Source organism: Heptranchias perlo, chromosome 36 (genome assembly GCF_035084215.1).
Source record: "Heptranchias perlo isolate sHepPer1 chromosome 36, sHepPer1.hap1, whole genome shotgun sequence".
NCBI lineage: Eukaryota > Metazoa > Chordata > Chondrichthyes > Hexanchiformes > Hexanchidae > Heptranchias > Heptranchias perlo.
The window spans coordinates 2,848,195-2,950,254 of NC_090360.1; the positions used below are offsets into that span (position 1 = coordinate 2,848,195).

Here is a 102,060-nt window from a genome sequence, read left to right on the forward strand (position 1 = left end):
AAACAAACTGCATTCCACTTGCAAATGTACAAAATAAATTACAAAAAGGGTTGACGCTTGCTTTGGTCTTTAACTTTGTGTCTTCTCAAGTGGAGAATTAAAAATATTTTCCTTTACTTTCTGTGTGCTCTGATGGATGATCTGGTTGGCTTTTATATGCAAACCAGTCTGGAGACAAACCAAAGGGAAAACCCTATTAGAAAGACCCTTTCAGCTGTAATTGAATTTCTTCACTTGTTAGTTTGCAATGAAAATGTCATCTATATCGGTGCCTCTATTCAGCCCGAATTAGATCTCGTTAGAAAAGAAATAGTTTCTTTGGTGAGGCATGAAACGTCTCGGAGTGGGCCCTGTAACTATGGGGGGGGGCGGGGGGGGGCAGCTGGAGAGGGCTCCTCGATACACATGTGCTTCAGTTTGTAGAAGCTGTATAGACTTGTGAATTCCTATTCAGTGTGGCCTCCTCTCTCTGTCACTGGGGGTTAAGTCTGGGCCTTCTCCTGGGCAGCCATGCTGAAAATTTAGAGTGACACTTGAACAGTCTGCAGATAAGGGCCCCCTGAGTTCTACACGAGCTTTATTGTCGAGCAGTTCCATTTTTGTGAGCACACAAATCCCGTATGTCGCGATGTGGGTAAGACACCTTTTCTGCAGTGAGGGTTTATTCTCCGGCACAGGCTGCGAGAACAATCTACAAATGCGATTAGTTTCCTATCTTGAGGGGTGAATGGAAACCCCCGGCATTGATTTCCACTCTGTGCCAGCACGCATCTCTCAAACCCCCCTTCACTCAGTCAGAAGGGATCATTCTTACTTAATGACTCTTGTTTAATAAAGAAACACAACACAGTGTTTAAATGAAATGAGACAACAATGGGATAAGTACAAATATCTCCTTTATTCATTTACACCACAGTTACATTCTGTGTCACTACTTTTGGTAAACTGATTTCAGGGAACTTTTAATAGTGAGGCAGAGAGAGGCATCAAGTAGAGTTAAATCCAGGAGGTTAAGGAGGTTTAAAAATACAAGTCCTCAAGTCAAAAAGTTTAAGGTCATTTGGAAAACGATGGTGTTAGCCATGTTATCTGGTCAGTAAACTGATGAGTGAAGCAACGTGATTGTATTTGCTGTAAATCCCTTATCCTTGAAAACTGCATTTTAACCGTTTCAGTTACAGTGACAGCGAGTATCTGATTCAATACTTTATACACTGATCTACACAGTGAGATTTTGGATCAGACTGTCCCCAGCTTTGCTTAGAAACTGAAATTACCCCTTAAACTGCCCAGCGAAGTGATAATAGATATTTAAGTTTCATGGCACTGCTGATTCCCTCAGCGAGTTCGAGGGCTGGTCCATTGTCGCTGTTGAGTTGACCGATCTCAGTCATGCTGTTGTGGACGTTACAATTGAACTCAGAACCCCTGAAGTTGCAAAGAGAAATCAATGGTCCACTCGTCATTGCTATCTACTGCCCCCGTGTGGGCAAGATGGAGGTCGGCAGTGATGCCTCCCATGGTCGGATAGCTCACCGACACCCACCGACCAGACTCACACAGAAAGAATGACCGTGTGGGTGAGGCACTGGGGGTGCCCAGGAAACCGCAGCCTAGCAGCAAGGCAGTACTTTCAGGATAGGTTAGGAGGAGGTAAACTTAACTGCAAAAAGCTAAATAACCCAGACTGTAACTCTGAGAAATAGTTCATACCAGCGCAGTCAGTCAGACATCACTGTGCATTTCTGTACATCACAAAGGCTTGTAACACACGTAGAGAATTATAGAAAAAAAAACTTGCATTTATATAGGGCCTTTCACCACCTCAGGACGTCCCAAAGTGCTTTACAGCCAATTAAATACAATCACTGTTATGATGTACGAAACGCAGCAGCCAATTTGTGCACAAGGTCCCACAAACAGCAGTGAATAAATGACCAGATAATCTGCTTTTAGTGGTGTTGGTTGAGGGATAAATGTTGGCCCAGGACACCGGGGAGAACTCCCCCGCTTTTCTTCAAAATAGTGCCACGTTTTTTTTCTACGTCCACTTGCGAGGGCAGACGCGGCCTCGGTTTAACGTCTCATCTGAAAGGCGGCACCTCCGACACTGCAGCACTCCCTCGGTACTGCACCGGGAACCGGACTTGAACCCACAACCTTCTGACTCAGTGGTGAGAGTGCCGGCCACTGAGTCACGGCTCAGACCTTGCTGTGCTGTGTCGCTCTTGAGTTTCTTTTATTAATGCACATTTCTGGTGCAATCGTTTTCTGTGTTTTTTCTAGAAAATTCTATGGACGATATATACATGTATTGCCCATACTTTTATACCAAAACAACAGAATTCTAGCAACCAATCTGAAAGTTTCATGGTGACCAATTACTTCTTTTTGTAACTCTTCAGTTTATGAAAGACATTCTGAGGAACAGCTAAGATTACCGATGTTTCTTGTAAACTGAAAATGTGGGCAGGCAGAAGAATTGTTCGATTTCTAGCCTCTGGGCTGATCGCTTGCAAGGGACTGGGCACTCCAAGCTGAAAGTGTTATCACGGGGAGAAGCATTACTTTTTGATGAGGATTTAATCTGGGCCCCAACAGACCTGGAGCTAAATCTCAGGCTGCAACAGATGGGCTTTACATGTGTTCATTGGTAAACTCAGGCGACATCTGCAGACGAGAGCTCCTGGTGGTCTGGACCATTGCAGGGGATTGAAGGGGGATTTGTGTTAGCCGGTCGCAAAGGAGAACACTTATTAGGCAGGGTTCAAAATGGCTAATAAATCCTCTCACTCCTTGAAGAAAAATAATCTGAATAGAAAACAAAAAAATCAAGGGTGAAGGTAGATGTTCTCTTGCTGGTGAGCTGGTCAGACTGAGCAAAAACCTTCCTTTGTCTGGGGACCCTCTAAGTTTTTGTGCGTGAAAAGGACACTGCAAGACCCGATCTGTTGATTGCATTCAAATCGTCACCCCTAGCATCCAATCCATCATTAAAGAGAGAGAGGGGGGGGGGGCAAAAGACCACTTCAGCTAATTGGAATAATCCTCTGTACAGTCATGTGATAACGGCGCTCCTGGACTAGAGGCGCTGGTAATTATGGTAATTCACAGCTATTCAGAAAGCAGGATAAGCTCCAAAGCTTTTAAAGGTGTGAGGAGATGGGCAGCACACACAGCTATTATGCATAATTCCACACAGCTACTTACTGAAAGCATTAGTTTGCTATCAACATACTTTTTGTTGTATTGTGGGAGTCTGTACTCTAAATGCCACAAAACATTGGGACTATTGCCCTAAGCCCCACTAGGGATTCTGTGCTGGTTTAAATTTATCTGAATAGGTTTTAATTTAAATACACTTAGAATAAAAACGGGTTCAGACAAACTTTAATAAGCCTTCCATGGGGCGGGTTTCTAACAGACTAGATGGTGATAACTGGTTCACACCAGGATTGTGATAGAACTTTAATCCAATATTTTTCTTGTGTGTACAAGTAATAACGGATAACACACAGGGAACAGAGCCTCTGCTTTACAGTAATTGAAGATTATGGAATTTTGCTGCCGATTTGCCCCAATCCCATTGATTTGATAATGAGCGATGCATTACATGGACAATTAAAGCACTTTGGGACATCCTGAGGTCGTGAAAGGTGCTTTATATAAATGCAAGTTCCTTCTTCCTCATGGGTCTTACTAGCTGAAAAAAAGTCCCACTGGGAAACATTGGGTGGAATTTTAACCTCTCCCACCATGTATGTGGCCGTTACCGTTTTTATGATGACGGGCACCTCGTTATAATATTTAAACCAGGCTCCCACCGTGCAGTTGAGAGCCTGATGGAAATTAAACGCTGGCCGACCGGGTTTCCCAGGGCTCAGGAAACCTGGCAGCTAAATGGGGACGGGGGTGTCCAGATCCAGCAGGTAGGGCACTGCCTGTGGGCCAGGAGGAGTAGGACTGCTCTCTCCCCCCCCCACCCCCCCCTCAAGCAACCTTCTGCCATGATCGGTTGCCCCATCAAACCCTCGATCCTGAGCCTGTCCCCCCTCCCTCCTGATTGCCAGTCCAATCCCCCCCCCAACCCTCCCTGGTTGCGGCATTCTCCCACAAGCTTTCCCGCCTGGCAGGCGACCCAGTCTGTCAATCTGACCGGCTGCCAGGCGGGAAACGGAGCAGCACCGCCGCCTTGCCGGGATTTCCGGGATTCTTTCCCCACAAACACGCTCCCTCCCCATTAATATCGGGGTCACCGTTTCTGGCCCCACTTTGAACTCATGTACTCCATCAGAAATCTGTTCTGGAATCTTCTGCCTCTCCCCCCTGTAACTTCACCATCCACAATACTCTCAATCACCCTAACCCACCAGGCTGTGGTGACATTTTAGTTTGGAAATTACCCCCATCCCCGGACCCACTTTTGTTATCTTCAAACTAAACCAGTTAAGGGAGAATCCAACAATTCTTGTTCACACAAATGGGTTAAGAGAACCTAAATGCACTGTCCAGAAACTATAGATGCAGAATCAAATTGAGCTGTTTGAAAAGGGGGATGGATGCTTCCTGGAATGGATAGAGAGGGTCAGGAATTGGGATTAAGAGGACAAAGAGGTAACATGGCTAACCAAATGGCAGATGCTTGCTCAATGGGCCGATTGGCCTCCTCCTGTCCCTACGCTACTGCCATTCCATTTTGTTGTCGTTTGTCAACATGATGCATGTGAACAGTTAATATCCTGTAAATAATCAAATAAAACGCCTCAGTTCAGGAGACGAACTTAACTGTTTGTGTATTTTTCAAAAGAAATTGATGATAGATGTGTCTTTTGCCAAGTTCAGTGACTTGCTTGCACTGTATTCTGGTAACTATGAAAGGCTGACACTTTAAAACTTCTACCACTTTGTATATCGTTTTGTGCTCAAGAATTAAATAGGCACGGAACAATCTTTGAGAGCTAATAGTTTGTTTTTAAAATAAGCTATGTACGAACAAAATACAACCGTTAAAAAAACTACATTTTGATTTATTTTCAGAGTTTGTGGAATAGTTTGGTCAGCGCTAAGAAAATGCTGCCTCCTGGTGGAGAAATTGAATTATTGTCAAGAACACTCCTGATAAATATCACACCAAAGGCTCTTGCTCCAGCGTATCAAAGCAAATATTTATTACTAAATGATTTTAAATCAGGAAGAAACATTGTAACTCATGTATGTCTAAATTATAACATAATCACGTATTACGCAGCTCAATATAGTCATTATAATATAATATAATGTGTCAGTTCGAATGATATTTGAAACACTTCTTGCAGATAAAGGCTGATCAGTTACGTTAGGTTTCAAGGCAGCCTCTCAGACACCGGATTCAAGCAATTAACTTATCTCAGGACAAAGCAGATTACAAGTCCACTATAGAGACAGACATCACAGTTAATGTCCCTTCAAAAGGAATGGAGTAATTACAAACCCAATAAACTATAAGTAAAGGCACTTGGCATCCCAGTGATCAATATTAATAGGATGTATTAATTACTTCCATTAACTAGCTGTACTTAGCATCGATGACCATTTGATAGGTAATATAACAAATTCAGTCCTAAACATCTGCAGCCACTTGAACAATCAAACTGACTTTCTACCGGCAATCGAGAGATGAGTCATTTCCTTCTGGCTACAGCCCAGCCCTCTTTCAGAGTCATTTTACAATTGCTACAATACTGGCAATCTACAAATTCCTCGAAAATATGCATCGTAGAGATTGGTACAGCCTGAAACGTCCATCACAGGAGACGCACACACACACAACCTTAACAGAAAATTAATTCATTCAATTAAACACAGTGACTTATTTTCTATACGATTTCAATGGGCTGCTGTTTTACTGTCTTACACTTAAATCGTACCCACCTCTTAACTTCCCGATTGATATTTGAGAGATAGTTACAGTCTGAAGAATGTATTAAAGGAACAATCGACATCCAGGGAACAAACATAATTCACAGGTAAATCTCCAGCCATGATTCCTTCTCTCTCGACAGGACCCTTTAGTTAAGGCACCAAATAAATGCCTGCAACAGAATATAAAACACTTCTGAAGTTTAATTAAACTATAAAACTAATTTTGTAAAATTCGTAGATATATTATAAACATATAGCAGCTGGGAACCCCCAGTAAAACAGTTCAGTTTATTTAAAGGCACTGTAACGCACAAAATGCATCACCTGTTACAAAAATGTGACTTTACTTCAAAGGATATTTTCGATCTATGTCTGTAGACATGTCAAGTATTCATTCGCTGCTAGTAAGCTAAAACTTCTGTTTAAGTGAAGTCTGTCTTTTGAAAGTATTGCTTGATTTGTTGTATTAATCTCTCCTGTGAATCACAAAGTTGCATGAAATGTTCTTTGATTTGATAAGACATAAAGAACATCTGACAACTATCCAGAAGTGTCTGTTTTGAAAGCTGTGAAGTTAAAAGCAGGAACTTTGAGGCAGCAAAGGGAGTTCTTCTGAAAGCTGGTGGCCATGAATTATTCTTTCAGAAGAGGTTTGTCCTGGAGTAGAAACAGGTGAAATCACAGTAATAAAAAGAAAGAACTTGTATATTTATCGTGCCTTTCACAACATCCCAAAGCTCTTTACAGCCAGTGAAGTACTTTTTTGAAGTGTAGTCACTGTTGTAATGTAGGAAATGCAGCAGCCAATTTGTGCACAGCAAGATCTCACAAACATCTGTTTTGCTGATGTTGAGGGAAAAATATTGGCAAGGACACCAGGGAGAACTCACCTGCTCTTCTTTGAAATAGTGCCATGGAATCTTTTACATCCACCTGAGAGGGCAGACGGGGTCTTGGTTTAACATCTCATCCAAAAGATATCAACTCCAACAGTACTATACTCCCTCAGTACTACACCAGGAGTGTCAGCTTCGATTTTGTCCTCAAATCACTGGAGTAGGACTTGAACCCATAACCTTTTGCCTTAAAGGCAAGAGGTGCTACGCACTGAGCCACAGCTGACAATAACTAAAACTTACAGAGACTCTTAAATGAAATTGGAAGTGGGACTTATGCAGGGTGGTCAATCCATTATGGACATTCTGATTTGTGTTGAACTTAGGAACATAGGAAATGCTAAACGAAAAAAGACTAAGGTCCATCTAGTTCGCCTTCTACAATCCTGGCAGTCACAAGATACAACGATAATGGAATTGTTGACTAATCACAGCAATCAATCTCTATCAGTGAGTCTAGAACAGACCCAGACATGAGGTGAGGAAATCCACCAGTGGTGGAGAGCTTTGGGAACCAGAGGTCCAAAGTCACCTGCTCCTCCCGAGCCTGTTACACTCACCACACGTCATGTTTCAAATTACTCATACACTGTATCCCAAAATATTATTTTCTGAAATTTCTTGAAATTGTACTGAATGATGTTAGCAACAAACCAATTAATGTGTTTTTTTTTTATTCGTTCATGGGATGTGGGCGTTGCTGGTGAGGCCGGCATTTATTGCCCATCCCTAATTGCCCTTGAGAAGGTGGTGGTGAGCCGCCTTGAACCGCTGCAGTCCGTGTGGTGACGGTTCTCCCACAGTGCTGTTAGGAAGGGAGTTCCAGGATTTTGACCCAGTGACGGTGAAGGAACGGCGATATATTTCCAAGTCAGGATAGTGTGTGACTTGGAGGGGAACGTGCAGGTGGTGTTGTTCCCATGTGCCTGCTGCTCTTGTTCCTCTAGGTGGTAGAGATCGTGGGTTTGGGAGGTGCTGTCGAAGAAGCCTTGGCGAGTTGCTGCAGTGCATCCTGTGGATGGTACACACTGTAGCCACTGTGCGCCGGTGGTGAAGGGAGTGAATGTTTAGGGTGGTGGATGGGGTGCCAATCAAGCGGGCTGCTTTGTCCTGGATGGTGTCGAGCTTCTTGAGTGTTGTTGGAGCTGCACTCATCCAGGCAAGTGGAGAGTATTCCATCGCACTCCTGACTTGTGCCTTGTAGGTGGTGGAAAGGCTTTGGGGAGTCAGGAGGTGAGTCACTCAATTAATGTGCTGTTGTGGAATTCCTGTGTCTGCTATTTTAACAAAGGGATAAATACATAAAAAATAAATGGGATAATACTTTTGTTAAAATAAGCAATAAAAAGTTACTAATGTTGCATAGCAAGATTTAGCCTGATAGTGTTTATGATATTATATATGTTGTACTTTTAATATTTCATTTATTTTACTATTTGTTTGCAGATAAAGTTCTTTGTAAATTTCTGGTCTAAGGAGTAATATCCATTATTTTGAAGTGAATTTGGTGCAAAACTATGTTAAATATAATAAGCATGTTACAGTAAATGAGGCAATTATCGGGACTTATCTCCACAAAGACAAGGCTGAGGAAAAGGTAAAGCTTCAAGATCATGGGGGTCAAAAGCCCACTTACAGCAACAAGCACTGAACTAAGCCTTCGAACCCCTGAAACCCCATTAACAGTTTGGGGAAATGTTAATACCTCTCATCCAGGATACCTGATGGAATGTGTCCTGTGGGGAAAGAGCTACTCCATGGCATTGAGACAAGGTGAAGGAAATAGCCGAGCCAGTCCTGACAGCCCCTCTGAAAAAAAGATGCCCAGCAGAAAATGGACTCCCCAAGAGACTGAAAACTAGTTTATTCAGAGAATGGTTTACCTGTGAACACAGGGAACAGGGAGAGACTTTAATCTCAGAGTTGCTGATGGCAGATTGGTGGTGAGGTTGGATTTTACACTCAAAAACATTTGGCATATACTCACCCACAGTACAGCAACAGATCCAGGGAATTTGCTAGAGCCAGCAAAAAGGCTGTTGGGATATATATATATATATATATATTTATATAGAGGGGGAATCTGCCCCCCACATTCACCTCATTGTGGTTGAAAGTCACCTTGAAAGGGAACTGAGGAGAATTCAGAGCTTTTTCATAATGTCTTGACACAGCTGAAATTACAACTTGCATTTATATAGCGCCTTTAACATAGTAAAACGTCCCAAGGCGCTTCACAGGAGCGATTATCAAACAAAATTTGACACCGAGCCACATAAGGAGATATTAGGACAGGTGACCAAAAGCTTGGTCAAAGAGAAAGGTTTTAAGGAGCATCTTGAGGGAGGAGAGAGAGGCGGAGAGGTTTAGGGAGGGAATTTCAGGGCTTACAGCCTAGGAGCTGAAGGCACGGCCGCCAATGGTGCAGCGATTAAGATCGGGGATGCGCACGAGGCCAGAATTGGAGGAGCGCAGAGATCTGGATACAGGTGTGGTGCTGAAGGATTGGAGGACTGCTGGAGAATTGGAGAATTTAAATTGATTGGTAGAAGGATTAGAGGGGAGCTGAGAAAAATGTTTTCACCCAGAGGGTGGTGGGGGTCTGGAACTCACTGCCTGAAAGGGTGGGAGAGGCAGAAACCCTCAACTCATTTAAAAAGTACCTGGATGTGCACCTGAAGTGCCGTAACCTACAGGGCTACGGACCAAGTGCTGGAAAGTGGGATTAGGCTGGGTGGCTCATTTTCGGCCAGTGTGGACACAATGGGCCAAATGGCCTCCTTCTGTGCCGTAAATTTTCTGTGATTCTATCTCAGAGGGCTGCAAGGCTGGAGGAGGTTACAGAGAGAGGGAGGGGTGAGGCCATGGAGGGACTTGAAAACAAGGATGTTCCAGTCCTTAATAGTTCAAAGAGGATAATGAGAGGTGCACAGAGCTAACAGGACAGCCTTCTCTTTGCTAAAATAAAAGAGTACCACTGCACAGATGCTGGTTAGCAGAGCTGTGTACAGGCACTGAACCACACTGACTACAGGTGCACTGTGAAGCCAGTAATATAACTTGATGTCGCCAACATATGGCAGTCTAAACTCCTGCTTGCAGAATAATTGCAGCATAAAATGATCTGAGAATGAGGAATATTTAATCATTCTGATATGATTCCCCAATGGCCTTCTAACACTGTTCCCACATAACACAGCACAGCTGTTGGCCAGTAATGCAATACTGTCTGAGGTAAGACACTCACCTCTGGGATGTGGCACTGTGGAACTGCCAGGGGAGATCGAATTTGGTTTGGATCAATAGCTTCAGCCTGTTGAGTATTGAAGACGGCCCATTCAAAATGAGAAAACAATATCAAATAGTTTACATTCTGCATTGTGAAACTGAAGCTTAAGAGAAGTCGAATGCAGTGTGCTTGCAAGAGATGCAGTCGCTGTAAATAATACAAGGGAGTAACTTTGTTGTGCAGCTTACATTGCAGCATTCCCAATGCATGCGCGATTGACAGCGGGACAGAGAGGGAGCTATATGTTTAAATATTTTCATGCCCTCTGTAACCTCCTTCAGCCCTACAACCCCCCAAAACTCTCCATTCCTCTGACTCTGTCCTCTTGTGAGCCCTCATTCGCCCCATCATTGGCGGCCGTGCCTTCACTCGCCAAGTCTGGAATTCCCTACTTGTGGCAGCAGAAATGATTGGTGATGACATTGTGGCCCCAATTATGGAGTTACACATCCTTCCCTTTCCCGGTACAATGACAGAGAAACCCTTAAATGAAATCATTGCGTTGGGTTTGGGTTTTTATGTACGTTGCCTGTCAGCTCCCTTTGTTACGAATGTGCTGCGTCTTTTCTGGGTCAGTCCACCTACGAACAGTCAGTTGACAACTTACCTCAGCACAACATGTAGCTGAAAGATGGATTCTTGGTACGAATGACGGCGTTGAGTTTCTGCGAAGGTTTTCCCGGTCGACCGGCGTTAACGTTGGCAGAAGATTCGCGGAAACCTCGAAGAAACGTCCGGGAATCTGCCGATCATGCGTCGAAATAACGGTGGCTGATTTGGGAGAACCCGCAGCAGAAATTGCATCCTGATATTTCGGTAAAGTAGGGAAGACGTTCTCAATCCTTGTCATCTGTATTCCATATTTTGCTGCAATTTTTGACTTACTAAAACATTGGCCTCGATTTTATCTTCCCCGCCCCAATTGGGCAGGAAAGGATTGAGCGAGGGGTTAAAATCTCTTCCCGTCCACTGTAATATTAATGGTGACGATTCAGGATCTTGGCAAGGCTTCCGTTAAAAGTAGGCGGGGTCCTACTTAAGATGTATCAAACCTTGGTTGGTCCACACTTGGAGCACTGGGCACAGTTCTGGTCTCCATATTATAGAAAGGATATAGAGGCAGCGGAGAAGGTGTAAAGAAGATTTACAAGGATGATACCAGAACTGAGAGGATATATTTATCAGGAAAGGCTGAACAGGTTGGGGGTCTTTTCGCTAGAAAAGAGAAGACTGAGAGGTGACCTGATAGTGGTCTTCAAAAGTGTTTGATAGGGTAGATGTAGAGAAGGTGTTTCCACTCGTGGTGGGGGGAGGGGGGGTCATAAATATAAGATAGTCGCTAATAAATCTAATGGGGAATTCAGGAGAAACTTCTTTACCCAGAAAGTGGTGAGAATGTGGAACTCACTACTATAAGCAGTAGTTGAGGTAAATAGCATAGGTGGATTTAAGGGGAAGCTAGATTAGTACATGAGGGAGAGACAATAGAAGGATATGCTGACAGGGTGAGGTGAACCACTGTTTTTTCCTTTGAGAAGCTGACATTGTCTTTAGGAAGTTATGGACAGCAGGCTCCTGGGACTGTATTAATATTTGCAGGGTGTCCCTCACATTGAAAAGTTTGAAAATCACTACTCTAAAAGTGGAACGGAAAATAACTGAATTAACTGCACGGTGAGATTGTTGCCCAGCAGGTTAGGGGTCAGTTTGTAAAGGGCAGGCTCTATAGAGCTTGAAATAATCTTACTCAAGTTCCCAAAACTGAATTAAAGTGGGGGAGGGGATTCATGAAAACAACAGGACAATGAGCTGAACTTTAAATTTGAAACATCAACATCTCACAGACCTGCATTTTCCCAGGTCTTTATTTGCAATTGTAGTTTATGGAGCCGCAGTCTGCAGTCTGCCCATTGAAAGGACAGTCATTGGGAATCTTAGCCGCTTAACGTGTGAAGTGTAGGTCTGGTAGGTTTTGTCTTCACTGCTATTTGTTCTTTGTGTTTCGAGTTCCAGGCGATAGCTCAATACTGCAGGGTTGATTTTGTTACAAATGATGCTCTTTGTTTCTACAATAGGTCTGATTCCTCCGACCCTACACAAAACCTTACGGAGAACAGGAACACATGTCCCTAATAACCAGGCAGAAAGTACAACTGTCTTACTGGGTGAAATTCATCTGAGTAAAACCGAAAAGCTCTTAACAAGTAGAAATAAGTCACCTGGCTCGGCAGATGAATGTAGCTTACAGGACTCTGATGTCAAGGGAACGAATGTGGGAACTGAAGGGAGAGTATAACACAGATTACACTTTACTCATTTCAAACTGTCTGTGCTAGTGAAGCAACATCACCATAGATGGATAATATCTTGCTTGCAAAACCACAGCACCCTACCAACAGTGTAAGGCTGTTGAAGCTGTGGGTATTTCTAATCAACATAATTACCAATTTTTCAATTGTTTTGGAGCAATGGGCTGAATGGCTTTTTCCTCCTGTGATTCTATCTCAGTTGGGTAAGAACTGCGAATGTTCGTCTCACTTTCCTACATTCATCTCCCGTACTTTCCTTCCTAATTCTGAAGCAGAGATACTTCAACTAGACCTAAAGCACCATGGGAAGAGAAACGACAGAGACCGTGGGTTACAGGCACAAACTTTTATTCAATAATTATTTCTTTCTCCAATTTCTTTTTTCTTTCTGCCTTTGAAAAATCCAAAAATACCTGGGAAATTTTTCAAAAATAATAGCGAAAAGCACAGACTCTACTCATTAATAAGAAACCACAATTGTGTCAAATTTCATAACTTCTGAAATAGAAGTTTCAATAATAAATACAAATCAGATGCACTCTGTCCATTGTCCAAGATAATCGATTTATTTCATGGTTTTCAATCCTCTAGAAACATTGTTATTGCAAAGATTTCCAGTTCATGGTCGGTCCAAGAATGACTCCTTTAACTGTGAACAGATGATTCTTCTGCTTCCAAATCCCCAGTGTCGTTATAAAGCACCAGCATCATTTCAGAGGTGACTGTAAGGATGAGATGTTTGGAGAAGCAGAGCGAACCATCACCCCTGAAGCAAGGTGTCCTCGAGTCCAATTTGGTGAATGTGCTAGTCAACTATGCGAGGAATGCACAATCTTCATTAAGATCCTCCACTGGGTCTACTCTCAATGGCACCGTACAACGAAGAGTGCAGTAAAACAGACAGGGTGACACAATAGTCATGATGGTAAACTACTGGATCTCCATCACCCACAGAAGGAAGACAGCAGATTGATGCCACATACCACTCAGAAGCCGAGCAGCCCGATTACACCCAAATGATAAGTGACGTGATGATATTGTATCAGATTGGGCACTTTGGTTATATCGAGTCACACTGAAACTACAGCACAGAAACAGGCCATTCGGCCCAACTGGTCCATGCCGGCGTTTATGCTCCACATGAGCCTTCTCCCTCCCTACTTCATCTCATCCTATCAGGATAACGTTCTATTCCTTTCTCTCTCGTGTTTATTTAACTCCCCCTTAAATGCATCTCTGCTATTTGCCTCAACTGCTCCTTATGGTAGCGCATTCCACATTCTTACCACTTTTTGGTGAGGAAGTTTCTCCTGAATTCACTATTGGATTTATCAGTGACTATTTTATATTTATGACCTCTAGTTTTGGACTCCCCCACAAGTGGAAACATTTTCTCGACGTCTACCCTAGAGGTAGAGTTGATGAAGCCGGTCGTCTCAGTCACTAACTTGCTCACCCACAGCGGTTGGGAACCAGGAAAACCTCCCCACCCCGGGGTTTCAGCCATTGAGAGCTCCCGAGAATCTCCCAGAAATTGTTGGGCAGCTTCCCAATCCTCTGTGCCTGGTTAGTCACCTCACTTACGACGTGGTCTGGTTGGGGAGCTCGCAAGTGTCAGTCGGGACTTCCTTGTAAAGTATCTGAGCTGGTGATTGGCACAATTCTCCACAGTGCCCCAGAATCTAGAAACATGGCAGCTGGAGGTCTCGTTGGACTTCAGCAAGGGGTGGGATTCCACGGACTTCCTGGGATTCCACCTTCAAGGTCCATATTCAGACTAGGACTGGGAGATGACCAAAGGTGTTTGGGGGAGGGGGGGAGGGGGGGGGGAGGTGGATAGTGAACTTAAAGGGCTCCTGAGGAAATTAAAGGGATACTACCACAAATAGGGGGCAAAAAATGATTTGCCTTTAAAGAGATGGAAATGCTTTACTACAATGGCTTTTGAGGCAGAAACTATAAAGTTATTTAAAAGGGACATGGACACTTGTTTGAAAAGAAATAAAGACTATGGGGACAGGGCCGGGGAATGAGATTAGGGCAGACAGATTTAGTTGAAAGTGACCAGTGTGATGGGTGAATGACAAACTGCTGTTAATTCCCAGGAATCTATGACCTTTTGACTGAGTGAACAAAAGTCATTTTTCTCTCAGTGTGAATTTGATTCAAGCCCAGGCTTTAGAGTCAAAGGGACATGGTACCGTCCCGTACCCTGTACTATATCAATGATTTTAATCCGAGATTTTCCTTAGCTGGATTACTAATAACCACCTTAACGCTGGGTGTTGGGAATGAGCGGGGAGGCAGAGAAGATGCTTCGGGTGTGAAACAATGTGCGGGAACTTTTCCAATCTGACAGAGTTACCCTCCAGATGACATTGTCGAGTTCCTACAGCACAAAGTCACTGCTCAGTCTGTACAAACACCCAGCTGTATCCATAGAGCTGGACACACGCAAAACAAGGCAGAATATAAACTTGTTTAAGGAACTGTGACTGGTGGGAACAGGAGACTTGTTCAGAATTGCAAGCTTCTCTTAATGTTGGGCAAAACTTGGGGGAAATCTGGAACAAGGGGGCACTATTTTAAAATTAGAGCCAGGCCATTCAGGAGTGAAGTCAGGAAGCACTTCTTCACACAAAGGGCAGAGGAAATCTGGAACTCTCTCCCCAAAAGGCTGTGGATTGGAGCTTTCAAGACTGAGATCGACATGTTTGTTAGGGAAGGGTATCGAGGGATATGGATCGAAGGCGGGTAAATGGAGTTGAGGTGCAGATCAGCCATGATCTGATTGAATGTCGGAATAAGCACGAGGGGCTGAATGGCCTCCTCCTATTCCCATGAAATACCAAGCGAGAATAACCAATAAATAAATATGGATTGGATTTTATTAGTGATGCTGTTTACACTTTGTTTTCACGTTTCTGTGTACAGAGAAGCCCAGCAATTCTGTAAAAGTCTCCTGTTCCCATCAGCCACAGATTGTCGAACATTAGTTAACTCTCCATCGTGATGTGATTGGATTGCTGTGTATAAGTCACACCTGTACCCTTAACATTTGACCTCCAGCTCACACAGAGCAAAGCAACTCCAGGGTCCTACTGCCTGCCTCGTCAGAGAGAATCAGTTTATTGTTTGAGCTCTTTAAGCCAATGGATAAGGGATAGATTCTGACTGACTGACTTGAATTAACTTGGCAAATCAGCGCACAAAGATTCAAATGTAAAGTTGCTCCTAAAGCAATTAGACTGAGGAATGATTTTTTTTCAAAGTCCACATTTACAAAACACTTATTTCAATGACGATCCAACGGGATAAAAATGACAAACAATCTCATTGAAGTTAGTTGATGGTTAAATAATCACTTTTTTTGTTTTCTATTTTAAACTGTAAATATCTTCTGTTAACCAGTTTTTACAATTAGAAGGAAAAAGAAAATTATGAATACTTGTAGACAGATGGCGATAAAAACTCAGAAAGCGCTGGAATTACCGTTGACTAAGCTGAGAGAACAGGTAGAGCCCTCCAATCAGAAGAAGGCCTCGCACTCCCACCAACATTATCAGCAGCATCAGAAGGATGGACATGATTGGCTCAATTACTTGATTTCCCAGATTCCACCTCGGGAAGCCCATGTTAATCAATTGCTGATTCATGTCTGTAAAGAGCGAGCGACCTTCGTTGGCCTGTCCCTGGTGAGGATGATTTGCATTCTCTGAGTAATGAATAAAACCCTGAGGGGATAAGATAAGGACAGAAAAAAAAAAAATCAATATTCCAGCATCATTCTATTTTTAGTTAATTTGTTCTCGGGATTTATGGCCCATCCCTAGTTGCCCCGAGTGACTCGCTGGATCACTTCAGAGGGCAGCCAAGAGTCAACTGCATTGGTGTGGGACTGGAGTCACGTATAGGCCCAGACCGGGTAAGGACGGCAGGTTTCCCTCCCTTAAGGACACTAGTGAACAGGTTGGGTTTTTACAACAATCCGACAGTGTTGCGGTCACTGTTACTGATACCAGCTTTTTATTTCCAGATTTTCTTTAAAAAAAACTGAATTCAAATTCTCAAACTGGTGGGATTTGAACTTACAGTCTCTGGATTATTAGTCCGGTGACAGAGTCACAACACTACCGTAACCCGTGTACTCATTCATAATCATCGTCACTATAGTCAGCCTGCTTAAAGGGCAAAATTCACAAGCCATGATCAAGGTTACAGATTAGAATAATTCCTCACAGAAAAGTGGAACAGATTCTCAGGGAGATGTTTCAAGATCAACCTTTAAAAAGGGAGGTGGATTGTTAAGTGTTGAGAAAGGGGAATTGGGAATTAGAGAGATATTAATCGCATTGTTTGATGTTTTTAGGATACGTAAAGAGGAGAAACTAAAGGCGAATTCTGCAGTCCCACACTCTCAGTGGGCAGCCCCGTGTCAGCCAGTGAATCATAGGCCGTGTGCCTGTGGTTTTCCGGATGGGCGTTCACTGCTATGCAGCGTGACCAGCTCCGGTGAGCAGAGCTCCCCACTGGGAGTGCTGCATCACTGAAACAGGCCCTTTAACGTTCCCTAAAGTAGAAGGTCAACGGGTGTCAGGAAAGAGTGAGGAGAGAATAAAATCGCAGGCGGACCCTGGACGGAGAGTATTGTGGAGCCACAAACTGTGCACTCCTGATACTGGCCTCTGTTAGAGATTAAAATTGAGAAATAGTTAAGAAATTCATTTTACACAAAGGGTCCATTTTATGTTCTGTAGTTAAATCTTAGAATTAAAGACTACAAAAGCAACTAACAGTACGATATCTGGACAAGAGGCATTCTCGACGGCCGACTGATACATATTTACATCGAGATTTGCTTTATCATTCTAAACTGGGGACTCGATGTCGATGTTTTGGTAGCTTGGCTTCTTTTGTGTCCTGCTGACCCTAAACCACCAATGTTTTTCTGTACAACTTGAGACCATAAGATATCAGAACAGAGATTGAGAGTGGGAGGAAGGGGCATGGGGTGCAGCTAACAACACTATAAATGGTGTCAAATCATAGCCATAGGTTGAGAGATGAAGGAGGGAGAGAGCTGGAGGGGTGAGCTGTAATGTGCGTACCTGTGTGGCAGGAATCCTTTGTGATCTCCTTGTTGGGCATGAGAATATGTAACATTTAATCTTTAATAAACCTGCAAGCATTTTGACTTTGTGTCTGAACTCCTTATTAATATAGACACAGGACTGTAGACTTTGATATATATAAATATATACACACTATTACAAAATTCACATTCCTAACAGCCTCCACTATGAAAACATGAACAACTTCATTAACAACATTAGAACATTTACAAAACAAATTAGCTTCTAGGTTCCAACCATATACTGTGAAAAATAACCTTGTGACAAGTGTAGCGCACTGTGATTCTAAATGATTTGACAAATATGCCCAACAGGATGTTATAATCACACAGTTTGTTTGATTTGATTAAAACTGTGTTGTTAACGCTCCTGTGAGGCGCCTTGGGACGTTTTACTACATTGCTATTCTACAACAACAAGTTGCATTGAGAGTATTATCAGTTAAAAAGCAACCAGTTTACATTGCAAACAAAACATGAATCGATTTGACTCTATCAAATTATTTTTATTGTGGGCTCCTCAACGGATCAGGAAGTGGATCATGAAGACCAGGAGGTCCCAAGGGTTGATCCCCGGGCTATGCTGAGTTAGTTGATTCCAGCCCAGCGTAATAATTGCCCTCAGCATCCCTGGGCTAGGAAGGGAAAAATCAAAGAGTGTCCACTCCTGATCAGTGTCCAGCAACGCCTGTCGGATGGAGAGGGCCCAGGCTCAGGTCTAACGCTCCCCATGGTCAAAGAACAATCTGACACTCACTGGTGAAGGTTCAAGGGTTGAATAATGGCCACTTTGGGGAGGTGCCTGGGAACAACGTGTCCGTGGAACTGTACAAGGGGACATAGCCTTAAAATTAGAACTAGGCCATACAGGGGTGACATCAGGAAGCACTTCTTCACACAAAGGGGAGTGGAAATCTGGAACTCTCTCCCCCGAAAAGCTGTTGAGGCTGGGGGCCAATTGAAAAATTAAAAACTGAAATAGATAGATTTTTGTTAGGTAAGGGTATTAAAAGTTAGGGAACCAAGGCAGGTAGATGGGAGTTGAGATACAGATTACCCGTGATCTAATACAATGGCGGAACAGGCTCAAGGGGCCACATAGCCCACTCCTGTTCCTATTACCTCAGCAAGGAGTGACTGCATTCAGGGGAGGAGAAAGGAACATTTTTCCATGGCAGCAGATTCTGGCAATAACCACTGGTCAAAAGCGGAGGACAAATTTCATGTGTCTAATTTCAAATTATGCCCGTACAAACTTTTTGTAGCTCATAATGAAATGTTTGTAACACGACTGATAGAACATGCTGTGAATCACTGGGCAATGACAGGGCTCGATGGTTTAGGGCTGTACACACCCGTTGTGTATAATCCAGAAACCATCTGTCTTATTGATCTTACACTAAATAGTTTTGTGCTTTTACACATGGCATCAATAAGATATAAAATTGAGTATGGCTTTACTGCATCAGTCACTCAATAAAGGTTTCCTTTTAAACCGAGAAGCCTAGGCACAGGTTCAAAGTTCAGGTCGTCCCCAAGGTTGAAAAGGTCAGGAGAGAAGACAAAACAGGTACAGGAACAGTGATTAGGTGAAGCTAAGGTTGGGTTCCGAAAGCTGTAGCCTGTTGGAGGGACCAAAGGAGCTGGTAAACACACTGGGTCCGCTCAATGTCTGCCCCTTTTTACTCCACCATGAAATTCTACCGGAGGGGGGTGGGCGTGGGGCGGGTGGGCGTGGGGCGTATGGGCGTGGGGCGTGGGCGTGGGGGGGATGGTGACTACTTGCTCCTCCTTATAGACGTCATTAGGAGAGGTGGGATGATATCACGTGTCAGAAACCCCACTAGTTCTGCCTCGCTCGCCCAAACCAACAGGACGTTGACTGATTGGGAACATTTATCTACCAGAAAGGTGAAATTAGTCTTTGGGAAGTGGCAACTTCTGAAATCACAACTGCTCTGAATATCTTCTGCCAGAACGGGAAATTCCTGGTCCCTCTCACTGGATGGTCATCCCGGGAACGCCAGAAGCCACCTGCTCTAGTGACCCCCTGATCTTTGGACTTGGGATGGGTCAGGAGGGCGGAGGTCCTGCTCCCCTGACCCTCATGTGGCACAGCAAGAGCCCAGGAAAATTTTTTTGGAAGGGGGTGGGTCATCATTTCAAAACTCACGAGCAGCAGATGTAAAAAAGCATTTCTTTCGAAACAGAAACTTGTTTTTTGTTTTGCTAAGTGGGATGAGAAGGAAAATGGGCAGAAATGTGTTGGGACTACACAACTTTGCTCAATAAATCTCAATTCAATCCTGGAACGTGACCCCTTTGTAATCCTCCGCATTAATAGGTTGCAAATGAATTACTATTAAACCGCTGAGCTTTGCAAAAACAAAAATAATCTCCCAATGATGCAACATCCTTCTAACCCTTCCCTCCGTCCCGGGTCAGCCCAGAGATTGACATCTACCTGGCGGGGTCTGTTGAGATCTTCCCGGCGTTGAGGGTTTTCCTGATGCGAGGGTCGTCATCTTGCACGATGTCCCCATTAGCCAGAATTCGAACCATTGTCGTGCAATCTGTGTGAAACCTGAGAGAGAGAGAGAGGGTCAGAGAGAGAGGGTCAGAGGAGAGAGAGAGAGAGAGGGTCAGAGAGAGAGAGAGAGAGAGGGTCAGAGAGAGAGAGAGAGAGAGGGTCAGAGAGAGAGAGAGAGAGGGGGTCAGAGAGAGAGAGAGAGAGGGGGTCAGAGAGAGAGAGAGAGAGGGGGTCAGAGAGAGAGAGAGAGAGGGTCAGAGAGAGAGAGAGAGAGGGTCAGAGAGAGAGAGAGAGGGGTCAGAGAGAGAGGGAGAGAGAGGGGGTCAGAGAGAGAGGGAGAGGGGGTCAGAGAGAGAGGGAGAGGGGGTCAGAGAGAGAGGAGGGGGGGTCAGAGAGAGAGAGAGAGAGGGGGGGTCAGAGAGAGAGAGAGGGGGTCAGAGAGAGAGAGAGGGGGTCAGAGAGAGAGAGAGAGGGGGTCAGAGAGAGGGGGTCAGAGAGAGAGAGAGAGGGGGTCAGAGAGAGAGAGAGAGGGGGTCAGAGAGAGAGAGGGGGTCAGAGAGAGAGAGAGAGGGGGTCAGAGAGAGAGAGGGTCAGAGAGAGAGAGAGAGAGTCAGAGAGAGAGGGAGAGAGGGTCAGAGAGAGAGAGGGTCGGAGAGAGAGAGAGAGAGAGGGTCGGAGAGAGGGAGAGGGTCAGACAGGTGCAAGGTGCAAAAGGATTACAAGATACAATTCCAGCCGGCGCCCTTTGCAAATACCTCTCCCCGTGTCCCATCCAGCGGACCCCCCTCTCCTCTCTCTCTCTCTCTCAGTCCCGTCACCAAAACAAACCCGAAAGGAAATGAGAGTCAGCAGTGTGAGTGTTACAGCGAATAAACTCCGAGCGAGCAGCTCCTTCCCTCTCCCTCTCCCTCCGCCAGTCCGCGATACAGTGGGACCGGGGAAACCCCCCCCGTCTCCCAGTCTGAGCCCCCTCCCCCCCAGTCTGAGCCCCCTCGCTCCCCCCCCCCCTCGCTCCCCCCCCCCCCCAGTCTGAGCCCCCTCGCTCCCCCCCCCCCCAGTCTGAGCCCCCTCGCTCCCCCCCCCCCAGTCTGAGCCCCCTCGCTCCCCCCCCCCCCCCCCAGTCTGAGCCCCCTCGCTCCCCCCCCCCCCCCAGTCTGAGCCCCCTCGCTCCCCCCCCCCAGTCTGAGCCCCCTCGCTCCCCCCCCCCCAGTCTGAGCCCCCTCGCTCCCCCCCCCCCCAGTCTGAGCCCCCTCGCTCCCCCCCCCCCCAGTCTGAGCCCCCTCGCTCCCCCCCCCCAGTCTGAGCCCCCTCGCTCCCCTCCCCCCCAGTCTGAGCCCCCTCCCCCCCAGTCTGAGCCCCCTCCCCCCAGTCTGAGCCCCTCCCCCAGTCGAGCCCCCTCCCCCCAGTCTGAGCCCCCTCCCCCCAGTCTGAGCCCCTCCCCCCCAGTCTGAGCCCCCTCCCCCCCAGTCTGAGCCCCCTCGCTCCCCCCCCCCCCAGTCTGAGCCCCCTCGCTCCCCCCCCCCCAGTCTGAGCCCCCTCGCTCCCCCCCCCCCAGTCTGAGCCCCCTCGCTCCCCCCCCCCAGTCTGAGCCCCCTCGCTCCCCCCCCCCCAGTCTGAGCCCCCTCGCTCCCCCCCCCCCAGTCTGAGCCCCCTCGCTCCCCCCCCCCCAGTCTGAGCCCCCTCGCTCCCCTCCCCCCCAGTCTGAGCCCCCTCGCTCCCCCCCCCCCAGTCTGAGCCCCCTCGCTCCCCCCCTTTCTCTCTCCTCTCTCCCCCCCAGTTTTTTGCTGCACTTTAAACATTTTATCGAGAGTCGCGACAAAACAAAAATCGTCAAACACTTCCCGAGGTCCCACATTCAGTTCAGTTCAAAACCCGATGGGATTCAGGATAGGAAAGGGGTTTGGGGGTGGGGGAGAGGTGATTACATTGTAGCTTAGAGAGGGGGTGGCAGAGGGGCAAGATTGAGAGTTTGGGGGTAAGATTGAGAGTTTGGGGGTAAGATTGAGAGTTTGGGGGGTAAGATTGTGAGTTTGGGGGGCAAGATTGAGAGTTTGGGGGCAAGATTGTGAGTTTGGGGGGTAAGATTGTGAGTTTGGGGGGTAAGATTGTGAGTTTGGGGGGTAAGATTGTGAGTTTGGGGGGTAAGATTGTGAGTTTGGGGGGTAAGATTATGAGTTTGGGGGGCAAGATTGAGAGTTGGGGGGCAAGATTGAGAGTTTGGGGGGTAAGATTGTGAGTTTGGGGGGTAAGATTGTGAGTTTGGGGGGCAAGATTGAGAGTTTGGGGGATAAGATTGTGAGTTTGGGGGGCAAGATTGTGAGTTTGGGGGATAAGATTGTGAGTTTGGGGGGTAAGATTATGAGTTTGGGGGGCAAGATTGAGAGTTGGGGGGCAAGATTGAGAGTTTGGGGGGTAAGATTGTGAGTTTGGGGGATAAGATTGTGAGTTTGGGGGGTAAGATTGTGAGTTTGGAGGTAAGATTGCGAGTTGGGGGTAAGTTTCTGCCCCTCGATCCCCCAGTTCACGGCCACTCTCCCCCTCAATTTATGTCGCACCTTTAATGTAGAAAACTATCCCATAGTGCTTTAAAAGGGGGCTGGAAGGTTGGAACTTGTTTATCTTATTTTTATCGTTCATGGGATGTGGGTGTCGCTGGCGAGGCCGGCATTTATTGCCCATCCCTAATTGCCCTTGAGAAGGTGGTGGTGAGCCGCCTTCTTGAACCGCTGCAGTCCGTGTGGTGACGGTTCTCCCACAGTGCTGTTAGGAAGGGAGTTCCAGGATTTTGACCCAGCGACGATGAAGGAACGGCGATATATTTCCAAGTTGGGATGGTGTGTGACTTGGAGGGGAACGTGCAGGTGGTGTTGTTCCCATGTGCCTGCTGCTCTTGTCCTTCCAGGTGGTAAAGGTCACAGGTTTGGGAGGTGCTGTCGAAGAAGCCTTGGTGAGTTGCTGCAGTGCATCCTGTGGATGGTACACACTGCAGCCACTGTGCACCGGTGGTGAAGGGAGTGAATGTTTAAGGTGGTGGATGGGGTGCCAATCAAGTGGGCTGCTTTGTCCTGGATGGTGTTGAGCTTCTTGAGTGTTGTTGGAGCTGCACTCAAGCAGGCAAGTGGAGAGTATTCCATCACACTCCTGACTTGTGCCTTGTAGATGGTGGAAAGGCTTTGGGGAGTCAGGAGGTGAGTCACTCACTGCAAAATACCCATCCTCTGACCTGCTTTTGTAGCCACAATATTTATATGGCTGGTTCAGTTAAGTTTTTGGTCAATGGTGACCCCCAGGATGTTGATGGTGGGGGATTCTGTGATGGTAATGCCGTTGAATGTCAAGGGTAGGTAGTTAGACTCTCTCTTGTTGGAGATGGTCATTGTCTGGCACGATTGTTACTTGCCACTTATCAGCCCAAGCCTGGATGTTGTCCAGATCTTGCTGCATGTGGGCACGGACTGTTTCATTATCTGAGGGGTTGCGAATGGAACTGAACACTGTGCAGTCATCAGCGAACATCCCCATTTCTGACCTTATGATGGAGGGAAGGTCATTGATGAAGCAGCTGAAGATGGTTGGGCCAAGGACACTGCCCTGAGGAACTCCTGCAGCAATGTCCTGGGGCTGAGATGATTGGCCTCCAAAAACCACTACCATCTTCCTTTGTGCTAGATATGACTCCAGCCACTGGAGAGTTTTCCCCCTGATTCCCATTGACTTCAATTTTACGAGAGCTCCTTGGTGCCACACTCAGTCAAATGCTACCTTGATGTCAAGGGCAGTCACTCTCACCTCACCTCTGGAATTCAGCTCTTTTGTCCATGCTTAGACCAAGGCTGTAATGAGGTCTGGAGCCGAGTGGCCCTGGCGGAACCCAAACTGAGCATCGATGAGCAGGTTATTGGTGAGTAATTGCCGCTTGATAGCAGTGTCGACGACACCTTCCATTACTTTGCTGATGATTGAGAGTAGACTGATGGGACGGTAATTGGCCGGATTGGATTTGTCCTGCTTTTTGTGGACTGGACATAGCTGGGCAATTCTCCACATTGTCGGGTAGATGCCAGTGTTGTAGCTGTACTGGAACAGCTTGGCTAGAGGCGTGGCTAGTTCTGGAGCACAAATCTTCAGCACTACAGCTGGGATGTTGTCGGGGCCCATAGCCTTTGCTGTATCCAGTGCACTCAACCGTTTCTTGATATCACGTAGAATGAATCGAATTGGCCGAAGACTGGCTTCTGTGATGGTGGGGATATCGGGAGGAGGCCGAGATGGATCATCCACTCGGCACTTCTGGCTGAAGATGGTTGCAAACGCTTCACCCTTGTCTTTTGCACTCACGTGCTGGACTTCACCATCATTGAGGATGGGGATGTTTGCAGAGCCTCCTCCTCCCGTTAGTTGTTTAATTGTCCACCACCATTCACGACTGGATGTGGCAGGACTGCAGAGCTTTGATCTTATCCGTTGGTTGTTGGAATCGCTTAGCTCTGTCTATAACATGTTGCTTCCACTGTTTAGCATGCATGTAGTCCTGAGTTGTAGCTTCACCAGGTTGGCACCTCATTTTTAGGTACGCCTGGTGCTGCTCCTGGCATGCTCTTCTACACTCCTCATTGAGCCAGGGTTGATCCCCTGGCTTGTTGGTAATGGTAGAGTGAGGAATATGCCAGGCCATGAGGTTACAGATTGTGCTGAAATACAATTCTGCTGCTGCTGATGGCCCACAGCACCTCAAGGATGCCCAGTTTTGAGCTGCTAGATCTGTTCTGAATCTATCCCATTTAGCATGACGATAGTGCCACACAACACGTTGGATGGTGTCCTCAGTGCGAAGATGGGACTTCATCTCCACGAGGACTGTGCGGTGGTCACTGCTACCAATACTGTCATGGACAGATGCATTTGCGACAGTTAGATTGGTGAGGACGAGGTCAAGTAAGTTTTTTACTCGTGTTGGTTCGCTCACCACCTGCCGCAGGCCCAGCCTGGCAGCTATGTCCTTCAGGACTCGGTCAGTAGTGGTGCTACCGAGCCACTCTTGGTGATGGACATTGAAGTCCCCCACCCAGAGTACATTCTGTGCCCTTGCTACCCTCAGTGCTTCCTCCAAGTGGTGCTCAACATGGAGGAGGACTGATTCATCAGCTGAGGGAGGGCAGTAGGTGGTAATCAGCAGGAGGTTTCCTTGTCCATGTTTGACCTGATGCCATGAGATTTCATGGGGTCCAGAGTCAATGTTGAGGACTCCCAGGGCCACTCCCTCCTGACTGTATATCACTGTACCACCACCTCTGGTGGGTCTGTCCTGCCGGTGGGACAGGACATACCCAGGGATGGTGATGGAAGAGTCTGGGACGTTGGCTGATGGTATCATTCTGTGAGTATGGTTATGTCAGGCTGTTGCTTGACTAGTCTGTGGGACAGCTCTCCCAATTTTGGCACAAGTTCCCAGATGTTAGTGAGGAGGACTTTGCAGGGTCGACTGGGCTTGGTTTGCCTTTGTCGTGTCCGGTGCCTCGTGGTCCGATGCCGGGTGGTCCGTCCGGTTTTATTCTTATTATGATCTTTTTTAGCGAGATTTTACAACTGAGTGGCTTGCTAGGCCATTTCAGAGGGCAATTAAGAATCAACCACATTGCTGTGGGTCTGGAGTCACATATAGGCCAGACCGGGTAAGGACGGCAGGTTTCCTTCCCTCAAGGGCATTAGTGAACCAGATGGGTTTTTACGACAATCCGGTAGTTTCATGGCCATCATTACTGATACTAGTATTTTAATTCCAGATTTTATTTAATTAATTGAATTTAAATTCCCCAGCTGCCGTGGCGGGATTTGAACTCACGACTCTGGATTATTAGTCTGGGCCTCTGGATTAACATAACATAACCACTATGCTACCGTACCCGATATCTTGGGGGGGGGGGTTAATGGAGGACCGTGTGGGCAGGTAGTTGCCCTCATGCCCCCTGGAGAGGTGCAGGCAGCTGTTGGCCCCGTGCAAATGAGGTGCCCTCTTGTTGACCCCTCCTATTCTGGTGGGGTTCCCAAATCCAGTGTAACTGTCAGGCGCAGCCCCCCTCCCCAAAACTCAGGGCCCCTCGACCACTTCTGAATAAAGCTCCTCCGCACCAAATGGCAGAACCGTGATTTAGACTCAAGACAGAAACGCAAAAATTAAAATCCAAAACTTGTGATGCAAAAATGAGCCTTGAAATCAAAACAAAGTCAAACCACATTAAACAAAATAAAGAACGGACTTGCATTTCTATAACGCCTTTCACAACCTCAGGATGTCCCAAAGCGCTTTAAGGCTAATTAAATACTTTTGAAGTCGCTGTAGAAAACGCCACAGCCACATTGTGCACAGCAAGGTCCCACACGCAGCAATGAGATAAATGACCAGATCATCTGTTTTAGTGACATCGGTTCAGTAAAATGAACGATACTCAAGGAGCTTTACAATGAACTCCAGGCGACTAAAATAAAAAAACTTTTCTATGAGGTGACCTCGTTCGGTGAAAAAAAACCATGCCCTTTTGTTGCTGATTTGTGGCCTGGGACTTTATGTTGTGACAGTTGCTCGGTTCAGTCTGTCACTTTGCTGCTAACCTGCTTTTGCTGAAGTGACATTATCTGACTGTCTAACACTATATAAAAGGCGGCTGCTCGCGACCTCACTGACTGAGGACCTAAGACACCCAGGAGAATAGCAGCGTCTCTTTTGTTTGGTCCTGAAATCTGGTCACATTGTCCCACCTCCACCCCCAAACCCCCGTTTTTTTTAAACGATAAAAAATATTTTCTTTTGCTTTTTTTGTGCGCTGATGGATGATCTGGCTGGCTTTTATATGCAAACTAATTTGGAGACAAATGAAATGAATGAGCTATCAGCGAGACCCTTTCAGCTGTAATTGAATTTCTTCACTTGTTAGTTTGCAATGAAAATGTCATCTATATCGGTGCCTCTATTCAGCCCGAATTAGATCTCGTTAGAAAAGAAATAGTTTCTTTGGTGAGGCATGAAACGTCTCGGAGTGGGCCCTGTAACTATGGGGGGGGGGCGGGGGGGGCAGCTGGAGAGGGCTCCTCGATACACATGTGCTTCAGTTTGTAGAAGCTGTATAGACTTGTGAATTCCTATTCAGTGTGGCCTCCTCTCTCTGTCACTGGGGGTTAAGTCTGGGCCTTCTCCTGGGCAGCCATGCTGAAAATTTAGAGTGACACTTGAACAGTCTGCAGATAAGGGCCCCCTGAGTTCTACACGAGCTTTATTGTCGAGCAGTTCCATTTTTGTGAGCACACAAATCCCGTATGTCGCGATGTGGGTAAGACACCTTTTCTGCAGTGAGGGTTTATTCTCCGGCACAGGCTGCGAGAACAATCTACAAATGCGATTAGTTTCCTATCTTGAGGGGTGAATGGAAACCCCCGGCATTGATTTCCACTCTGTGCCAGCACGCATCTCTCAAACCCCCCTTCACTCAGTCAGAAGGGGGGGGAAGGTCTCTCAATAAAGTATAACCAGAGCCCAGCAAAGTCCCATAGCTTCAGATAATGCGGAGTTGAGGATGAGAAATAAACCGTGACTCTCCACATATCAAAACATTTTTTTTTAAAGTTGGTGCAGTGAATTTTCAGCTGACTGACAGAAATGGAATATACTGGAAATCGGCAGCAGATATTTCACCATTGAAAAGATGAAAGGACAGATTAACGTATCCAGTGCAGGCTCTCCACCCCAACCCTATCCAATCATTCCTCATTACAGATGCTGACAAACCAGATGTTCATTTCCATGTTCCCTTCAGCTGACTCTGAAGTCTATTATTTCAATGACTAATTTAGTTTGACCTGTCCTCCCTTTCATTTTCAATCACAAGAAAAGCCCTGTAAAATTTCAAGTTAACATCCTGATTAAAATGTAAACAGAGTTAAATTGTTCCACCAAGTTCGACTGAGTTCCTGATCTTGACAATCCAAGGGGAGTAAGGAGGATTATTGAAAGCAGTTTCAGGTTTCAAAAACTGCTGCAAAAATTACTGTAATATTTTACATGAAGAAATTACAAAGGACAATGGGATGAAATGTAGCCGATTCAATTATTTTGTTTTAATTTTTAACAGCATGTCAGGATGCTAATGTTCTCTCCCATTCTTTCTTCCTTTCTGCTCCCCCCCTTTCCCGTCAGCCCTGAATGACCTGTGACCGAGAGGGTAGATCGCTCACAGATCTCTGCCCAACCTGCTCCTCCCTCGCCTGCTGGGAGGTAAATAATGACCAGTCCTGGGCGGACTCTCCCCCTGACTTTGGCGAACAAGCTGGTCTTTACATTAAACACTCTCTGCAACAACACAAATGGCAAAGATTGACATTTCAACAACCTCCATGAACTTGAGCTCATCCAGGCCGACACTCCCAGTGCGGTACCGAGGGAGCGCTGCACTGTCGGAGGGTCAGTACTGAGGGAGCGCTGCACTGTCGGAGGGTCAGTACTGAGGGAGCGCCGCACTGTCGGAGGGTCAGTACTGAGGGAGCGCCGCACTGTCGGAGGGTCAGTACTGAGGGAGCGCCGCACTGTCGGAGGGTCAGTACTGAGGGAGCGCCGCACTGTCGGAGGGTCAGTACTGAGGGAGCGCTGCACTGTCGGAGCTGCTGTCTTTCCGATGAGACGTTAAACCGAGGCCCCTCTCAGGTGGACGTAAAAGATTCCCCGGCCATTAATTCGAAAAAGAGCCGAGGAGTTCTCCCCAGTGTCCTGGGGCCAATATTTATCCCTTATCCAACATCACTAAAACCGATTATCTGATTATTAGCACAGTGCTGTTTGTGGGATCTTGCTGTGCGCAAATTGGCTGCCGCAGTTCCTACGTGACTACACTTCAAAAATACTTAATTGGCTGTAAATCGCTTTGGGATGTCCTGAGGACATGAACGGCAGGATATAAATGCAAAAAGGAAGGTGCTGATACCACCATTTATTTCACGTTTGTTAATTTACAGTAACATGAAAACCGATCACAACAGGAATATACTTTAAATTAATCTGCACCTTATGTGATGGGGAAAGGTTGCCGTCTCCCCCTTGTGGCAGAATTGAGCAATGTTGCTGGTTATTGCAGGTTGGCGTCACTTGGTGATATTAGTGGACATGTTTGTGTGACATTTTGCTGTCTGATATTTTAAAACACAGGCCCTAACTTGTTTAAGATAAATGGGTGGATGTCTGTGTATATTAATTGTACATTAATGGTGCATTGAAATAGCAGTCAGAGGAATGTCGCATGCACAAGTTAATCATTAGTTAATATCACTAAGTAAATTTCTAGGCTAATATCTTCATGCATCTACATCGAATTACATAGAAATTACAGCACAGAAACTGGCTGTTCGGCATAACTGGTCTGTGCTGGTGTTTACTCTCCACACAAACCTCCTCCCTCCGACTCCACCCGATCAGCATATCCTTCCATTCCTTTCTCCCTCATGTGTTTATCTAACTTCCCTTAAATGCATCTCTGTTATTCGCCTCAACTACTCCTTGTGGGAGCGAGTTCCACATTCTCACCACTCTCTGAGTAAAGAAGTTTCTCCTGAATTCCCTGTTGGATTTATCAGTGACTCTTATATTTGAGACCCTGAGTTCTGGTCTCCCCCACAAGTGGAATCGTCGACCCCATCAAACCCCGTCATAAGTTCAAAGTCCTCTATCAGGTCACCCCTCAGCCTTCTCTTTTCCGGAGAAATGAATTCCAGCCTGTTCAGTCTTTCCTGATGGTTATAATCTCTCGAATGAAGATTATTGTCAAAGCAAAATCTGGAAAGACAAAGGAACTCCGTCACTGAGTGAATCAGATACTTTTACCCTTCAACTTCCCACTTCATCGAAACAAATTCTTTTCTTCCCTTTTGTAAGTTTATTTATTCCAAGGGTCGGATTTTCGCCCTTTCAAAATGGATGAAAAATGTAGCCCAGTCGCACTCCCCGCCCTCCTCTCTCATTTGATGCTCTGATTGGGGGGAACCTGTTCTCTGACACCGACAACGAGGGAGTCATTGGGCGACTCGGCTCCAATCGGCCGCCCTTATCTCAGGGGAAGTTACTCACATCCTCAATTAGAATTCGGACCTCACCCCACGGGCAGAAACCTGCAGCACAACCCCCACCCCCCCCGCACAACCCCCAACCCCCCCATACCCCCCCCGCACAACCCCCAACCCCCCCCGCACAACCCCCAACCCCCCCATACCCCCCCCGCACCCCAATCCCCCACCCCCACCCCCAGCCCCCACCCCCCAACCCCCACATCCCCCACCCAAATCCCCCACCCCACACACAACCCCCACCCCAACCCCCCCCACGCACAACCCCTACCCCCCACCCCCACCCTCACCCCTACTCCCCACCCCCACCCCCCACACATCCCCCACCCCTAAAAAATAAACACCATTTAGATCATCCTGTCCGTGAATGGAGTTACATAGAATTTTACAGCACAGAAACAGGCCATTCGGCCCAAATGGACCATGCTGGTATTTATGCTCCACATGAACCTCCTCCCACTCCTCTTCATCTCACCCTCTCAGCACATCCTCTCTCGGACAGCCCATGTTCCAGCTCATTTATCCCATGTCACCGATCTTGGTCCTCATATAATTTACTTTTTGTAATAAATTATGGCTATGATTTATTTTAACTCTTTTACTGCTGACTATTCCAAGGCAATTTCTCACCTCCCCCTGGGCTCACCAGTTATAGGAACAGGAGTAGGCCATTCAGCCCCTCGTGCCTGCTCCGCCATTTGATAAGATCATGGCTGATCTGTGATCTAACTCCATGGGCTCGATTTTAGGGTCGGGTTACCTGCGGGTTTCCAGCGGGGGGGCCCCGAAAATCCCGATCTCCGATCACGTGACCGGATTCGGACGAAATCCCGGCCACTTCCGGGTACCGCGCTGACGTGCGGGGCTGCGCGCGCAAGCCCCGCTGGTGGGAATCCCGCAGGCAATTAAAGCCAGCGGGGTTCCACTTGAGAGTACTTAACTTGCTTGTTGTGGTCAGTTAATGAGCTGAAGCAGCTGTCAAAAGAGGAAGTGTGGGATTTTACGGTCAAAGCAGTCAGTTTCCCACACTGGGGGAAACAGGACCCTTCAAACCAGGCGTGTTGCAGCCAGCAGCCTGTGCCAGGTGCCAAGGTGCGCTCCACGGGGGAGCGCCCTCACCCACGCAGGAGGCCACCGCGTCACATAGGGCAACCCCTGCCCTCCACCAACCCCCGCCAAGCCAGAGGACAGACCGACACGAAACCGCAGCCCCAGTCCGAGGACCCACCCACCTACCCTGCACAACCCCTCACACCAACACCTGCCAGATGGGTGGTGCGTTGACATCGTCGGAGGACGAACAGGATGACCAGCCCCAGCAGCCTCACAGTCCACGCCGTCCGCCTCGGAGAGGTGGGGCCCCCCAACACGGTGCTGCGGCACACCCACCTGCACAGCAGGAGGGAGGGCAACCGCAGAGAGAGATGCGTCGCAGGAGGCACTACCCTCCGCACAGGGTGTACAGAGCGAGGCTCAGCTTCATGGACCTCTCCGAGGAGCAGTGCATACGGAGGCTCAGAGTCAATCGCCAGGTAGTCGCCGACATCTGCAGCCTCCTTAACGACGAGCTGCTCCCTGATGGACCAAGCAGCATCTTCTTACCTGTCGCCGTCAAAGTCACCACTGCCCTCAACTTCTTCGCATCCGGTTCCTTCCAGGGTGCCACCGGGGACATCACCGGGGTCTGTCAGTCCTCTGCACACAAGTGCATAAGGCAGGTCACCGATGGGTTGTTCCGCAGGGCCTCCCACTACATCAACTTCGCCATGGACGAGCGCAGCCAGATGGAGAGGGCGGTTGGATTCCATGCCATGGCCGGCTTCCCACGGGTGCAGGGTGTAATCGACTGCACCCACATCGCAATACGGGCACCTCCGCATGAGCCAGGGCTGTTCATCAACAGGAAGGGGTATCACTCCATGAACGCCCAGCTCATCTGTGACCACCGCCAGAGATTCCTACACGTGTGCGCCAGATACCCCGGCAGCTGCCACGATGCCTTCGTCCTCAGGGAGTCCGCCGTCCCGCCCATCCTGCAGGCACCCAACGCCGGCAACGGCTGGCTCCTCGGCGACAAGGGGTATCCCCTCCACACGTGGCTCATGACACCTCTGAGGAAACCCATCACCGAGCCGGAGCGTCGGTACAATGACAGCCACACTGCTACCAGGTCTACAATTGAGCAGACCATAGGGCTTCTCAAGATGCGCTTCAGGTGCCTTGATCGTTCTGGGGGAGCGCTCCAATACACACCATTCAGAGTGGGACGAATCATAGTTGTCTGCTGTGCCCTGCACAACATGGCCCAACAGAGAGGGGTGCCGCTGGAGGAGGCCCCATCCACACCCGCCACCCACATTGAGGAAGGCGAGGGCGAGGAGGAGGAGGAGGAGGAGGAGGCGGAGGCGGAGGAGGCGGAGGAGGAGGACGCGCCCGAGGATGTTGGACGACCCATGCGCCGAGCCGCGACTCACCGGGATGGTCGCCGGGCCAGGGACGCACTCATACGTCAACGGTTCTCCTAGAGTCAGACACTGCGAGGCGCTCGCATCTCCTCACCTGCACATGCGAGCGGCCATACCAGCCCCCTCCACTGAAGAGTGCTGCCAGTAATCCTGCACCCACAGCAGTGTGCCCAATGGGTGGCAGCAGGTGTTCGCCGTCATGATGGCCTCCACGGAACGCAACTACTGCACAAGCCGCGGAAGAATGGACGAGAGGTGGCAGGAGTGGTGAGAATAGACTATTTAATATGTGGAATGTGACATCATTTAAGAAACAAAGTACAAAATAATAAACACCCTGGTGTATTCCCTTTGTGATTATAAGGCCTTTGGAATTCTTCTCCGGGAACCCCTACGTGGTGCTACCCCTGTGGCTCCAGCAGAGGTAGTGGCAGGTTGCTCGTCTTCTTGCCTTGACCGGGTAGATGCTTTTGGCGGACGGCCCCTGGGTTTCGGTGCCCGTGAGGGCACCTCCACAGACTGCTCCTCCTGCACCGGGGCAGGGGCAGACTCGGCCACCTGGAGAGGAGGCACCATTGCGGGTGCTGGTTGAGAGGTGGGCGACGGGTGGGACGTGGGGACGCCTTGAGAGGCGTCCCCGCTTCCATGTCCCCGGTCACCATCATCCCTCTCTTGGCCTCGGCCCACATCACCCCTTCCACCCTGCTGGACGGCAGTTTGGATGGCATGTGTGAGGCCTTGCAAGGCCACCCCTAGTGTATCCCTCAGCCTGTTGGTGGCGTCGGAATGTTGCTCACCCTGAATCCGTACAGACGTTGTGAGGGCCTGCAAGGACTCGAAGTGGAGCTGTGCGTGACGCTCGAGGGAGGCCAGCCTGTCCTCCACCGCAGACAGTCCCGCACCTACCTGCGACACTGTGTCGTCGGTACCCTCCTGTGCCTGCGCCACCAATGCCCACATGCAGGAGGTGGACTCCTCCATCGCCTGCGCTATTGTGGACAATGCGCGCGGCACCTCTGCCAGCACCTCAGCAATTAGCTGGTGGCCCTCGACGACTCTCCTTTTCTCTGGTGGCCCCCTGGGTTCAGCATCTGGGTCCGGCTGAGCAGAGCCTGGAGATGAGTGCTCCCTCCGTCGCGGACCCTCCGCGGCTGCCCCTGCCACCAGGGTCTGCTCATGCTCACTCGTGCGCAGTGACTCAACAAGTGCTACCCCAACTAGTTGGCGAGGGGGACCCACCGAGGTGCGTGTCTCTGCGCTGGTGGATGGTTGGCTCTGATGTGACGATGCACCCTCAGAGACCGCCATGTCCTCTGAGGAATCGCCCTCCATGCTCGCTTGATCCAAAGACGCACCTGCAAGAGAACAGAGGGCACTTTGAGGCATGTGGACCAACTTGACAGTGCGCCTGATGGCAGGTGATGATACGGTCACTCGCGATCATGGGTGTTGAGTGTCAGCTTTCCCTTACCGCCCATTTCGGCAGTGACACACTCGCCATCGGCCACCGACAGGCAATGTCGCGTGCGGGCGAGGTCGAGCGCCTCCACCTCTGCGTCGGTGAGCTCCACCACTTGCGGCGGACCACCTCCGGTGCGTGCCCTTTCGCGGTTGTTCTTGCTCCTCTTCTCCTGTGAAGGCAAAACACAGATGTGTGAGTGGGTGCGTCTTGCATCGTGAGACGCATCGAGCATCGGTGTGGTTGGGTTGAGCGTGGCGCGGAACGGATGGGAGGAAGTGTGGGCCACGTGCCCATCCCATTGCATGGGGATTGGGGTGTGTGGTAGTGTTCGGGTGGGGTCAGGGACGGTGGGTACTTGCGTGCACGGCGAGGATGGTGAATGAGTGGCTGTGAGGATTGCTGATGGAGCGCAGTGGTGGCTGTGCAGGAGGGGGTTGTGATCTGCTTGGCGTGATGGTGGGGACGGGATGTGGGAGGGTGCGTTGGTGTACTCACCTTGCCAGACCTAGTCAGGTCATTGAAGCGCTTGCGGCACTGCTCCCAAGTCCTTGGGGTGTTGCCCCTGCTGCTCACCTCCGCCGCCACCTCTGCCCATGCCTTCCTGGTTGCGGCGGCAGGGAACTTGCGCCCATCCTCAGGGAAGAGTGTTTCCCTCCTCCTCCTCACGCCCTCCAGCATCAGCTGCAGTGCCAGATCTGAAAAACGGGGCGCAGCCTTTCCCCTTGGTTGAGCCATTCTCCCAGACCTCTTGCTTGCAGCAGGAGGGGCTTTGGGAGACTGCCCCTTTAACTGGAGCTCCTACATCGCGTCGACGGTACTGCGCATGCGCAGCCGGCCGGCACGCAGCTGGGGAGCGCAGAACCCGGAAGCAGGCCTTAATGGGTCCAATTATCCCGCGATCGCGTGGGGGACGCACACAATTACCCGTCCGCGTTTTCGACGCTCCCGGAGGACCACCCGCTGGGAACCCGCAGGCCTGCTAAATTCGAGCCCCATATACCTGCCTTTGGCCCATATCCCTTAATACCTTTGGTTGCCAAAAAGCTATCTATCTCAGATTTAAATTTAGCAATTGAGCTAGTATCAATTGCCGTTTGCGGAAGAGAGTTCCAAACTTCTACCACCCTTTGTGTTATGTTTGTTTGCAGCACACACACTGTGTCGCTGACATAAACACTAAACCCTAAACCCGCACCAACTCTCGTTCACCCATCACCCACTGTGCTCGCTGACCTACAGTGTCTCCCGGTCCAGCAATGCCTCCAATTTAAAGTTCCCATCCTCGTGTTCAGATCTCGCCATGGCTTTCTCCCTCCCTTTGCTACTGCAATACAACAACTTGCATTTATACGGTGCCTTTAACGTAGTAAAACATCCCAAGGCGCTTCACAGGAGCGTAATCAGACAAAACTTGACATCGTGCCAAAGCAGACATTAGGTACAGGTGACCAAAAGTCGGTCAAAGAAGTGGGTTTTAAGGAGAGTCTTAAAGGAGGAGAGAGAGGTAGAGGGGCGGAGAGATTTAGGGAGGGAATTCCAGAGCCTCGGGCCTCGACGGCTGAAGGCACGGCCGCCAATGGTGGGGTGAAGGAAGTGGAGGATGCGCAAGAGGCCAGAATTGGAGGAGCGCAGAGTTCTCGGAGGGTTGTAGGGCTGGAGGAGGTTACAGAGATAGGGAGGGGCGAGGCCACGGAGGGATTTGAACTGCTATACACATGGAATAAATAGCAGTGGCCTTGTATTTGTGTTACAGCAGAAATAGCTGCAAAACATACTTCGAACTGTTGCTTTCTACAGGTCTTTTTTAACCCATTGCACCTTGTTGAATAATTGATCCTTATGCTCAAAACAGAGGGATAAAAAAAGGTACTTGTATTAAAAAGACACTATCACAAGGAGAGAGAACAGACACGTTGTGACAAAGAGTTAAATGTGAAAGGTTAAACTACCTGTTGGTTTCCGATGCTGACTGGCTGAAGGGTCAGAATTTCCTGCTGTTAACCTCACCGTGCAGAGTCGCTCACTTCCAGCAGGTGGAGCTCACGTCTCAGAGACAAGCAGCAAGTTTCAATTCTTCAATCAAAGGAAAGAAAGTTTTTGTAACCTGTTCAGAGCCTCTTGATTTTGTTTTTTTTTAACATTTTGTGAAAGCGATCACTGATTAAAAGTATTGCAACATCCGAGCACTTGAAAAACCTTCTCCTTTAATCTTCAACAAAGAATAAACTGATTGAACTGCTGAACAATCGGGAGTTTCAGGCAGCGACCAGTCACTGTGTACATGAAATGAAGAGATTATAATACGAAATGGAATCATTTACTTTATAGACCTGTTGTAAACAATTTTACAACACCAAGTTATAGTCCAACAAATTTATTTTAAATTCCACAAGCTTTCGGAGGCTTCCTCCTTCCTCAGGTGAACGGTGTGGAAATGAAATTTTCGAATCCTTCGCATTTGAAAATCACAGAACAATGCCTGGTGATTACTGCCCGTTGCCAAGGCAATCACAGTGAGCAGACAGAAAGGTGTCACCTAAAAGGCCACCGAATATACAAACCCCCCAAAAAAAGAGAGAGAGAGAGAGAGAAGGAAGACAGTCAATGACCCGTTATATTAAAAACAGATAACATTTGTTCGCTGGTGGGGTTACGTGTAGCGTGACATGAACCCAAGATCCCGGTTGAGGCCGTCCTCATGGGTGCGGAACTTGGCTATCAATTTCTGCTCGACGATTTTGCGTTGTCGTGTGTCTCGAAGGCCGCCTTGGAGTATGCTTACCCGAAGGTCGGTGGCTGAATGTCCATGACTGCTGAAGTGTTCCCCGACAGGGAGAGAACCCTCCTGTTTGGCGATTGTTGCGCGGTGTCCGTTCATCCGTTGTTGCAGCGTCTGCATGGTCTCGCCAATGTACCATGCTCTGGGGCATCCTTTCCTGCAACGTATGAGGTAGACAACGTTGGCCGAGTCGAAAATTTCATTTCCACACCGTTCACCTGAGGAAGGAGGAAGCCTCCGAAAGCTTGTGGAATTTAAAATAAATTTGTTGGACTATAACTTGGTGTTGTAAAATTGTTTACAATTGTCAACCCCAGTCCATCACCGGCATCTCCACATCATTTATAGACCTGGGCAGATTTCAGAACAAAGATTGATGGAAGTTCTAGGAGGATGATTAAAAATTTTGGTTGGATTAAGGGGGTGATCTAATCGAGGGGTTTAAGATGATTAAAGGATTCAATAGGTTCGATGGAGAGAATCGATTTCCTCTGGTGGGGGGGGGAGTCCAGAATAAGGGGGCAGAACCTTAAAATTAGAGCCAGGCCGTTCAGGGGTGATGTCAGGAAACATTTCTTCACACAAAGGGGAGTGGAAATCTGGAACTCACTCTCCCAAAATGCTGCTGAGACTGGGGGTCAATTGAAAATTTCAAGGCTAAGATTGATAGATTCTTGTTAGGCAAAGGTATTAAGGATTATGGAGCCAAGGTGGGAAAATGGAGTTAAGATACAGATCAGCCATGATTTAATTGAATGGTGTAACAGGCTCGAGGGGCTGAATGGCCTCCTCCTGTTCCTATTGTAACAGGCTCGAGGGGCTGAATGGCCTCCTCCTGTTCCTATTGTAACAGGCTCGAGGGGCTGAATGGCCTCCTCCTGTTCCTATTGTAACAGGCTCGAGGGGCTGAATGGCCTCCTCCTGTTCCTATTGACTTTGTTCTTTTCTTGTCAATGGCTTAGTTATATTTCCAGGTCAGAATATTGTGGACAGGTGTTGATCTGATATTCGATGGTCCACCTAATGCAGAGTAGGAGCTGGAACTACATCCACCAGCACAACATTAGGTGACACCCATAGCTCAGTGGGCAGCACTCTCACCTGGGAGTTAGACGGTGTGGGTTCCAGAGATTTGAGCACATAATCCAGGCTGACACTCTGAGTGCAGCATTGAGGGAGTGCTGCACTGTCGGAGGTGCCGTCTTTCAGAGGAGATGTTGAACCGAGGCCCCGTCTGCCCTCTCAGGTGAATGTAAAAGATCCCATGGCCACTATTTTGAAGAAGAGCAGGGGGAGTTCTCCCCGGTGTCCTGGGCCAATATTTATCCCTCAACCAACATCACTGAAGAAACAGATGATCTGGTCATTATCCCATTGCTGTTTGTGGGATCTTGCTGTGCGCAAATTGGCTGCTGCATTCCCTACATTACAGCAGTGACCAGGCTTCTGAAGTACTTCATTGGCTGTAAAGCGCTTTGGGACATCCTGCGGTTGTGAAAGGCGCTATATAAATGCAAGTTCTTTCTTTTTCTTCTTTGAAAGGGGTCATGTGACAGGTAACTTTATACGAGTGTACAAGACAGTAAATGGGATGCAAAAGGGCAATTACAAAAATTATTTTAAATGACGTTGTGAGAGTAGACAAGGTGGCACAGGTTTAAACCAGGACTGGTATCAGGAAGTTCTTCTGTACACAGTGTCAACTCGTAGAATGGATGCCCTGATACAGTAGTGGAGGGGAAATCCCTGGAATCATTTAAGAATCAATGAGGAGACTTTAGGGTCATTCTGGATGGATGAGTTAAGATGGGCCGAATGGCCTCTTTGATCTGTAATGATGTTGAGAATTTCCGGGATGTATTAGCGAAAGCTAAAGCTCCTGGCTCGTGCTGTGTGTTTGCAATATTACTCCCCATTTCGTATTCCCAATCTGCCCCTCACAATTGCCATCAGTGATCACAGGTCCCTCCCACTGGTGAACACATTACTGCGTCAGCACAGAGTCACTCATTTAGTTCACACTGACCCAGTCCATTGTCACTGCTTCCCTGAGGACAGAGGCTTCTGATCTAGAATGAAAGTTTGGTGGTGTTCACACTTAAAGTTCATTCTGGGGATGAGGGTGTCGCTAGCAAGGCTGGAGTTTATTGCCTGTTCCGAGTTGCTCTGAGAAGGTGCTAGTGTGAAGTGGGTTGAATACAACCGAGTGACTTGTAAGGCCACTTCATAGGGCAGTTAAGAGTCAATCACATTGTGAGACTGGAATCACATGGAGGCCCAGACCATGACGCTTTCGGGTTGTCGTAAAAACCCAACTGGTTCACTGATGTCCTTTAGGGAAGGAAACCTGCCGTCCTCCCCTGCTGTCCTTCCCTGCCGTCCTTCCCTGCCGTCCCGCAGGTCTCCTTCCCTAAAGGACATCAGTGAACCAGTTGGGTTTTTACAACAACCCAAAAGCTTCATGGTCATTTATACTGAGACCAGCTTTTTGTTTCCAGATTTCTTTTAACTGAATTCACATTCTCAAACTGCCCACTGTGGGATTTGAACTCACATTCTCTGGATTATTAGTCGAGTAACAGAACCACTACACTATTGTTCCACTGAAATCTCAAACTGCTAAATGGAGGCACAGAAGGACAACAGCTCACTGCAGCTTCCCAGCACCTGCGGGCTGCCAGAGTGACACAAGTGTCTCACCTCCCCACACAAGGCAGCAGGTAAACCCTGATGGTAAGACACGATGATTAGAGAACAGATAAGTGAAGAAATTACTTGTTACTATGTGATAACCAGAATACTCTATGGAAGGATATCAAATACGGAAGATTTTGGCCCAGAAATTACTTAGAAAAGAACGCTGAGCTCAACAGCGCTCTCCGTTGTTAGTGGTGAAATCGAGGAGCAAGTCTTGGCGTTTACACATGCGTAGTGAAACGTGGAAATCTGGAACTTGCTCCTCCTGGTTTGCCGGCTGTATGACAGCTTCAAATTAAAGGTATATCGTCGGCAATCAGTGAAATCATTAAACCAGCGCCAACTTGCTCATCTGCCCAGCTGAAAAGTAACTACTATCGCCAGAAAGCAGGTACGCTTAAAAATACCAGGTCTAAACAAAGTCTTAATGACTGCCAAACAACTAAAAATTAACTTTTAAAAACGTGGAGTCTCATTACTCCTTATTTTAATAGTTCTTGTTCATTAAATTTGAACATTTTTTTTACTTTTCCCTTCTGTCTCTTTTATTTAATTCGATCATTTCTTACCCTCTCTTTTTTTCCCACTGTCTATAACTGTTTTTACAAATGATTTTAGTGTTGTACCTTTCACTTCCTGGATTTAACGCTCCGAGCCTGCAGACACAGTTTCACAGTTTGTCAAAAAATGTTACAGTCTGATTGATGGAGGGGGGAGATCGATCCTCTCACTTCTCCCATGGGTCCTGGCTTCGTTTGATCTAACGCTGGGCTCTTCTCCACTTCCTATTCAAAGGAGTGCACCCAGTAAAGACCGCGGTAAGTCAGTGAGTTAGTATAAATCTATGGAGCAGCGAGCGTTGTTGGTTCATCATCCCGAGCAATTTCTGAGCCAGTGGCCCGGATTTCGCTGGAGTTGGGGCATCTTGAGGTGTGCCCTGTTAGTTAGACTTTTCCCCTCGCCCTTCAGCCGGAAATTTTTTTTGCGCCGTAACTTGCTGGAAGTCCGAGCTGCTAACGAGGGCAATGGGTCATCTGGGACCTTGGTGAATGATGGGATCAACAGTCTGTCTCCTCGACCAAAGAGATTTAAGGTTTGAGAAAGAAACAGAGCAATGACGGAGAAGGAAATCGGATGAATTGGAGTCAAATCAGGTAAAGAAAGAGAAATAAAGAGAGAGGAAAGAAAGATTGGATTAAGAGAGAGAGAAAAAAGAGACAAAAAAAGAAAAGTAAGAAAAAATTTAAGAAATATAAAATTTAAAATTGTTAAAATCTCCAAGAAGAATTTACCACCTGCAGGAACGAGGTTGAACATTTCAAACTGTTCCCTTTCTGACCCGGAGAGACTGATTGGCATTGCATTAACAATTATCACATCGTTAACCGGGTACTTCCGCTGTTAAGTACCTGTTCTAACTTTCTGCAGCAAGTTTAATTTGAGTTTAATGTGCAAATCCAGCAACTTCTTAAAAATAACGGGGAGGTTGAGGGCATGATGCCGTTATGCGAAGTGAACAGCGGCTCGCCGGGAATCTCTTCCTCGCCACAAGTTGCTGGACGGTTCACACATTAATAACGGTGAACGGCATTAATCTCACCGTTATTTCCTGGGAATACTGATTACAGCTAATTAATTCCGAAAACCTCACATTTATATGACATTATGATTTGAGCTTGATTGAAAGTCGTCAATTATGATGCAGTTGCCATGGTACCAGCACACATTGCCTCTTGTTGCTTTCTCTGTCAATAACATGTTGTTATGGGAACAATCATCTAATTTCTAAGTACACCCCACTTTACTACTGAATGTGGAATAATTCAACAGTTTATATTGTAATTAGTTAAGTTTCAGATGACACAATCAGCTCAATGAATTCTGTACAAGATGGAATTGAAACAAATGATAATTTGTTATTTTTATCTTTAGTTCTCTTTCTCACTCAATCTCTCTCCCTCCCACCCCGTCTCTCGACCACTCTCCATCTCTCTCTTGTTCTCCCTTTCTATCTCTCTCCCTCCCCATCTCTCAGACCCTCTCACCCTTTATCTCCTTCTTTATCTCTCTCACTTTCTCACCCCCTCTCTCTCTCTATATCTTTGTTTATCTCTCTCTCGCTTTCTCTCCCTTGCTCATTCTCTCTCTCTCTATTTTTCCCCTGGCTGTCATGCAGGGCTCTCTGTCACTATCTCCCAGTGCCGCTCACTAGGATGGGCCTGGTTCTATCTGTGATTTGGGCCTGGATTATCTGTAGAGTGAGCCTGGTCTGATCTATAGCAAAGGCCTGGGACCAGTAGTAGGTCAGGTCTGATTCTGTCTGTAGTGTGGGTCTGATTCTGTCTGTAGTGTGGGTCTGATTCTATCTGTAGTGTGGGTCTGATTCTATCTGTAGTGTGGGTCTGATTCTATCTGTAGTGTGGGTCTGATTCTATCTGTAGTGTGGGTCTGATTCTGTCTGTAGTGTGGGTCTGATTCTGTCTGTAGTGTGGGACTGATTCTGTCTGTAGTGTGGGTCTGATTCTATCTGTAGTGTGGGTCTGATTCTATCTGTAGTGTGGGTCTGATTCTATCTGTAGTGTGGGTCTGATTCTATCTGTAGTGTGGGTCTGATTCTATCTGTAGTGTGGGTCTGATTCTATCTGTAGTGTGGGTCTGATTCTATCTGTAGTGTGGGTCTGATTCTATCTGTAGTGTGGGTCTGATTCTATCTGTAGTGTGGGTCTGATTCTATCTGTAGGTTGCGTCTGGTTCTATTTGTTCTATCAGTTGTGTATTTGACAAACTACAATGCTTTTTTCTAATTCTTTGTAAAAATGTTTTATGGACTTGGTGTTGAATGTGTGGGGTGTCACTGGCGGAGTGGCTGGAAGCCGTCTAACACTGGCGATGTTGGGTGAAGGGCCATTTTCTGCTTCATAACCTTTGGGGACCTGGGATATTTATCCTCAACTTCTCCTCAGGATATTAAACCAGTGAGGCAGAGTCCATGAAAGGGTCAATTGTACCTGGTCTGTGGAAGATGCCGGATTGATGAGTGAGTGTACTTTTCTTCGTTCAGATGTTTAGAAACAAACAAATGAACATAAATTGCAATGTAACTAATCGATTATCAAGTCTATCAACAGAGTAGATTAGGTAACAACAGGCATCATAGATTATCCCTGCAGTTTTGTTGAGAATCAACCTTACTCTTCTTTTAACTGGTCAACAAGTTTAATCTTCAGTAAACATATAGTAATATATAAAAACTACCTTAGAAAGAACAAAGTAATGGAAAACAGAGAATCACTTTCTGCAATCAAACCCAAGCTCACATTTCCCAGCAAAACACATCATCATTCAGTGGCTCAACAATTTCATAGCCTCATGTGACACCAGAAGTGGCCATCAGCAACAGAAGTGATGCAGCCAGGCTGTAGGCCCAGGTTGTTCATCCAGGTTGTAGGCCCAGGCTGTAGGCCCAGGCTACACTACAACCATGTACAATATTCACACACCATAAAGACCCAGTTTCAATTGTCAGCACGCAAATAGAATGATTCCACACAGCTTCAGTATTCCTTTGTGTTCACACAAAAATATGAAAGGTCCTCAATTCGTTTAACCTTTATTTGTTTCTAATAATATTTTTAACATTTTAACAACTTAAATCACAGCCATTGAATAAATAAAATACACAGGCCCTTCGTGGGCTTTTTCCCCTGATGACATATCGCCTCGTGTGTTATTTTTATGACCTGTGATTTGATCCTATACATGTTCCGATGTCCCTAATAATCAACACCTTTGAATAAAACATGATGTTTTATTTATTGAAATACATGTGAATTATGAACAGAATACAAGAAAATAACCAACTATGATGAGGCAAATTCATCGGGAACTCTCTCCCCAAAAAAGCTGTTGAGGCTGGGGGTCAATTGAAAATTTCAAAGCTGAGATTGGTAGATTTTTGTTGGGCAAAGGTATTAAGGATTATGGAACCAAGGCGGGTAGATGGAGTTAAGATACGGATCAGCCATGATCTAATTGAATGGCGGAACAGGCTCGAGGGGCTGAATGGCCTCCTTCTGTTCATTCAGTTTTGCCTCAGTAAATTAGATTGTCTTTTTCACAGAAAAGTTCTGCACTGTTACTTTGTTCCTCTAAGCTCCACAAAAATTCTACAATATTTTTTTTCCGTGCTGTCTCTCTAAATGTGAGTAAAGACCATTTGGCAAAGCGAGTAGGGCCTATTAGAGACCAAAAAGGTAACCTGTGTGTAGAAGCGGAAGATGTGGGTATGGTTCGTAATTAATACTTTGAGTCTGTCTTCACGAAAGAGGGGACGATGCAGACATTGTGGTTAAGGAGGAGTGTGAAATATTGGATGGGATAAACATAGAGAGGGAGGAACTATTAAGGCGATTAGCATCTTTGAATGATAAATCACCAGGGCTGGATGAAATGTATTCTAGGCTGTTAAGAGAAGCAAGGGAGGAAATAGTGGAGGCTCTGACCATCATTTTCCAATCCTCTTTGGCTACAGGCATGGTGCCGGAGGATTGGAGGATTGCTAACGTTATTTAAAAAGGGATAAAGAGATAGACCGAATAATTACAGGCCAGTTGGCCTAACCTCGGTGGTGGGCAAATTATTGGAAAAAATTCTGAAGGACAATATTAATCATCATTTAGAAAAGCACGGATTAATCAAGGACAGTCAGCATGGATTTGTTAAGGGAAGATTGTGCCTGGCTAACTTGATTGAATTTTTTGAGGAGGTAACAAGGAGGGTCGATGAGGGTAGAGCGTTTGATGTAGTCTACATGGATTTTAGCAAGGCTTCTGACAAGGTCCCACATGGCAGATTGGCCAGAAAAGTAAAAGCCCATGGGATCCAAGGGAAAGTGGCAAGTTGGATCCAAAATTGGCTCAGTGGCAGGATGCAAAGAGTCATGGTCGATGGGTGTTTTTGTGACTAGAAGGCTGTTTCCAGTGGGGTTCCACAGGGCTCTTTACTAGGTCCCTTACTTTTTGTGGTATATATTAATGATTTAGGCTTAAATATAGGGGGCATGATTAAGAAGTTTGCAGATGATTCTAAAATTGGCCGTGTGGTTGATAGTGAGGAGGAAAGCTGTTAACTGCAGGAAGATATCAATGGACTGGTCAGGTGGGCAGAAAAGTGGCAAATGGAATTCAATCCAGAGAAGTGTGAGGTAATGCATTTGGGGAGGGCAAACAAGGCAAGGGAATACACAATAAATGGGAGGATACTGAGAGGAGTAGAGGAAGTGAGGAACCTTGGAGTGCATGTCCACAGATCCCTGAAGGTAGCAGGACAGGTAGATAAGGTGGTTAAAAAGGCATATGGGATACTTTCCTTTATTAGCCGAGGAAAAGAATATAAGAGCAGGGAGGTTATGCTAGAACTGTATAAAACACTAGTTAGGCCACAGCTTGAGTACTGCGTTCAGTTCTGGTCACCACATTACAGGAAAGATGTAATCGCACTAGAGAGGGTACAGAGGAGATTTATGAGGATGTTGCCAGGACTGGAGAATTTTAGCTATGAGGAAAGATTGGATAGGCTGGGGCTGTTTTCTTTGGAACAGAGGAGGCTGAGGGGAGATTTAATTGAGGTGTATAAAATTATGAGGGGCCTAGATAGAGTGGATAGGGAGGACCTATTTCCCTTAGCAGAAAGGTCAATAACCAGGGGGCATAGATTTAAAGTAATTGGTAGAAGGATTAGAGGGGAGCGGAGGAGAAATGTTTTCACCCAGAGGGTGGTGGGGGTCTGGAACTCACTGCCTGAAAGGGTGGGAGAGGCAGAAACCCTCAACTCATTTAAAAAGTACCTGGATGTGCACCTGAAGTGCCGTAACCGACAGGGCTACGGACCAAGTGCTGGAAAGTAGGATTAGGCTGGATAGCTCTTTCGCGGCCAGCACAGACACGATGGGCTGAATGACCTCCTTCTGTGCCGTAAATTTCTATGATTTTCTATGATTCTACGAGTTATGGACATTTTCTACAGTAGTTCAGGGTTGCAGTCACTGAGCTGTTGGAGAATAGTTACGTTAATACAATAAAGTTTATTAGCATCTGCTCCATGCTCCTAGATATTGTCTCCTTTTTTTTCCCCATTAACAGCCTCTCTAAGGGATGAAGTAAATGACGCAGGTTGCTTTTCCCATCAATTGGGACAACATGCGCATCAACTGAATGTGTCACGCGTGTAATACGTCAAACACATCTGATCATCACCCAACATCGGTCCTTAAACTCATGACCACAGAGTGTCGAGGTCCGTCTGAACCACCGTCTCACCAGTTCTGTGGAGATACATGGGCTTCCAAACTTCAGGACCTTCCAATCTGAACACAACTATCAGATTGTTAATGAGTTGTCTTTACGTTATCTTATTCTCTTTTAAGATTCTTGAAGTTTTTGACCTTCATCCCAGGAATGTCGCAGGTGCGGGGATCCTTCCTCAGAAGTCCTCATCCCAGCCGGACAACTCATCCGGAGGCTCATCGTTCTCAGGCAAGAAGCTGTCAAAGTGACTGTGATCGGCTGGTCCTTTCAACTTAAGACAAGGAGTAAGCAGGAGATTATAACAGGAATGATACCGGGGCTAAAAGGATCAAATTTTGAGAACAGGTTGCATAGACTGGGCTTGTATTCCCTCAAGTTTAGGAGATTAAGGGGTGATCTAATTGAGGCGTTGAAGATGATTAAAGGATTTGATAGGGTAGACAGATGAGAAACCATTTCCTTTGGTGGGGGGAGTCCAGAACAAGGGGGCATAACCTTAAAATTAGAGCCAGCCATTCAGGGGTGATGTCAGGAAGCACTTCTTCACACAAAGGGGAGTGAAAATCTGGAACTCTCTCTCCCAAAAATCTGTGGATGTTGGGGGTCAATTGAAAATTTCAAAACTGAGATTGATAGATTTTTGTTGGGTAAGGGTATTAAGGGTTACGGAACCAAGGTGGGTAATTGGAGTTAAGATACAGATCAGTTATGAGCTAATTGAATGGCGGAACAGGCTCGAGGGGCTGAATGGCCTCCTCCTGTTCCTGTGTCCACATGTTCCGACAAAGAAACAACACAGCCAGTGATGACTATACAACCAGTGCACTGTGGGTATTCTATCCCTGTACTCCCGCACATGTAGTCCCTGGATAACCTGTAGAAAACCAGTTCTTACTGATGGTGTTTTCATTGCTGGTTTCATTCTGGTAAATCTCCTCTGCACCTTCTCCAAGGCCTTGACATCCTTCCTAAAGTGTGGTGTCCAGAATTGGCCCCAATACTTCATCTGGGGCTTAACCAGAGATTTTTTAAAAGTTTAGCAAAGACATCCTTGCTTTTGTATTCTATGCCTCTATTTATAAAGCCAAGGATCTCGTATGTTTTTTTTTAAACAGTCTTATTAACTTATCCTTCAAAGATTTGTGTGTATGAAACCCTCAGGTCTCTCTGTTCCTGCACCCCCTTTAAAATTGTACCATTGTTCCTACATTACAACAGTGACTGCACTTCAAAAGTACATCATTGGCTGTAATACATTTTGGGATGTCCTGAGGTCGTGAAAGGCGCTATATAAATGCGTCTTTCTTCTTTGTTCCTTTTATTTAGTTTATATCGCCTATCCTCTCCTCTCCTCATTCTTCCTTCCAAAATGCATCACTTCATAATTCTCTGCATTAAATTCCGTCTGCCATGTGTCTGCCCGTTTCACCAGCCTGTCTACCTCCTCCTGAAGTCTGTTACTATTCACCTCACTGTTTACTACATTTCCGAGTTTCGTGTCATCTGCAAACTTTGAAATTATGCCCAGTATATCCAAGTCCAGGTCATTAATATATATTAAAAAGAGCAGTGATCCTAATCCTGACCTGGTCTCTGCTTCAATCACTAACTCCAGTAATGCAATCACAGGCTTAGTGCGAAGAAGTTTCTCCTGCTCTCCACTCTAAATCTCTTACATTAATCTTATATCTATGTCTTTTATTCTAGACCTCTTAACCACTGCAAACAGTTTGTTTCTATTCCTGCTGTCCCATCCCTTCATAACTTTAAAGACCTCTATTAAATCACCCTGCAATCTCCACTGTTCTGATGAAAGCAGCCCCAATGTTTCAAGTCCTTCTTCATAATTATATTTCCAGATTCCAGGCAGCATCCGAGTGAGCCTGTGCTGTGCCCTCTTTATTCTTTATTCTTCCTAGTGTGGAGCCCAAAACTCCACACAGTCCTCCGACTGTGATCTTACTAGATTCACCATTTCATTTGGACTCTATACCTCTCACCATAAAACCCAGTAATCCATCAACTTTTTTATGGCTTTTTTCCACTTGAGGTGCTGCTGTTTTATTCTTGTGAACCCGAACCCCCAAATCCCTCTGCTCCCCCACATCATCCAACCATCCCCCATTCAATCTAAAACTATTACTTTTCTTTTTTAACCAAAACGGACCACCTCACACTCACTGACGTGAATTCCATCTGCCACTATTCATGTAACAGAGTAGATCTCTTTGAAGAGAGTAGATCCCCTACATTCTAGGGGCTGGTTCGCGACCCCACACTCTCATTGGGTGGCCGTGCTCGCTGACAAACACGGGTCAGAGAATCAGGGCTTGGATCTTGTTGTCCTATTTCCCATTCTTGGCCCGGCGGGATTGGCTCCCTGAGATGTGCGCGATACTGGGATCACTCCTTATTTCAGAAACGTGAAAAAACAATATAAAGGAAGTGCCCAACTCCGAGCCCGTCTAAGGCCATAATTACCTCTCTTCTAAGAAGGGACTTCATCTTCCGAGTTCTAAGCCCTTCCCAGTCAAAGCCTTGAAACCATCTAAAATAAAGCGAAGAGAAACACAATTAATTAGTGCTGTTAATAACAGACAAAGGAAATTTATTCTGCTCATGTCAGTGAGGTCGTAACTATCAATTAGAGACTCACAGCTCAAGTACTATCTGACAGCAAAGTGCATATTAACAAAGCACGACAATGACTTTTATGCCACTGAATATCAAAGCTTTATTACTTTTATAAAAGGAAGTCTTTGGATTTTACCTTGATCTTTCCTGCGCATCTCGCATTTGTAAAGCACCTCTCCCATCCAAATATCTTCAAGTACTTCACATCATAAATTATTTTTGAAGGTGCAGCGACTGTTATGTATTGTGTTCAGAGTTGTGAGTTCAGAATCTTAATTACTTCTAAAGTGGGGGCTCATCTGAATTAAAGAGAGAGTAAAAACCCTCCAGCGATCACATTCACCTCATGGTAGCAAATTACTGGCGTGTTACCTGTGATTTTGCCAGTGCCTCTACACCAGCAGCACTTTCCTCTTAATAACCTTTTTTATTTTCACACCTTTTTGTCTTTCTTTCTCCTAGACATTGTGTGTGACCTAGGTGTGGGGCCACTGAAAGGAGGCCTGGATTGGTTTATTAATTGGACTTATGGACTTGGGTCATGCTATGATTGGCGGATATTTTAGTCTTGAGTTTTTTTTGTGTCATTTGCCCAAATTTTCTGGTAACCTCCTTCTCACTGGCCCCATCATTACATAGAATTATATAGAATGTACAGCACAGAAACAGGCCATTCGGCCCAACTGGTCTATCCCAGTGTTTATGCTCCACACGAGCCTCCTTCCATCTTACTTCATCTCATCCTATCAGCATATCCTTCTATTCTTTTCTCCCTCATGTGTTTATCGAGCATCCCCTTAAATGTATCTATTCAATTCGCCTCAACCATTCCTTGTGGTAGTGAGTTCCACATTCTAACTACACTCTGGAGGTTGTGAACAGTCTGGCTCAGCCTGTAATTGTCTGGTCACTTACTTGTGTTTCCGAATATCATTAATTCCATTTTTCTTGTTTCCCAATCTCTCTGTTGGATTAAGTCTGCAAAATTATTAAACAGCCATGTTAAAATATGAACACAATAAATGAACCAGTTTCAAGTTTGTAATTCACTTGACAAACATTTAAATAGTAATAGAGTCCTTTTTGAATCATAAGAAGAAAAAAAATTCCATTATAAAATGCTGGAAATACACAGCAGGTCAGTCAGCCTCTGGAAAGAGAAAAGACAAATTCTGATGTTTCAGATGTCCGGCCCTTCATCAGAACTGAAGTTTTTTACTCTGAGGAGAAGTTACACATCCAATGAGCCACGGCTGATACCTGTTCCTGGCCTGCAGTTTCATGGGACAGACACACGTGTCAGAAATTTGGGGAGCACTAGGTCATAAAACCTACCCCAAGTACGAAAATCTCGGAGCCACGTGGAAAGCCTTAGGGCAATTGGGAAATCGTAACGGAAGAAAGGTGGAATGTATTTCAGGCTAGTTTAAGAGATGAGGCACAAACCACAATTGCTACATCGTGAGGTTAGAGGGAACCGAACAAAACAAGCAGAAATACTTTAGAAGACAAAAAGGGACGGAACAGTAATGAGGACTGAGATTCAATGCAAACAATTGAAGAAAGAATCAGAGAAAGGAAGAGGGCAATTTGGAGACAAATTGCAGGCAGCGATAAGAGAAGGTCAAAGACATTTTTCAGCTATGAAATCAGTAGGAAAGTCAAAGAATTGTTTGGCCCATTAAGGGGTAGATTCGGTCCGTCTGTCACCAATAACCAAGATATGGCAAATGTTTTAAATGGATTCTTCATATCAGTCTTCACAAAGGAGGAATATGGAAAATCCCCAGATACAGTGAGTGTCGCTCAGAGTTATAGAAATGAATATAGCATACTAAAGGAAAATATGAAGGAATAAAATGCTTCTGGGCCAGATGGCCCCCGGTCTCTCTAGGAAAAACCTTGCTCTGGTTGCTGTTTTTAGCCATCGTGTTTTAATAAAGGGTCACGTTTGTAAATAGTGTGTCCTTACTTGCACAGCCTCCTGATCAGATCCTCAGGCCTCTTGGTGATTCGCTTTGGAAAATCCACTTTCTCCATTCCTCTCAAAATCATGTTGTAAATTTTAATTGGATCAGGTCCTGTAAAAGGAGGGCTGGAGAGACAGAAAGACAGGATCATAAATTAACTTGGAGGGTGTGTGTGTGTGTGTGTGTGTCTCATAGACTGTAATCTTATGTATCATTTCTATGTTTAATGACACAGTGTTATAACTGGGCTAAGTGGATCAATGTGGACACAGCTAGTAACACAGGAGGTGTCAATAAAGTTCAACGTAAATACAAACTAGGAAGTCCCGCCAGCAGTAGGGATAGTTTATAAAGAGAAACTGTGAAAACCAGAAATATTGGAAAGACCCAGAAAATGCATCAGGATCTGAAGGAGAGGAGACAGGTGAATGATTCAGGTACAACTCCATCATCAGAATGGTCAGAATGCTGCTCTTCATCCTTCAAATGGTGTGGGGGCTGAACTCGTGCAATTTCCCTACTGGTTACTATGTTAATGTAGAGTTGAGTGTCGGGGGTCGGGGGTCAGGGGTCAGGGGGGAGAGACTTTCTCCATAACAAAGCTATCAACCCAATCTTTCATTGTGTGGACCAGATGGAAAGCTGCATTTTTACAATGAAAGTGCAACATTTCTCAATACTTTTGTTGGACGTACAGGACACCAATTTGCACAACTCAGGAGGTTTTTGGAGAGAACACACTTATGCCTTTATTACTATTCATGTGTTGCGCTGGGAGATCCATTCGTTGCAAAACCTGAAGACACCAATGGGATCTGTGTGGCCTCCTCTATTTCACACGTTCTTCATGCCTGTAGCCTCTTGGAGCAACAGTTAAGGTTCCCACTGTGTCTCAGTGGGTGAACATACCACCTGATACCGAGTCACACAGACCACAAAGTCTCAGCTTTCATACCTTGACCAACTGACCTCAGCTGGGGCTGCAGTGAGTGCGACAATTATCCTCGCTGTCCCCCAAGTTAAGGACAGGAAGAGTCTGGCGGGGGCTCCTGCTGGGATGTGCATACGTGTGGAGGTTTGATGAGGACAGGATAGGGCTTGACTGTGATGCTCTCATGGTAAAATAGCTGGCTTTACATTCACTGTTTTAAAATTCGATTTTAAAATTCTCATTCTTTTTTTCAAATCCCTCCATGGCCCTCGCCCTCCCTCCCTATCTCTGTGACCTCTTCCAGCCCTACAACCCTCCGACATCTCTGCGCTCCTCCAATTCTTGCCTCTTGCACATCCCTGATTTCCATCGCTCCACCATTGGCGGCCGTGCCTTCAGCTGCCTAGCCCTCAAGGTCTGAAATTCCCTCCCTAAACCTCTCCGCCTCTCTCTCCTCCTTTAAGATGCTCCTCAAAACCTACCTCTTTGACCAAGCTTTTGGTCACCTGTCCTAATATCTCCTTATGTGCCTCGGTGTAAATTTTATTTGATAATCGCTCCTGTGAAGCAACTTGGGGATGTTTTACTACGTTAAAGGCGCTATATAAAAGCAAGTTGTTGTTGTTATTTCTTGGGCCCATATATGGACAATAGCCGACTGGGTGAAGTGTCAGAAGGCTGCGGGTTTTTGTGAATCCTTGCTGCAGCATTAGTTACGGCTTTCAGGACAACAGGTAAAAGAGGAGAAAATCTGCATTGAGAGCAATGGGAATCAGAGGGCAAAGAGCTACTCATTGGCACCCCATGGACCAGAGTAATCACCAATCCTTACTGACAACGTCCCAATGTGTCCAGAGTGCTCACCCATTTCCTGAACCCCCAAAGTCACATCTTTAATGTTCTGCCTCAATGTTTGGAATTCCAGTATTGTTACAGGGAGACAGGAATAGGTTTCAGAAAATGGAAATGTTAATCACCGATCCCATTAAAATACAGAAAGTTGATTATTATGTTTATCACTTGTTGAAGGAGCTTTTGAAAACGAGTTGTTATCACAAGAAGGTGCCTCAGGACCTGAATTCATTCTCTACATAAATTTATCAACAGAGGACACATCTGTATCTCATTGTTAGCCAGTAATTTCCATGGGAAAGCCTGTTTATGAATAACTGTGCGTTTACAAATTTTACAAACAGGGGGAAGATGCAAACATATTAAAGAGACACCCCCTCACAAAATAGTGTTTGGCAATCATTTTTTTTGGTTGATGACAAACAAATGATTCAGTGACATAAATCCTGTTGGAATGAATCACTAGTGGATCTTCTCTCTTCTGTAAGTGAGAGGAGATGAAAGACGTGGTTTATAAGTAATATGAAACCCCACATAACAGTTTGTTTCACAAGCCATCTTCTTCTAAAAGCAGCGCAGAGTGGAGCCCGAACAAGAACAATTACTTGGTAAAGACAATGTCAATCTTAAATCTTCAGTGCCTCACAGTCACCAGTCGGACTCTCCCCATTGTGTACGTGAGATGGTCCATTCCAAAGGGACAGCCTGTGTTTAAAGCGCTCTTGTAAGAACACGGTGAAGGTGGAATTACTGAACGGCAATTCCGATTTGACCATAAGCCAAGTTCTGTCACACAATAATATTTCATTATAACACTGTACCACAGGTGCACAAGACTTTTATACTCATCACCTCGTGAGTGTGATGGTGATAAAGTGCATTCATATTATGTGCAGGGCAATGCGGAAAGAACAGGGGAGTGGGACTAATTGGATAGTGCTTTCAAAGAGCCAGCACAGGCATGATGGGCAGAATGGCCTCCTTCTGTGCAGTATGGTTCTATTCTACGATTATAAACAACTGCAGATGATGTTCTTGATTTTTTTTTACGCAGCGAGTTGTTATGATCTGGAATGCACTGCCTGAGAGGGCGGTGGAAGCAGATCCAATAATAACTTTGTTCTTTCAAAGAGCCGGCATAGGCACGATGGGCCAAATGGCCTCCTTCTGTGCTGTATCATTCTATGATTCTATTCTATGATGTAAAACGGGCTGCCGACTCACTATCACCCGTTTTACACTGTCGCACAAAGTCAAGATCGACCCCTCTGTGTTAAATCCTGTGGAAGTGTATCCTGCATAAGTATATTCTGTGTGTACCCTGTGTAAGTGTACCCTGTGTAAGTGTATCCTGCATAAGTATATTCTGTGTGTACCCTGTGTAAGTGTACCCTGTGTGTATCCTGTGTAAGTGTATCCCATGTGTATCCTGTGTAAGTGCACCCTGTGAATGTGTACCCTGGGTGTATCCTGTGTAAGTGTACCCCGTGTAAGTGTATCCTGTGTGTACCATGTATGTACCCTCAGTAAGTGTACCCTGTGTAAGTGTACCCTGTGCCGATGCTCTGATATAAACACAGTGCCTCAATACTCACGTTCCAGTCAGCAGCTCAAAGACCAGGATGCCCAGGGACCAATAGTCTGCCCCGAAGTCATGTCCCTTGTTCATGATGATCTCTGGAGCAACGTACTCAGGAGTTCCGCAGAATGTCCAGGTCTTCTTGCCTAATCCAATCCGCTTGGCAAAACCAAAATCAGCCTAAGAAACAGAGAGAGAGAGCAACAAATGACTGGCAGGGACATGTGAAGCCGTTTCCAACCTCTGCCAGCTTGGTTCAGTTGGTGTTATTCTCACCAGAGTTCTGGATCACAACGATCCGGGTTCAATACCCAGTCCAGGAGTTGAGTGTACCACACTAACGGTGCTGTACTGAGGGAGATGATGCTCTTCACACGAGCTATTAACACGAGGCTCTGGTTATTTAGGATCTTAAAGAGCCCTTGATATTGTTTGAAGAGCATTCAAAGGAACATAGGAACAGGAGGAGGCCATTCAGCCCCTCAAGCCTGTTCCGCCATTCAGTTAGATCATGGCTGATCTGTATCTTAACTCCGGCTACTCGCCTTTGCTCCATATCCCTTGATACCCTCACCCAACAAAAATCTATCGATCTCCGTCTTCAAAGCTCCAACTGTCCCCCAGCATCCACAAACTTTTGGGAGAGAGAATTCCAGATTTCCAATTCCCTTTGTGTGAAAAAGTGCTTCCTGATTTCATTCCGTAACCCTTAACACCAAATCTATCAATTCCTCCCTCAACCAATATTGCCTCAAAAATAAAATTAAACTGGTCTTTCATTTCATTGTTGTTTGTGGGACCTTGCTGTGCACAAAATGGCAGCTATGTTCGCCCATGGAGCAACAATGTCTGTACTTCAAAGTGATTCTTTGAATGTGAAGGACGTTTTGAGAAAGATGATCTAACTGGAACTTCTTTCTTAGTTTAACATGGTTAGAGAAAGGAGAAAGCACCTCGACCTGTTAGAACCAACGACATTGTTATTAGCTTGTTCGGAGAAGGAGATACTAAGGGAGTCTGGCAGCCTGAACCTTTGGTACTTGTCAATGTGAGATTCACACATCTGATTTACGTTAAAAATTGTACAAAAATGGTACAGGATCATAGAATCTTACAGTATAGAAGGTGGCCATTCGGTCCATCATGCCTGTGCCGGCTCTCTGAAAGAACTGTCCAATTAGCCCCACTCCCCTGCTCTTTCCCCATAGCCCCCGCAAATTTTTCCTTTTCAAGTATTTATCCAATTCCCTTTTGAAAGTTATTATTGAATCTGCTTCCACCGCCCTTTCTGGCAGCGCATTCCAGATCATAACAACCCGCTGCTTTAAAAAAAAATCCTACTCATCTCCCCTTCTGGTTCTTTTGCTTTAAATCTTAAATCTGTGTCCTCTGGTGACCGAAGCTCCTGCCACTGGAAACAGTTTCTCATTATTTATGCTATTGAAACTTTTAATAATTTAGAAACAAAGGCTCATTGGGGATTGCAACAGAAGTTTTACATTATGTGCAGTTTTAAAATTCACTCACTCTATTGTCTGAACAATGAAAGGTTCTGTGTTCTACTTATAATATGGATTTTAAGGACTTTTATTAAAAAAACTCACTGGTCAGCTCACTGCCCACATAACTCGACAGTGAGTGACTTTGAGTTCATTGTTCTGGGATCAGTGACTCTCCGAAGCATTGGGTGAACACAGTGTGAAAATGTAAACCTCTGCAAATTTTGCATTGCTTCTGGAGGTTAAAGTTTTTCTGCGATTCTACAGCTGGGTCCTGATCGGACTCTGGAGGAGAGCAAGTGCGAGACCTCCTGGAACAGCCAGTCGCACATTACTCATAAATCCAACGCAGTGTCAAATCATGGACACCAAATGATCAGAAGTTCCCAGGAGCTCCTGGGCACATTTCAAACTTACACGTTTTAGCAAAACAAGTGCCCCTGCCTGTACTGTGAAAGGAAACAGTGATCAGTTATTACCCTATAACAGCCCACAATTCCCCTCACTGTTGTAAATTAAAACCTTTGGAGAGAATCCGCACACATCTAACTGAAAATACTGGCTTCAACTAGTGCTGCCAAATCTCAGGATTGTCCTGGAGTCTCCAGGAATTAAAGATTAATCTCCTGGACACTGCTACGAGCAAAAACCCGGCAGAAAAATCATAAGGGCATTAAAAAAAATTGCATGTTTATCTCGTTTTCTTCGAAAACATTTTTAAAATATTGGAGATGAGAAAAAGGCTATTTTGACTGGGTTGGAGGTGGAAGGTCATGTGATCAAACCTCCAGGAATACGTCCAATCAGAGTTGCCAGTTCCTAGCTTCAACTGACTTTTATCCTTAAGTGTTTGTATTAACAAGAGATCCCTCTGCATATTAGTGGCTGAATCTGTTTGGTGAATGGGGGCGAATGTAATGGTCAGACGCAGAGTGCGAATTAAAGTTCTGTTGGAGCAGACGTACCATTTTCACATATCCATCTGTGTCCAGCAGTAAGTTCTCTGGCTTGAGGTCCCTGTAAATGATTCCTCGGTTGTGCAGATAATCAAATGCCTCGACAACACACCCAACACAAAATCTAGCTGTCGACTCATCAAAGTAACACCTGCGATTAAATGCACAAATTAGTTGACTTCAGTTACGTGGAGAGACTGGAGGAGCTGGGATTTAATCGAGCTGTTCAAAATCATGAAGGGTTTTGACAGAGTAAATAAGGAGAAACTGTTTCCAGTGGCAGAAGGGTCGGTAACCAGAGGACACAGATTTAAGGTAATTGGCAAAAGAACCAGAGGGGGAGATGAGGAAATTTTTTTTTTACGCAGCGAGTTGTTATGATCTGGAATTCGTTGCCTGAAAGGGCGGTGGAAGCAGATTCAAGAGTAACTTTCATAAGGGAATCGAAAAAATACTTGAAGGGGAAAAATTTGCAGGGCTATAGGGAAAAAGCAGGGGAGTGGGACTAATTGGATAGCTCTTTCAAAGAGCCGGCACAGGCACGATGGGCCGAATGGCCTCCTTCTGTGCTGTATCATTCTATGGTTCTATGAAATTCAGCACGAGTGACAGTGCTGTTGTAGGGGGAAAGGGGGTCTTTTTGCGGTCTAGGTTTTTTTAGTCTGGTTCTGCTCTTCTGAAGCGACTTGGGACGTTTTACTCTGTTACAGCAAGCTCTGGTCCTGTGTCAAGCCTCTTCTTGCACTACATAAATGCAAGTTATTGTTGTAGTAGTTTTGTATCTGCCTGTCATTGTCAGTGGGCTTCTCAGTACAGAGAAGGGTCTGTGCGTGTACTGTCTCTGGTGGTCAAAACCTGAATGCCTATTATCCCAGACTGGTTGGGGCAGTTCTACCAGTCAAGGAGAAGGGTTCACATTTGTTCCATGCGAGGTCAGTGTTGACTTTGTGCCCAGTTTCCTGTGTGGAGGCCTGTGTTTGTTCTTGTTTGCAGACATACACAAGGGAGAACGCAATCACGTCCCCCAGAAATTAGGACTTGTGTGGCAGTGCGATTGCGATTTACTCCTCAGAATCAGTTTCAAGGACATCCTAAATTCGTGGAGCTCCTAAAACAAAGGTGTGGAGAAATTAACTCTTGGCCCCATTTACCTCAAAAATGTGGTCTCTAAAATTTACAGCGGCAGAAAATATTCAACGGAACAGCCTGGATGTACTTTAAAGAAAAGAGCAATCTGGGCCCCACCTCTGGGAAGTAACGATTCAGCCCTGTTCATCCCACAACCAACATCACTAAAACAGATTATCTGGTCATTTTCACATTCCCGATCATCCACCTTAACTTAGGCGGAAGATGCATGAAAACCCCGGAGAAACACCCCTTTACACTGGTACTTAAAGTTATAGCAGAGGATCAGGAAAAACTCTGTGGGAATTCACCCCCATTGTATTTTACATGTACTGAGAAACACAGTTCATTGGTACCTTTGATGAGGCTGATCGATGGTTTGTTCAAAGTTACGTTTCACTATTAGCATTTGTAATTTTACGGCCTGCGTGACCTCATTCCCTCCTCCCCACAACGACCAGGCATTGATTAAAAGATTTCAACCGCATCAAAAATTCCATCATAGTCCCCCGCCCGCCTCCCCCTGCCCCCCTCCCACCGCCTCCCCACCCACCTCATCTCCCCGCCCCCCTCCCACCGCCTCCCCACCCACCTCATCTCCCCGCCCCCCTCCCACCCCCCCCCACCCAGCTCACCTCCCCGCCCCCCCTCCCACCGCACCCCCCACCCAGCTCACCTCCCCGCCCCCCTCTCACCGTCCCCCCCACCCACGTCACCTCTTCCTGCCCCACTCCCGACCCCACACCCACCTCATCTCCCCGTCCCCCTCTCACCGCCCCCCCCACCCAGCTCATCTCCCTGCCCCCTCCCCCCGCCCCCCCCACTCACCTCATCTCCCTGCCCCTCTGCCCCCTCTCTCACCCCCTTAACTCTACTGACAAAAATCCCCCCCCTATATTTTCTGCATTCCCCCACTTGATGAGATTTGCCCCTGCCTTAATTTGTAATTTAAAAAAGAAATTGTGCCACTGTGCTGAAATTGGGTTTACATGAAAATTACAAGCTTGGCCCAATTAGTGTGAGTACAAGATTCTTGCTGGAAGCTGTGACATTCCCAGGCTCAGGACAATCCAAGTAAAAGTGACCACTGGATGGTTGAGAAATTCTAGATTTAGTTTTTTTGCACCTCTATTACTCATCAGGGTCAGCTTGAGATCAAACTTTTAGGAATGTAGGAACAGGGGGAGGCCATTCAGCCCCTCGAGCCTGTTCCACCATTCTATCATGGCTGATCCGTACCTCAAACCCATTTATCCGCCTTTGATCCAAATCCCTTGATACCCTTACCTAAAAAAAAAATCTATCGACCTCATTCTTGAAAGGTTCAATTGACCCCCAGCATCCACAGCCTTTTGGGGGCGAGAGTTCCAGATTTCCACTCCCCTTTGTGTGAGGAAGTGCTTCCTGATTCCACTCTTGAACGGCCTAGCTCTAATTTTAAGGTTATGCCCTTTGTTCTGGATTTTCCCCACCAGGGGAAATAGTTTCTCTGTATCTACCCTATCAAATCCTTTTATCATTTTAAATGCCTCGGTTAGATCAACCGTCAATCTTCTAAACTCAAGGGAATACAAACCAAGTTTATGCAACCTGTCCTCATAATTTAACCCTTTTTAGCCCCGGTATCATTCTGGTGAATCGGTGCTGCACCCCCTCCCAGGCCAATACATCCTTCCTGAGATACAGGGCCCGATATGAGGAGTGAGGCGGGTTGGCAGCGGGGGGTCGACTGGGCGTTTGGGTAATACGCCCAGCGAATTCGGGATGCTCCGCACGCGATCGCAGCCTAATTGAAGTTACTTACCGTGGCTTCTGGGTTTCCCGTTCCAGACCTGCGCAGCGAGCGGACTGCGCACCCGCATCACAGGCGGTCAGCAGGAGGAGCCCTATTTAAAGGGGCAGTCCTCCAATGCTCCTCCTGCAGCAAAGAACCAATTTTGGAGCATGGAGCAGGCCAGAGGCAAGTCTGCTCCAAGGTTCTCTGACTCCTCACTCCAGGTGCTGCTCGATGGGGTGAGGAGGAGGAGGGAAATTTTTTTTCCATCGGATGGGAGAAGGTGGCCTCCCTCCACCACCAAGAAGACCTGGCTGGAGGTGGCCGAGGAGGTCAGCAGCAGCGGCAATGTGTGCCGAACCTGGGTCCAGTGCAGGAAGCGCTTTAATGACCTAACCAGGTCAGCCAAAGTGAGTATACTTACGCATTCTCCCACACTCCGTCTTCCACATCACCTCCACCACCACACAACTCCTTCTGCACTGCCACCACACGCTCTCGCATCACTCCTCACATCCACTCAACCATCACCCTCACTTGCCTGCACTTACTCACCGCCCCACTTCCCACTCAAACACTATCATGCAAACCAAACCTCTTAAAATCTCATGGCGATGTCTCACACGCACCCTCCCATGCATCTCCCTCACGCTCACCCCCACCCACACCAATGCATGCAGCGGGTCACCATGCAACCATCGCTCAATCACGCCTCTGTGTTTTGCCTTGATAGAAGAAGAGATGCCAGAATGCCGGGGAGAGGGCAAGGACCGGAGGGGGCCCGCCACACCAGGTGGTCTTAACAAACGCGGAGCAGCAGGCATTGGAAGTAAGCCGGATGCTGGAGTGCCTGTCCGTGGCAGACGCCGAGACTGGGAGCGCACAAGCAGCTGGTGACAGAAATCTAACACTCAGCAATCATGATCGTGAGTGATCTTAGCATCACTTGGCATCTGCAGCACCTCAACATCTGTCCACAACTTAATATTGCTTTCTGTTCTCTTGCAGGGCCATCTGCGAGCACCGTGACTGCGGAGGACGATTTCTCAGAGGACCTGCCGGCCTCTGAGGGTGCATCGTCACATCTGAGCCAGCCATCCACCAGCGCAGATACACACACCTCGGTGGGTCCCCGTCCTCACTTAGTTGGGCTTGCACATGGTGAGTCACCACGCACATGTGAGCACGAGCAGACTCTGGTGGCAGGGGCAGTCATGGAGAGTCTGCGTCAGTGGGAGCACTCTTCTCCAGGCTCTGGACCCAGATGCTGCACCCTGGGGGCCAGCCATGAAAGTGCTGATGACTGAGAGACGCCAGCGGTGTCCCCGGTTGCACCCTGGAAGGATCCGGAGGAGAAGTTGTTGAGGGCAGTGGTGACTTTGGCAGCGACAGGTAAGAAGATGGTGCTCGGGCCAGCCGGGAGCAGCTCGGCATCAAGGAGGCTGCAGATGTCCACGACTACATGTCGAGTGACTCTGAGCCTCCATGTGCACTGCTCCTCAGAGAGGTCCAGGAAGCTGAGCCTCGGTCTGTAGACCCTGTGGCGAGGGTAGTGCCCTCTGCAATGCATCTCTCTCTGCGGTTGCCCTCCCTCCTGCTCTGCAGGTGGATGTATCGCAGCACTGTGTTGTGGAGCTCCACGTGTCAGAGGTGGACGGCGTGGCCAGCGAGGCTGGTGATGCTGTTCGTCCTCCGAGGAGGTCGTGACTGCAGCTACGGCAGCCCCCATCCGAAAGATGTACGTTTGAGGGGGTCCGCGAGGTAGGTAAATGTGTCTGCACACCATGGTTGAGGTTGCAAGTTGGTGATTTTTTGTTGTTAGGAGGAGGGTGGTGGAGGCCAAACTTTGTCCAAAGTGACAGAGTGGCCTCCTGCAATGAGTGAGGGTCTCTCCGCCCCCCCTCCCCCCCCACCTGTCAAATGGACCTTTGCAGCTGCCACAGGCTGATGGCTACAACACGTCCATTTCAACTGGGAGTGTTTCCCCCAGTACGGGAAACACGCTCAGTTGACCTGAAAATCCCACCACTCCCAAAACATCCTCCAAATATCAAATTAATTGCTTTAAGTGGGATCCGACCGGCTTTAATTGCCGGTGGGAGTCCTCACGCGGGGGCTGCGCGCGCATCTAAGCGCATCACTGGTGAACCTGGAAGTGGGCGGGTTGGAGCCGGGCTCCGGACCCGCCCCGGGAATCCCCAATTTTCGGAGCCCCCCCGCCACGAATGCACCCGCTCGGCCATCCTAAAATCGAGCCCACAGTGTCCAGAACTGAACGCAATACTCTAGATGGGGTCTGACCGAGGCTCAGTAAAACTGAATCATAACTTCCTCCCCTTAGTATCCCAGCCCCCTTCAGCTGTTTGTTGCATGTCCAACACATACATATCACTTCACATTGATACGTATTATTTGTATTAAACACAGGGTATTTAAGCAGACGGGAAACTTTGAATGCACAATAAAACATGGGATCATGAAAATGACATACACTCACATGTCACGTAGGATGCTCCACAGCTCCCCACCCAGGCACACCTCCAGCAGCAAGTATACATACTTAGAGTCTCGAAAAGTTCTGTACAATCTACAAAAGAGAACAGGTTCATGGTCAGACTTTCTCTGCACTTATTCTGTTAATGCCTTACAGCGATGTCCATTCTTTCCTCCGCAAGTTACAATAATTGTTTTTTTGTTGATGTGTCTCAGAAATGATGTTGGATTCTGACAGGTCTGCCCCTCGAAGTGTGTTGGGAGGGTCTCCTGCTTCCACGCCCTCCCCCACTTGCTCCACCTTCTCTCGTCGAGAAGTGCGGACGCAGCTCCTCTGTGGAACTTGGTGCATTCTTCCTGAGAAACTCCCGAATGAAAACTGTGTTAATATTTTCAAAGAGATTTTCTTGATAGTAAAAAGCTTAAATATAAAATAAATAAAAATCATGCAAGTGAACTGGGAAAAATAAACACTCTATACAAGGGTGATGAAACTAGTTTGAGCATTCACCCATCAACCCTGTGCTCGCTGACTTAAATTGGCTCCTGGTCCCCTAATGCCTCGATTTTAAAATTTTCATCCCTATGTTCAAATCCCTCCATGGCCTCGCCCCCTCCCTATCTCTGTAACCTCCTCCAGCCCTACAACCCTCCGAGATCTCTGCGCTCCTCCAATTCTGGCCTTTTCTCCATCCCACACTTTCTTCGCCCCACTATTGGTGGCCGTGCCTTCAGCTGTCTAGGCCCTAAGCTCTGGAATTCCCTCCCTAAACCTCTCCTCCTTTAGGACCCTCCTTAAAACGTAACTCTTTAACCAAACTTTTGGTCAGCTGTCCTAATGTCTCCTCCTTTGGCTTGGTGGCTTGTTTCTGAGCGAATGGTGCCAGACCGTGTCAAAATCTTCAGAGACGTCCAAGACAATGATAGATGATTCATTCGGTCTCGAGCTGCATAAAAAATGCAGCAAGAACACTGTGGGACAACCATCTGAAAAATGACACTGACAGGCCAGAACTTTGAAGGTGATGGATACTTTGAGTTAATAGCAGTACCATTATAAAGGCAATGGGTTGGCAGCTAGAAGGATATGATGGATATGATGATTTCTTTGCAGCACGATGAAGCAGATTGAACTATGGCCTGTATGGAGTGAATTCAAAGGCACACATCTTGAGGATGAAGGAAAGGAATCCAACAAGGCCAGAGGTCCTACGGGAGTCCAGAGATCAAAAATTCAAGCACACCAGGTGGGAATAACCGTGATTGTGGTTATAATAGTCAAATGGATTGGAGCAAACAAGAAAGATTCTTTGCCAAGATTGTGGCAATCATAACTGAAGGAGAAACATCAGCCAAAAAGGGTCAGCTTTTGCTTTACAAACCAACTGGGTAAATGTGTCTACTTCACTTTTATTTGTAAATTCTATCCCTGGATGCCATCTGCTTTGTTTTCTGTTTTACCAATCTAACATTTCTCCCTCCTGAGATTAATTATTTTTTTGGAGCTATCAAGTTTCAGCCTCGATGAGAGTTAAAGTGATTATATAAACCAAACACAACCAGTTTACTCATGATTCACAATGTCCCTCAGCAGCTTTTGGATAAAGATCATTAGCTAACACGATGTAGAAAGGGGAAGACAATCTGGTAAAAAGATGCATAAAGACGTACAGGTTTAGGAAATATCAGGGTTAATAATAATTGACAGACTGCTTAGCAACTTATAATCACTATAACAGTCTCAGAGAGTTTCTCGAAGTATAGATGGTGACTCCATCCTCTGCCTGTGTAGGTTAATTAAGGTTTTCATTCTGACTGCTTTTGCCTCCCCAACAACTGCCTTCTCTCCCGATCCCCCGTCAAGACCAGAATACAAGATAAACTTGAGTCTGTATACCATCAGGTATACACCATCCTAGCCTAGCAAGAAGATAACCTTGGCCCCATCGGCCCTCTCAGGTGGATGTAAAAGATCCCATGACACTATTTCGAAGAACAGCAGGGGAGTTCTCCCTGGTGTCCTGGGCCAATATTTATCCCTCAACCAATGTCACCAAAGCAGATTATCTGGTCTTTGTCACATTGCTGTTTGTGGGATCATGCTGTGCGCAAATTGGCTGCTGCATTTCCTACATTACAACAGTGACTACAGTTAAAAAAAAAAGTTCTCAATTGGTTATAAGGCACTTTGGGACATCCTGAGGTCATGAAAGGCACTAAATAATTGCAAATTCTTTCTTTCTTCTTTGATCTGGTTAAAACACCACAGAAAAGCACAACATCTAGTGCAATCTGTGGATTGGTAATACATAGCTTAAAATAAATCAACATGAAATGATGCTTTTCTTTTCACAACAATTGGAATTTATGCCACGCTTTGTAGCATAATCTTTTATATTTAAATTATTCTAAAATATTCTGTGATAAAAGACTACAGTGCCCTCTTATACAGGCAGCTGGAGCAGAAGGGTTGATTATCTTTGTTAAGCAGCCCATTGAAAATTAATTCATTTTTGCTCTGTCAGCTGGACACACAATTCATTTTAATCATAAATGTTTGGATTTTTAGTGACATCTGAAAATGACAAGTGCTCCATATTCGATTTACGCAACAACAGACTGATTACACAAGGCAACAGGTGGTTTGGTGTGTAAGTATCAGAATCAGGATAACCGTCTTCTTAAGGTGACTGTGACTATTTTAATAACTAAAAGTTATAGTACATTAATCAGGGAGAGATTGTTTTAATGGTGAGGAGGGGCCGAAACAAAAAGTGTGGGTTTGAATAGGAGCGCAGGAGAAAACCAACTCTTTTTAAAGAAGTGTTGTATCTAGGCCCGGAACGATCAAATGCAATGAAACAGAACTTACCGGCAATGGCAATTTGTCTGCCAAACCCCCACATGCAGTTTCCTTGGTCCAGCCAATAGATTACAGAGCAAGGTTTTTTTTTATTCGTTCATGGGATGTGGGCATCGCTGGCGAGGCCGGCATTTATTGCCCATCCCTAATTGCCCTTGAGAAGGTGGTGGTGAGCCGCCTTCTTGAACCGCTGCAGTCCGTGTGGTGAAGGTTCTCCCACAGTGCTGTGAGGGAGGGAGTTCCAGGATTTTGACCCAGCGACAATGAAGGAACAGCGATATATTTCCAAGTTGGGATGGTGTGTGACTTGGAGGGGAACGTGCAGGTGGTGTTGTTCCCATGTGCCTGCTGCTCTTGTCCTTTTAGGTGGTAGAGGTCGCGGGTTTGGGAGGTGCTGTCGAAGAAGCCTTGGCGAGTTGCTGCAGTGCATCCTGTGGATGGTACACACTGCAGCCACTGTGCGCCGGTGGTGAAGGGAGTGAATGTTTAGGGTGGTGGATGGGGTGCCAATCAAGCGGGCTGCTTTGTCCTGGATGGTGTCGAGCTTCTTGAGTGTTGTTGGAGCTGCACTCATCCAAGCAAGTGGAGAGTATTCCATCACACTCCTGACTTGTGCCTTGTAGATGGTGGAAAGGCTTTGGGGAGTCAGGAGGTGAGTCACTCACCGCAGAATACCCAGCCTCTGACCTGCTCTTGTAGCCACAGTATTTATGTGGCTGGTCCAGTTAAGTTTCTGGTCAATGGTGACCCCCAGGATGTTGATGGTGGGGGATTCGGCGATGGTAATGCCGTTGAATGTCAAGGGGAGGTGGTTAGACTCTCTCTTGTTGGAGATGGCCATTGCCTGGCACTTGTCTGGTGCGAATGTTACTTGCCACTTATGAGCCCAAGCCTGGATGTTGTCCAGGTCTTGCTGCATGTGGGCACGGACTGCTTCATTATCTGAGGGGAAACAGGTATGAATTATTCCTCAATGGGCATGACCTTAAGCCTGAAATATCTACCCAAATTGATTAGCAGAAAATGTGCTGCTGCTGTGTAATTAGTTCTCACACCTCTGATTGGCGAAGTGACAAAATAGTAATTGAGCCACTTGGTGCAGACAACATCTGGATGAGACTAGATCTTATTCACTAATGCAACTTGTCCACAGCTGGAAGACTGTATGCAAATTGAAATAGACTTACATGCACCTGCACACACACACACACACACATGCCCCTGCACACACACACACGCTCCTGCACACATACATGCTCCTACAAACACATGTGCGCCTGCGCGCACACACACGCCTACACACACATACACACACACGCACGCCTACACACACATACACACACGCACGCCTACACACACACACGCACGCCTACACACACATACACACACACGCACGCCTACACACACACACATACACACACACACGCCTACACACACACACACGCTCCTGCACACACACACACGTTTGCTACACTCACTTAAATCGGTAAATTGTCTGTCTTGAGAATAACTGAAAAGAGGGACGATGCAGCTGATTTCTAATGATGATTTCCCTTCTCCTGTGAATGAAGCTTCACTTACCTCACGATGAATTGGGACTTGGTCTGAAGAAGGATATTCTTTTCAGAGTAGACATGTTCTTGTTGTCGTGTCTCCACAATGTGATTCTTTTTGATACACTTCAAGGCAAAGGTAATATCTTCATCCTTCAGTTTCACCTGAAGTACCAAAGAATATTCTTCAACACATTTTAAAACCCGTGTTGTAAGTGGCATGAAGCAATGACTGATGAACTTATGTCCTTTTTGCTCAAAAACTGCATGATACGCGACATAATATCCCATAAAAATAACCAGACCGGAGGGGGAAAATCTCCAGGTGGAACCTGTATACACAGCTTACATTTCAAATCAACAGGGAACTAAACACAAAGCAATGAATTTGAAAGTCTAGGAAAATGTCACATTGAGGATCAGTTACTGAGAAACTATTTTGGTGAATAGGGAACATTTTTAAACGTTCTTGTAACGGCTTAACTTAAAAACAAAAAAAATGATTGATTGTATTAAAACATTGCCTTCACCTCTGGGAATGGATTTAAAACCAAATCAACACAAAGTGGTTAATAGTTTCCTTTCCCGTATAGTTATTAAAGATCCTAAGTGGGGTCTTAGAAGTCCAGACTCTCTTCAAATTAAGACAGGTTCGTAGCAATAGATTTAAATGTGTAGAGTCTTGTAATGGATTTAAGTGTGTAGTGTCAGGTAATGGATTTAAGTGTGTAGTGTTTTGTAATGGATTTAAGTGTGTAGTGTTTTGTAATGGATTTAAGTGTGTAGTGTCTTGTAATGGATTTAAGTATGTAGCAATTTGTCGTGGATTTAAGTGTGTAGTGTCTTGTAAAGCTGAAAACAGGGTGGGTGACTAATGTACAAAACCATCCTCAGGATATTCCCAATTCAGATATGACAGTGAGCTGCCCCCAAACAGTAAATATTTGTAAAGTATGATTTCAATGTATAACCTTGGTAGAAAGTTACTGGCTAGAGTAATGTTAAGGTATCTCAATTATATGATTTGACTAAATAACAATTTTATAGACTATATAGAACATAAGAACTAGGAGCCGGAGTAGGCCATACGGCCCCTCGAGCCTGCTCTGCCATTCAATGAGATCATGGCTGACCTCCGACCTCAACTCCACTTTCCTGCACTATCCCCATATCCCTTGATTCCCTTAGAGTCCAAAAATCTATGGATCTCAGCCTTGAATGTATTCAATGATCAGCATCCACAGCCCTCTGGGGTAGAGAATTCCAAAGATTCACAACCCTCTGAGTGAAGAAATTCCTCCTCATCTCAGTCCTAAATGGCCGACCCCTTATCTTGAGACTATGACCCCCAGTTCTAGGCACTCCAGCCAGGGGAAACAGCCTCTTGACAGGGTAGATGCTATCTACCCTGTCAAGTCCTCTAAGAATTTTAACCATTTCAATGAGATCACCTCTCATTCTTCTAAACTCCAGAGAATATAGGCTCATTCTACACAATCTCTTCTCACAGGACAACCCTCTCATCCCAGGAATCAATCTAGTGAATCTTCGTTGCACCGCCTCTAAGGCAAGTATATCCTTCCTTAGGTAAGGAGACCAAAACTGTCCATGGTACTCCAGGTGAGGTCTCACCAAAGCCCTGTACAACTGTAGTAAGACTTCCTTACTCTTGTACTCCAACCCACTTGCAATAAAGGCCAACACGCCATTTGCTTTCCTAATTGCCTGCTATACCTGCATGTTAACTTTCTGTGTTTTGCTTACAAGGACACCCAAATCTCTCTGAACACCAACATTTAATAATTTCTCACCATTTAAAAAATATTCTGTTTTTCTATTCTTCCTACTAAAGTGAATAGCCTCACATTTCCCCACATCTGCCACCTTCTTGCCCACTCATTTGACCTGTCTCTATCCCTTTGCAGACTCTTTGTGTCCTCCTCACAGCTTACTTCCCAACTAGCTTTGTATTGTCAGCAAACTTGGAAACATTACACTTAGCCCCTTCATCTAAGTCATTAATATAGTTTGTAAATAGCTGAGGCCCAAGCACTGATCATTGCGGCACCCCACTAGTTACAGCCTGCCAACCTGAAAATGATCCGTTTATTCCTACTCTCTGTTTTCTGTCTGTTAACCAATCCTCTATCCATGCTAATATATTACCCCCAACCCCATGAGCCCTTTTATGTGGCACCTTATCGAATGCCTTTTGAAAATCCAAATATACTACATCCACTGGTTCCCCTTTATCTACCCTGCTAGTTACATCCTCAAAGAACTCTAATAAATTGTTAAACATGATTTCCCTTTCATAAGTTAACTTTGCCATAATCATTGGTAGCTCCAATTGATGTGCCCTTTCATTCCCTAGTTGTGTTTGGTCATCCCACATAGTTTTGCCTTGATTATAAACTTCTGTTAATAGTCAAAACCATCTGCCCTCAGGCTGAGTCATGGTGCTATCCCCAAACCCAAGTCAATCCTAATGAAACAGCTTAACATTGACTGAAGTGACACAAAGCGGTCAATTTTCGGATGGCCGAGCTGGTGCGTTCGTGGCTCCTAAAATTGGGGATTTCCGGAGCGGGTCCGGAGCCCGGCTCCAACCCGCCCACTTCCGGGTGCCCGCGCAGCCCCCGCATGCGGGACTCCCATCGGCAATCAAAGCTGGCGGGATCCCATTTAAGATCATTATCTGGGTACTTGAGGTTGTTTACGGACCTCATTAGTTGGAGATTTTAGGAGGATTCAGATTTTGGACTACCCAGAGCGTGTTTCCCATGCTGGGGCAAACACTCCCTGTTTAAACAGACGTGTTGCAGCCAGCAGCCAGTGGCAGCTGCAAAGGTCCATTTAACAGGTGTGGGGTAAACCCTCATTCATTGCAGCAGGGCACTCTGTCACCTCAGACAAAGTTTTGCCTGCCACACCGTTGTCTCCACACTCCAAATTATTACATCATACCCTAAACTCTGAGGTCCAAACACATTTACCTACTTTCTGGACCCCCTCACACTCACACCGTCAGGATGGCGGGGGGGGGTCCATTGCTGCATTGGAGGACCAGCAACATCACCAGGTTCGCCAGGCACGCCGTCCACCTCCATCACGTGGAGCTCCACAACACAGTGCTGTGCAACAGGCACCTGCACAAAATAGTCGTGCAACTACACATACACCCACTGTAGGGTGACCCAATGGGTGGCATCAAGGGTGTTCATGGAGAACCTCATGAAAGGGCATTATTGCACAAGCCAGTCAAGAATGGCCAAGACATGGCAGTAGTGGTGATAATATAATATGTAATGTGAGTTGATCAGAAATCAAATATAAGTAAAAACCATGACAAACCCTCAAACACCCTTGTGCATCCCCTTCATGCTCACGACACGTTTGCTTCACGCTTCCTACTACACATATGTGATGCATGCCCTGTGGCTGCAGCACAGGTAGTGGCAGGTTGGGTGAGGCTGACCGTGAAAGAGATGCATGAGAGGGTGAGTATGAGACAGAGCCATGAGATTGTATGAGGATTGGGTTGAGTGATAGTGGTGGGATGACTACTGGGGAGGTAAGATGAGGATGAGCTTTGAGTGGGTGTGAGGAGTGATGTGATAGAGTAGTGTTGGCAGTGCAGAAGGAGATGTGGGGTGGGGGCAGTGATGTGGCAGACGGAGGGGAGGGGAATGAGTAAGTGTACTCACTTCGGCTGACCTACTTAGGTCATTGCAGCGCCTCCTGCACTGTATGCAGGTGCGCGATATGTTGGTGGTGCAGGTGACCTCCTCTGCCACATCGAGCCAGGCCTTCGTGGTGGCAGAGGCAGGCCACTTCCTCCCGTCTGCCAGGGAGAAGATCTCTGTCCTCCCCCTCCTCCTCACCCCATCCAGAGTGAGGCATCATTAAACCTGGGAGCAGGCTTCCCCCTTGGCTGCTCCATGCTGTAATTTTGCCTATTTTCTGCAGCATCAGTCAGTGGAGGACTGCCCCTTTAAATAGAGCTCCTCCAGCTGACAGCCTATGATGCGGGTGCGCAGTCCGCCCGCTGCGCAGCTTTCCAGCGCGAAACCCGGAAGCACAAGTTAAGTGGCTTCAATTTACTTACGATCATGTGGGGAACCCACCGATTTTACTGGGCGGGTTACCCAAGTGCCCAGTCGACCCCCCGCTGGCAACCCGCCTCCCTCCTAATATCGGGCCCAAAGATCCTGGTTTTGTAGCATGTTTCTAGTTGTACCATTAACAATATTATTATACAACCATCCCCCACCATTCTCCATCCTCTTGCTTCTAATCCCACTTACCAGCTCCACACGCCCGAAGCCTCCCATGCCCAGGGTGGCAATGATGTCAAAGTTTTTGAAAGGGCAAGAGCCTGAAAATCTGGTAACCTTTTCCCTCAGTCGAATGATCTCACTACATTCGGAGGAAGCCTGGACTGCAAACGAGAGTGGCCTTGGGGGAATAGAAAGGATTCCATTTACACTTGGTGACAGTGAAGTGAGGAAAAGAAAAAATAACCGAGCTTGCAGTCTCGGTAATACAAAGCAATCAAAGGTAATCATTACATAAAATATCTCACCATATCTCTAGAAACTTGCCTTTATAAACCCACAACCAACAAAAATTGTAAGGGGTTATTATGTCAGCAGCTCAGAAAATGGATATCTTCTTCCCAATTCTATTTGTCTTATGAATTTCTATTTCTATTTATTAGAGTTTACCTGGATTTAATGATCAGGAATCAATGGATCCAGGAGCACTTTCATGGTACAATTTGTTCACATGGATCCATTATTGCAATTACAAGGAATTAAATGACCATTACTTCATCATCACTTTTGTAAAATAAAAAGTATCTATTTTACAGCATTTGGATTTAACATTCAATGTGTTATTTAAATTAAACTACAGCTTTCATTTTTTTTGGTGAATTTGTTGCGTGTCAAGGTGAGGAGTTTTAGAATCATAAAAAGGTTACAGCACGGAAGGAGGCCATTCGGCCCATCGAGTCTGCGCTGGCTCTATGCAAGAGCAATGCAACTAGTCCCACTCCCGCACCCTATCCCCGTAGCCCTGCAAATTTTTTCCTTTCAAAGGGTGGTGAGTGTCTGGAACGAGTTGCCAGAGGCAGTAGTAGAGGCGGGTACAATTTTGTCTTTTAAAAAGCATTTGGACAGTTACATGGGTAAGATGGGTATAGAGGGATATGGGCCAAGTGCAGGAAATTGGGACTAGCTTAGTGGTATAAACTGGGTGACATGGACATGTTGGGCTGAAGGGCCTGTTTCCATGTTGTAACTTCTATGATTCTATAAGTACTTATCCAGTTCCCTTTTGAAGGCCATGATTGAATCTGCCTCCACCACTCCCTCAGACAGTGCATTCCAGATCCTAACCACTCGCTGTGTAAAGAAGTTTTTCCTCATATCACCTTTGGTTCTTTTGCCAATCACCTTAAATCTGTGTCCTCTGGTTCTTGACCCTTCTGCCAATGGAAACAGTTTCACACTGTCTAGACCCTTCATGATTTTGAATACCTCTATCAAATCTCCTCTCAACCTTCTCTGTTCCAAGGAAAACAACGCCAGCTTCTCAAGTCTAGCCACATAACTAAAGTCCCTCATCCCTGGAATCATTCTAGTAAATTTCTTCTGCACCCTCTCTAAGGCCTTTACATCTTTCCTAAAGTGTGGTGCCCAGAACTGGACACAATACTCCAGCTGTGGCCGAACCAGTGTTTTATAAAGGTTCATCATGACTTCCTTGCTTGTGTACTCTATGCCTCAATTTATAAAGCCCAGGACCCCGTATGCTATTTTAACTGCTTTCTCAACCTACCCTGGCACCTTCAACAATTTGCGTCAATATACATCCAGATCTCTCTGTTCCTGTACCCTCTAGTTTATATTGCTTCTCCTCATTCTTCCTACCGAAATGTATCACCTCGCATTTTTCTGCGTTAAATTTCATCTGCCACGTGTCCGTCCATGCCACCAGCCTGTCTATATCCTCTTGAAGTCTATCACTATCCTCTTCACTGTTCACTACACTTCCAAGTTTTATGTCATCTGCAAATTTTGAAATTGTGCCCTGTACACGCAAGTTCAAATCATTAATATATATCAAGAAAAGCAGTGGTCCCAGCACTGACCCCTAGGGAACACCACTGTACACCTCCCTCCAGTCCGAAAAACAACCGTTCACCACTACTCTCTGTTTCCTGTTACTTAGCCAATTCTGTATCCATGTTGCTACTGCCCCTTTTATTCCATGGGCTTCAATCCTGATGACAAGCCTATTATGCGGCACTTTATCAAACGCCTTTTGAAAGTCCATATACACCACATCAACTGCATTGCCCTCATCTACCCTCTCTGTTACCTCGTCAAAAAACTCAATCAAGTTGGTTAAACATGATTTGCCTTTAACAAATCCGTGCTGGCTTTCCCTGATCAATCCACCCTTGTCCAAGTGACTGTTAATTCTGTCCTGGATTATCGTTTCTAAAAGTTTTCCCACCACTGAGGTTAAACTGACTGGCCTGTAGTTGCTGGGTTTATCCTTACACCCTTTTTTGAACAAGGGTGTAAAATTCACAATTCTCCAGTCCTCTGGCACCACTCCCGTATCTAAGGATGTTTGAAAGATTATGGCCAGTACCTCCGCAATTTCCACCCTTACTTCCCTCAGCAACCTAGGATGCATCCCATCAGGACCGGGTGACTTATCTACTTTAAGTACAGCTGGCCTTTCCAATACCTCCTCTTTTTCAATTTTTAGCCCATCCAGTATCTCAACTATATCTTCCTTTAATGAGACTCTGGCAGCATCTTCTTCCTTGGTAAAGACAGATGCAAAGTACTCATTTAGTACCTCGACCATGCCCTCTGCCTCCATGAGTAGATCTCCTTCTTGGGCCCTAATCAGCCCCACCCCTCCTCTTACTATCCGTTTACTGTTTACATGCCTGTCGAAGACCAATACCTCCCAGTACCTTAGCCCAAATCATCCATGGGCATGTCCTGTTCTACAGGCCTTGGCTTTCACCTGAGTTTATTAGCAACAAAAGGTCCATATTGCTGTCCAACTGTGTTCTGATCCAGTTGGTAGGGTTGAAGAGATAGCAACAAGAGCCAGCTCTGTCCTCCGACCTTCTCTCTCTCAGAGTGAGTACCTTGCCTTTGCTTAACACCAGCCCAAAAATATCTGACGACAGTCAGGAACTCAGGGTCTGGGGAGTCCTAGGTGTGTCCCCCACATTAGTGATAAACATTTACTTTCTAAACTCCACTGCTGCATATTGATTTGGTTTGCCTTCATTCTTGCTGATGATTAAATAAATCAAAAGAAGTAGAGATGGAGCAGTCAAAAGATCCATGAAGACTGTATCTTCAACATCCCTGCAAAGTGCTTTCCATTTTGCAGTGATACGACCATTGCACTATAATTCCCGCATGGTCCCCAACCTGCCAAGGCAAGGGATGCGAGATCCCTTGGAAGAGGCAGTCTCTCACCACTTGGGTTTGACAGCATATGCACTATAACTCAGTATGAAACATCAAAAGTGCAGTGGGAGTCGTGCTCTGCGAAGGCCTCGACCTTACCCTGTAAACAACAGTGTTGTCTGTGATCTGCAATCAGAAGCTACAGTATTAGAATCATAGAAAGGCTACAGCACGGAAGGAGGCCATTTGGCCCATCGAGTCCATGCTGGCTCTATGCAAGAGCAATCCAGCTAGTCCCACTGCCCTGCCCTATTCCCGTAGCCCTGCAATTTTTTTCCTATCGAGTACTTATTCAGTTCCCTTTTGAAGGCCATGATTGAATCTGCCTCCACCACCCCCTCAGGCAGTGCATTCCAGATCCTAACCACTCGCTGTGTAAAAAAGTTTTTCCTCATGTCACCTTTGGTTCTTTTGCCAATCACCTTAAATCTATGTCCTCTGGTTCTTGACCCTTCTGCCAATGGGAACAGTTTCTCTCTATCTACTCTGTCTAGACCCTTCATGATTTTGAACACCTCGATCAAATCTCCCCTTAACCTTCTCTGTTCCAAGGAGAACAATCCCAGCTTCTCCAGTCTATCCATGTAACTAAAGTCCCTCATCCCTGGAATCATTCTAGTAAATCTCCTCTGCATCCTTTCTCAGGCCTTCACATCTTTCCTAAAGTGCGGTGCCCAGAACTGGACACAATACTCCAGCTGTGGCCGAACCAGTGTTTTATAAAGATTCATCATAACTTCCTTATTATTAGCATTAGTATTATTGCACCTAAAGTGTTTAATTGCAATGGTGGCATGGAGAATAGTTATATTTTTAAGATGGAAGGAAAGAGTGAGATGAATGGATGTGCATCTACTGATTTGTGGTACAGTTACCAGTCATTATTAAATACACTCTCTTTTTAAAAACACTTTGGGAGTACCAGGACACAGAATAGATGTGGAAAGGATAGTGCCCTGTGTAATTTGTAAGACCTTTGTTAATATTAAATGACTGTTAATTATACAACAAATGACAACTGAAGCAGGAGAACTCTCTCAGTGTAAATACAGTGTTGATGAGAAAGATAGCTTCACTTTCCATGATACTTTTGGAATTTCAGCTCCTTATTTTCCACCCAGAACGGTGGACTCAGAAGTGAAAATTCCTGACCACTGGCTCCAAGACAGTTCTGAGAGAATAAAGCTCGGCAACTGAAGATTAATTCAAGATTCATCACATAAAACAATCACTGGAATTTAGTTCAGATCATTTGCAGTCTGGAAATGATTATTCAGAACAACTGGAAATGCCTCATTAACATTTTCTGTTATGTTAAATATTAATTATTCATACTGCTTCATATCTGCATTCATTGTTTTAAAACATTTAACAGAACAAAATATGACTTTCTTCACAAGCCTGAAATCTTTATGAGTTTCTTTAAAACAAAATAATTTACTCTAAGGTCGGAAAAAAAACAATGAGGAGAATTCTGTTGTATTTTGTTTTCTCTGTGATTGCAGGCACATAATTTGCATTTATATAGCTCTCCTCGTAAATCAGCTGAGAGTGTTTGCCTTGCAGGGGTGGGGGAAGATATGGTTAAGGGGAAATGTTTTAAGAAGGCCTTTGAAGAGAGGATGGGAATAGCTCGGTGAAGTATTTTTGAGACAAAATTCTAAGGGAACAAGGCCAAGTCACCGGGGAGAACTCCCGTGCTCTTCTTTGAAGTAGTACCAAGGGATCTTTTAAGTCCACCTGAGAGGGCAGACGGGGCCTCGGTTTAACGTCTCATTGGAAAGACGGCACCTCTCAGCACTCCCTCTGTACTAGCACTGGAATGTCGGCCTGAATTATGTGCTGAAGTCTCTGGAGTGGGACTCAAACCCACGACCTTCTGACTCAGAGGTGAGAATGCCAGGGCTGACACCTACACTTGTATTGTAAATTCACAGCGTTTGCACATGTGAGCTCACTGAAGAACAAATCTACCAAATCAGCCAAGTCTTGACCCAAGCTGGCTGTTGCAGCTTTACAATTCGAAATGATTCGCACGTTTAGGGAATACTGACATTGCGTTTCTCTTCTCATCGCTGCGAGACAGTTGCTCCACGTATTCTTTCAGGTACGTCTGTAACTCCTCGTAGGTGCCCACCATCTGGTTAAAGACACTGAGGGCACATTTTAAAACATATTCAGATATATGAACTCAGATATTAAAAAAAAACTTTTAGCAGGTCATGTTTATTTTCTTATGAAATTACAACAAAACTGCATATTATCCTTTTGAAGGATACAACAATAATTCTGTGCAGAAAAATGCTCTTAAAAATATTGTTGCCAGACACTGTGAGCTCCGCTCTCTTACATCAGAGTATTAAAGATATCAGAAAATAATTATTGGACGCAGAAATATGCATGGATTTGGAAAGCTGGGAGTAATCAAGGTTAAAGGTTTGAGGTTTGAGGTAGACTGGCCAGTTTCATTTTGATTTATTGGCAGTTCTTGCACAGCATTACTCACAGTTAGTGTAAGGGTGCAATGCTTTCTGGCAACACCTAGTTCACACCTTATAACGCACAATGTATTATTATCCAGCTAGTCGAGCTCCCAAGGTGTTGTGCATGGGGAGTCAAGACTAAGGGCACTTTTGAGATCAAAAAAGGTGAGGAGATAAATGAACCAAGATGGGGGAGAGGAGAGGAGGTAAATGGGTATGGGAGGTGGGAGGGGAAGAGGAGAGGAAGTGGAGGGAAAGAGGAGTAGAGGGAGAGAGAGGAGTAGGGGGAGAGAGAGGGGAGTAGGGGAAGAGAGAGGGGAGTAGGAGGAGAGAGAGGGGAGTAGGGGGAGAGAGAGAGGAGTAGGGGAGAGAGAGGGGAGTAGGGGGAGAGAGAGAGAGAGGGGAGTAGGGGGAGAGAGCGGAGTAGGGGGAGAGAGAGAGAGGGGAGTGGAGGGAGAGAGGGGGAGTAGAGGGAGAGAGAGAGGGGAGTAGAAGGAGAGAGAGGATTAGGGGAAGAGAGCATTAGGGGGAGAGAGAGGAGTAGAGGGAGAGGGAGGAGTAGAGGGAGAGAGAGGATTAGAGGGAGAGAGAGGATTAGAGGGAGAGAGAGAATGGGGGAGAGGGAGGATTAGAGGGAGAGAGAGAATGGGGGAGAGGGAGGAGTAGAGGGAGAGAGAGAATGGGGGAGAGGGAGGAGTAGAGGGAGAGAGAGGAGTAGAGGGAGAGGGAGGATATGGGGGGAGAGAGGAGTAGAGGGAGAGAGAGGAGTAGAGGGAGAGAGAGGAGTGGGGGGAGGAAGAGGTTCGGGGAAGGAGAGTGAACAGGAGGAGTGGGGAGAAGACTAGAGGGAGCAGGGCAGGGAGAGTAGGAGAGCAGGGGAAGGGGAGAGGAGAAGAGGGAAGGGAGAGGAGGGAAGGTTTCACAAAGTTTAAGCATGAAAATATAAAATAATTGAAAATAGTTTAATTTTATTATGTTGACTAAAAGCAAATTTTAACCTTCAATTTAGCAAACTAATCGGGATGAAAAGCAGTCTCCTTATTTACATCCAACATTGAACACACCTTTCTTCAATCTTAACAGCGACCAGACAGCCGATTAGTTTTATTGGACTCACTGCCACTCAAAGGGTTGAGATTAAAACCTACTCTTCATTGTTAGTCAAGCTTAATTCCAGTTGATGAACAAGTTTTGTTCGCTCTTAGATGGATCAAGGGGGCAGGGGTTGATCACACAGCATCATTTACAGTAACCATGGTGAAGTCCTTGGACCATCTTGGCCTGTTGCCTGAAGGAGTCACACACACAGTGCCGTTATATTAACACTGGAGCGCTGAAATTGTGGATTTAGAAGCAATAGGTTATGCTTCATTAATGACTGGGATAAGGAAACTAAATGTGATGTATCCAGTGGATATAATTCACAGCGATTTTCACAGGGTCTGTTATAATGTTTTACATGGAGTACAGCAGTATTGGAGCTTGTGGGCCTCAAGGTGTTAGTACCTCCAGTGACATCCAATTTAACCTTACCGATGACCGACACAACTCTCGACTCCAGTGATCCCTGCAGCTAGGGCGAGACGTTTGTCTTTGTCACGTTCTCCAACATGTAGATGGACGTTAAGGGGGAGAATCACTATGTCTTCAGTCGGGAGACTGTCTGATGGAACAGGTCCCTGAGCATCGGTCTCTACCAATCTGTTTTTGTGGCAGTCAACAACTCTCCTTTCATTCCATGTAGATGTTGAATAATTAATACTTTAATACTTATACCCTGTCATAGTTCCTATGAGATTAAACATTTTGAAATGTAAGATAATCTGAAAATCAGGAATCCTCTTGATTTGGAAAACAAATATTACTCTCGCCAAAGTTAAAAATAACATCTGAAACTCCACTACACTCTACAGCTCACTCCACAGGAAAGACTTACTCGCGATCGATGACCAGGCACTGGGTATCATCATCATCAGCAATTATGTTTGCAGAACGGACGTCCTCACTGTGTAAGGAAAGAAGAAAGAGGTTGAAAGATCCGAAGCAAAATCAGATCGGGGCCAATTCATTCCCTGTGTGACTGTTCAATCGTTGTGCCCTCCCTTCCAGTGTTAAAGTCTTACTTGTTTTCTACCAAAATAAAATCATTAAACTTCACAAGTCAATAGAATTTTTAAAACATCATTCCAAACATATGCTTATTGTCAGTTTGAAATCTAGCAGCATTACATGATCAATGCCTAAATGTGATAAAGTATTTACCTCACATCCAAACTGTTTACTAATCCTTACATTGCATTCAACCTTTACTCATATAAAAACTATGCAAATGAGAGCTCTGACAGACTCAACATATCGACGATGCCGTGTCAAACCCCTCGACAGGAAACTTGTACTGTCGCGCCATTTTATTAGATTTGATTCAAGAATTCCTTTCTTGTTAGTCAATTAAATAAAATCTACAGATTTATATCTGTAGCTATTCCAATACTGAACCCTAAATAATTAGGGGCTTAATTTTCCTTATTTTGGGGAAGCAAAGGTGAGGGACCCAAGGAGGAAGAGGGAGAGAAGATAGTGGAGGCACAGGCAAAGAGGGAAGTTGGGGGAGGGGATCGAAATCACGGTCAAAGGGGGAAGTTGGGGGAGAGGATCGAAGGCACGGTCAAAGTGGGGAGTTGGGGGAGGGGATCGAAATCACGGTCAACGGGGGGAGTTGGGGGAGGGGATCGAAGGCACGGTCAAAGGGAGAAGTTGGGGGAGGGGATCGAAGGCACGGTCAAAGGGAGAAGTTGGGGGAGGGGATCGAAGGCACGGTCAAAGGGAGAAGTTGGGGGAGGGGATCGAAGGCACGGTCAAAGGGAGAAGTTGGGGGAGGGGATCGAAGGCACGGTCAAAGGGAGAAGTTGGGGGAGGGGATCGAAGGCACGGTCAAAAGGGGGAGTTGGGGGAGGGGATCGAAGGCACGGTCAAAGGGGGGAGTTGGGGGAGGGGATCGAAGGCACGGTCAAAGGGAGAAGTTGGGGGAGGGGATCGAAGGCACGGTCAAAAGGGGGAGTTGGGGGAGGGGATCGAAGGCACGGTCAAAGGGGGGAGTTGGGGGAGGGATCGAAATCATGGTCAAAGGGGGAAGTTGGGGGAGGGGGTCGAAGGCATGGACAAAGGGAGAAGTTGGGGGAGGGGGTCGAAGGCACGGACAAAGAGATCAGCGACACTTTCCACATTTTGTCTTTGCTGTCAGTGTAAAGAACTTGCAATAAACGCCTCGACCTGTCTGCTGGCTAATCACAGACAGACTCCATAAAAATATTAGCAGCAGTAAATGGGTCAGCTCAGGAGCATTTGTTTTGTATCACAGTTGTGTTGCTGAAAAATCTAGTTGTCTGATTTATTCAGCATCTGTGGAATCCTGGTGTTCCCCGAGGCTCCTCGTATCAACCTTGTACCAATAGGTGAAAAACATTTCCCGTGCACTGTTCAAGTTCTGTAATCAGCACCTCATGTGTCCTTGGAGAGTGACAGCTTCAAACATGTGGCTGTTGGCTGCTATGGAAGAGTGAGTAAATACTGGAAATCGGGGATTTAGAATTGGGGGGATCTGCAATTGGAACGTTGGAACGAGTGAGAGCGCTGCCTCGAGCTATTGACTATCAAAGTACCTAGTGTTTCACTGTGTGTTTCGCATTGTTGTAGCTTTCCTTTTATTCTGGTTCTTCTGCTTTAAATTTATTTTCACTTTGCTACACTTCTTCCAGACTAAGGCATTTTGTGAAATGGTATTTTCCTGTTGTAACCAGAAGTGCTGTGTGCAAACCCATAACATACCAGGATATCAGATAACATAAGACAATGACAATCAGCACCAAGTCCTCTAATGTAGAACAGGTCCTAAACATTCTTACCATATGTTGTCGCTGTTTTCGCATCTTTGCATTCTTCCCTTGGAAAATAGTGTGAAGTAGTGGAAGGATTTGCAGGCTGATTAACAGTCTGACAGGCCGCGACACGACTGCTCCTTCCATGGTCATAACTATCTTTACACCCGCTGATAGGGGTGGTTGGTCCTGTACAGAATGAGGGATTTATGGGCTCCCACAACCCATATGATGATGGGGGGGGCGGGGATTAATGGTTAACAGATGTTCCAGAATGCTTTGTGTTAGAACAGAGGCCCTTACATTGATTAAAGATCCATTTGCAATCTGGTCCCTTTTCATTTGGTCCATAATACATTTGTGTCATTTCATGTACTCCACACTGCTGTACCTTATTAGAGCTTTCTCTCCAAAGTATTCACCTGGCCCTAATCTCTTGATTTCTTGTGGGTCTTCATCTCCCTCTCTTGTCTGTGTCACACGGACCTGTACAAGATCAATAAAAGTGTGTGAACACTTTAAATGTTAAAATAGGGCTTGGGGGATTTCACACATTAAAAGAAAGAACTTGTATTTATATAACAATTTATCACACCCCGAGGACATTATAGAGCACTTCATATCCAATGAATTACTTTCCAATTGGTCACTGTTATGTTAGCACACATGGCAGCCAATGTAAGCACAGCAAGATCCCATAAAAAGCAAATGAGATGAATGACCAGTCAATCTGTTTATTTTGATGGCGTGGATTAGGGAGGAGCGTCGGCCAGGACATGTCCCTGCTCTTACTTACGCCCATCTGGGTCATCTTAACATCTCACCCAAAGGATGGCGCCTCCAGCAATGCAGGAATCTCCCTCAGTACTGTACTGAAGTGTCAGCCTAGGTTATGTGCTCAAGGCCTAGAATGGAATTTGGACCCATGAGCTTCTAACTCAGAGGCAAGAGTGCTACCAACTGAGCCAAGCTGACACTTAGGAGGAGTTAATTCATTGATTACTAATATCACAAAGAGTGATTGAACTCCTAAGTGTAGAGAGTTCTTTAACCCAAGATAAATCTTAACAAACCTGCCAGAAGACCCATAGAATATTATTATTAATCGTTCCACACTACACAACAATAGAATTCTTTCTACATTCCAGAACTTGAATTATAAACGTAAATGATCGTCCTACCTTTCCTTTTGCAATAATGAAGAAGGTGTTGCCTTGTTCTCCCTCACGGATTATATAATCTCCTTTATCATAATAATCCTATCAGATATGGAGAGATTGCGCATTGGGATCAGACATTAATAATAGACTTTAAAATCTAAGCCAAATAATTAGAGTAAATAAAGCTCGGACCGATAAATTGGAAGTCTACGTTAAATCATTGACAAATACTTAATTAGTTTTCTCTGTGTTGTTTTCTATCCTACTGGTCTTTCCCACCGCATTACAAAATCCAACTCATTGAATACAGCGAGGAGTAGACATTTACTGCTCTTTGCTTCTCCCATCAGGAGGGTTTCCTGAACAGCCCCATTATATATTATTGCTTTGCCTAGTGCACTTTCTTAAAATGTTTAAGGCATCCAATGGGAGCTCGAATCTCTTAATCAAGTCAAGCTGTAAATCAAATGTTGTTGGTTTGACACGAAAAGCACTTTTATATCGACATCCCGTCATCGGCAGTAGGTGTACGGTACTACCGCCGTCAGTAGTACACAATAGTACAACAGACACGACTTTTTGTGGTGCTTGACAGAGGTGCAAAAAGGTGGCATTTTTCTATTGGCACTCCAACAAGGGCCAGTGGAACAAAGGTTCAGTAAAAAGGGAGGAGGGGCACTTGAAGGTCACAGGCTATCCTTGACCTTTGCTCTTCTGCTGCCCCAACACAGTACGAAAATCCCAATAGTCTGTAACATCACCAATAATCCTTACAGCAACAGTCAAAATTGTTGGGTTTTCCTCCCAGTATTAACCAGCTGCACGTGCTAAAAAAAACTGACTTTGCAGGTTTGAAGACCTCAATAAGGAGGCATGAAATTCAAACTCAAAGAATTGTGAGTTTTTTGGTCATCTGAGTGTTTGACATGTGTAGAAACCCAATCATGATGTTTATTAATCTTCAAGCCAAGCTGCTGAGAACCTGTAGGGTTTCTTTTTGCCCAATTTGGAGTGGACACTCTCCCTCTTAGGCACATGTCCCATTTACTCAAATCCAGAGAGCTTTGTCACAGGTTGGCAGATCCAATGCTTAGGGAATCCTTGCGTACACAGGTGTACTGCTGGATATTAACCAGCGACAGCCACACAGATTATCAGAGTTGCTTCCCACTGTTTGTCCAGCTAGGACCATCCTAATCATAGAATCACAGAATGGTTACAGCACAGAAGGAGGCCATTCGGCCCGTCGAGTCTGTGCCGGCTCTCTGCAAGAGCAAAGCAGAATCCCACTCTATTGTGACAGGTGAAGCCTTTGAGGTTCCAGTTGTGAGCCAAACCGGCTGGTCAATCCTCAACAATTCCCTGGAATTACTGCAGGTCAGCCTGGTTCAGGTATTGAATTATCATGTTAAGACCATAAGACCATAAGAGACCATAAGAGATAGGAGCAGGAGTAGTCCATTCGGCCCCTCGAGCCTGCTCCGCCATTTAATGAGATCATGGCTGATCTGATTTTTACCTCAACTCCACTTTCCCGCCTTTTCCCCATATCCTTTGACTCCCTTGCTGATCAAAAATGTGTCTAACTCAGCCTTGAATGTATTCAATGACTCAGCCTCCACAGCTTTTTGGGGTAAAGAATTCCAAAGAATCACGACCCTCTGGGAGAAGAAATTCCTCCTCATTTCCATGTTAAACGGGCAACCCCTTATTCTGAGACTATGCCCCCTAGTTTTAGATTCCCCCATGAGGGGTAACATCCTCTCAGCATCTACCCTATCGAGTTCCCTCAGAATCTTTTATGTTTCAATGAGATCTCCTCTCATTCCTCTAAACTCCAAGGAGTATAGACCCAACCTGTTCAATCTTTCCAATAAGACATAAGTTGGCCATGAATGGTTGACTTGGTTCTGAGCCCAAAGCCCAATGAAACCCCATATACCTCTCCCCCCGGCCCCCTGCCCCAGGAAAGATAACATCGGAGTTTGGGAAAGTCAGTTGAGTGGAATTTACTACCTCGACATTACACTTAAAATTCTCTCTGCCATGATATCCTTCTCCTTTAAAATGCCCATGAATAAAAATGATGCTCCCTCCGTTACTAGCCTACTGAAGCTCAGGTAAGTGTCTTGCCACCACACCATCCGATGACATACAAAATGTTAAATAGGAGAAAAAAGTAAATCGACAGGAAATATAACTGCACTGCATTCTGTATGTAATTAAATGAGTTCCTTGGTTTTTTGTTTTGATAAAGACATACTCATGATGTAATAATGTACTCACAATTTCTAGGCAATCTACAATCTTGGACAATTTCTCTTCAGGCAAACCCTTCAGCAGGGAAACGCTGTGTAGAAAAAAAATGTACAAAGTAATAAAAACTGCTCCGTCACATCGAAACCACTCCACAACTGCACTGATCTCCAGGACCAATTTACTGACAATAAGCCCTGAATTTCTTCAGCTGTTATATGAACACAACACATGAAATGCAGCATTTGTTCTCTATTCAGAGACCTTCATTGTATCGTTCGTTGAATGAGATTACAAAAGGGTGGAAAACAAGAATAAAAAATGGATATTTTTGATTAGACGTTGAGAAAGCTGTTGGGGATGATTTGTAAAAGAGTCAGCGTTCTGACTCAGTCGTCTGCTTTCAGTTCATAACACTGAATCACAATGCCATCTGCTTCTGAAGATACCAATTACTGCCCATTTCAAATGCCTCAAAGGAAAGATCATAGCTATCTATGGGTAGAAATTGGTACACATTTATCGGGCGTAAAACAGGCGTAAAGCAGACCAATTTAGCAGTGGGACGGTCTGCACCCAATCTGCGCAGATGTTGGTCCCACTTCTAAATCCGTGGGGTCCATTTTTTAGGTGTCTCGGGCGGATGCCTAGGACAGGCAGTGGTTCCAGTTCTCACCTGCTGAGGAATTTGAAATATTTTGTATTCCTCGCCTGCGCTGTCTCCATCATGATGCTCTGGAAAACCTGGCGATCCAGAACCCAAATCCAAGACGTCGTCACAGCTGGAAAAATAACACAGCACTGGACCAGTTTAACACTTTCAAATTTTAAAGACAAACCTACAGGATAATGGTTTCATTTTGGTACTATTAATAGCTCAGGGTCATGGTCTTCAGTGAGAAAACTGAGAAAAGAGTGTCTGAAGAACTCCCTAATTACCTCCCACCGCCATCCCAAGGCAACCTCTTCCATCTGTCGGAAGGATGTTAGACTTAAAGGCACATACAAGACCTGTTCAGTCATTCGTTCCTTCAAAGCGAGATGGAGTTGTCCTCCATTATTCAATAACCCACCCAGGATTCTGGTCAAGAACAGGCAGAGCTCTCCCAGTGAAAGCAAACAAGTCTGATTCACTCAAGGATGGGGTTGAAACTCATGACCTTGGTTAGGATCGTTCAACTGCTAAAGCTATTGGAAAAAGCTCAGGGTATGACAATGGATTTGTTGTTTTTTGTTGGTAATGAAGAATTAAAGCTGTGTGTGTGTATGGGCATATTTAAATGAACATGCAGGTGTGTTTATGAATCACCAGTCAGCAGCAATCTTCAATTAACTCCACGTGCCTCACTGTTGGAGAGCACTTGAAAATTCAAACTCAACGTAGTCATTGTCTACCACTGCCATGATGTAGTTGAGGTACATCCTCTTGAATATTACCTGGCAACACTTCCCAGCAAAACTCAGGTTGCTCTCCAACACAGGTGGGTTGATTGACCCGAGCAGATTCTAAGGATGAAGTGTACATGTTCATGTAGATTTGTCAGATGCCAGGAGCCAAAAAAAACCTCGGCTAAAACGAAGCAACAAAAATGACCCAAATTGGGAATATGGATTGAACTGTGAAATTTCAAATTTTCACTTTAGTTTTGTTTTGCTCTGTTTCTTTGTCCTGTGAACTTAAAAGAGACACCCAAGTACCTGGCAGCTTCGTGTACCATCCAGTTCCTTGGTTTTCAATGAGAATAGGGAAATTCTGGGCACTGCACTTTAGGAAGGATGTGAAGGCCTTAGAGAGGGTGCAGAGGAGATTTACTAAAATGATTCCAGGGATGAGGGACTTAAATTACAGGGATAGACTGGAGAAGCTGGGGTTGTTCTCCTTGGAACAGAGACGGTTGCAAGGAGATTTGATAGAGGTGTTCAAAATCATGAAGTGTCAAGACAGAATAGATAGAGAGAAACTGTTCCCATTGGTGGAAGGGTCAAGAACCAGAGGATATAGATTTAAGGTGATTGGCAAAAGAACCAAAGGTGATATGAGGAAAAACTTTTTTACACAGCGAATGGTCAGGATCTGGAATGCACTGCCCGAGGGGGTGGTGGAGGCAGATTCAATCATGGCTTTCAAAAGGGAACTGGATAAGGACTTGAAGCAAAAAAATGTGCAGGGCTATGAGGATAGGGCAGGGCAGTGGGACTAGCTGGATTGCTCATGCTTAGAGCCAGCGCGGACTCGATGGGCTGAATGGCCTCCTTCTGTGCTGTAACCTTTCTATGATTCTATGATCAATGTGAATCCTGATGGTCTAATATGCTCATTGTTTCTGGAAGCTTGATTTGTCTACGGGAAGGGACCACACCCAATGCCTGCTGGCATATGGAGGATCAGGCATATATCGTCCCTCATGCTGCAGTACGGAAAGGGTTTGTTGAGAAGACATATATAACAACAATAACTTGCATTTATATAGTGCCTTTAATGTGCTAAATATCACATACACACCATCTCACACACACACACACACACACACAATACACACACACACAATACACACAATTCACACACACACAATTCACACACACACAATACACATACACACAATACACACAATTCACACACACACAATTCACACACACACAATACACATACACACAATACACATACATTCACACACACAATACACACACACACACTAGCTGTTGAGGCTGGGATCAGTTCCTGAGCTTCACAAACAATTTTTCTTGGGCATTCATTCCCATTAAAAGGATTTCTCAGTGTTGCAAGTTACAAACTTACACCCAAAGCTGTCCTGCAAATGTTTTAGAATTGTTTTTATAAGCTACCCACTCAATCCCTTTCTCCAGGGCAAATACAGTCACAAAGTGAATTGTTGAAGCTCATTCGGACAATTCAGCCACCCAGTGTTCCAGGGCACTCTGATCAATTTCAGTTTGGATCTTTGGTGCTGAATTTGAAGTTGATAATTTTTTTAAAAATTCGGTCATGGGATGTGGGCGTCGCTGGCGAGGCCGGCATTTATTACCCATCCCTAATTGCCCTCGAGAAGGTGGTGGTGAGCCGCCTTCTTGAACCGCTGCAGTCCGTGTGGTGATGGTTCTCCCATAGTGCTGTTAGGAAGGGAGTTCCAGGATTTTGACCCAGCGACAATGAAGGAACGACGATATATTTCCAAGTCGGGATGGTGTGTGACTTGGAGGGGAACGTGCAGGTGGTGTTGTTCCCATGTGCCTGCTGCTCTTGTCCTTCTAGATGGTAGAGGTCGCGGGTTTGGGAGGTGCTGTCGAAGAAGCCTTGGTGAGTTGCTGCAGTGCATCCTGTGGATGGTACACACTGCAGCCACAGTGCGCCGGTGGTGAAGGGAGTGAATGTTTAGGGTGGTGGATGGGGTGCCAATCAAGTGGGCTGCTTTATCTTGGATGGTGTCGAGCTTCTTGAGTGTTGTTGGAGCTGCACTCATCCAAGCAAGTGGAGAGGATTCCATCACACTCCTGACTTGTGCCTTGTAGATGGTGGAAAGGCTTTGGGGAGTCAGGAGGTGAGTCACTCGCCGCAGAATACCCAGCCTCTGACCTGCTCTCGTAGCCACAGTATTTATATGGCTGGTCCAGTTAAGTTTCTGGTCAATGGTGACCCCCAGGATGTTGATGGTGGGGGATTCGGCGATGGTAATGCCGTTGAATGTCAAGGGGAGGTGGTTAGACTCTCTCTTGTTGGAGATGGTCATTGCCTGGCACTTATCTGGCGCGAATGTTACTTGCCACTTATGAGCCCAAGCCTGGATGTGGTCCAGGTCTTGCTGCATGCGGGCTCGGACTGCTTCATTATTTGAGGGGTTGCGAATGGAACTGAGCACTGTGCAGTCATCAGCGAACATCCCCATTTCTGACCGTATGATGGAGGGAAGGTCATTGATGAAGCAGCTGAAGATGGTTGGGCCTAGGACACTGCCCTGAGGAACTCCTGCAGCAATGTCCTGGGGCTGAGATGATTGGCCTCCAACAACCACTACCATCTTCCTTTGTGCTAGGTATGACTCCAGCCACTGGAGAGTTTTCCCCCTGATTCCCATTGACTTCAATTTTACTAGGGCTCCTTGGTGCCACACTCGGTCAAATGCTGCCTTGATGTCAAGGGCAGTCACTCTCACCTGACCTCTGGAATTCAGCTCTTTTGTCCATGTTTGGACCAAGGCTGTAATGAGGTCTGGAGCCGAGTGGTCCTGGCGGAACCCAAACTGAGCATCAGTGAGCAGGTTATTGGTGAGTAAGTGCCGCTTGATAGCACTGTCGACGACACCTTCTATCACTTTGCTGATGATTGAGAGTAGACTGATGGGGCGGTAATTGGCCGGATTGGATTTGTCCTGCTTTTTGTGGACAGGACATACCTGGGCAATTTTCCACATTGTCGGGTAGATGCCAGTGTTGTAGCTGTACTGGAACAGCTTGGCTAGAGGCGCAGCTAGTTCTGGAGCACAAGTCTTCAGCACTACAGCTGGGATGTTGTCGGGGCCCATAGCCTTTGCTGTATCCAGTGCACTCAGCCGTTTCTTGATATCACGTGGAGTGAATCGAATTGGCCGAAGACTGGCTTCCGTGATGGTGGGGATATCGGGAGGAGGCCGAGATGGATCATCCACTCGGCACTTCTGGCTGAAGATGGTTGCAAATGCTTCAGCCTTGTCTTTTGCACTCACGTGCTGGACTCCGCCGTCATTGAGGATGGGGATGTTTACCGAGCCTCCTCCTCCCGTTAGTTGTTTAATTGTCCACCACCATTCACAACTGGATGTGGCAGGACTGCAGAGCTTTGATCTGATCCGTTGGTTGTGGAATCGCTTAGCTCTGTCTATAGCATGTTGCTTCCGCTGTTTAGCATGCATGTAGTCCTGAGTTGTAGCTTCACCAGGTTGACACCTCATTTTTAGGTACGCCTGGTGCTGCTCCTGGCATGCTCTTCTACACTCCTCATTGAACCAGGGTTGATCCCCTGGCTTGTTGGTAATGGTAGAGTGAGGAATATGCCGGGCCATGAGGTTACAGATTGTGCTGGAATACAATTCTGCTGCTGCCGCCCCACAGCACCTCATGGATGCCCAGTTTTGAGCTGCTAGATCTGTTCTGAATCTATCCCATTTAGCACGGTGGTAGTGCCACACAACACGTTGGATGGTGTCCTCAGTGCGAAGACGGGACTTCATCTGCACGAGGACTGTGCAGTGGTCATTCCTACCAATACTGTCATGGACAGATGCATTTGCGACAGGTGGATTGGTGAGGACGAGGTCAAGTAAGTTTTTCCCTCGTGTTGGTTCGCTCAGCACCTGCCGCAGGCCCAGTCTGGCAGCTATGTCCTTCAGGACTCGGCCAGCAGTGGTGCTACCGAGCCACTCTTGGTGATGGACATTGAAGTCCCCCACCCAGAGTACATTCTGGGCCCTTGCTACCCTCAGTGCTTCCTCCAAGTGGTGCTCAACATGGAGGAGGACTGATTCATCAGCTGAGGGAGGACGGTAGGTGGTAATCAGCAGGAGGTTTCCTTGCCCATGTTTGACCTGATGCCATGAAATTTCATGGGGTCCAGAGTCAATGTTGAGGACTCCCAGGGCCACTCCCTCCTGACTGTATATCACTGTACCGCCACCTCTGGTGGGTCTGTCCTGCCGGTGGGACAGGACATACCCAGGGATGGTGATTGAAGAGTCTGAGACATTGGCTGAAAGGTATGATTCTGTGAGTATGGTTATGTCAGGCTGTTGCTTGACTGGTCTGTGGGACAGCTCTCCCAATTTTGGCACAAGTCCCCAGATGTTAGTAAGGAGGACCTTGCAGGGTCGACTGGGCTTGGTTTGCTGTTGTCGTGTCCGGTGCCTTGTGGTCCGTCCGGTTTTATTCTTATTATGACTTTTCATAGCGAGATTTTACAACTGAGTGGCTTGCTGGGCCATTTCAGAGGGCAATTAAGAATCAACCACATTGCTGTGGGTCTGGAGTCACATATAGGCCAGACCGGGGAAGGACAGCAGGTTTCCTTCCCTGAAGGACATTAGTGAACCAGATGGGTTTTTATGACAATCCGGTAGTTTCATGGCCATCATTACTGATACTGGTATTTTAATTCCAGATTTTATTTATTTAATTGAATTAAATTAATTAATTAATTGAATTTAAATTTGCCAGCTGCCGTGGCGGGATTTGAACTCATGACTCTGGATTTTAGTCCAGGCCTCTGGATTACTAGTCCAGTTACATAACCACTATGCTACCGTACCCACAAATAAAGAAGATCAGATCAGATCAGCCTCCCCGGGATTCAGTACAAGATTATAGGCCAGCCATGTACCTTCAGGCAGAGAGAGAAATGGAGTGACAGAAAGACAGACATTCGCATCGTCCATTATTACCTTTGACCGTAGCTGTTCTTTTGCAGTTGTAGAGGATCGCAAGTTCTCCGAAAGCCGTCCCGGGACGCATTTGTCCCAATAGTTTGCCGTTCTGCATAACTTCCAAAATCCCATCTTTAAAAGTATAGTTAAAATTTATTCGTGACAACAAACAATGGTTACAGGCTCCTCTATTTTACTAAACACTGATACATAATACTGGATTTAAAGGCTAAGGTGAACCATAAGTCCCATGATTGAAGGGTTATTTCCATTTGGCGTTACCATAGTGTTTTGTAGCCACATATTCCAATATTCCAAAGTCATTATTCCTGTCAAAAAAATAATGACAATGAGTGGAGATACACTGAGTACCAAAATCACGTTCCCCACGGGTGCACTCCTGTTTTAATATAAAGCAGTAACACTGGGGTGAAAACACAGTGGGATCACCATGCACTCCTTCTACAATAAGTCTTCCCTGATGTACACTCAGCAAGCAGTGTGCTAAATAAGATAAGGAGAGGGTAGAACCAGGATCCTTTAATCAAGAACAAGGGAGACATCAGCTTAGAATGAGAGCTAGGAGCAAAATCAGAAAACACTTTGTCACACAGTAGAAATTTGGAACTTTCTCCCCCAAGAGGCTGTGGATGCTAGGGGACAATTGGAGCTTTCAAGACTGAGATCAATAGATTTTTGTTAGGTAAGGGTATCGAGGGATATGCAGAAAAGACGGGTAGATGGAGTTGACATGCAGATCAGCCATGATCTAACTGAATGGCGGAGCAGGCCCAAGGGGCTGAATGGCCTCCTCCTGTTCCTAATGATCCTGGCCTATGATCCTTTAGGTATTTTCACAGTATTATCACTGTTCATTAAAAGTGAGTTGACAAAGTTACAACAATCTGGAAAGCATTATCCTAAAGTATACATCGACAGTTACAATCTTGTAACCCGGCTTCTATGTTTCTATGGTCACCATTAATAAGCTATAAAAGACGACACAGATTGCACTTTCTACAACACATATAGCTGCCTGATTGGCCAATTGATAGATACACATTCATAACAACAAATCAGAGGCCTGATTCTAATGAGCCCACAGCACTGTTAAGCTCATACATTTTGTTCAGTTTTTAATGGAACAAACCACCTCTAAGACAGCTGCACACTGACTAGAAGAGGCCCTGGCTCATTGGTCAGACGTACTTCAATCACTATTAAGTGCATTTATCTGTTGCCGGCAGTACAACAGTCTTTGTCACATAGAAGTTTTTTACATTCACAAATGGGAAGCAATATTAAATAATTAAAATTGCAGTTTTCAAACTGTACATGACCCTAAATCAGAGAGTAGACATGCACACAACAGTCCACTCAATACTTACTAACAGGCTGTTCCATCCCTCTGCTTACTTCTTCACTTTATTGTAAAACAGTTAACTCAGCTCTTCACGCCTCAAAGAATCAACTTTTTAAGAAATTACAACTTAAGGTCTTGGTACAATCCCACTGGGGAGGGAAGGGGAAAAGGGGGGAAAGGGGTAGTACATTTTAGGGTTAGGATTTGTTCCAGTAATAAGAGGGACAAAATCAAAGGGGTAAATGAAAAATGACTAGAATCTATAGAGTTACAGGATACTTTGGACTGTCATAAAGGGGAGTTCCTTTCCCCCCCTGATATTGCCCCATTGCCCCATCTCCGTGTACTGAACTGTGTGCCACTGTTTATGAAGGAACACAGATTGACATGTTGCTGGTTCTCATCATGTAAACTGTGGCATTTTGTCATGTTTCCTCATGTATGTATTCACTGTCAAGTTGCCAGACAGTTCTGACTGTACGCACATGTATGCGTGTGTGTGATTTGGAATACCAAGCTCTTGCTTTGTTTGTGTTGCATGTTCTTTTTGCTCTGAACATTTCCAAAGGGTTTCAGCGATTCTAATGTCACTGCCAATGTCCTGAAACTGCACAATTTTCACCCCAAAACAGGTTTGCATGGCAAGTATCTGTTATGGTGATTTTGGGAACTTTGGCACAATGTTAAAAGTATTCTACCTGCTACTCACATTTCCACCCACATATGGAGAGAACTTTCCATTGAAATCAATAGGAATTGATAGACGACTAAATAGGAAAGAGCAAACCTGCACCCAAAAACCTCGAGAGCAGGAATCTCCCTTTACTGATCTCAGTAAGGACAGTTGGGCACTACAATTGCCTTTAATGCCCCTGAGCTGAGGAGGAGGAAGAAAACTAAATCAGACAAGTTTTCCACTGCTGATGACTGCCAAATAACCCTTGCTGTATGTGTGTTTGGTTTCCTATTGGCTCGACAGTACACAGGAGCCCCCACAGTTCCCGTTCTCCCACCTCCCCCCGTTCTCCCACCTCCCCCGTTCTCCCGCACATTGTCAATGTGTTCCTCCTGTCAGCTGTGGAAACTAAATTGTGTAAGTACTAACAGAAAAAAATCAAATTTACATTGTAAAAGTGCCCTAAATAAGAACATTATTGAGCATCACAAGACATGCGTAACCTGTTATTGAATATCAGTCAAATGCTACTAAGCGGTCAGTCGCCAGTGTATTTGGACTCACCTGCCAGAACATAGAGATGGTTTCCTGGTTCGCCCTCCTGGATGACGAGATCTGTTTGCCGGTAGGTCCTCTCGTACATACATTCCACCATTTCCCGCACGTGCTGGGCCTCCAGCTTTTTCAGGAAGTCATTGTTCATTATTGCATCTGTTATCAATTTCTTTAAGCTGCCAAATATATAATTATTCTGATCACCACCAATGTTTCTGTTTTTATCATCACTGTAAATATCACCACAACACATTGCAAAAACATTCAATCTACATTATTTTGATATCTGATGTGCAGATAGTGTGAGATGAAGTAGGGAGGGAAGAGACTCGTGTGGAGCATAAACACCGGCATGGACCAATTGGGTTGAATGGCCGTTTTCTGTGTTATAAAATTCTATTTAATGTAATTTTGATGTGTGTGACCTTCAGCTTCCAACACTTTTCTTTCTGTTTGGGAGGGGGAATTAATTTTATTTCCCCTTTTCTCATCCTCGAGTCACTTTCCCAGCGAAGAGAGCCGAAGACTTGGTTACCAGGCCTTCACTAGGATCGTGACAGCCAGCAGCAAGGTGGTGACTTGCCCTCTGACCTTCCACCTTTCTCTGGCAGAGTGTGAGGTGTTCATTGTTAAAATTGGATAGCCCGGTGGTGAAGGATGGAACACTAGAGCCCGGTCTTTAGTTGCTTCCAAGCCTTTATTCACAGAGATTCCCCTTACACACACACACCGTCCCCGAGATAAGCTCTCCTATAAAAAGGTTACAAGAGAGTCTCCAATTCATACCCACCACCTGAACAGAATAAATCATACAATTAACATTCATTCAAGTTCCATTTCATACCAATGTGAGAAAGGAAACTAGTCACCAGTAGAAATCCATCATAAAGCCCATCACGCCCATGTGCTACGTTCTTGGAATGAATGAACCCAACATTCTTCATGCATGAACCCACGCAGTGAAAGTTGGCTATGGAGGGCATCACAACCCAACCCAATCATGGGACCTGTACGGACGGGACGGGTTACACCCGAGCAGGACCTGGACCGATGTCCTCACGGGGGTGTTTGCTAGTGCTGTTGGGGAAGGTTTAAACTAGAATGGCAGGGGGATGGGAACCTGAGCAGGGAGACAGAGGAGGGGGAAACAAGGATTGAAACAAAAGACAGAAAGGGAAGAAGCAATAGTGGAAGGCAGAGAAAACAAGGCGAAAAACAAATAGGGCCATAGTGCAAAATAAAACTAAGATGACTAGCAGTCTTAAAAAGACAAGTCTAAAGGCATTGTGTCTTAATGCGCGGAGCATTCGCAATAAGCTAGATGAATTAACAGTGCAGATAGATATTAACGGTTATGATATAGTTGCGATTACGGAGACATGGCTGCAGGGTGACCAAGGATAGGAACTGAACATCCAGGGGTATTCAATATTTAGGATGGACAGGCAAAAAGGGAAAGGGGGTGGGGTAGCGTTGTTAGTAAAGGAGGAAATCAATGCAATAGTGAGGAAGGATATTGGCTCGGAAAATCACGATGTGGAATCTGTATGGGTGGAGCTAAGAAATACCAAGGAGCAGAAAACATTGGTGGGGGTTGTCTATAGGCCCCCAAACAGTAGTGGAGATGTAGGGGAGGGCATTAAACAGGAAATTAGAGACTCATGCAAGAAGGGTACAACTATAATCGTGAGTGACTTTAATCTACATATAGATTGGTCAAACCAAATTAGCAATAATACCATGGGGGAGGAATACCTGGAGTGTGTACGTGATGGTTTTCTAGACCAATACGTTGAGGAACCAACGAGAGAACAGGCGATCCTCGACTGGGTATTGTGCAATGAGAAAGGATTAATTAACAATCTTGTTGTGCGGGGTCCCTTAGGGAAGAGCGACCATAACATGATAGAATTTCTCATTAAGATGGAGAGTGAAGTATTTGAATCCGAAACTAGGGTCCTGAATCTAAATAAAGGAAATTACGAAAGTATGAGGTGCGAGTTGGCTATGATAGATTGGGGAACTTTACTAAAAGGGATGATGGTGGATAGGCAATGGCTAATATTGAAAGAACATGTGCAGGAATGACAACAATTATTCATTCCTGTCTGGTGCAAAAATACAGCAGGAAAGGTAGCTCAACTGTGGCTTACAGAAGAAATTAGGGATGGTATTAGATCCAAAGAGGAGACATATAAAATTGCCAGAAAAAGTGGCAAACCTGAGGATTGGGAGCAGTTCAGAATTCAGCAAAGGAGGACAAAGAGATTGATTAAGAGGGGAAAATAGAGTATCAGAGTAAACTAGCAGGGAACATAAAAACTGACTGTAAAAGCTTCTATAAATATGTCAAGAGAAAAAGATTAGTGAAGTCAAATGTAGGTCCCTTACAGTCAGAAATGGGGGAAATTATAATGGGGAACAAAGAAATGGCAGAACAATTAAACACATACTTTGGTTCTGTCTTCACAAAGGAGGACACAAATAACCTGCCAGAAATGTTAGGGAACCAAGGGTCTAGAGAGAGGGAGGAACTGAAGGAAACCAGTATTAGTAAAAAAAATAGTGCTAGGGAAATTAATGGGGCTAAAGGCTGACAAATCCCCAGGGCCTGATAATCTACATCCCAGAGTACTAAAGGAAGTGGCCTTGGAAATAGTGGATGCATTGGTGATCATCTTCCAAAATTCTATAGACTCTGGAACAGTTCCTACAGATTGGAGGGTGGCAAATGTAACCCCACTATTTAAAAAAGGAGGGAGAGAAAAAACAGGGAATTACAGACCAGTTAGCCTAACATCAGTCGTGGGGAAAATGCTAGAGTCTATTATAAAAGATGTGATAACAGAACACTTGGAAGGCATTAACGGGATTGGACAAAGTCAGCATGGGTTTATGAAAGGGAAATCATGCTTAACAAATCTACTGGAGCTTTTTGAGGATGTAACTAATAGAATAGATAGGGGAGAACCAGTGGATGTGGTGTATTTGGATTTTCAGAAGACTTTTGATAAGGTCCCACACAAGAGGTTAGTGTGCAAAATTAAAGCACATGGGAATAGGGGGAATATACTGGCATGGATTGAGAATTGGTTGACAGACAGGAAACAGAGAGTAGGAATAAAAGGGTCTTTTTCCGGGTGGCAGGCAGTGACTAGTGAGGTACCGCAGGGATCAGTGCTTGGGCCCCAGCTATTCACAATATATATCAATGATTTGGATGAGGGAACTAAATGTAACATTTCCAAGTTTGCAGACAACACAAAGCTGGGGTGGAATGTGAGCTGTGAGGAGGATGCAAAGAGGCTCCAATGTGATTTAGACAAGTTGGGTGAATGGGCAAGAACATGGCAGATGCAGTAAAACATGGATAAATGGGAGGTTGTAAAAACAGAAAGGCAGATTATTATCTGAATGGTGACAGATTGGGAAAAGGGGAGGTGCAACGAGACCTGGGTGTCCTTGTACACCAGTCACTGAAAGCGAGCATTCAGGTGCAGCAAGCAGTTAGGAAGGCGAATGGTATGTTGGCCTTCATTGCAAGAGGATTTGAGTACAGGAGCAGGGATGTTTTACTGCAGTTATACAGGGCCTTGGTGAGCCCACATCTGGAGTATTATGTGCAGTTTTGGTCTCCTTATCTAAGGAAGGATATACTTGACATGGAGGGAGTGCAACAAAGGTTTACCAGACTGATTCCTGGGATGGCAGGACTGACGCATAAGGAGAGAGTGGGTTGACTAGGTCTATATTCACTAGAGTTTAGAAGAATGAGAGGTGATCGCATCAAAACATATAAAATTCTAACAGGACTAGACAGACTAGATGCAGGGAGGATGTTCATCATGGCTGGGGAGTCCAGAACCAGGGGTCACAGTCTCAGGATACGGGGTATGCCATTTAGAACTGAGATGAGGAGAAATTTCTTCACTCAGAGGGTGGTGAACCTGTGGAATTCTCTACCACAGAAGGCAGTAGAGGCCAAGTCATTAGATGTATTCAAGAAGGAGATAGATATATTTCTTAATGCTAAAGGGATATGGGGAAAAAGCGGGAACAGGGTACTGAATTAGACGATCAGCCATGATCATTTTGAATGGCGGAGCAGGCCTACTCTTGCTCCTATTTTCTATGTTTCTATATCCTCACCCAAAGACCACAAGTGCTCAGCTTCCTCCTGGAGTCAGTGGGAAGCAGTCAGGAGTGGGAACCATGGCTGATATTTTTCAGCCCAGGGATACTGAGATCAATCACAGTGCCCTTATTATAGTTCCAGCTGAGACAACTAACATAGTACAGACTGGGACCTGATCCTAGACCCATCCTGGTATGTGCGGCTCAGTGTTATCAGTTAAACAGGCTGCAAACCATCAGCTGGTGCAAAGCACTCTGGAGATAGGGGACTTTCAAGAGCCAGTAGGTGATTCATTTGTAATAATTTTACTGAAGAACAGGTCTAGCCCATTAGATTTCAAAATCTCCTTCCTTCCCATATGGGTTAAAATTTAACTCCATTTTAATAGTGTAAAGTTTCAACTATTTTGGACAATCTATAGGATTATACACTCGAGAACTTTTCCAACCATATGAAACACCATCAAAAAAAAAGTAAATCTCTGTGACGGCTTCTTAATTAAAGGTCTGGAGAAATTGAAAGTAATTAGAATCTGGTGGGTGTCCTTGATATTGACTAAAACATTTATTGTGATGCTTTTTAATATTAAAATCACCATTATACACAGTTAGGTTGGACCAGGTGCACAAGTCATGAATTTCAGAATGCTAATACACAATAAACTAACCAAAAGCTGGCCCTCCCTCAGAATACTGACAGCAAGGAATTATAAATTGTATATCATCAAATGTTAAAGATGTTAAAGTAACGTCAGAAATTTATGGCTTGTAAACCAACAATTCCTATATTAAAAACAATGAGCAATTTTCAGAATGAAGGACTGCAGAAATTTACATCTGCTGCATCAGGAATGTGATGTAAGCAGTCTAACTATTCACTGCATGTGTTTCTGGAGAGAGAATTGATCGGGGAATGCAATGAGAAGGCTGGAAGGGGAGGCAGAGTCTCCAAGATATGCAAAGGGACTTGGGCCTGAATAGTATTTTCCTGTTGGTTAAAAATTCTTTGATTCTAATTGTGATAGTGTCAGAGTAAAGCCCAGCGATTTACACGATGCAAAGTGTCGGTGCAAAGTGAAACCTCTTCACACTGATAGCACAGTCACAGTGTAACTGCAAAAAAAATAGAACTTACATTTATTGCAAACACTGCTGTTTGTGGGATCTTGCTGTGCGCAAATTGGCTGCTGCGTTTCCTACATTACAACAGTGACGACACTTCAAAATACCTCATGGGCTGTAAAGTGCTTTGGGACATCCTGAGGTCATGAAAGGCGCTATATAAATGCAAGCCTTTCTTTCTTTTTCTTTTATATAGTGCCTTTTATGACCTCAGGAGGCCGCAAGGCACTTCACAACTCATGAAGTACTTTTGAAGTGTAGTCACTGTTTTAATGTAGGGGATCGGGGCAGCCAATTTGCGCACAGCAAGGTCCCACAAACAGCAATGAGATAAATGACCAGATAATCCGTTTTAGTGATGTTGGTTGAGGGATAAATGTTGACCAGGACACCGGGGAGAGCTCCTCTCCCTAAGACATCAGCAAAATATCCTTCAGTGAGCTGACAACTGACGCAGAAACCCCGACATTCCGTTAAAGTGACAATGTTATTTGTGCAGGGGGAGGAGCAGAGTCAAGAGAGTCTCCTTATCGCAGTGTTCCATGCGGGTGACACAACGGATTATTTTAATGAAATTTATGTCATTGCATCTGTATTTTAAACAAATGAAGAATGATCTGTTCGACACTTTGATGAAAATGGTGTTCTTTTTCTCGTTAACCATCTAATGACATGATGACTAATGCAGAATAAGGAGTATCTTGGGAGTTATTGCATAGCAGTAATCGAATTGAGATAAACAGAGTGTGAAACTTAAGCAATTTCTAACCACCATCAGGACTCAACGATTAGATTACAGCCTGTAAACCACCCCCAGTATCTGTTGTACACTTCAACATCTACAGTTTCAATTTGATATTGGGCTTTTGTTCTATTTTTGCTCAGATTTTTTTAAAATGTCAACAACAGCTGTTGAGAGTGGACGCCAACCGTCGATGCATTTCCTGTCCTCGATATGTGATGATATTCACACAAGATAATTAGCAATTCTGAGATCATTACTGCAGTGTAATCAATCTGCAGGTGATCACCAGGGAAACCCCAGGTTGAGTATAGATTACATTAGAATTAAACGTACCCATTATGCTATCTGGTTAGGTTATGTGGTGCAGGCAGGAGGGTGGTTATTACATCGCATTTACACCAGAGAAACAGGCCATTCGGCCCAACTGGTCCATGCTGGTGTTTATGCTCCACACGAGCCTCCTCCCACCTTACTTCATCTTCCACCCTCTGGGTAAAGAAGTGTCTCCTAAATTCCTTATTGGATTTATTAGTGTCAATCTTATATTTATGATTTTGTCCCCTTTTGTGTTCGGATTCTAATTTCTCGAGGTTTTTTTATTTCACTGGTTAGGGTTAGATTGAGGGCCGCAATGTGCAATTGTTGGTTGTGTCCTTTACCTCTAGGCTCTGAGTTTGACTTCAGACCAAACTGATGGGATGAAAGACAACTCTCTATTGGCTCTAAGGGTCTGATGTAATGAGCTTGAACACTCTCGATCCAGCTATGTGTTGCCATTGGACAAACCTGCCTATAATTAGCATAAATTGGCCGTTTCACTCTGCAGGTAATATGGTTGGCTGGTGTATTCAGCCAATTCACACTGGTGATGCGCATGCTCTTGTGAGGTTGAGATTAGGGGCATCGGAGGACTGACATCTTTACTATGTGTCTGGCCAGGATACTACACCTGCTGTACCAACACTACACAGCCTACAGTGCGGACAGTGCCCCCAGAACTGGCTTCACTCATCATGATGAGCAAGATCATAACAAACGTTCATAATTCATCTCCCCAAAGGCTTAGGGGTTAAACACACTACACGGTGACACACTGAGTCATGGCTGACACCAGCTAACAACTGACATGGTCACATAGAATTACATAGAATTTACAGCACAGAAACAGGCCATTCGGTCCAACTAGTCTATGCTCCACATGAGCCTCCTCCTTCCCTACTTCATCACACCCTATCAGGGTATCCTTCTATTCCTTTCTCCCTCAGGTGTTTATCCAGCTTCCCCTTAAGTGCATCTCTGCTATTTGCCTCAAACACTCCTTGTGGTAGCAAGTTCCATATTCTACCCACTCTCTGGGTAAAGAAGTTTCTCCTGAATTCCCTATTGGATTTATCAGTGACTATCTTATATTTATGGCCCCTAGTTTTGGACTCCCCACAAGTGGAAACATCATCCCTACGTCTACCCTATCGAACCCCACTTCATAATTTTAAATAAACCGCACAGGGAGACACGGACCCGCACAGATCAGGAAATGTTCAACCTTTGGCCAAGGTTCAGTTTGGTGATCTTAGGCAGGACAGGGATGGGGACACTATAACTGGCCTCAGTGTCCCTTGGGTGGGGAGGGGGTTGTTCATTGTATCCAAATGATTTATATCAATTAGTGTTAATTGTATTCAGGCGATGCGTATCAATTGGGAACTCTCATATCCATTTATAAGAGATCTGATCCAGGGTGTTGTGTGGGTGTAATGTGGATCTCTGTGAATAAAGGATTGGAAGCAACTGAAGATCAGGCTCTAGTATTCCATCCTTCACCACCAGGCTATCCAGTTTATGACAGGGGTGAGGGGAGAGTAAAAACTGTCCAGGTTCCCGTCCATTCCCACTATCTATGTGTATGTGTGTTCACATGTATGTGTGGAGATGTCAGCTGAGGGTCAGAACAGGTGATTCCCCCAACAGTTGAGCAGCCTGCTAACATTTAATGTCTTGGCTTGTACATGACGAGTTCCCCTTCTGTGAGACACTGATGGTGGAAAGAGTGGGGGAGGGAGTTGAGTGCTACCTGTGGAACTGTCCCCGAGCAGGAGTTACTGCCTTCGGGAAATGAGGAGCGAAAATTGGAGAGAGGAGATTAAGATGCGAAGGAAGTCTGTAATACAGGGTACAGACCTGCCCTGATGAAAAATAAGGACTATATCTCAGGATTGCTCTGTTACCAGTAATAGGAAGGGTTCAGGCCCAGAAAAGGTACAGAATTATATTGTATATGACAAAGAATAAAATACTACATTCAGACAATAACCCAGTTTAAATTCCTATCAAAGGTGATAATAGCTGACTGCAGTAACTGGCTATATTAAAACTAGAAATACCCAATTTAAACTACAGCCATAGTGGGAGAGGGTGGAAGCAAAATAGAACAATGCTCTGTTTTTAGGGTGCTTGTTTATGCAGTAAAACCCAGAGACCAAATTCTGAGGAACATACATGTGTATTCATGTTATTTTGGGAAGATGCATTTTTCCAGGCAACACATTCCTGTGTAAAACTGCAGCTGTATCTATGAGTTCTTGAAAGCGGAATATTTTTATGCTGGAATGGAATAACATATCTGACAGCGTTTACACCACATGCTCTGAATTCTAAATCTGTAATAAACCCCATAATGTAAGTGAGGCGGGTTTATGAGTGAGGGGGGTTTATGAGTGGTGCGGGTTTATGAGTGGTGGGGGGGTTTATGAGTGAGGGGGGTTTATGAGTGGTGCGGGTTTATGAGTGGTGGGGGGGTTTATGAGTGAGGGGGGTTTATGAGTGAGGGGGGTTTATGAGTGAGGGGGGTTTATGAGTGGTGCGGGTTTTGTATCCCCCGCAATGTTGTGGGGAACTAGCGACCTGGGAGGCTCTGCTTTCTCACCTGGAGTCCTTGCGCACTCGAACCTGCTCGATGGAGAACTTCTGAACATTGTGACAGTAATAATTCCAAGAGGTTGGTTCCGCAGAGACCCCCTCCTTTGCCTTGAAGCGTCGGTGGATCTCAGTCGCCACCTGTGCGAATCGCTTCGGCCCCTCGTTTATGATACTGACCAGTTTCTTGTGTTGACTGAGGTTGGGAGACAGGGGGGCGGTGTTATATCCTATAGCGTCTTGAAGTTTGTCTATTTGAGAAAGTTTTCCTTTCAGCTCTTTCTCCAGTGACTTTATTTTCTCTTCTTTTTCTTTCAGTTGATCATCCTTCTTCTTCAACTCTTCCTCCAGGCCGAGAATCTTCCTTTTGAGCTTCTCTAAGATCTCCAAGGAGGGACTCATCACCCTGGGGGTGGAGCTGGTCTCCTCAGGTTTTGCCGCTCTGACAGAACCGTTTCCCATTGCGTAGACATAAATCATCCCAAACACCTCCGAGAAACTCTCCTATCGAGACTGCTGTTGAGAGAAAACCATTCGTGCAGTAGGAATATCAATTAGGTTTCTGAGTGGCTGCTTTTGAAGCTCTTATGCTGATTAATTTCTATTCCACAATCATCTCCTCTTTGTATGAATTATATCTGCAAATAACACTCCATAAACAATAAAATGTAAAAATATGTGAAAAGTTTTGCCTTAAACCTTTGCCCAATATCCCCAGGGCACTGCTTAATGGAATGAAGGGACATGTGTTCCTCTCCATTAT

General features: G+C 45.7%; 2 protein-coding genes across 3 annotated transcripts; both read right to left on the minus strand.

Moving 5' to 3' along the window:
* Window positions 1-12,938: 12,938 nt before the first annotated feature.
* Window positions 12,939-20,891, minus strand: LOC137304006 (protein FAM241B-like). The gene is given in 4 exon segments (XM_067972398.1): window positions 12,939-16,129; window positions 19,991-20,028; window positions 20,031-20,110; window positions 20,812-20,891. Coding segments are annotated over 4 exon segments (381 nt in total). The 5' UTR covers window positions 20,829-20,891; the 3' UTR covers window positions 12,939-15,883.
* A 25,149-nt stretch (window positions 20,892-46,040) lies between these two features.
* Window positions 46,041-101,783, minus strand: LOC137303940 (cGMP-dependent protein kinase 2). Of its 2 annotated transcripts, none has more exons than XM_067972347.1 (18): window positions 101,308-101,783; window positions 92,393-92,559; window positions 89,808-89,921; window positions 84,059-84,164; window positions 83,413-83,476; window positions 81,148-81,225; window positions 80,358-80,452; window positions 78,028-78,096; window positions 75,663-75,761; window positions 70,405-70,555; window positions 66,126-66,262; window positions 61,686-61,775; window positions 56,296-56,437; window positions 53,848-54,011; window positions 50,472-50,594; window positions 49,415-49,477; window positions 48,347-48,413; window positions 46,041-46,136 (listed from the first exon to the last, which is right to left on the minus strand). In XM_067972347.1, the coding sequence occupies exons 1-18, from the start codon at window positions 101,775-101,777 to the stop codon at window positions 46,041-46,043; spliced, it is 2,295 nt and encodes a 764-aa protein (XP_067828448.1). In that variant the 5' UTR covers window positions 101,778-101,783. The 2 variants fall into 2 exon arrangements, with proteins under 2 accessions (XP_067828448.1, XP_067828447.1); XM_067972346.1 differs by having other exon boundaries at window positions 70,405-70,538; window positions 75,646-75,761; window positions 101,308-101,759.
* Window positions 101,784-102,060: the final 277 nt, after the last annotated feature.

Bases quoted from the DNA above. Each gene is read 5' to 3' on its own strand.
- LOC137303940 (XM_067972347.1), bottom strand. From the start codon at position 101,777: ATGATTTATGTCTACGCAATGGGAAACGGTTCTGTCAGAGCGGCAAAA. The intron at 61,776-66,125 runs GTAAGTGAAGCT...TCTCTTTTGTAG, and splicing joins AAGTCCCAATTCATCGTGAG to ATTGTACAGAACTTTTCGAG. The intron at 56,438-61,685 runs GTGAGTGTATGT...ATTTAATCGCAG, and splicing joins TGGAGCATCCTACGTGACAT to GTGTTACTTTGATGAGTCGA.